Genomic DNA, 142267 nt, shown 5'->3' on the forward strand with positions numbered 1-142267 from the left:
TTTGAGAGGCTACGGAGGCTGCTGGACAGGAGGCGTGGACCGGGAGATGGCAGTGGGATATGAGGGGCCTTTAGGACTTAACCACCGAGACACTCTCACGTACTAATGAAACACTCGTGCACATCTCACTGGTGTTCGTGAGTGAAATCTCAGTTACACCGGAAGGCGGAAGCAAAGAGGGCGGGTTTTGAACAGCGAACAGCGCCAATCTAACGTCCTTCCATAATATGCTTTTAAGTCTGGACTCGCCGTCTTTATGTAGGTCCAAGGTTATAAATACTACCATATTTAAGTGATGGAATGTATTTTTAGGACTTTTTCAGACTGGAAGTTAGTTGTTTGAGCAACATTTCTGCGGTCGGTTTATCAACATTCAGCCTTTGTTATTGCATGTGACAGTTTCTCAGCACTCACACGGGATAGGATCTGGTAGATCAGCTATCAGGGCCGATATCATGAATGAAATATTCCTCATAATGTACAGGATGGAAATGAGAGACGTAGTTACACAATTAATCTGGGTTCCAGCTCATGTTGGTGTGGAGGGGAATGAACAGGTAGGTATTCTGGCCAAACAAACACCTAGAATTAAGAATATATGTTTACAAGTTCCATTTAGTAAAACTGAGGCTAAGCAATTTATCAGAACGTATGCACATACAGTATGGCAGGATAATCGGGAAACTGGAAGGCATCTGTACACGATACACAAACATGGAGAAAGGTTGTATGGAAGAGAACGGAAGGGAACGTCATCACTCGACTGAGTATTGGACATACAGGTCTTGCCCCTACATTACATAGAATATGCTAACACCCAACTGGAAAATGCTCATATTGCCATCAACCAGAAACTGTTGAACATATAGTTACAATGCAGAATTTCGTTGTCCAGAGGAATCATCTTTTTCAGTCACTAAGGCAAAACATCAGGGTTGATCATTGTCAGGTCTATTGTGGAATCGAGCAGATAAAATATATTGTTAAATTATTCAGATTTTGAGAGAAACGGATCTAGTTAAACAAATCTAGAACTTTCCCTATTATTCGTTTATTTTAATTTTATTTACCTATTTTGGTTCTGCATGAAGCCCAAAGACATGCACTGGGGATTAGGTTAATTGGGGAATCCAAATTTCCCGTAGGTGTGTGAATGGTTGTGTGTCTCTGTGTTAGCCCTGCGAGAGGCTGGCGACCATTCTAGGGACGATGGATAAACTCCCGCGTAACACTCCAGTCCAGATGGTGGCGGTAATGCACCTCGAAGATGGTTTTGCCGACCGGGCCAATTGTGGCCCTCGGGATGATATTTTGTGCCCCCCCCCTTAATATGAAAGTTTAATGTTAGTGCGGCCCACGAGTTTTATATTATAGCAACCCCGCTGTTAGCTGCTGTGTGGGGCAATGTTATGATGTCCTAGTTTACTACTGTGTGCCTGTACAGTGAATGCGGCATGCGTGTGAGTGACATGGTGGGCGGGGTCGTGTGGGCGTGTGTTTGCGTGGTGTGTTTGTGTGCGTGCGAGAGTGGGTGGCTTTGGATGCGCGGACACCAGGAGGGTGAAAGTCATAGTTCCCCGCCCTCTTTGGCGCAGGTCCTGATGTATCCAGTGATTCACCTGTAAATCACAAGGTGACACGTGACGTGCGCAGGTACGACGAGCACAGGTCGCGGAACGCACATAAAACGACGCTTAAAACAGCACACGCATACTTACAGTGCAGTGGGACCTATTTAGGCTCAACTGCAGTGACGGTACCAGTCTTTGTGTCAGTGATTAATAAAGTGGCAACTTGAGCAAAGGCGACTTCTGTGTCCAGCGGAGAACACGAACGCAACACGCACACAATTTGTTCAAATTGAAGGCAGCACCCCCCCCGTCGACCGTAATGGTCTGGCCCGCGTTGGGCTGCATCTGGCCCGCCCGTCCTCAATAACCTGGTGTTTCCATAAATATAAAACACTTATCAGCCGTTGAATGAAAGGAAAGAGGGTTTAGCAAGTGTGCAGAAATGATACCAAACCTTTAAGTCTTTTTATTTAACTTGGTGTAGATATACTCTCTGATGACCTGTTGTTCCCTGACTGGGTTCCATCTGTTTTCCACTAAGTGAAGGAGAGAAAGAAATGTTTCACCCTTTTTGGATATTTTATAGACTTAAACATTTAATTCCGACAATATTCATTAGTTAAATCCCTTTTGTCCTCACATTTTAAATAAAACAAACATTTTAGTCAGAAACTCTTAATTGTAATTTTCATAGGGTTGTCGGTTAGTTTGATTCAGTCAGTGTAATGTGAAATTATCCAATGTTCCTCTACAGTCTTTTATTGATTGATTTAGATTATTTCTCTCTGTGAATTAATTACAATGACGATGTAATCTTTCACAGAATTTGCTTGTAAAACACACGATTTGACCTGGTGATTATTTCCCATAACGTTGTAGCAACTGTTTTATTTTTATAGTAAAGAAAGGTTGCAAAAATAAGAGTAACAATTCCCCCTCACTCCTTGTGGAAAGCTGTAGCAAAATCACCACAACCATTGAGATTTGATAATTAAAGGATATGGCTGAAAAAATCGCTCTTTTTTAAAGTTTCTTGAGCTGCCATGTTTCTTCAGAGACGTTCAGCGATCCCGTAAATTGTTATAAATTATGATCCGACACAAGTCCGATAAAACCTACACACCTTAAGAACAAATATAGTGTTTAGTTTGAATATTTACAGAGGCTTTAAGAACGAAAGTAAAGTCATACCGATACCAAAATGTACAATAGTTTGCTCCTTTATGACTGTACATGAGATTGTACAGTTGTCAAGATAACAGGATGATAACAAGCAGAGCTTTAACTGTCAAAAGTCAAACAGAGAAAAACACAGAGGGCACCGAAGTCTTGTTCCAGTTAATGAGGGAGGGACTGCAGAGTATAAAGTATAATCTTCTGCTGATCTTTCATACAAAGAGCAGCATTTATTACCATCAATGATTAACCAATGAAGGAGGTTGGTGAACTTGAAGTCAGATTCTGTCATTGTTGAAAGGAGACACGACGACGTTACACCTTGGAATAATGTTCCACCTGGACTGAGAAAAGACTGGAAATTAATGCAAATGTTATTTGGTGAGTTTTTTTTTTTTTTTTTAACTATTTGAAAAAGTCAGAAAATGGCTGAGAAGATTTTAGTTTTGGAAAGTTTCCCGCGCTGCCATGTTTGTTCAGAGACGTTCAGAGATCCCGTGTCTCTGAGCTGCAACCACAGCTTCTGTTCAAGATGCCTGCAGCGATTTTGGAAAAAAGCTGGAAACAAGAACTGTCCCATCTGTAAAACTAAGTCCTCTAAAGATAATATTTGGGTGAATTTTCCACTGAAGGGACTGGCTGACTCGTTTGCTGGGAGACAGAAAACTGGATCAACTGGGAGAAAAAAAAGAGGAGAAAAGAAGGTGGAGGTGGTGTGTGAAGAACATCCAGAAGTCCCTCATTGGTTCTGTGAGGACGACCAGAAAGCTGTGTGTCCTGTCTGTGAGATCTCTCTCCACCAGCGTCACAAGGTGGTTCCTCTAGAACAAGCAGTCAGGAACCTGAAGGACCAGCTGAGATCTGACTTGAAGTCTCTGCAGGACAAGAAGGACAAACACCAACAAGTGGAGAAAACATACAATGAAGTGATCCAACTCTCCAAGGAGCAGCTGGTGTCCACAGAGAGGAAGATCAGAGCAGAGTTCAACAAGCTCCACCAGTTCCTGAGAGAGGAAGAGGAGTCCAGACTGGCAGCTCTGAGGGAGGAAGAGGAGCAGAAGGGGAAGACCATCAGCAGAGAGATGAAGATGATTGAGGAGCAGATCTCCTCTCTGTCAGAAAGCATCTCTGCTGTTGAAGAAGACCTGCAGAAAGACAACGTGTCGTTCCTCAGCAGTTATAAAGCCACTCAGACCAGAGCCAGAGTCCAGAGCTCACTGACAGATCCACAGCTGGTCTCAGGAGCGCTGATAGATGTGGTCAAACACCTGGGAAACCTGTCCTTCAGAGTCTGGGAGAAGATGAAGGACCTGGTCCACTTCAGTCCTGTCATTCTGGACCCAAACACTGCAAACTACTTTCTCTCTCTGTCTGATGATCTGACCAGTGTGAGATGTGGAGACACAAACCAGCAGCTTCCTGATAATCCAGAGAGATTCACTACGTATGCAGATGTTCTGGGCTCTGAGGGCTTCAGCTCAGGGAAACACAGCTGGGAGGTGGAGGTGGGAGACCATCCTTACTGGCTTGTAGGTTTGGTTAAAGAGTCAGTTGACAGGAAGGGAGAGATGGGTGCTTTACCAGACAATGGAATCTGGTGTTTATTCTATCGCAGTGGAACATACACTAATGGAATCTGTCAGACTGTCAGAGTGAAGAAGAGACTCCAGAGGATCAGAGTCCAGCTGGACTACGACAGGGGGGACGTGTCCTTCTACAACCCTGAAGACACGACTCTCATCTACACTCACAGAGACACTTTCACTGAGAAACTCTTCCCATATTTTTATATTGGAAGGTCTGGTGCCAAAACTGCTGATATCAAAATCTGTCAAACTGATGTTTCTCTGTCATGTTCAGTGAAGGTGGTGAAGTCAAAGTGATTCATCAGCATGTTTATTATAGTTTGTTGTTGTGTTCTGAAAATATTTTTAAATTAAAGAATGAAAAATTAAAGTATAAATAAGCAGAACTATGTGTGTGAGGGATACTGTTTAAATAGTGTTTTTGGTGTAAATATTCAGACAAGTACATACAAGTAGATTTACTGTGATCATTTTGTTTTTAAATTTATAAATACTTTTTTCTAAAGAACAACAACGTTAAGTTTGCAAAGGTGGATATTTGGTAGTCATGTTTCTACCTTTAAACATAAGGTAACATCAAATATTGTCTTTTGAAAACAGGAAGGAGATGAAGGGGGAGCAGATGTTTGACCGTTCTATTGTTAACCAGGTGTGCATGTGTGCACAGGGAAATTAAACAAATTTCTGTGCCTGAACAACTGAAAGAAAATTGAACTTTTATTCACTAAATGTGACTGTTGACATTTTCTTCAGTTTTATCTGTATGAGCCCATGTGAAAAGCATAACACTCTGATAAAAAGTGACATTGACTTTAACTTTGTGTCTTTTAGTGCTGAACCTTGAAGTGGATTCTATTGTGCAATAATCGGTTGAGGATTGCGCCGTCTGTGTGTGTCTGTGCCTCACGTTGTGTGACTGCGCCCCCTGCTGGAGCTCCTTCTCTCTCTGCTGCCTCTCAGTGAAGCTCCACTCAGTCCTGGTGCTCCTCGTGTTCTCTGAGCTACGCGAGGGCCACGTTCTGCAGCGACAACACGGGGCCCCAGAGGAGAGCATCTTCATCACCGTCATCATCACTGTCAACATCCTCCCATAGTGCCACATCATCAACATCATCATCTCCAAAACAGGTTTAGCTGTGTGTGTTGTATCATCTAGAGATAAAAGTCTTCATACGCTGAGAGAATAGACAGAGTTTAACAGCATTCAGGAGAAAATGAGGAACCAAGTTAAAATAAAAACACTAATAAACAGTGTCCAGGTGACTGTCATGCAAAGTAAATGCAGCCAGTTAGCTGCAGGTGTGTGATACTGTGTCCTCCCTCATTTAAACATCCATCCATCCATTGTCAAACCGCTTATCCTGCACACAGGGTCGCTGGAGTCCATCCCAGCCAACTTTGGGCAATAGACAGGGTACATCCTGGATTGGTCGCCAGCCAATCGCAGGGCTACACAGAGACACACAACCATTCACACATCTACGGGCAATTTAAAGTCCCCAATTAACCTGATCCCCAGAGCATGTCTTTGGACTGTGGGAGGAAGCCGGAGAACCCGGAGAGAACCCACGCAGACACGGGGAGAACATGCAGACTCCACACAGAAAGGCCACTGGGCGGAATCGAACCCAGGACCTTCTTGCTGTGAGGCAACAGTGCTAACCAGCACGCCACCGTGCCGCCCTCATTTCAAACATGTGGATCTTATTTAATTTTAATACTTTCAAGGATTGAAACACACAAGAAGAACAACACCTTTGGACAGTACAACACCTTCAGGTAGCTTTTGACCTTTTACTGTCAACTGGGCATCAACACTGTTGCTGGATGAGACACGTGATGGCGAATTTTCAGTGTGTTACTCATTTTACAATATGACTCGTCTTCCTGTTTGTGATGTCAGACTTCTCTGTGTTTAGACCCTTTCAACTCACCTGAAATAAGACTAAAGTTTTAGGACAACACGTTTCAAACAAGATTAAATGTCAGACGTGGGGGTCTCTCAAGTTCATTAGCACATCTGTGTTGATTAAATTGTTTCTTCTTTGACAACAGGAAGGAGATGAATGGGAGAGCAGATGTTTGACAGTTCTATTGTTAACCAGGTGTTTTGGTGCCGCCGCGTGTAATCCTGTCCTTTGTGGGCAATGCAGATCCTGCAGTCTCGGCTCGTCCTCCTGCAGACTGCAGTCTTCTGACCTAAGACAAAAAGTGCAAATGTAAATGAGCAGATTTTCCTAAATGGTAATGCACAGTCAGTCAGTATAATTTAAGTCATCAATTGTTAGAGTATAATTCAAATTTTATTGAACAAACCCAAATCCCAATGTATATTTTTTTCAATAAAAAAAAACTCAAAATGCAGTGTTCCAAATTATTTCACAGTTAAGATTTTATAGGTTGTAAAGAACTAAAAATGGTCATTTGTTGAATTTGCAGCAGTAGGTCATATTTACTGAAATCATAAAAAGTTTTAATCAAAAACATCTTAACAGGTCTTCTTTGATGTCAACTTAAAAAATTATTGCATCCATTGAACTTGTGAGTTCATTGATAGTTTCTACTTTAATGTCTTTGATGCCATAATAGCCTCCTAGAGCACCTGCTTGGCGGCCCGAACACACCAAGACAGTGGTACAATTATGATACATAAGGTTCATACGCATTCTGAACAATGGATATTCATGACTTTTCAATGACTTAACACACTTTCCATCACACCACAACTGGCTTTTAAACCTGCTGGTTTCCCTATGTGTGCATGTTTTGTGTTTACTCCACAGCAGCAGCTGTGCGCCTCTAGGGTAAGGATGTGGTTACAGGGGGGTGAAGGAGGAAAGTGAGGGCGATAGGGGTGAAGTTGGTGGGACACGAGTAGAGGTGGGTTTGAGAAAGAGGAGCGTATGCCAGCAATTGTTTTGGTAAAGTAGCTGACAAAGTCACCCGGAAGAAGGGTGGAGGAGCACTAGGGGGTTCGAGGAGGTTGGAGAAGATTTTTGGGGTTAGGGAATGAAGATTCAATTCTGGATTGGTAGAAAGAGATTTTGGCCGCAGAGATAGAAGCAGAAAAAGAGGAGAGAAGAGATTGAAATTCGAGCAGGTCATCAGGTCTTTTATATTTACGCCATCTCCTTTCCGATGCACTGACGACTTAGGAGACAAAAGGTCGATTGCCCTCAGCAGAAACTCCTCAAAATGCAAAACAACAATCGCCTGACACCCTAACCAGTGAACAATCACCATGTGGCGTTTTGACAAACTGAGTGTTTAAGGATTCAAGTGTTTTCTGCTTCAGAAGAAAAGGCAAAACAGACTGAGATCGGATCAAACCTAGCAAAGTTAGGAGGGCACACTAGCAGTTAACTTAATAGTAGAGTCTATACCACCAACTGGGACTAAAAACGGAACGAGATTCAGCAAACTAGCAATCAAGTTAACTGCAAACAGAGAGAACTGGCAGTAAAAACGGCACGAGCTAAAACAAATCAGCAATCAAATTGACTTAAAACACTAGAATCAACAACAAATTTAGCAGACTGGTTTAAAGAAAAGATACTTAGTCCGATTTCAGGTGGCCTGGATGTCTGATGAGCGTAAGTTTCATTCAGTCAGTGTGTAATGTTAAATAACCCAATGTTCCTCTACAGTCTTTTATTGATTGACATTATTAATTTATATTATTTTTCACTGTCATTTGATTACAATGAGGATGTAATCTTTCAAACACTGCTTGTAACACACACAATTTGACCTGGTGATTATTTCCCATAACGTTTAAACTACTTTGTAAAACATTGTCTTTTAAAGTGTTTTTATAGTATAGTTGCAAATTCAATTAATTTCAATGTGTTTATTTAAAAGTAAAAATTCTCCCTCACTCCTTGTGGAAAGCTGGAGTAAAATCTGAGTACATATCAAACATCACCACCTGTTGGTAACTAAAGGAAATGTCAGCTTCTTACACAATGTGACCGGGGCAGCGATGAGACAACCCAGAGAATACCACATATGAATATAGGATCTTATTTTTAACAAAGGGAGCAGAGAGGTTAATTTCTAGTTTCAAACAGTGTCCAGTTTTATTTATAGGTAAGCTTCATGTTGGTTAAATAACACAGTCTCAGTTTAAAAATAAGGCTTTTATTACAAAATGTCTTCTCTATGCTAAAAATGTCGCTACACTGAGGTGTTTTACCAGCACAAGGTGACTGTATAAGGGAGGCCTAAAGGAGTGGGGGAGTGGAGGGAAAAGGGGCCACCACCAGGTACCAAAAAGGAAAAGTCAAACACAGCAAAGCAAAAGACACAAATTAGAACACAACAAATATAAAACATGCCAAATAAACTAAGAATGAGGAAGCCCTCCACCTAGTGAGCCACCACCCATAAACCTATGACCAGCCCACCTGTTCTGGCATTGAGAGGACCCCAGAGTAGGACTCACTCCAGTTGGTTTGCAAAGGAAAAGAAAACAGACTAAACAATGGGGAGAAAACAAACAATTCATAATCAAAATAATAAATAAAACAAGGTGACCATAAATACAAAATATATTTGCAAAGGGGCAAAAACAGCAGTGGCTAGAGCTCAGCTACAGCACCAGAAGCAAACATCAATTCCCCCGTTCCTGGGAATTGCACATTATACAGCCACACATGGTGAGTGCTGCACGGATGGGGTGGGAGCTCTGTAACTCCCCTTTGGCGCTCAGTCCTGGACATTGACTAGATGTAGTCGTTCCTGAGACCAATGTGGAGCTGGGAGAACCTGGGGCATAACCTACATTTAAGGGGAACCAGGAAGTGATCTGGCCTCACCTATTGGGAATTACTAAGTAGGGTGGTGTGGCCAAACAGGTAGAGGGAGTTTTACCCATCACAACAATAAAAGACGAGAAAGTGAAACTTAAAGCTGATTTGCTTCGACGTTGCTGAACGGAGCCCAGAGACGCATCACAGGGTGAGAAATCTCTACTAAACAAGATCAGAACCATCGAGATCTGTAATTCAGAGTCAGATTTGATCATTCAGAGCAAATGGCTGAAAAAATCGCTGTTGTTCAAAGTTTCCTGAGCTGCCATGTTTGTTCAGAGACGTTCAGAGATCCCGTGTCTCTGAGCTGCAACCACAGCTTCTGTTCAAGCTGCCTGCAGCGATTCTGGGAACAAGCTGGAAACAAGAACTGTCCCATCTGTAAAAGAAAATCCTCTAAAGATAATCCTTTGGTGAATTTTTCACTGAAGGAACTGGCCGACTCGTTTGCTGGGAGAAAGAAAACTGGATCAACTGAAATAGAAAAAGGAGAGACGAAGGTGGAGGTGGTGTGTTGTGAACATGGAGAAGCGATTAAGCTGTTCTGTGAGGACGAGCAGAAAGCTGTGTGTCCTGTCTGTGAGTTCTCACTCCACCAGAGTCACAAGGTGGTTCCTCTAGAACAAGCAGTCAGGAACCTGAAGGACCAGCTGAGATCTGACTTGGAGTCTCTGCAGGACAAGAGGGACAAACACCAACAAGTGGAGAAAACATACAATGAAGTGATTGAACTCTCCAAGGAGCAGCTGGTGTCCACAGAGAGGAAGATCAGAGCAGAGTTCAACAAGCTCCACCAGTTCCTGAGAGAGGAAGAGGAGTCCAGACTGGCAGCTCTGAGGAAGGAAGAGGAGCAGAAGGGGAAGACCATCAGCAGAGAGATGAAGATGATTGAGGAGCAGATCTCCTCTCTGTCAGACAGCATCTCTGCTGTTGAAGAAGACCTGCAGAAAGACAAGGTGTCGTTCCTCAGCAGTTATAAAGCCACTCAGACCAGAGCCAGAGTCCAGAGCTCACTGACAGATCCACAGCTGGTCTCAGGAGCGCTGATAGATGTGGCCAAACACCTGGGAAACCTGTCCTTCAGAGTCTGGGAGAAGATGAAGGACCAGGTCCAATTCAGTCCTGTCATTTTGGACCCAAACACTGCAGCCAATGATCTCTATCTGTCTGATGATCTGACCAGTGTGAGACATGGAGACACAGACCAGCAGCTTCCTGATAATCCAGAGAGATTCACTAAGTATCCAGAGGTTCTGGGCTCTGAGGGCTTCAGCTCAGGAAAACACAGCTGGGAGGTGGAGGTGGGAGACCATCCTCACTGGCTTGTAGGTTTGGTTAAAGAGTCAGTTGACAGGAAGGGAAAGAGATATGGTTCACCAAAACATGGAGTCTGGTGTTTAGTTCTTTACAGTGGAAAATACACTAATGGAGCTGGTCAGACTGTCAGAGTGAAGAAGAGTCTCCAGAGGATCAGAGTCCAGCTGGACTATGACAGGGGGGACGTGTCCTTCTACAACCCTGAAGACACGACTCACATCTGTACTCTCAGAGACACTTTCACTGAGAAACTCTTCCCATGGTTTAGTATTGGAGACTCTGGTGATGCTAAAACTGCTGATATCAAAATCTGTCAAACTGATGTTTCTCTGTCATGTTCAGTGAAGGTGGTGAAGTCAAAGTGATTCATCAGCATGTTTATTATAGTTATTTGGTTCTTGTTGTAAATATTTTCAAATTTTAGAATGAGAAACTAAAGTATAAATAAGCAGAACAATGTCTGTGCCAGACCTTATTTATATTTAACATTAAACAAGTTATTCATTGTGTTTCATAGGGTAATGTTCAGTTTCATGAATAAATGGTTCGGTTCCTTCAGGTGTTTTATTTGCAGATGATGATGCAGAATAATGTATTTATATCTTTCTGAACAAGAGAGTGTAGAAAACCTAAACGGAAAGCAAGAAAAGTGGGAGCCAAAACAAAGAGCCCCCACAAGACCTGATGCTCGGCAACATGCCTGAACAAATACTTGAATGTATATTGCAATGCAGATAAATACACAAGCTAATCATTGTTAGGTATTCGTTATCACAACATTATGATTTACAATATTTGACATATAAAATGAAGAGATAATATACATCTATATTGGACGTTAATACTGTTGACATTGTCTACAGGCGGACAGTCAGGCAGCTTGTTCGTCGGGGGTCCTTCAGTTTGTAGGCGCCGTTCCAAGCAAGCTGCAAAACACAAATCGATTGTTAAATTTGTGTTTGTTTACATTTTTCCAGGCGATTAAATGGCTTCGACTTTGCTGTCGCCTATGGTGGATTATTACAACGACGAGGAAGAACTTGACAGCGTGGATGACGACGATGACCGAAGTTTCAGGGGAAGAGACTCGGAGGAAGGTAACGTTAGAATAATTGACCCAAAGCTCCCTGACAAGTAGGGCTCTGTCTGCTCGTGGAAAAGAAACGGAAGCGCGCGGTTACTTACGCTAATCTGCTAGATTTTTAATTTCGCGTTTTGAAGAATTCTACAGTCTTCAAACGATTTAAAACGGTTTGAATTTGCATTTCTAACCTTAAATTCGGTCCGCCTGCACCCTAAACGAGACGGCTAGCCGTAGTCACACGCAGTTAGCTTGCATGCTACATAACAAGTTAGCTTACATGCTACATAACAAGTTAGCTAACGTTACCCCACCACCGACGATCAGGTCCCTGCCCCTTCGATGAACATGCCAGGAGCGGGTGGTGCAAACTAACGTCAACTAACGCTGCTTAAACCGGTTCAGCGTCACCGGTGCTCATTAGAAAAATTGTGCCAACGGCTACCGACAATAATGAGAACAAACTTAAATCGGTTTAAAAGCTAAAGTAAAGTTAGCCAGCGTTTATACTGGCGTTACTTTAGAGTATTAAACCCTGCTTTAACGGCGTAATTTCGCCTTACAGTATTGCACATTAAATCCGTGCCGTTAGCTTCGGCTATGCCGCAGCTCACCTGGGCGAAAGCGGTTGTGCTCAAACGTCTTCCAAACGGGTTACACGGCGTCACATTAGCCGAGTAGCTACGCAACGTTAGCATCGAGCATTGACAGGTCGGCGAGGCAGGCGAACCCCTGCGCGCCGTGACCGCCGCACTGCCCCCTTCACACCATTCAATGAGACGGGACGGATAGCGGCGAGAGGAAAGACGAGAGGCGATGACAGCACTACCAGGTTAGCTAGTTCGCTGACATTTACTTCCGAGCGACCAGCTGGACTTATTTTATTTTTTTTACCTCCTCCGGGAATGTCGACGGTGCCGCTGTGGCCGGCTGCGCGAGAACCGCGTTACTGTTTAACAGCGAGCCCGAGCTAACCCGAGCTAGCACGTTCATGCTAACCGAAAAAGAAAGCTGCCGTGTCAGCTTAACGCGACCGGGCCCTGCCCTTCTCGTTTTTTTTTAATTTTTTTAGAAGGTGACACTGTCTGACCCGGGTTAACCGGCGCGTATTAACTCGGCCCTCTCGGGTTTGCCACATCACATTAGCATAAGCGTGCTAGCTTCGCACCGGGGAGAGCCGCCGCCGCGTCGGACGGACGGTACGAAGTTAGCCGGGCACCGTTTTCGGACTAATCTCCACCATGCGGCAAATGCGAGAGACTCCAACGAGCAGCTAATGAAGCCTCTCATCGAGGATTCGCCTTGTCAAGCTAAACTCCATCCTGCTGTCGACCCGAGAATAAATAATGCACGATCATCCCGGACAAGCTCGTCTCTCTTTCCCCCCCCCGGTGTCCTATCCCAACCAACCGGGGGTGTTCACCATTACCTCACCGGTGCCACGCACGTCCCTCGACTGACGTTTAAGACAGAAGCCGCATAACGACGTGGTGGTCGAGCACGCGGAAAGGAGCACGTGTGTCAGCTTCTTGAGTAAACAGAACTTCGGCTTTTAGATGTTTAGGCGAGAAGGACTTTTGCTTTTTGGATGTAAATTGTTCTCCTGTCACCACCTTGTTCCAGACACGGAAGATGCCAGTGAGACGGACCTCGCCAAGCACGACGAGGACGACTATGTTGAAATCAAAGAGCAGTGAGTGTTTGTCGATTGTGGATCAGCTGTTTTAACTTTAATGAAAAGGTGTTGAGAGTTTTTAAAGTTTTGTGGTTTCAGCTCTGCGTTTTTATATTGTTGCAGAATGTACCAAGACAAGCTGGCATCTCTGAAAAGACAGTTGCTGCAACTACAAGAAGGTAATCCACTTTTTGTGTGTCAGGAATCGACTGCTTCTCTTCACCTCGCCGGATGGGATCTTAGTGATCATTGATTGGTGTTTATTTTCATTAGAGATTCTTTAGTCGTATTATGACAATACCATGAAAATTCTAAAGCAAAAGTAATGATTCTCTGCATCTTTATTTGGGGTGTTTTACACTCGCTCTTTGCAGGGACGCTGCAGGAGTATCAGAAGAGGATGAAGAAGCTCGACCAGCAGTACAAAGAGAGGCTACGAAATGCCGGCAAGTATTGAGAGACGAACCACACTGTGCTTCGCTTCCGCTGCATTCAGAAGATTTCTACGATCTGGGAGAACTTTAACTTCTTTCCTCGTTGCCAGTAGAGAACAATGCTAATCCTTTATGCTGCAAATAAACCGCTGGCAGATGGGAAATAGGAGCGGAAAAAAAGAAAAACGTCCCGAATCCAAGAGCTTATGGATTTACAAATATTAGTGTTGGTACTAATGCATTAATGCTATTTTTTATCAGTCATTTGGTGCAACGTCGACAGGTGGGTTGAGATTGACAGTGTGACTAAAGAAGCATTCAAGGCGAACAAAACAAATGACGAGAGGATTAATGAAGTAAACCCAGACCTCATCATTTAGTAAACGTGAAGATCAACTTTTTGTCTAAAAGCACTCTCATCTTTTTCTTTGTGCCAGAATTTAAAGCACCAAGTCCATATTATCTGTTCGTAAAATATCTTAATTTTGTTCCCTTTACAGATCTGTTTCTCCAACTTGAGGTGAGCACAACTAATAATAATTCTTCCTTCCTCACCGATGTAGTTTCTATACAGTCAAGTTGTTCTGATCTTGCGATTAAACCTCTCTTCCGTTTCTCGTCCTCGTGCAGACGGAGCAGGTGGAGAGGAATTACATCAAGGAGAAGAAGGCAGCGGTCAAAGAGTTTGACGATAAAAAGGTTGAGCTGAAGGAAAACTTAATTGCAGAGTTGGAAGAGAAGAAGAAGATGATCGAGAACGAAAAATTAACAATGGAGCTGACAGGCGGTAAGAGATCATTAATCGGGGAATCGCTCTGCAGAAGCGGTGATTGGGAGTGAGAACTATTCTCAACACATTTGAATGTTTAATTGTCCGATTTAAAGCCGCTGAGATCATTTCAGATGCTGATGTCGGCTCTTTTGGACTTTTATTGTGCTGTGTTTGTTTTTCATGAACCACAAAGGTTGTGCTTTCCTAGGTTCGTGTGTTATTGTTGGATCTCAGTTTGCTGTTTTTTGCCCGCACATAGATTCGATGGAGGTGAAACCCATCATGACCCGGAAGCTGAGGAGACGGCCCAACGATCCCGTCCCAATACCCGACAAACGGAGAAAACCTGCACCAGATATCCTTCACGTAGACCTTGAGTCTCTCTTTAAATTGTAAAAGTACAGTATTACTTGTACGTGTAACACTTTCATTATCTGAAGATACGTTTTGAATATGAAGGGATATGTTTTGTCAGCTACACAGTGTTGAAAAATGCCATCCTTAACTCTTCAAACCTCAGCTAAATTATTTGTTAACAGATGATCAGATTATGGAAGATTTAAGAACACTTAATAAGGTAAGTGTTGCTCGATACTGTGCATGATTAGTATTTTCCTCCAATTATGTCTTGTAACGTTTTTGCACCTTCTTTTACAGCTTAAATCACCAAAACGACCAGGTACGTCGATGCTCGTCTTCAGCAGTTAAAGCACAATGCATTCAGTACTTAAAGGGGCATAAATTGTCGTTGAGTTGCCCGATGCTCCCATGTCTATCTAATCTGATGACAGATAAATTGACTAATAGGGGGGACACCCCACCTGGTCCATTCTTTATAAATTCTTTTTAAACACAGTCAGATAAGTCAGTCAGTCAAACTTAAACACGTTCACAATAACTCAACATTATTCAAATGTTAATGAGCGTATTCACAAAAACTCAATTGTTCAGTTATAACACGTAAAATACAACACAATACACTCACCTTTCCAGTTTATTCCTCGTCCACAAATCCTTCAAATTCTTCACCTTCAGTGTCCCGAGTTTAACAGTTGTGCAATTACGGCATTCAACATGCCCGAATCCCTCTCGTCGTTATCCGAGTCAGTGTCGCTGCTGTTAGCCGGCAGTTCAGTGACGACTCCGGTCTTCGTGAAAGCTCGGACCACATTTGAGACCGATATCTTAGCCCAGGCATCCCCGACCCTGGCTACGGTCGCCGTAATGCGGCAAGCGGCGCGGCTTTGTAGTTTAACAAAGCCGTACTAAAACATTTTGACTTGGCGCCTTCTACCACACAAAATTGCTTAGAGGTCAGTAAGCAAAACCAGAATTAATGCAAATATAAGGCGCTGCAGATTATAAGGCGCACTGTCGTTTTTTGAGAAAGTTGAAGGCTTTTAAGTGCGGCCTATAGTGCTTGTTTTTCTTCTCCCTCTCAGTGTCTCCCTCGTCCCCGGAGCACGTCCCCTCCGCCCCCATGGAGAGCCCCTCCCAGCGCTACGAGGCCCGCATCGAGGAGGGGAAGCTCTACTACGACAAACGATGGTGAGTTCCTGCCGCCTTTCACTCTGAAGTGACGTCTCAATCCCACTCCACCCCCCCACCCTCACCACTAGAGGGACACGTTGCCACGCGTTGGACGTCTCTGGCGGTTCTCTCCGGTCCTTCAAAGGGACGATCCTTTTTTTCTTTCTTCTTTTGATTGCGACCTTTCTTTCTGTTCCACGCTACAGAAAGAGGCATTTGTTCAGCGCCGGTGCTTGAAGCCACAATAAAAACATAAATGCATATTCCGAGACGGTGGCTGCATTAGAATCAGAGCGATGCAGAGATAAAGAGAATGGGAATCCTTGACCACACGCGGCTCTCATGACCTTTTTGTTTGAGAGCAGAGCTCTGCGTCAGACGTGTGTCAGAACATAAGGTCGTGTGAAGAAGGGTACCAGTAATGGCACTCGGTCCTATTAGCTGCTGATGCACACAGAGAGTTGAGAGCTGCTGTGAAGTCTTGTTTTTTCTTATCTTATTTTTCTTGTTATGCTTCTTAGACCGGTAAAGCCTTTGGTGGGTCCTTAATGATCAGAAGCGTCGGTCTTCAGTCTCCTCCCGCGGATCGGTCCCACTGTGTGGCGCCAATTAGATAAAATAAAGAACATTTCCTGTCCACTTATCTGTTTGGTGCCATCTCAAGAGAAATGCTGTCTACTCCCCTTGAGGAACCTGTCCTGCCTCACGCCCAGCTCTCATTTCTCACCCGCAGTGGTTTGTTTGTGGTGTTTTCCTGCCGACAGGTACCACAAGAGCCAGGCCATCTACCTGGAGTCAAAGGACAACACAAAGATCAGCTGTGTCATCAGCTCAGTGGGGACCAATGAGGTGAGTGCTGTGTGGTGAGAAGGGAACGTTGTTTTGGGGTTGAACACGAAGGTGGCACGTTTCTAAATGTCTGCTCTCTGCCCTCCAGATTTGGGTGAGGAAGACGAGCGACAGTACGAAGATGAGGATCTACCTGGGACAGCTGCAGAGGGGAGCGTTTGTCATCCGTCGGCGGTCGGCTGCATGAAATACCCCCCCCCCCCCCTCCCCCATCTGTCCATCCATCCATCCGTTGTCTCCATATTCTCCCGTTTGGCCTGTTATTCTGTTCACTACCCTCCATTACACACAAACACAGTATTTTGTGGCCAAGTACGTCCCTCCAGATTGTATCTGTATTCCCACATAAACCAAATCGTAACTCAAGAGGTAACTGACTGCTTCCCAGCATTATTCGTCACTGTGTGGCTCGCCTGAGGCAGCGGTCAGTGCCCCCCGCCCCCCCAATTCTGTCCTCTTCGCATTTATCATTAAGTTATTTTTCTGCGACAGTGTCACTTTGACCCACAGGAACGGTCTTCAAGCTTTTTAAAGTATCTCGCCGGCGACGTGTGACAAAGTAACCCGGGGAAAGAGAAGAGCTTTGGGTGATCACCATGACGACCATGAACGCTTTGACCGAAGGAGTCACACTTTCCGTGAACCAGAAGTCCGAGGTCATTTATTTTTAAACAAAGCCTTTTTTTTTTGTCGTTGAGAAATAGCCGATGATTGTTTTTCTTGAAAGCCCTCTGTATAAAACCCTAGTTTCCTTTTTTGTTTAAAAAAAAAAAAAGAGTGTTTCTTTTCATCCCCTCTGAACAAGTTTGACTGTATTTGCGTTCGGAGGAATAAATTGATTTGTACCGTCACATTTTATTAAAATGTTTTCTGAATTTAATATTTCTGTAATAGTTCCCTTGCACTATATTTGTCGTACTGTTCTGATTTCTAGAGCTTTCTCGCTGAAAGCAGATGACCGTAAATCTGTCAAAACAGCAAAGCTGTGGCCCAAGAAAACCATAAAGTTATTACAAGAGACGCCTTTCACACAAGCTCTTTATGCGTTGACAGAAATATTGATCATAGCGGCTGTAAAACATGAGTATACAAATATATTTATTTACAGTAAAACATTGACATCCAAATGTAAAACTGTTTTCGAATACTGTTCAACAATATCCACAGAACGTTCTCATGGTAAAAAAAGCTAATATAATTGTTATTAATTATTATTAGTCAGGAGAAAATCATTTTGAATTGCTGTGTATTTTTCAGACTCGACTCATATCCTTCGGGGGTTAATTAAAAAAAAAAAAAAAGTCCTCACACTTTCCCCTTAATATTACCTTTAAACAGATGGCACCCTGGCGTGTGTTTAAGCGAGCGGCTTCCCGCGCGCACGCCTCCGCGGCCACGCCCTCCTCGTGCTCGCGCTCCCTCGGTAGTTTCCCCTCGTGCGCCGCACTCACCGCGAGCGCGTGAAACACCTGCTGGCAGCTCCCCGCGTGAAGCTGTCCGGCCTTCCGGGACCACGTGGTCATTACCGCGCCGCGGCTCCGAGCGTCTTTGTGTCTCACTGGAGCTGTTATACGTGCGCGTGCGCGTGCATACACATTCACCCAGGGCATCAATAATAAAACATGAAATATATAAGTAGATACATAAGTGTGGTTTATCACTGCAGCAGCACTTCACCGGAATTCCCTCCACAACACGAGCCCCTCGTTGGACTCTTTTAAAACATGCATGTCGTTGAGCGGCTATTAATAAAACCAGGTCACGGTTTGAGTTATTTATACGCTCCTCACTGTTCGCTTTCGCGCCTCTTTTGATGTTTGGCAGTAAAAAAAAAAAAAAACGGCGTGACGTGAAGCCGAAGAGAGTTCAATAAATAATCCGTCTCGGAGGCCAGTGTGCAGCTTCTGATGTGCGTTTGCTGTATTTCAAATGAAAACTTTGTTTGATGAAACACTTTCCATTGGTGCCAGAAAAGCAGCTGTGCTTCCACAGGTCCCATCGAGATGACTCCCAAAATAAAACCAGAGCAAACTATTTAACAGCCTAACAGCTGCAATTGCCTCTGTATCCAAGTAGAGCCCATTTGTTCCTGTGGTTTGAAGCGTGAAACTGGTCCATGAATCCCTCAATAAAACTACTGTTTGGGAGTAATGTGTTTGCCCCCATTAGAGCCCGGAAAAAAAACACCGTATCCAAATTAAACCTGTGTGTGTGTGTTTGCTTTCTCTCTCTGAGCACCGCTGCTAATTCAAAGAGAATTACCTAATGATGGTCTCCTTTAAACAATGTCTATGTTTAGCGCTGTGAGCACCTGTCTTCCCCCACATCGTCAAACAAAACACAACATTGCGAGAGCGGAAAGAGTCGACAGTTTAGTAAATCTAAACACGCAATCAGTCCCCGTTCGCCGGTATGCTTCCACCTTCCCAGATTGAGATTTAACCGTAAAACGTCTGATCGATGCACCAAGATGATTTACTCTTGTACATTGACAACGGATCCAGGTTGCCTCGCTGAGGGGGGGCCCGAGGGGGAAAAACGCGCCACCTGTTCATCCCCCCTTCCTCTCCTCCTTGTGCAACATGTGCAGTATTCCTGGTTTCGCCCCGAGGTTTGTTGTGCGGAGCTTTGATGAAAAACTAATTAGCGGCTGAGCGCAAAGTAATCTCAAGGAACGATGAAGGTCGGGTTTGTGTATCAGACGGCACAATCGGGACCCGTGTGAAAGCCCTTGTCCTGGCAGTCATTTATACTCCCAAATTCCTAAAAGAAACCTTTACAGTAAAATGAAAAATACCAGGAGCCAATCAGCACACGGTGACCTCGGGGCTTTTGGGGCAAAATTACCGATCCAGTCCTCCTCTAAAGTTTGCTAATCTCTATAGAAAACCCAGAAACAATGTTAAAAACATGATTATGTTGCTGCTAGGGGCAATTCTGCCTAATTAGCCCTTTAATAAGAAATTACGTTTTGCTGATATTACAATTTTACTTTAACTTTACTGCAATTTTGAACTAACTTGTAATTAAGTACATTTTTATTGAGGTATTTCTGCGTTTGCTCCCAGGATCTGACTTCCAAACGGCTTCAACTTTCAATTGACTCCGATGGAAAACCCGTCGCCAAAACTGAGCGATCGCGCTCCAACGATCCCTCAGAGCCCAGCGATCGCTCTGCCGTTCCACTGTCTCCCTCATTATGGATCTCACATGCATAGTCACCCAGCCTGGGACGAAGACGCCGTGCACGAGTCGGCCAGGGTCAGCGCGACTACGCCTCGACTCACGGAACAGACGATCTGAAAGAGAGATGTAAAAGTAATGGCGGGTAATTTCGAGGGAAAAGTCGCCCCAGAGGGAGCCTTTCCCCGTCATTACTGGCACTGCCAGACAAGTCCTGCATGGGCCATAACCACTTTGAAAGACACTCTCTCGGGCATAACAATCTTGTGCACTTTGGGGGAATAACTCGCAACATGAAGGCTGAGAGAGCGAGAGAGATTGGAAAAGAAAAGTAAAAGCAGCTCGCTGGAAAGGACTCAAAATTCGGCTCGGCGTGTCCGGGTTTCGGAGGAGGAGAGAGTAAGTGACGCCGCGGCGTCATCTTCGCGTGAATTATTCAGCAGGGCGACAACAGCTTCAGGTGTGCGAACGTGATTTTTTTTGGGCCTCTTTGTCAAAGAGCGGCATCCTCTGAGCTCTGAGCCGCGACCTTCAGGCCGACTTTGGCGTCCGGCTGGAGAGGCGAGATCACTCATCGGCTGATAAGATCCGATAAGAGAGAGATATCTAGTGAGCCATCTCCTCTCCGCCACACAAGGTCCCCAGAGGAACGCAAGCTCCGCTTCCTCTGAAGCCTCTCGAGAGGAACTTTTCTGCATATTTTATTCAGAGACATTCAGAGATAATAAGCAAAAAAAAAAAAAACCTGCGGGTAAGATTGGAGAGGCCTTTGATAGATTGAAAGATGGTCCGCGCAGTCATCTGAAAATAGCTCTTCAGAATAGGTGCGTGATGCAGTTCCTGCATTGGTGGAGCTCCCCCAGGCGCTCCATCGCCACGGGAGAGAAGACCTTCCCTGAGAAGACAGATTTGCCCCTCGGGAGGCCGGCTGGCAGACGGAGGATGCTGCCGTCGCACAAACGATCTCTCCTTTAAACGCTGCTGTGTTTTTGTAGCCAACTCAAAGAGACTCAAAAGATCTCAGTAGGTCCCAAAATGAACACAGTTCACCCTCTCAGCACCTCAGCAAGTTCACACACCGAGGTGCCCACACGCTGCGTCCTGCATGTGATACAGGGACAGCAAACTCTGCAGCTTTGGGTTTTTTAAAACCCTTTTAGGTTAACGTGTGCGTTTAATGGACGTCGCATTTTCAGCAAATCACATTTGAAAGAGCAAGTTAATTTTTTGTATGTATGACGCCCCACAAAAGCTCTCCTTTTTGGGGGGGAAATAGGCCTTCGCTTTGGGTCTCCTCACGCCGATGTGTGATAGGAAATGCAATGAGACGTGTTCTGTGATCTTAGCTTTCCTTTCATTCGGGTTGAATGAATGCGAACGTTGCTCCTCGTCTGCTGGATGCACGTTGGCGATTATTAGCACTTAGCACACGTCTGGTTCATGGGGCTTTTTACGCACGATCATGTTTGCGGCCCAAACCGTCTCACAGACCCTTTCCTAATGGCAACGCGGTGTAAAATTATAAAGCGTGATGAACTCACGACCCTTACGTCTGTCCCCATTTGAACATCTCGCTCCCTTTCGATGTTATTAGAGGCAATTGAGCTTGAGACATTTGCTCCTCTTCATTGAGGGAAAATGGACGTGATTAAAGCCCATTGATTGCGAGGCGTCTTCGTGTCTTTGCCTCGTGAGGAGGGGAGGAGATAATGGGGTTCCATCTTCCCCGCGGCCCGTGGCGGAGTCGGTGTGTCACCAGTTTTCCGACGGTCGTGACTTCTCCATTCTGACCTCCGCTGCCTTTCCCGCTCCTGACAGCAGAGGCATTGAAGAGGCAACAGAAGACGCGCCCGGCTTCCGCAGATTCAAGCTAATCAAAAGAGAAAGGTGCCAGCCTGCGATACCATACCTCTGCTTCCATTAGCTTCATCAGAGCTGAGTGCAAAATTACTTCCAATTAGAGCTTCCCAGACAACCCACTGGCCGTGCATGATAATATTCTTTGTCTCTCAACCCCCCTCATTTGCACACACTGTCTTTTGCACTTGTCAGGAAATTGTTTTGCCTCTCCCATGGCCTTTCGGAAGGTAATTCTGTTGTGCAGCAACGTTGCGGCTATTGAGAAAGGCAATTTGTTTCTCGCTTTCTGTGTTCGTGCACGTGCGGAGCAGAAAAACAGAGGAGCCGACATGAAGGCCGCCCGCTTGATTTGCTTGTGTTTAGATGCGATTGTTTCTCGCGGCTCCTTTCTTGTTTTTGCACTTTTGCCTCACTTAATGAGCACGGGTATTATTTATTTACCAACACTGTTTCCCCAAAAAAGCTCATTGGCGACATCCGATTACAGCAACGTAATACACACGGGCCGAGTTCACGCCGCCGACGCATGCTGATGACTTCAAATCTGCCACGATTTGAGTAATGGCGAAAGAAAATGTCCAAATCGTTGGAGAGGGAAATGCAATCACGTAAGGGAGCGCAGTGGAAGCACATCGGCCTGAGGTTTCTCTCAGGATTGTAACACGACTTGTGCTCTCTAGTAGTTTACAGTCATGAAGAGAGGAATATACGACACACACACACACACACACACACACACACACACACACACACACACACACACACACACACACTGTGTGTCTTTAGCAGCTATTTATTTATTTCACACGCTTACAGGCAACCAGATCTGTCTTGAAAAGAACACTGGCAGATTTCATTAATTAATCCGGGCGACGGCCGTGGACTCACAGCGTAGCAACCGTAACTAGGCGCGGCAGGACTCATGCGGGGTTCAGCGAGACGCTTAAACGTTCTGCCTGCGGCGCAGACTTGTGGCTGGTCGACGACTCGCCCACCTGCGTTTGATCCCCCGTCTTCTTTCCCGCCTTCTTTTCTTTTTCAGCGCACTTAGCGTTCAAGTGATTGATCAGGAGATTTACGACTTTACAAGTCTTAGTTTTGGTCGGCGCACCGAACTTCTTGAGCGTTGCTGTTACTTCCTCTACTCTGCAGCGTCGTAACAAAGCCTGACGTGTGGATCATCATCATCATCATCCTCCGGCGAAGGACTTTTAACACTTTAAACACGCAGCTCTAGATTGGACTGGAAGTTCGTCTACCTCCATCCGACAAGTACGATCCATCCGTGAGACACTCTTGAGGGGTCGGTGCAACAGCAAGCGAGTAAGGCGGCCAGGGCTTTGCTAATGGGCAATAGGTTTTGAAAAGGTGTACAAATGTCATTCACCGTATGATGAAGCAGAACTAGAACCTCAGAACGTCGTGATGCCGGACCATGCAAACATCGTCCGGTGGTCGGTTTATTGTCCATAAACCCACATTCACGGCCCGGGACGCCCGATGAGGCAATGTTTAATGACGCTGGTGTGCAACGGTGGTTGGCGTGAAATGATGCTATTTATATGCAGCAGAAGCACTTACCTTGTGTTTGTGACATGGGATGCTCCCCCCCCCTCGACATTTCGTCCAGAAGGACGTAACCGGGGTGAATCTGTGGCGAGCGTTTCAAAAGAGGCAGAATCTCACCTTAAAGGACGTCGGTGCGATTCAAACTTAATTACAACAAGAGAAAAGGTCGTTTTTAACAAATTGAGGGCTCTCTGGTTCCTACCGACGGATGTGGTTCAATTAAGCGACAGCTGAACGCGGCCTTTTCAGACGTAACGTGTCACACAGTCGGTACGACTTCTGGTTGGCTTCATTTAAAGAGAGCACCAAGTCATTTTCCCACGGCTGGAGAATTAAAACATTGCATTGGAATTGGCCTAATTAAGTGTGGGGGTGGATTCATTCCAATATAAATGAAATTGTAAAGACATTGAGGCAGCTGGTGCTCATACCTGAACGTTTCCTGAACCGAACTGATAGCAGATGTCCATAAGCACGGTGACGGAGTGTGAAATAGTGGATTTAATCAACGCAACCATGGCAGTAGTTAATTATACACTAGAGATAATAGATTTAGAAACGCATATCATAGCAGAGCCCACTGCGCTAATACGTTTTTTTTTTTAATACAAATCTAGGCGTATTCATGTGGAGGGATATTTGGCACGTGCAACTTGTCACTCCATGCAAATGATGCGGCGGAGGGAACCGCTTCAGGTACGCTACACCTCGCTGCCTTTCCTCAACATTGGGGATGCTGTTGATGCTGGAGATCCTCTTTGGCGTGTTGTTATCAACGCGGGACGACCAGCGCGGGTCCGTCCGTTGGTGTGGTTTGCATTGATGAAAGGGGTCGAGGTGGATGCCGTTCGGTCCGTGCATTCGTCTTCCCCTCGGAATGAACAGAAATAAAACTTCTTTTGTTGTGTTCTCGCCCCTGAACAACAAACACTGTTCATTGGACTAATGAACCGATTTCCTGAAGTGAAGGGCAGAATGAGCCACCACCATCACAGGCAGAGAAATTCTGCCTGGTAATTAGGTTCATAGATTAGAATATAAACTCATCAGAGCTCAGACACATTAAAACGATGCAGCAGTAAACACGCCATCCGCCTGCGATTGATTCAAGCAGTTGTTCAGGCCGGTTAACAGCATGAATCATCTCTCCAATTGACCCGTCGCCCCTCCCTCTCCTCCCTCCCCGCCTGGTTACTGTTGCTAGGTCGGCGAGCACGTTTAAAAGGAAATAACGGTAGAATTGTGCAATGGTCGTTCTGAAATATCACGAAAATTGAATTGCATTTTAGAGGAAATAAATGTAGAAAGAAAATGATTTATATCTGCAGAAAATACGACACTATCCTGCAAAAGCTTGATGGATGTCTATTGTCAAACCTTCAGGTTCCCTACGTCGCTGATATGTATTTGTTACTTTTTTCCTTTCAAAATCAAACAACTATGAAAAACACAATCACAAACCCGAGAAGGACTCTATTTATTTATGGGTTAGTTTTCATATGTCAGGGTGTTATTGGACGGGAAATAGGCTTACAAAAAGCACACACACTCATTCACACTTCAATGGACGCATGCAGATGACCCCCCCTCCCCCCCCCCCCACCAATAAAAGCTAAAAGCATTCGTTATTTGTCCCGTGTGAGTACGGTATCGGATCTTTGTCTCGGCTTTAGCAGGACTGATGGCATCGCACAGACTCTACAAAAGGTGTCGCTAATCACTGCTGCTGCATTATTGGAGCGTTGCTCTCCTCCTCCTCCTCCTTCTCTCCTTCCCTCCTTCCCTCCTTCCCTTTGTCAGCACAACAACACTTTCACGTTCCTTTGTCCCAGCATTATAGATTAAAAATGCCTCTAAGACAGCAGATCATTTTCATTAATTCTCTTCAAAAAGGACTATTGTCATGTTTGTTTGGGAAGAAAAAGCATTGACTTTCATTCACAACAGCAGGAAGATCTCAGCCACATGTGACGTTCTCCTCCTGCTTTTTTGAACCTTTTTGGTGCAATTAGCTGTGCATATAAACTGTAAAAGCTCCATTGATTGATTTGGGCTGTTAGCTGTATCTTAAAGTCTCTCCGTATTTTCTTTCATAGACCTTTTAACTCCACCAGTCTTTTGTCTGACTTGTTCCTCCCTCGTCTCCGGCTCTCGGGGAACAAATGGTAGAATGTAACAGGACGCTATTTTGAAACATCAGAAAAAAAGCGTCTCTTCGACTCATACGTTTATGCACCTTGGAAAGGAAACGGTATTTAACGGATACGCAGACGAATCTACAAGCCGATCTGGACATTTCTTTTCTATATGGTAATTCTGGTGAAATGATGCTATTGTGCGTCACATTATTGGTGTTTGATAAGTACAATAAGCTCCCTGGAGACCACCTGCTCTCCCCATTATGTGCTAAATCAGATTACTCCTCTCTTATCTGCCACTGTGCATTATGTGCAAAAAATAGACCCCAACATTTCCCGTCTTTCCTGCATATTGCTTCAGGATCTGCTCAGGTTCAAGAAAGAAAGTGCATTCTGATGCATTTCTCATTGTTACTCTCTGTGTCGCGCTACTTTAGTCGTGACTCACTAGAACACGACGCTGGGTCAGGACGCACTCGGGTCACGTGTCGGCCGTGTGAGTCACAAGGACACGATGTGCACAGTTTGACTCTGTAGTGCGTCACTATTACAGCTACTTTGGAATAAAATTGAAGCAAAACGAGAGACGGAGATGAGCGTTGAACAGCTGCTGTTACCAAATAAATGCAAACTACATCATAAGAGGAAGAGTTAGTGGGAACATCTGGGACGTCAGGAGCTTCACTTAAAACAATTAAAGGATTTAATTCAACACAGGACTTGAGCTTGAAAGTGTTAAAGCAAAAGTCCACACGTTGACTATTTTCTCTCATGTGCGTCACGTGCACTTTTGTATGGTTCTCATTTTGGTAACAACTGTACTTATTCAACCCCCAACAGGATGTTTTCGTAACTTGGCCAAGCAGCTTTGTTGTCTGAATGTAGCCACATTCACATACCTACATTCAGTAGGTTTTAACGTTGTTTCTTGACCACGTGTTTAAAACTGCCACTATTCCACAATGTGCATTTACCACATCCAGAGCGTTATCGTTTTATCAACAACTCAATGGGGTTAGAACATCGGAAATGGTCAAAACGCGTGAAAACCCTTCTTTTAGAATCTTATTTTAACATATTAAATCAGACGAATCCTCATTTGGGTGCGTGACCTCGGCTCACTGAGTAGAATGTCAGGTAGCAGAAGTTACCAGCGGGTGCCGGTGGGGCGTCCCGGGCGCGCTGCCCCGGCCAGAGGACGAGCCGTTCTCAGCCCGCCTCACGCTGCGGCTCTCAGAGTAATCGCAGCACCTTGGGCGGGGAACAAGGGCTCACGCTCGCCCGACTCCTCTGTGGCGTGTGCGTTTATCACCCTGCTCTCTCGCAAGTGGCGCTTCCATCCCTCCGGCTCCTCCGCAGGATCGACTTCACAGCGACAGACGTTGTGCCGAGGCCTTGAGACACGTTTGAGGTTCTTTTAAAGAATCTCTGTGAACAAAAGTGAAACCTGCTTGTCTCTCTTGTTTCTCTCCGACTATTTTCGTCGTAAATGACACACTCAGCGTAATGATTCAGAGGTCAAGGCTCCTTTTCGTCTCGTATTAACGGAGTTGGCTCTCATGCATAAATGCAGCAGCTGGCTTATTAACGATCCCACGATGACAATGACTCATCCGCCCCGTCTTCCACACAAGCAGGTCGCACACGTTTGAACCTACTTGTAATACAAATATGTTCAACATATTGCAGTAATGATGATGCGGTGCACTGCAGTGATAATTCCAGCCTCATTCCTCCGCCGTTATCGCCGTTACTCTGAGGTTTTCCGTCAGAGGCTTCGTGTTCTCAGTGAGGTCGCGGGGGAATGAACACACGCGGTTGTTGCTGCGTGGTAGAATTCATCCGTTAGACGAGTCTCGTGGTCAGATTCAGATTTGGAATAAAAGCAGTCGTGCTTTTTGAGATTCCTGTGATGTTTAGAAAAGGAAGGTCAGCGTTGGATTACGGCGACATTTTATTCATTCAGCTGCCACTCTGAAGCCTCGTGGTGCTGTTTATCACCCAGCAATGAACTTTGTGACAGCGGATGATTGCGACACTGATCATTGTTTGCTGAGGTTGGGTCTCTGTCTGTATTTACTCAAAGGGCCCTCACTCTCTTTTTACTCACTTGCATTGATTCGTTGTTGTCTGTTAATCTTTGCCCTCGTCGAACAGGCTCAAATGATTCAATGTCGGAGGTGACGGCTTTTTAATGGGCCTGAAAAATCCATTTCTCATTGAGATCCTGCAGTATGAAATAATATGCAGAACAATCTAAAGCGTATCTAATTCTATTCTGGTTGTTCATTCCTGTTGATTTTTGGGGAAAATAAAATTGTTTTTAAAAAAAATGTCCAAACATGCATGTGGAAAACTGTCATGGGAACAAAGTAGAAAAATATTAGGTTAGAAAAAAAATGTGGTATCTTTGGTTGAAATTATATTTGAAAAGAAAAATATTAGGTCAAAAATGTATTTAATTAAAAAATCAAAATATTTTAGGAAAAAAAATATTCGGGTTGATTTTCGGCTTAAAAGCCAATGCCAGTGGCACCTTTCGCTGCCGCCACTTGCGCCCCAGCTGGGTTTACAGAGGGCTCTTTTTTTTCCTCTTAAAGTGTGTCACTCGGGCAGGATTTAGACAGCGAAGTCTCCACCTGAAGCTTCGTTGCTCGGGTCTGAAAGGATCATTGATTTACGGATGCAGCAGGCTGACACCGGCCTGAAGCCTCTGATCACTGACGAGGGATCAGCGGGGCTCATCGTTAATCCTGCAAACACGCTGCTGGACGCCTCACTTCTGTCCGTCTCCATCTGCTGAACACAACCAGGCCGAGAAGGACGGGGTCCTGCACAGATGATGCACACACAACCTTCTTTTGTAAGCATTCACATCTCGGCAACTGAAGAAGCGTTTCGTCCCAGACGCCGAGAAAAGGGATCAAACTTTAAATATTTAATTAAAATCAAAATGTCGGGGTCGTTGGCGTATTTGGCGTTTCTCGTAGTAACCTGCGTTCATCGGTTGGCGTGAATGTCTTTGTCACGGTTACTTTCTGCACACGACCACAGATGGACAGATCGTCACAGTGACTCGACTTCTGCGTGTAACCTGACACCGACTTCATGCATGTTCCTCTTGACTCTCTATGGTGCTCAAGTGCTCAAAAAATAGTCCCAACAAATATTTGTCTCTGAAAAGTGTTCCGCAACCATTGCGCCATAAAGCATACTTGCTTTATAGACTGAGGTTTTCTAAATGAACCACATGCTGTATTGAAGAAGCAATGACAGCAAAGATTGAGACCATACGCTCATGTTTACTGAAGTAATAAGTTCATATAGAGATAACGTCATTTTCTCTTGTATAATGTAACACAGCAGAGGCGTCGGCCCTTATGAAAGATTTACATCAGCGAATGTTTGTCGGGCTGTGAGAAGAGCAGGTATGGAAGGAAAGTCCCAAGAGCATCATTTGTTTCAGTTCTTTCAAGGTAATGTATGCAATAAGAACAATATATAAACATATATCTTGTGTTTTGGCCTGCAGCGGCTAAAACAGCATTATTATAACTGTTTCGTTTCCCCTTTTTTACGCTGATATTTTGTGTGAAGAGAAAAATACACGTTTTAAAACTGAAATGTGAACAATCCGAAGGGCAGAACTCTTAGATGAAACCTCTGTGGGACGTGCAGGGCTCAGACCTCTGAGAGAAGCTTTCACCTGGCAGAGACCTGAAAGTGGTCTCTGATGAAGTCTGAGGTCTGGACGTTTGTATCCTGCTGCTGCCTGATGTGGTTTTGATTGAAGTGCTGAAAAAGGAGGAGATCCAGACTGCGTGAAGCTCGGTTTTCTTTTTCTTCCCTGAATCGTGCACGGACACGATGCTTCCTCGTGCACGGGCACGATGCTTCCTCGTGCACGGGCACGATGCTTCCTCGTGCACGGACACGATGCTTCCTCGCGCACGGACACGATGCTTCCTCGCGCACGGACCCGTTTGGCCTTCGAGGGGAAAACACGTCCAACGCGTCCATCTCAAGAACGCCATTTCCCCCTTTTTGAAGTTCTCCCCAGAACTTTATCAGCAGGCGGCGGTGTGTTGCTTGCCAACGCAGATTGTGATCTGTGTGATGTGTGTTTCTTCTTCAACATGTGAAGGAAGCTTTATTGCTTTTTCCTTGCTGCTGTTTGGCTTTTAATATCACCGCCTCAAATGCAGTCAGAAAGGCCTCAAGAACAATTAATATCCAGTCTGCCTTCTTCTATGTTAATTTTTGAAACTCTATTTTTTAATGTCACATTTCTTTTTTATATTTAGTATTTATGTTTAACTGTGCCAACATGAATTGTAATTGAATAAAGGTTGTGTATCTCATGCTTAGTGGATCATTCAAACATGTCCAAATATTTACAAGAGAATTGATTTTATTGATATCTCTCAATCAGCCCTAATGTGCACGGACACTTTCCCTCAGTCAGTTGGCAAATCCTCATTCCTGTTTCCTGTTTTACAAATAACAGACAGAAAATTAGAAAATGAGCAAAGCAGGAAAATTCTCCAGAATTTGGTCCCAAGTGGCCCAAAATGTTCCTGCTTTAATATACTTTTCCTTTTAAATAATAATGCTTTTCAAACGCCTCACAGCCTGTAGGACAGTGACTATTCATAACCTTTCGTTCCCTCCATTTAGCACATGGTTAAACCTGACTGGGATTTAGCGTGTGCACGTGCCGCTTGCAAAGGACACGAAGCCGCTGAATGGGAGCAAACGATGGAGGTTTTCCACAAATCTTTATTTTTCCTAAACACATCAGGGAATATCTAACGCTGTACATGTGTGCAGGGACATTGTCTCTGCTGCAGCCATTGAGATGGATGCATTTTCCCTTGTAGTCAGCGCGTGGTAATAAAACAAAGTGTCCCGGATCTCCACCCCCCTCTGCATTTAGTGCAGGCACCAGTATGTAAACGGGTGAGTACAATATCACAAAAAATGTCCCACATACTTTATCCCCCGTGGTCTCCAGCGGCTCCGTCGTGTCGCCGCGGCTCCGGCGGCTGGAAGCAGGTGAGAAGCTGCGGCTGTAAATGGAGCTCTAATGTGTCGAGTGAGTTACTGAGTCGGGCCCGAACAGACCACTTAGTTTGTGTGAAAATCCATCGAGAGTGACGGTGAGTAACAGGAGACGCTTCCGCGCCGTTTATTCATGTTGCCTCTTCAGCATGCAGCTGGTGGACCATTTGAGGAAATATTGTAAATATCCTACACCATCTGTCCGTGTGCAGCCTTGTGAATTAGTATTTTTTTTTATTGTCTGCTGAATCATTGTGGGCTGTTTTGCATCATTCCTGAAAATCTGAATTAAATAGACCGGAAAGAGCCACAGGAGATTTTCTGGTATAAGAAGGGAAAGCTGGTGAATTAGTGTCAAGATGCTAAGCTAACGGCTAAAATGGTACATGCTATTTACTCAAATCATGCCTAGACGTATGTTATCGATAATAAGAAAGAGATAAAAGTGTCGCTTCGACTCTCGTTCTATCAAACCTGGATCAGATATTCCGCTCACATCCTGAAACACCCCGGAGCCGTTCAATAAAATGTGTCGCCAGCTCGGATGATCGCTCGGCCCTCGGTCCTCCGTGCTGTTTGTCATTAAAGACGGCAGCTTGATATTCAATCAAAGCGCAGAAATGTCAGCTTCACCTCAAAATTAAACTGTCAAATGTTGTTTGTTGATACAAAATGATAAAGCTGCCAGAGGAAAAACGTCTAACAACTCTCTCTCTCTCTCTCTCTCATTTCCTAACTTGACTTGGTCATTCAGGAGCGGTTTGAACCCCCTCAGTGAGTTACTCCAAAGAAATAAAGGAAACAAATCAGCCTTAGATTCGCCTTTTTAATCGTGACCTTCCCTTTTTGTGTTTTGGTCTCCTTTGAGAACGCCGTCCCCCTGAGATGTTTCCTCCTCCTAAAAGCAGCCCCCTTTGTCTCCTTTCAGTCTAATCCTCAAAGTGAGTTCTTATGAAAGCCAAAGCAATCATTCTCTCTCTTTCTCTGTACTATTAATACATATCTCAAGGACCGAATCATTAAACGCCGCGAGGCTGCGCAGTTTAAATACCCCCCCCGCACCCCCCTCCCCCGGTAGCTCTGCGTGGGCGCCGTTGATTGAGCGCCTTTGAGCCGCTACACCGGAAGTTCAGCCCCCCCCCCCGAAGAAACAGAAGAAAAAGCAACGTTCTGCTCGCTACGCAAACTCCGCCCGGCCTCGTTCGCACACTACGAATGCGCTTATTTCCCTCAGACGAAAAGCGCGTCACCACGAGGCCTCTTTACAAACTCCACCGGGCGGATTGACTTGAGCTGAAGGACACGTCCCCCCGGCCCGTCGGACAGACTTTGCCATCTCGCATCAAGTCAACGAAATCCGGTTTGTTGGAGGCAGTAAAATAATTATTACTCATTACTTTCCACGTCTGAGGCGCAGCGGAAAACGCGTCTGCACAGGTTGAGTTACAACCAGAACCGGCGGGCGGCGGAGTGCAGCAGGTTCTGTAGGAAGATAAGACAATATCAGCAGACGAAACAACACACACACACACACACACACAGCATGAAATTCTAATGAAAGGGAAGAGGACGGTTTCAGATGTGTGTCGAATACAATAAGGTCACATTATGCTCGTAGCTGCTTGAGTCATCGTGCAGGAATAGGTGCATCAAGCCAATCCAATCAGCGGCAACAAGAAAATGACACGGCGCAGCGAAGCGTGAGGAAGAATTCCATCTGTGGTTTTGCGTGGAATGGAGTACAGACGCGGTTTAACGGACGTTTGTGTGGCGAAAGACTAAAGAAAGAGAAGAAGGCGTTTGTCGGTTTTGACGGCGAATGCACAAATGCTGCTCGTTTGGCCTGAGGGACACTTGTTTGTTTAGCAGGTGCCTTCAGGTGATTTCACAGCGATCGGGAAGAAGAAGCCTGCAGGAGGACGCCGCTCCTGTGAAGACATCTCCACTGTCTTTTTTTCGGTCGTGGAAGGAGCTCTGCTCCCCCCCCCCCCGGAGCGTCTACTTGTGAATGCTCTGCACGCAGACCTCTTGGCCTGATTACGCGTCAGAAAAGTTCCACAGTTTAAAGTTTCCAGAGTCGACCGCAGACGTTCTTTCATCTTCTGAAAACACACCTCGGTCACACTCGGAGTCTCGGAGGCAGAGCCGAGGTTTGAAAGTGGAGCGCGAAAAGGATTCCCCGAAACATCCTTTGATAACCCCCCCCTGCCCCCCCCCCCCCCCTCACCTGAGCCCGACCCCGGCTGTGAACCTGCGCTCGGCTTAGCTTAGCCGATAGCTCGCTTCAGGTCAAACTGTGTGAGACGGGGAGAGAAAAAGAAAACAAGGCCGGCCCGAAGCGACACAGAGATACTTTCTGGGTGAAGAGGAGGACGAGAGCGACTTGTTGCTCGGGGTCGTGACCTCTGAACTGTGCTCTGCTGCTGCTCCAGTAAAAGAGTCTCCTCAAAATCCTGCTTCTCGCCCTCCGTTTCAACGAGGAGATTCAAAGTGCTTCACGTGATACCGCGGAGAGCATCCAAACAGACGGCAGAGGAAAAAGAAAAAAGTTCTTGAAATAAACAGTTTTCTCACTTGAATAAAAGAAGCGCTTCTTCTCTCTGAACCCCGATTTGATGATGCAGAGAAACAAAAACTGCTAAATGATTGTTAGGTTTGAATGTAGGATGTATGTAGAAAAATATTGGCTGAAAAGCATGAAACTGTGTACAAAAAGGAAAAGAAGAAAAGAATGATTAAAACAACATGCCTGTACATACATACAAGAGCGTCATGTTTAACTGCACGTCTGCAGCCGCTCTGGTTACGTGGAGTTTGTGTGGATTTCTCACATTAAACTGTAAATTAAACATTCAGCTTTTTATTATGTTTACGCCCCACAAACCTTTAATGACGCAGAGGGAAATAAGACACAATAAACCCCTCCTGACACGCACGTTAGACCGACTCAACCGTCATCCGGAGGTCAAGCACCAGTACGGTGAGAGTAAGCAAACAAAGACGGGATCGTGTGATGTCGCATTTCTGACGTCTCACGAGGTGAAAACGCGCAGAGACGCCTGTTCGGCACCAGAGGGACGACGTCTCTCCTTGGACGTCGTGCAGTGAAGAATGTCGCCCTCTTATCAGCTCCGGTCTGGTTCTCCGTACCGGCGGGACTCGTGGACCTGAAGAGGCTTCCTTCTCGCTCCTCTGATGTCACCACCACGACCTCCTATCGCCCCCGTGCGTCTTCTGCCAAACAGCCTCCCCCCCCTGGCCATTATCTCCTCCCGGCTGCTGCTGATAACCCAATCGCCGCGGCAACCGTGCTGCTGGGACGAGGCGGGGCCCCTCCTCAACTGGGACAACCGGCACATCTTTCAAACGCGAATGGAGGCGGCGGGAGGCCCCCCGGCGCGTTAGACTGCGTTTCACTCGTCGTCCCCGTGTGGAATTTTCCTTCAGCCGGATGAATAAACATTACAAATGTGACAGACAGTCGGGAGATCGTCCCGCCCCCCGGCGTCGTCCCTGTCACGTCTTTCTGGGCTTCCAGAAAGTGCAGGTTCTGAAAAAGTTGATAATGGCGGTTTGAAAGGATGTCAAACCGCGAAAGGGGGCAGTGAGGCGCGTGCAGCCTTGATGGGCTAAATGCCCCCCCGTTCAGTGGTTTCATGACTGATGGCGCCGCGCGCGGGCTTTTAACGCTCCGCTCAGACGGCCATTTGTCAAAGAAAATTCACACAAACCAAACGCAACACGCGTGTTCGGTGTGGACTCGGACGTGCCCTGAAATTCAACGGCGATTATTAAAATGTGTATTTTACTTTACTTGCTGACACGCAAATGTGAATGCGGAGCAAACATGACATATTGGTGAAATAAACAAACTGTTTACTGGAAAGTGCAAACACAGCGAAGACGTGTGTCTGACACAAAAACGTATTAAGAACCGGTGCTGCAGTGATTAATTGTTAATTGTGTGCCAGTCGTTTCCTTTGTAGGTAATCGGGTGAGAGAAAAAAAGAATCTAAAATGTATTCTTTTTGTTTAAATACAATTAAAGGGACTTGGTTCCAGACGCGATCTCCATGGCTTCAGCGAACTAAAGACAGTAGAAACTTTTATTGTCTTTTATCACAACCAATGTTGTAATAAAAGACTTCAGAGGAAGAAGCTGCCTGTTTGTTGCTTATGTGAATCTCCAGCGTCGTCCCGTTGAATCATCTTTCAGATCCGCTCCCACATTAGCGGGTCGAGTCGCGCCTGGAATGGACTCCACGGTTCTGATGTCCGGTAGGATCAAGCTGGAGGTCCGCAGGCCGGAGACCCGGGGACCAAAGAGGTCCTTCACGGCCTCATGACTCGTTTGTTAAACTCATTCCTCATCCATGCTCTCCTTCAGTCGACACTTTGGTCTTTGGTCTTCTGCTTTTTTTGTAGAAGAAGAGCTAAGGGATCCATTTGATCCTCTGAGCTTCTCTACGGTTTCACTCCTGGTGAGCCATTTCAGATCCAGTGTTTCGCCCAGTTTCTCTGCCCTCGTTTAATCTGAGATAATCCCGTCCCTCCATCAAAAGCACCAAACGCTTCAAGCCAACGCAACAGGGAGGTTCTCCGCTGCCAAACGCTCGACTTCCACCTCGGCGGCGAGCTCGACGCCTTCCTGGCGACGTGCAAGGAGCTTAAGGCCGAGGACACGCGGTAACCCAATGCAGCGTAAACGCGGCGAGGCACATTTCCCTCTCGGAGACGACGCCAACACCCCCGAGAGGCTCCTGGGCCAGCGTGCAGCGGGGGGATAAATCCCGCCTCTGTGCTCGCGGTCGCTGGAATTTTTTTTTTTTTTCTTTATTTTTTTTGGCCACGGAGGAGTTGTGGGGGTGCCACTGAGTCACGGGCACATGGGGGGGGGGGGGGGGGGGGGGGGGGCGTGATGCCCGGGGAGACGCGTGGGGGCCTGATCGAGTGTGGCACTTCTCAAAGCACCGAGCGGAACCAGGGGCTCATCTTCTCATCGTGACGCATTAGTGCCCATGACCCGGATCAGCGCCCCCCCCCCCCCCCCCCCCCCCCCCCCCTGGGTTCTCTGCTTCTTCTTCTCTCTCTTTTTTCTGTTTAATTTGGACTGCGAGTTGTGAGTTTAACGTTTTCTTTTTCATTTATAAATAAACCGCTGCGATACCTTGAAGCTTCACCTTGTGGTTTGACCTTCTGACTTCACCTTGTGGTTTGACCTTCTGACTTCACCTTGTGGTTTGACCTTCTGACTTCACCTTCTGACTTCACCTTGTGGTTTGCCCTTTTGACTTCACCTTCTGGTTTGACCTTCTGGCTTCACCTTCTGGGTTCACCTTCTGGCTTCACCTTGTGGTTTGACCTTCTGGCTTCACCTTGTGGTTTGACCTTCTGGCTTCACCTTGTGGTTTGACCTTCTGACTTCACCTTCTGGCTTCACCTTCTGGCTTCACCTTCTGACTTCACCTTCTGGCTTCACCTTCTGGCTTCACCTTCTGGCTTCACCTTCCGGCCCGCTGAGTGCGGACAGGCCGCCTCGTCCACTCACACGCCGACACGTCGCCGATTCACCAACAGCCGCAGCGCTTCTCGTCTTCTCGTCTTCAGCTTCGCATGCTTGACACGCCGAAGAGGAGCGGCGAGGACTTCTTAACATTTCGCGACGAGGAGTGGAAGAAAGGCGAGACACAGGGAGTCTTTTATCTCGCCGCTGGTCGGGGGCCTTTTTCTTATTTCCCCGGTGACCAAACCAAAGACCGAGATTCTCTTTTATCTCTTTCTACCCCGTTCATTCCAGGAAAATATATTTCTGACAGTGAGGAAGAGCAGACTGGGTGAATCTGAGGTTATTGAGGCTCTTAAAGTCCAATGGATACATCTTAAATACGCCGGCTGTAAACCAGGAACAGCTGCTTACTTCTGTACGAATGAATCATAACCGTCTTTTCTTCCTCATTGATTGTTGTGTTCACGTGTGTCTGCTGTCCCGTGTCATTCGCATGTCCTGGTGTTTAATAATAAGAAACCGCCAACATCTCTTTCCTTTTTGACACACAACTCCAGGGACCTTTTCGTCAGCTTGAACTGGAAACCATCGCAATGGATAAAAGCTTTTGGGGTCTCCTCTCCGTCGTGTTGGTCGGAGCCGACCATCAAAGTGAAATTTAATTTTTCTCTTTCGAGTGTGGATGTCCTCAAACGCCTTCAGCTCCTGTTAAGTGCCAATTTGCAGTGGAAATTAAGTGGTGCTGCAGGTCCCCTCACTGCATGAGCGGTGGGTCGTCCTCATCAGGTTGTTTCAGTATTAATTAAATCCTCCCTTGATTCAAAAGATGACTCGTCAGCACGCTTCTGTGCTGTCAATCACCCAAACGGTTTGCCTCCGGGGATTTGAGGTTTAATGGGACGGATTTAAGAGAGTAAACGTGTATGAAGGTTCCAATGAAAAACCAGCTTCTCTGGATACATTATGGAAAGCTAATACTTTGTGCAACGTGAGCAGGATACCTGATAAATACAACAAAACGTTTAGGTTCCCACAACAAAATTATTTTGAAAGTAAAGCCGTTATTTGAAATGCTGTTCAGGAACTTTCCATAATGTGAACAATAACTAAATGTAGCCAATTTTAAATGTTGCCACAAATGAACAAAAATGAGGTCAGTTAGAAACAAACATCCCCAAAGCATCAAAGCCGGAGAGAAATGTTTGAGTGGCTCAAACTCTTATTTGCACACATTATCGAGCCCCTCCCAGACAAACCGACCCCGACCAGTCGGACTAATGTGTGAGCAACACGCCATCTCACAACACGCCATCACAACACGCCATCTCACTACGTCATTCTGGCAGCTGTGATACGTTTGGTCGGACATCAATCTTTCTCTTTTTTTTTGCGGAAAAAAACAAAGAAGGTCGCGGCTTATGGCGCCATACGCGGCCCGTCTGCACCTCCAAGACGGAAACCCAGCCGCGATTTCAAGGTAGAGCGCCCGGCTAAATTTAGGCAGCGTAATTCATTCATCACCCAGTTAGTCAATGCACCAGAGACGCCCGTTCTTCTTCCTCGGTGTTAAACGTGTCCTTCAGGGCTCCTGCCCCGTGACTTTGAAACATATCCGAGAAAACAAGCAGAGGAAGGGACGCTGGTAATTTTCTCTTTGTTAATTGGTATTAAAGAGGTTTTCATCTTTTCTAAATGGTGTCATTTTTCTGAAGAGGCTCAACTTTAACGCAGAAAGGGAGGAGTGATCGAGGTATGTAACCTGCAAGCACAACGCTAGATGTTGCCTGCGCGCTCTCCACATTATGATGAATGAAGCAAGACTAAAATTAAGAAATAATCAGTTTTCAGGGTGAACCGAGCATTAAGTTTTACTTTACTTAAGTAACAGTACGAATGGATTGGCAAGGTACAAAAAGTAAAAGAAATGTAAACAAATAATGCAGAATTTGTCCAATAACAACGTGTCAATCACTTTAAAGCTCATTAAAGTCGTACAAGCTGTGAAGACACATTATGCATTTGATCTTTTTCCATCAATTAGAAATAGTTCATGTCTTCTATAATTAGTAAATGTGCAACTAGTATCAATGTAAACACTAAAGGTCCATAAGTTTAGAAAATAATTGATCAAAATCTGTCGTGGAAGAGCCGATGTTTCAATGCTCGTCCATCCTCCAGCGCTTTAAAAATAAAACAGGGTGAAAATAATGTATTTGTGAATCCTGCTTAATGATCAAAATGCATTTCCTTGATTCAGTCACATTTGCCTCGTACTTCATAATAAAAGACTTCCCTTTGCTGTCAAGTGAGTCCCGTCGCTCTGCATTTACCAACAAGCAGGAGAGCGTCGTGTAAATACATTCAAGAGCACAGCTTTGGTTTATAAATGCAAGGATTCCTGATTGAGATTCCTGATGAGATCGGCGAGCCCTTAATTACTCTGAAAATGAAAGCAATATGGTTGGTTGTGTTCGTGTAGCTGCTATCAATTATCGGGTTCTCCCTGAATGGCAATAATTGATGTTGAAATTAGCATCCACGCCTTCAGCTCTGAGCCCATTATCCGCCGATTACGTTGGGAAAATAAAAAAAAATGAGAGTCAATTCATTCGGGCGATTTCACACTCCAAAAAGCACGCGCACATTTCTGAGGGAGAGAAATGATGAAGCGCGAGGCTCGGTGATGACAAACTTCTCGAGTAGCCTGTTAATTAGGATGGTTCGAGTTAGTCAGCGGGAGAAAAGCCCGCGAGAAGACTCCGAGTGAAGATTTGAGGAGCGTCTCCCCCTTCAGATCAACTAGAGTCCAATAAAAAAACATACAAAGCCAGACAAACGTTTTGGGATCGTTTCCTGGAGCCCAAAAAGAAACCAACCAACGAAGCTTTGCTCCTCCAACCGCCTCCTGGCAAGGACACCGCCTCAGCTCCGTCCACTGGGCGGGGTCGGGCTTACTAGAGGGTCAGTGGCAGTGATGGAGGAGACGGGCAGCTCGGGGGCGCCCCCCCGGGAGGGAGGGGGGGGGCGCATGACTCTGCGCTTCAATCCTCGGCGTGACAGTTATCTGCGGTGGCAGGAACTAGAGGGAGGCCGTTAGGGCCTATTTGCAGCTCAGTCAAAAGCGCACACGCTCAAATTAATGATCTACTGCACAGGCTGAAGGAGATGGTGGAGGAGGAGGAGGAGGAGAAGGGCAGATCATAACCACCGGCTCGTCCTTGACGGGGACCACGGCAGCACGGAGTCATTTGACTTCATTTAAATCACAAGACAAGACGGATGGGTCTGACCTTCAGCTCCGAGGAGAGCGTTTCCCACTTTGCTCTTCAGCATTTGACTCACTTCACGTCGATAATGTAGATGTTCGTGTGACAACCACCGTCAAGAACAATGTTCCACTGAGTGTCTCTTAATCGAATAAACTGCTTTACTAGTTTGCAGAATTAAAATCAAGATGATTGAGCCACTGCTGCTCTCAGGAGCTCATTCAGGTCTAAACCGCTTAAAGACTAATGTCATCAGTATGAAACCATAATCTACCAATAGAAAGGTAAAGTGTATCAGTATGAAACCATAATCTACCAATAGAAAGGTAAAGTGTATCAGTATGAAACCATAATCTACCAATAGAAAGGTAACATTTATCAGTATGAAACCATAATCTACCAATAGAAAGGTAAAGTTTATCAGTATGAAACCATAATCTACCAATAGAAAGGTAAAGTTTATCAGTATGAAACCATAATCTACCAATAGAAAGGTAAAGTTTATCAGTATGAAACCATAATCTACCAATAGAAAGGTAAAGTGTATCAGTATAAAACCATAATCTACCAATAGAAAGGTAACATTTATCAGTATGAAACCATAATCTACCAATAGAAAGGTGAAGTTTATCAGTATGAAACCATAATCTACCAATAGAAAGGTAAAGTGTATCAGTATGAAACCATAATCTACCAATAGAAAGGTAAAGTTTATCAGTATGAAACCATAATCTACCAATAGAAAGGTAAAGTTTATCAGTATGAAACCATAATCTACCAATAGAAAGGTAAAATTTATCAGTATGAAACCATAATCTACCAATAGAAAGGTAACATTTATCAGTATGAAACCATAATCTACCAATAGAAAGGTAAAATTTATCAGTATGAAACCATAATCTACCAATAGAAAGGTAACATTTATCAGTATGAAACCATAATCTACCAATAGAAAGGTAAAGTTTGTCAGTATGAAACCATAATCTACCAATAGAAAGGTAAAGTTTATCAGTATGAAACCATAATCTACCAATAGAAAGGTAAAGTGTATCAGTATGAAACCATTATCTACCAATGTGAAGCTGAAGGTGTCCACTTTAAATCGCCTCCTTGTTCTTTACTCCAACAGAGTCCTCCTCATCCTCATGCAATGTGCTACAGGTCGTCACGGCCACCAGGCTGCTCGGCAAAGCTACAGGGGAACTTTGCAGGACGGGACTTTCACTCACACAGTTGCCTTTGCCGTGATGAGACATCTGATTGTTTTTTACCCTAAAAAGCATCTCAGCATCCGTCACTGGCGTCTCTTTATTCCGTTGCAGACCCACATTCACTGAGGGAGCCTAAAGGCTGGTTGTGTTTAGCCGACTGCAGCGTTAGAGCGAGGTGAAGGATGGGTCGAGGTAAAGGTCAACCTAAAAAGTCATTGAAGGTCTGTGAACACACATCCGTCCACCTCTACGTTGTGCTCCGCTGCACACTCTGCAGGACACACGATCTCCTGAATCGGCAATAAACGTCGGCGTCAAACATAAATCGGCGTGTCGACGTGATTCAACATCTGGGCAAAGGATGCTGCAACCAAAGAAACAACAAGGACATACAATACGTGGCCAAACGCTATTGATAATATATTGTCTATGATATGAATTAATGCTATAAACCATTTAAATGAAAAATGAAGTTGTCACGTGTCCGATTACTGATGGTTCACCACTTAAAACAACGGCCTCAGTTCCTCTTCTGTTCCCCAATCAACACCCGCCTTCTATTTACTTGGGTATATTTCAAATACATATTAAAATAAACTAAAGCCAAAACACTGAAGAGATAGTGAAGCCAAATACAAAAATCCGACCTATCAACACATTGTAAGCGAGAGATAACTCTCTCGTCCATCGTTCTCCAGTGCAAACACTTTTCTGCATTTCAAAAAGATAATTCTAACATTTCATCCACTATCCCGACTTTGGGAAACGTCGACTGAGGTGCAGGAAACGGTCCGGATGCCGCACATCAAAATGCACGTCGAGCGGCGGCATTGTGCCTCAGCCCGACTGAAACTCTGTCAGGCGTAATTGGTTTCCTAGCAGATAACAAACATTCAAACTGCAGGGCGGACGCTGTTCCCCGGCTCCCCGCCGCCTCGGCTCTGGGATTTGACACCGCAGAAAGATTTAATGAATTATTAGGTCATTAAATTCAAATCTGTCGCTTTATTTACTTTTTTTAAAACGGAGCGATATCCTGCGGCACTCAGACCAGGTGACGTTTTGAAGGTGAGGTGGAGATTGGTGGATATTACCACGAGGCTCTCACACACCCTGAGATAAAATAAATATGTCCAGATATACGTCTTCTAACAGTTTTATGTTTTATGCTCTGTTGGGTAATGGTGGGTATTCTAAAAACATTTGTCAATTAAATAGCTTTTTCCTCTGGGACCAGCAAATGTTCGGCAGTTACTTTATTCGTAGAATTGTTGTCGATGGATTTTCTGTCTGAAAGGGGGGCGACTGGGAAGTTTCTTCGATGGAAGTGTACATGAATCTCTGGTAAAATGATCCCACTAGATTGATCACCTCGTACGATTGTCTCAGTTTTCGGTCTTGAAATCGAAAAAAACGCACACTCACGTAATCTCCGTCCTCTCTCCGTGATCCTTCAGCCTGAAGGAACACTTCTGTTCTTTCACAGAACATCAAGAAGAAGACTTGGTTAACGTTCCAATGTCACCTCCAACCACGTTCACAGTTGCATTTTGACTCCAGTCTCCTGGACGGCTCCCCGGGAACGCCTCTTCGTGTGATTTATGCTCTGGGATTTGTTCTCCCGGCGGAACGTGAAGCTTCACTAAGTGTGACAATAAACGCCCAAATGCTTTGCTTAAGTGTGTGTGACTGAAGATGAATTATAAACAGCAACACCCGGAGTCTCGGGGAGGTTTGTCTCACAGCTGCTCACAGAGTCTCGTTTTCCCGGCGCTCTTCTCCTTCATCCCTCAATTGCAGACGGCCGAATCCCAAACGGTGACAACAGCTTCACCGAGCCGTCCATCAGTAGCAGGACGTGTTCTCCTCTTGTCACGGCGAGAAACGACGTCCCGCCTGAGGCCTCTGGCTTTGTGTCCGGGCGGATGGCCCGGGCAGTGGAGCGATGGAGGAGGCGAAGAGGAAAAGGCCCAAAGGGCCTCATGGTGGCTCCGTTTTGTGCTTCTTCTGCGGGTTCGGCTTGTGGTGACGGGATGCTGGAACCGCGCAGGAGCAGATGCCTCTGATTAGCTGCTATGACTCCCCCCGAGAGAGAGCGATAAACACCGAGATTAAAGACAAAATTGGAGATTGTGGATTCGTGACGGAGGGGAGGAGGAGAGAAAGAAGGCCGTCGAGAGGAAAGCTCTCACACTTCCTCTCAGGTGAGAAGATCCAGAAGATCAGAGCAAATTGAGAGACGCTGGATTGTTGACTCTTCCTTTGAGGAGACACTTATCTCACCACCAATAGGAGAACCAAAGACGAGCAAGACACCAACTCCTGAACCTCCACTAAAGGTGCAGGAACTTTTCATGAGGAGGCCACTCAAAATGATTTACGTGAAAATGCACAACAACAGCAGTGAAACACAAGTGTCTCATTCAGTCTGAGGATTTTATTCACTTTTAATGAAAGCTTCTTTCCTTTTGTGGTAGCCGAGGGCTTCTTTGTTTGATACGCTTGTCCGCGCGGCGCCATTTGCTCAACACGAACGCGAGGTCACGATGCATTTACCACGTGTGGTCACCGCGGCGCGCTTTTGTTCACTGCGTCATAATGAGCTTCGAGAGATGAATCCCGCTCCTGGAAGCGCCTGATGAGTTGGCGCGCCGTCCCCGCAGCACTGCGTGAGTCATCGCTCAAGTCGTCGGCACGAGACACGTGGATGGATGAGGCCTTTGAGGGGGAAATCACACCGAAATGTGTCGCCGATTTAGTTCCACATTGGTGACAGAACGCGCACTTTTCCTGGTAAGATCACGAAAGAGAAAGGGAGACGTTGTGCGTTTCTGTTCGTTTTCCGGTCGCAGTTTCCCGCTGCTGCCCGAATGAATCACCGCCTCTTCGCTGGGCCCGGTGGTTTATTTGTGTTCTCCGTCACCTCACTGTTGATGATCTTTAGGTGGCGTTCAGGCCTGAGAAAATTTAAGGCCGTCAACGCGTGCGTCACGCGCACGGGCTGATTGCAGGGGTTCCTCACATCGGGGAGCAGAGTCCATTATCATTAGTTATCCACAGATATGCGCGGCTGAGAGTGGAGGACGATGGAGCGAGGAGGAAGGAGAGGCGAGGACACGCGACACTGAGAAAAGAGCGCCGTGGTGAAAGCACACGGGGGGGTGAAGGTGGGGGGGGAAGGGGGGCGTACGAGAGCGAGGGGCAGCTATCGATTGAAGCCTCTGTGCTGCAAGAAAAGGTGCCAGCTAAAAAAAAAAATAAAAAAAAAAGAGGAAAAAATCAAATGTCATCATTGGGGACGAGAGCGGCGGGTTCCCTGAGTCATCTCGGCGCCGGGGCCACTCCGGGGCCACTCCGTCAGCCGCCATCACCTCCACCATTCATCAGGACTCACCCCCCTCACCCCTCCCGCCCAAAGTGAGATTCATCTCTAGCGGGCGCATGCAAAAGAAATGCTAGTCGAGGGGAATGTGAGCGCATCAATCAGTCGGGAACGGAGGAGGAGACGCCGCTGCAGAGAGTGGTGCAAAGTGCATTTATGCCGCATTTCCTGCACTCGGCTTGTCTCGTTGTCCGATGTCTTATTTACTTATTGTCCAGAGTTTGGCAGTAAATGTTCCTGATTTCTGATAAGAGAGGTTTTCTTCTCAGTCATAAGGGAGCTTTTAGTTCCTTTGGCCTGGTTGTATCTTCAGCTGAGAAAGCAAAGCGTGAGAACTTAAAGTTCTTCAAAGGAGGTTTTCCTGCAAAAGTCCATCACCATCGACGTCGAGAGGAAACAAATACCTTTTAGATCACATTCCCCGTCGTATCTCACAAAGAAAAAAAACAAAATCCAAACATCTTTTGGGGGGAACTGATCCATTTTCAATTTCAACTGAAGCACCATTTCCTGAAAAAAATATGTCCAGTAGAGACAAACAAGTGAACGATGCTCACGATGTCAACCATCCGTCCCGAGGCCTCGCACGCCACCACGCGGGGAAAGAAGAAAGTGTCTCTTCCGTCCCGACACAAGTTTTTTGTTTCCACCCACGCTGACTTTCCTCTGAAAAAACGGAAAAGGGACAAATTAAAGGTTTTGAACGACTAAAAAGCCTGCAGTCGGAGTCGAGATGTCGTTCTGAGTGACCCGTTGACTTCTCTTTAGTTCCGAGAGTTAAAAAGGTTCTTTTAGAAAATAAAATTTCTCCCAAAGGGACCACCTAATCACAGTTGCTGTAATTAAGAAGAAAAAAGCCCCTTTGCGCATTGCGAGCTTTCGCTCCGAGGCCACGTTAACACCTCGCAGCTCGCAGTGACCTCTCAGTGACCTCTCAGTGACCCCTCAGTGACCCCTCAGTGACCCCTGTTTCCTGCCGGGGCGTCACATGAAGGTCCTTTCGTGCAGCCAGAGTTCAAGCTGTGCTGTCATGTATCGCGCGGCGGCGGCACAGACTGCAGGCGTTTGCCGCGCTGTTCCTGCATTTGTTAATATGTGTTTTAGCTTTTTTAGATCGCAGCCTCCAGGGCTGCATGTTGTTTTCCTCTTTTCCTCACATATCTTATCAGGATCCAAAGAGACGTTTTTAAACCAACAGGCTCTCAAAGGACAAGATCAATGTTCCTCGTTGGTGCAACTGGGACATCTGATGTCCAATCAAAGAGTGAAAATAAAACTCATTTGTACTCACATGTATTTATAATGGAGATGAAAGAAGCTCTCAAACTCAATCAGCCAGTCTGAGGATTTCAACGCATTCAAAGCTGCTGTAATATTTATTGGATTTTAAGTCCGCGTTCCTTGATTTAGATTAACTTCCTGTACAATGTAGAGGGGGAATTAATGCAATAAACCCTTAACGGAAACAGTGATTGTTTCACTGTTGTTGGTGGGATTGTTGTTTTAACACTGGACAGATGCAGACGCCTTCACCGCGTCTACCTTCAAAGCGTAATCGTGTTTGTGAAATTAGGGTCTGAACACCACTTTCCATTTGCAAACACCAACAAAGTTATTCAAATCAGAGGATACAATATGCTAATATATCACATTACGATAATATAAAGAAAAATGTGATATACTCTCACTGGAAATTATTCATACTGTAAACTTCACTAATCATAGTCCATTTTCTAGCGTTGTTTAAACTCATATAATATTCTTGTACTTTATATTGACATTTGTTTTTGTGTTGCTATTATCTTGTAAGGCGTCAGCTATTTACATTCTAGATTGAGAGCATAAAGAAAGCGTAAAGTAACTCATTTATAAAGTTTTTCATTGATACTTTGCCCTCACAGTCTCAGGATCTCAACCAGAAATGCGAATGCGGCACATTTGCTTTCTGCCAGAGGCCCTTCTGGATAAAATGTGGCGCAAACTGTCCTGAAAACGAGGCTCGAGCAGTTCGGTTATAGAGTGATCACCACGGTACCAGCTAGTTCCCTGCAGGCGCGTTGTGCACGTGGAGCAGCTACACACTGAGAGGGCTGCGCACCACAACGGCACATTAATGAACGTTTACACGCTGCAGCTCGGGGGGCAGCGTTTGCTTCTGTAATAAATCAGGTGGATGTGTCCATGATGTTCAAAGTTCACGTCCGGGGTCAGAAGTAGTCCTGTTTGTCTCTGGTTGCGTCAGTTGTGGTGCCGTTATCAGGCCAAACTCCAGCAACCAAGGACACATTCGTTAAGTGATTGATACGCGAATGACGGGTGAGTTGTGGCCCTCAAGTCTTCTGCACGACTTGCATCCCACTAGGTTGTGTTCATAGTTGTGCGAAAAAGGCGTTGTCGTTCTCGTTGCAGCCACGGTACGTTTAATCTCTCGGCTGCAGTTCCGTCGCCGCGGGCGATGAGTGTTGTTTCTCTCTGCGACTCGGCCGACGATGAAAAAAGGGTCACGGCGCAAGACGGGTCGGATCCTCCGGAACGCCACAGCTCCTCGCCACCTTATTTCAACCCCTCGGCGTCTCATACGCACAAACGCCGTGCAAGCTGAGTGAGTGAGTGTGTGTGAGTGTGTCTCTCGTTGTGCGCGTGCAGTCATCCGGCGCGCTGGCTCCCGGGGGCCGTGAATGGTCGCTGGGTTGGGGGCCTCTGGACAGCGGTTGATAAGGATGCCCGGTGACGAGAACCGCATGCAACTTGTAGATAAAATAAAGGGACAAAGAAAAGGGCAGAAAAAAAGCAGACTTTGTAACCAGGGCAACTCTCTCTCTCGCAGCAAAATCAAGGTCACGGCGCTCATGAGAGCAGAAACACTGCAGACGCTGTAACGTGATTAGTTTCACTATGCGCAATGACGGGCAGCTCGCTTCCCCTCGTGAAAAAGACTTAATTCGCTCATTTAAAGGCAGATTAGAACGTCGTGGGAATCGATCCTAGAAACACCTGGAAGGAGACGAGACACATCAGCGGCATTTAGGCCATTTTGACTTGTTGAGAAGATCCTCAGTTCTTCATTCTTATTCACAGCCGTGTCATTTTCAAGAAAAGCTTGTGTTTTCTCTTTGAAATCATCATTTACATATTTACATACACGGAAGAGTGACCCGCCCCCTTTAAGATTCACTCCAGCTGTTTTATACCCACAAAACAGCTGCAGCACAGTTTCCTGCATCTGTGGCGTCTTTGAGGCGCGTTTCAGCTCGTTTAGAAGAAGCGGATCAACCGGGCCGGGGGTTGATTTTCCTTCCCTCCCCAGGAGGTGTTTCCCAGTACGGGGACTGATTGACCTTTGACCTTTGAGGGGGGGGGTCCTGTCGGAGGCTCGGGGGGCCTCGTGTCCTCCCGAGGAACTTGCAGAGGCCGCTCACGCACGAGGGGGCCGAGGCACGTTGAGAGTAATCTTCGGCTTTTTTCGCTCCTGGGGGGATTTTTACTATTTGAAAAGAAAGAAAATATAAAATAAAAGTCAGTGCCATTGTAAAGCAAATCCTTCTTTTCTCCCTCGCTGTTTGCGATATCTTCTTAAGCCGGCCGACCCAGCGAAGCCCCGTGGAGCATCACCGAGACGCCGATCGGCCTCCAAGGGCAGGAAATGGAATCAAGTGTTGGGAAGCGGTTTGTGAACGGACCCCAACGCGTTATTTCATGAAGTCTTCGTGACTGATATGCTTTTAATGAGCATGAATTTTGAAACCGACTGTGAGATGTGGGGACGTGTGCAGATTAAATTCATCAGACGAGGCGCTTCTGCTCCACCAAACAGGAGATCGCTTAACAGTCTCATAGTCTCATAACCAGTTAAAAGTTCCTCTTTGGTCAACTTTAGGCCAAAAAACTACTCAGTTGAGGGAAAGTTGAGACAAAATAATGACTTAATGTTTTGGGACAAAGTCCCCATTTGACACTGCAGGTAAATCCTGTGAAATATACTACAAGAAATAAGTGTTCACACTCTTATCTGTTGCACATTGTAATGGCCACTATTTAATTTCTTCCCATCTTGCTAATCTCAACTCTGCTGTGGGTGAGAAATGAACACGTGGACACAAAACAGTCAATTCTTATCGGAGACGGAGACGGATTAAAACACGGCTGTCCCGGTTTCAGTGTTTATGTTTCTTACAAAGACAGAGAGAAGGCCACAGATCTCACCGGTGGCAGGCGATCCATACTCCTGTATGAGTTACTGGGACTCCGGGGGGGGGGGGGGGGGGGGGATCAATCAGTTTCTGCCTCGGGATCGATTATAACCCCCCACCACCCCCCACACACTTATCAACTGTGCCCTTCAACGAAGAGAGAGAGGCAGCAAGCTACTCGTCACAATCTCAACGCCTCATTTTGTGTCTGAAACGTCATTTCAAAAATCCGGTTGGACTCTTAAACAAACAAAACATTCAATATTTATACATAATCTACTGAAGCAGCTTTGTGTTAAATAAATCCGGGTCTGCATTTGACACTCTATCATTTGTTTTTTTCGTAACACTGATTCCCGATGGACGCTGGACGGGGGAGAAGCACTCAGACGGGGGAAGGACGAGCTCGCTTTCACATCTGAAAGCACAAGATGAACGTTGGCTTGGACACATTCTGTTTAATGCGTCTCATTTGTTTTATGTTCCGCACAAACTAAATCTGAGGTGAGCTTGAAGGATATTTTTCATCATAAGCAGCAGATCCGGCCTTTTTATTATATGTTTCCAGTCTCTAACAGCTCTGTGAGATGTAATAATCCACTTGTTAGACCTCCATTACTTTAATGGTTGAGCTTATTTACGGGGGTTGAATATTGCTCAAGCCTTTGGACTTCACCATCCGGCCATTTTAATTAGCAGCAAAGGCTCAATGAAGACGATGAGCACATGTGTGTGTTTGTGTGATGATGTAAGAAAATAGACTTCTCATCCCTTCAACTCCCTTATTTCTACTTTCCCCTCCAACCTGGAACCAGCATCTAATAATCTGCATCTGTGCACCAGAATAATTCAGTTTTGATGATCCACACACGTGTATCAGGAGCAATGTCTTTGAAATGTGTTGAATATGGAAAAATCAAGTGAAATGATTATGATGATGTCATCATATCTTTTTTTAATAAGGAAGACTGAACAGCGATGTTATTTCTGCCGCTGTTACACCTTGATTTACAGATCAATCAATTGTTTTAATGCAGATTTAATACATTCAGCAGGTGCTTCACTAGCGAGGAGGTCGCGGTGTTTTATTAAGTGATTCCACTACAGACAACAAAACCCTTTATCTGGAGGTGTTTGGCTAATTATTCTGCTAATTTGAAAGCCAGACAGGAACTATATTGTGTTTACTAGATAATTAACGCGTTATCGTGAGAAAGTGATTGTGTTGCTACGATAAGATTATTATCTCTGCGAGGTGCCGAGCTGGAAGGCATCGAGGACTCACGGAGGGATTTTCAAAAAGAGGATTTCATAATTCACCCTAAAATCAAGCAAACAATTACGGAACAAAGTCACAGAAATAAGAGAAATAATAATTTCCTCTTCAGTGACCAACATGAAAAATAAAATGAATGAATCATCCAGCACAGATTGTCACAGGCAGTAAATACACGCTGTTATTTATATACAGTGTACGCGTGTGTATATGAATATATACTGTATGCTCCTCATATCAGGCTTCCCATTCTGCAGAAATACTCCTCGACAGCCAGGAAATAACAAGGCTGGCCCCCGAGTTAATTGCCTTTTCAGATTTAGAATTATACAGCAGGTGGAGTCTGAATAAAGTTATTTCCAAGCAGCTACTGATCGGACGCCGGCTGAATATTAAAAGGTGGGTTTATAAGAATAATGCGAGTGTGATGCATCCCCACCGCCCAAGTGTGCCGGCGAGTCATTGGCTTAAAAACTTATTCTGCCTTCTGTTCAAAAACGTGATCCTCTCCAAATAAAAGTACATGTATTCTGTATTAGAAAGTATATATATATATATATATACATATATATATTTATATATATTTCTGCATGTGTGATTCAGCGACTTTTGTCAATACTGTCTATCACTGTTTAAGTTGACTTATCGTGTATTTCTAGGATTGATAAAACTTCTCCCACAAGAGGAAAATGTATCCGTCAACAATTTCTAACATTATCTTTTTAATAGTTAATTAAGTTGGAAGTTTTATTTTGAAAAATTAAAATAAAGCTACAGTTTGTTGTAATTCTTTTCATCTGTAAATCACCTCATCAGCTGTTAAAGCTGGTTTAATGAATAATTACCTCGATACTCTGACTATAAAACTAAGTCTTACTTTGAAAGGACCGGCCAATAACCGATATATAGGAATAATTTCAAATCCTTTCCCTCCATTAAGGTTCATTGAACAGTTATTTGCTCAAAGGTCACATGTGGTATCCGTCAAATATCGTCTATACGTGTCAGAAACTAAAGGGACGGAGACATCGTGTCTCTCTGTGTGTGGACGGGGAATTCAGGACATTAAGGCTGTGAAAAGAAGACAGCAGGTGCCTTTCAAGCCTCACAAGCGTCTGCTGTTCTCCTCCGTGTGAATCCAGTAGCAATTACTGGAGACACTTGAAAGACGTTTTCGGGGGCCGCGGTCGGGGGGCCGCGGTCGGGGGGGGGGGGGGCGGGCCCTGCGGGGAGCCGCTACGAACCTCCACCTGTTCTACGCGAAACACAGACACCATTAGGTTTTCCAATGAAGAAGCTTTCACATCGTTCGTTCAGGTCTGGGACCAAATGGAGGGGGGAGAACTACACCCCCCCAACCCCCTTCCCCCCCCCCCCCCCCAGAAACCAGCACATCAGCAGCCAGCTGCTCGCGCGCTGAACGTCTCTGCTTTGTTCAGAGGGCCTGTTCGTCCCTCATGCCAACAGGAAGTGGCCGCATGTTTGTTAGAAACTGTCACTGGCGACTCCCCGACTCCCCCCGTCGGCCCCCGCGTCCTCTTCACAGAGTCCCCGTCTATTGCATCATTCGCGTCTCTACAGGAGCCCAGAAGGGACAAAGCGGAGGTTCGCTCTTGTGTCACCTGGAGGCCGAGGTTGACGTACTGCCAGACAGCGACGATCGATCGATCAGGGCGACATTTGACTTTCAGAGCTCGACTCAAACAGCAGAACAACAGTCGGGATTTGTTGTCCGTCTCTTGATCGAAGATTCTAATAGTGGATCACCAGTTCTCCTCTGAGGGAACGGAGAAGGATCGTTTTGTATGATTAAGAAATGAATGGAAGTGAAAATAAGCCATTCCCATTTGTGTGAGATCAGGATTAAATGTGCATCACAGGAAAACAAGATAAATACGGACTAAATACTGTCTGAAAGGCCGTCGGCTCAGAATTGAAAAGAGGATATTTTGATGATCTCTCTTTGTGAAACCGAGGAACACAGAAGATACAGACCTTGCACTATTGTTGTAGTTCCTCGCATCCACAGACTGACAGCAAAGGAGTTACAAATCACTCAACGCCACGTTTATTCCACAAATTGAATTTCACAACAGGTTTTTCCCTCTTTGCTTCTGCAGAGGCAACGATTTACAACAACAACAACCGGCCTGCGCGTGTCGCCGAGTAGCGTGTGCTAAGCGTCTCAACGCTTCCATGCACTTTGTTATTATCCCCGAGGAGAAAAAGGCCCCCCGCTGCCCCGCTTCTTTGCATCTGTACTTAGACGTCAAGTCGGGCAATTATCCACGTAGATGGAAATGAGCCGAGCAGGCGGGAGATCTGTGTTTTTTTTTTTTCTTCTTTTTTTCTAAAGCTTCTAAGGCACCGTGGGAGGTGGAAATTAAATCTGCACATTGGAATTATTTGAGATGTTTTTTTGCGGCGGCCAATCAGTGTCAGCGGGCTCGTTTTCATTTGACGTGACCTGCGGGATCCGTGGATGAAAAACAATATAACTGTGTGCTCTCGGGCCGGCTGGTCTGAACGAGCGCTGTTGATGATGAAGTGCATTTCTTTTGCTTAACCAGAGTTTAAACGACACCCTGTGGTTCACATTCAGAGACAACTGTTACACGGCCTCAGGCGATGATGACGCAGGTGAATAAAGGTGAGACGGCATCACGCAGCCGCTCAATGGACCCCCGCTGACGGCTCTTTAGCTGCACGCCGGGGTCGAGCGCAGACGCCCGTTAGCTGAATAATTATTGGCGGATGTTTGCTGATTCGTCGACCAGATGAAGCATCGATCCGGAGTTCGAACCGACCATTGGAAACCATTGCGTTTCTCCCCAACTGTAAGACTCCTTAAATGAATAAAATACTTCTCTGGGCGTCGGAGAGAACCGGGGTCCTCGTGAGTAACAATTGAACCGCTGTGACAGTTAAACACACATCATTCCTCAATCGGTGGCTTTTCTCCAGCAGAAAATCCAAACCGATTGTGCAGAATGTTTTAGCCGAAGAGGAAAAACATGCAAAGTAGATGCTTTATTTCATTCCGTCCCACGACGTGAAGACACGATCATGCTTCTTCTTAGAATCCAACATAAAACCCCATGACAGCTGTGTGTGTGACTGGCCCCGGATAACGAGTGCGAGGGTGGTGCAATGAGAAGAATATCTCATGGAAATGCGCTCTGACAAGCAATAGCCATCCCTGCACGCTGTACATCCTTGACTGTGATGTGTTTCTACAGCGGTGCAGCCTCAGCGGCTCCCACAGCCTCGCCGCGCTTATTAATGACTTGTCTTATTGCTTCGCCTTTAAAGGAAAACCGGCTCCCCGAGTTGCAGCCGACGCACAATTGGGACGGTAAATCTGGTTATTATGTGCTATGCTGCAACAGCTCGGTTTACATTACGCCGGTGCGGTTTCTTTGACTCGTCGCCTCGCCAAAAGCACTTAGCGGCGAAGCGTTCCATCAGCGAGGAGGACGTCTCCAAAGCAGCTGCAAAAAAAAAAAGACGCGTGGCCTCAGAGGAAAGGGAGGCAATCTAGAGCTCATCATAATGAACAGCGTGCAACGCCGCCGCTGTTTCTCTTTCTTCTCTCTTGCTCCTTACAGAATATCATTAATCCCACGAAGCACAGCTGAAGCTTCTCGCTTTTCATCCCATTCGGTACAACAGTGCCTTTGTAAAAAAGCCTCAAACTAAAGGCCTTGTGAGTCTTTAACAGGTAATCTGACACACGCCTTTCACAGGAGTCACAGATCCAATGTACTCCGTGGGAGCAGTAATCATTCATTTGATGGCCTCTCTCCTTCTGTTAACCTAATCTTCCCACTGTTTATTTAACTCGAACCCGCCCCTTCACACGCGCCATAACTCTGATCGCCCGCCGTCATTCAAAAGCGTGAGCGAAGCGGTTTCTCCCAGATTTGACCGATTCCCATTTCAATGATCTGAATCCCGTCTTCATAAAATAAAAGAGCAGTGTTGGGACAGAAGGCCGAGGCTCCTCACTCCTGCGTCTTCATATTGCTTTCATTCATCACCGCGGCGAAGGAGCAGCACGGGATGCGCAGGAACTGTTGCGGTGCATAAACGCTGCGCTGCACAGGAGCAGCCTCCGCCCCCCCCCGCCTCCCGCTTCGCCCCTCCATCACTTTGTATTCCCTCCCAGAACCTCTCATCGCTCCCATGGAGCTGGAGGCCCGTGTTTGTTTGTCTCCCCCGGCTGGCAGGAGGGTGTGAGGCTGAGGACGAGGCCTATTAGCATCACTGCGGGGGCTCCAGTTTGTGCTGGTGTTGTGATAAATTGTATTAGAGTGATGTTTTTTCAACTTTAAAAACCTCACCAGTGAAAATGGAATGATTGTAAATGAGTAACAGAAGGGAGTCTGAGCTTCTCCTGGTTTCGTATTGACTCCTTGGCGGCGATAGCGACCTAAAAATGAAGCGACGCGAGAAGATGACACGCGTGAGAATGTGGGCGGCTGTTAGCATAAAGCGTTGGCGCCGATACAAGAACATCTAGTTTGTTTGCGAAGTGGCACGCGAGGTGCACGTGTGCGGAGATAATGACTTATCGCCACCCTGGGTTTCACGTGGGAAGTTATGGAGAAGTATGAGCCCTTTCAAATGAGCATGGATCGCTGCTCCTGGAATTAAAAGAAAAGAAAACAGTGACATTTTGTCATTTTTAACTTAGAAAATACAGAAGGGAATTGTTTACATAACCACAACATGTCAGAAAATACAACATGCGGAAGATACCACAGATGTTTCAACAGCATCTGTAATAGTACACTGGAACGTGTTGTCGTTTGCATATTTGTCACGCCTGGCCGCAGTATTCATGTATTCCGTCATGTATCTATTCAGAAGACCGTGTGCATCCGAGGAAGGATTATTACTACTCACACAACACCAACGCTTAGTTTTACAATCTGCCACATTTTCACGTCAATACGTTGCACCTGAAATACGTTGAACCTGAAATTGCCAAAGTCGCTCAGTGTCGCCGGTTGCGAAACGCCTGGAAGACGGCAAACAACTCGTCTGATAGATTTGTGGATACTTGATGTGCAACACGCTCCTTCGCGTCATAGAAGACGGGACGGACAATCGCACGCCACCGAACAACGAAACCGCCGACGTCCTGCAACGGAGAAACGGCACAAATGCCTGAATGTTCGTTATCAGAACATAATATAATATCCAGCAAACAAAAGCAGTTTTACATTTTCAACACCGGTGTTAATACTGAGTGTGTCAGTAAATCAGATTCTATCAGTTCTTCACTGACACTTAACTGTTTACTTGCATCTGGTCCAGTTTGAAGATTTGTTCCCTCAGAGGCCGAGCTGATGAGAGAACGATAGTCTTCATGCGCTCGTCCCTCTGTGGTGCTCGAAGCCGGATAAAACCCATCCTCCATCGCCATAGTATTTAGACGTTTGCCTGTCAAGCAGTGCAGCAATTAGCAATGTCTGGTGTGGTTAAGGCCATTTCAAGGGGGGGTAAAAACACCTTGGCCACGCCTTCCAACGAGGAACCACAAACAAAAGAGGTCTTCTGCCGCGCGGCCCGTTTTCTGCCAGTGTGCTGCTTCAGCATAAGAGCTCCACTACAGTGATTTACCCACACGCGTGTGCACGTACGCACGCACAAACCCGTGCTCCAGTCCAAGGGACCCATCCATTAGAGTCAAGTCACTCCGGTGCACAGAAGTGGCACAATATGGACTCTCGGCTCCTGTAAGCCCTTTAAATCCGGAGCAGTCGATTTTACAGGCAGCGGAAAAATAAAAAAATCCCAGATGTCCGTCGGGGTGTTGGGAGCTGGGATCTGGTTTTACGCCGGGAGGGGAGGTGGGGAGGTAAGGGGGGGGGTGTGAAAGTCCGAGGCGCGTCGTGGGGAGCAGAGATTGGCAGAATGGAGCCGAGGCCATCGGGTTGTGTTGGCGTGCCGCTCCGTGTTTTGCTTTGTGCCTCCGCCGCTCGCTGCCCTCTAGACGAAGGCTGTCGTGCTCGTCACCGAGCTTCATTTACCTTCCGCTGTCAGGTGTCATCTCAGGGAGGTGTTGGCCACAACACACACACATGCACACGCACACCAGCTCATGTTCCACTGTGATGTGCATTATAATTATGCAGTTTGCATGTTTCAGATTATGCAGCTATTGTGTATTTGAGTAACCTGTTTGTAAGCGGGTGTGCGGGAAGGACTCCTCCGGCCCGAACAGCGGCCATATTGACTGTGCTGAGACTGTGAGTGAGGGGGGGGCGGCTGTGAAACGGGTGCGTTTGTTTGTTTGTTGTGGGGGAAATTCTCCGGCGTGCTGCTATGGATTTCCCCGACAAGTTGATAAGTGGTGCAATTAAATGGACTGCAGAGTGGGGATTATTTATTCACGGCTAATGCTCATTGCATTTGCCTTATAAAACTGAGCCTTTTTAATGGAATCTGTGTTTCGAGTCTTTCAGGCTGTAAAGCGCTGATATGGCTCCTTGTCGGACTGTTTGACTTGGATTTGTTTGTAACAACGCAGTTCACAAATTATCACTTGAATCCGCAGCTCACGCCTCGTTTTTTTTCGTTTTCAGTAGTTCCTCTTTGAGGAACGGCCTGTCGAACGCTCCCCTTTACAAACAATCCTTAATCACGTTGTCATATTGCTTTTTCCTAACGCAATTCAAACTGGATTTGGCGCGGCGATGCCCTCGGCACAGGTTGCTGATGCAGGTTGATCTTTTATTTGCCGAAACGCGTCACAATGACAGATGCCGCTTCGGCTGCTTTGCGTAACATCTGACACCGGCAGAGACCAGAAGACCAAAAACTAAGGGAATATTCAACTTGGATGCCAGAAACATCTCTCCAACTGGATAATAAGGTTGCTCTGAAACTGCTAGATGCTTAAAAAAGTTTCTATTTTCTTTATCAAGGACGTGATTGTAATGAAAAGTGGCCCTAATTTTGTATTTTACGTTCCAAAAGTCCACAATTCAACAATTTCTGCTTCAGGCCAAATGTGTTTCCGTTTATTCTTTCTAAAGCCGGACTCTCACGCTGGTACCAGCGGGGTCTTTGTGTATTTTATGGGTTGTCTAGCAGCTATCTGAGAGCACCATAAATTACATTCAACCACAACAACACAAAATCACATTTACCCCTTTTTTTTAGGGTAAATACAAGAAGGTTAACCCGTAATAGAGAATGTCACATCCCAGTCAGCACAAGCCTGTGCGGGAGTAGCATTAGCTGCTAATGCTAGCGCCTAGCTCCTCCATGTGGCTCTGCTGTGCAGCGCTCGTCATATCCGTTGTTCCACCATTGGGGCAGCTGTCGGTGGGAGGGGGCGGGCACTTAACACAGGAAGGTGATTTGTTGAACCCGAAAGCGGGCGGAGATTGACGGAGTCTTGGTCAGCGTCATCGTTGGTCCTCTCGGGGCAGCAGAGACTCAACGTTTCTCATGGGGGCAATTTTTCAAAGCACTTTGTGCTGAAAACCAATACAAGCCCATAAAAGAGCAAACTTCAAAAATATCTTTGACCACAAAGAGACACGTAATCGTCTCGATCGGACCCCGATTGGAGTCGCGTTGATTTAAATTGCCGAGATGGGGGTGTCCTCCCGCCCTTGCCCTCTGCTGATGCGTCCCTCCTTCACACGGCCCCCACCCACCATCACCTGCCCGGCCTTCCTACACTGTGCTGAGTCAACGGACCGAACCTCGCCGAGGAGGAGAGGTGGAGGAAAAGCTTACTGACTGACGCCTTTTCGCTTCAACGCTGTCAAAATGTTTGTACCCCAATAATGGTATCAAACTCTCTCCCCTCTCTCCCTCCCACACTGCACATCTGTATCCCGGGTCCTATTTTGAATGATCCTTGAACAAAAGGGATATTCTTCATCTCTAGCGCTCAAAAATGCTTCAATAAAATGAAAGTTGGTTTAGATGCATGCTTGTTCAGGACAAAAGCGCGTCTTAAAGGAGCCTCGCCATGTGAAGGTCATTACTTGCGCCTGCTGCAATTGGCCGTGAGGAAAATAACGGTTGTGCAATTTTAATGACTGCAGCGAGTCTTTCACTTTGTTTACCTGGACAGCAATCTCTGCCTGTCAGGGAAATGAGACGTATTGATTACTGGTGTGCAAATGGCAGAGACGGGACTCGCGGGTGCAGGACACTGATAATGCAAAAGGCAGTTTCCCCCGAGGTCACTTTGTATGAACATGTTGGGAATTGTGTCATTTCATCATTGTGTTCCATCTGTGCTCTTATCCAGTACATGGTGCCTTTTCCTTCCAAGCTCTGATTATTTAGCAGTAAGCCATCACAAACAAACTGCACCTTTTTAACTTTCCTCTCTGTCATTTGCTCATTGGTTTAATTTCCTTAACCATAAATCGTATTAAGCTCTATTAAGTTTCTGTGGTGACAACCAGCACTGCGACGTGAAGTCAGGTTGGGTGTGAGGGATTAACTTTATTTTATCTCTTCATGCACCTAGAGGGAGGAAGAACAGCTCTGAGCTACTGCATGATGGGTAATTACACTGCCAGATTGACTGCTTTGCTGGTTTTATCCAATGTCTCTAAAGCCGAGACACTTGGCGCTCGGTCTGAGACGGCGCCGATGGCGAGATAAAAGCGTGATGAGAAACCATTCATATTCAGGCTGAAGTTCTAATAGAAAGATTCAGTAAGAAGAGCAACATTTCTGTTTTACTGTGAGGCCAAAGTCATGTGATCGCAGTGCTGTTGTTTGGATGCTGCAGGGAAATGTTCAATTTAACACCCCCCCACACACACACACACACACACACACACACACCGCTGCAGCCTTCAATGTGTCGGAAGCAGCAGGTTTCTCCTCTTCTTTGTTATTCCACTTTTATCGGACGTCCTCCTCGCACCTCGGCCATTTCCGACTTTTCCAAAATTGCGGTGGCCTGAAAATGAAAAGTCTTATCGGCATCGAGCAGGCTGAGCCGAGGCACCTTGAATTTGGGCTTGAAATGTTGATGAAGGGACTCCGAGCAAACATTCAAACCAGACGAAGAGCCTGCGTCTTGGTTGTGTATAAAACAGCAGCAGTGCATGCTGGGATTCTTCGTTAATGCCTTTGTCGTGCCAACAGGAGCCTCAAAGTTGAACTGAAATGTCCTTTCAAACGTTTCTGCCAGTGTCACCGGAGGGCGATGGACCACTTTTACGAACGTCTGCGTTAATTAGCTGAGTGCATAGTTACGATATCGGGGATCAAACGCGGTTGCTATGGGACGAATCAGCACCAGACATTCACACCTAAAGGCAACATTTTCATCCCCAGATAACCAGTAATAGTTTAATGCAGTGGTGGAATGTAATTACGTTACATTACATAATTACATTTACTCAAGTCCTTTACTCAAGTATAATTGTGAGGAATAGTTTCTATTTACGTCTACATAATCCAGGGATTATTATTAACACTTCACTAATATTTGGTAACTTTGAGTTTATCGTGATGCCAGTACTTCAATTTCTTTATCCATTCATTTGACTTTACACTATATTTTTTATTGTTTTACACAGTAAAGGATCTGCGAAATCCTTCCAACACTGAGCAAGTTCTCTTATTATAACAGGCATAAATATTTATATTGCAATGCTGTTTGGTGCTTGGACGCCCTTCCTGCCGTAGGGCGCCGAACCGAGATGAGGCATATTCCCCCCTTTGGGAGTCCAGAGACTGGTGGTGGAGGTAGAGAATAAGTTGCTCCCCTGATGTGCCAGGTTCTGCTGTAGATTGGAGGTGTCGGGTCCACTTTGACAACTGGCAGCAAAAGAGTTTTTAACGTTTGCCTGCACCGATGCAGTTGGTTTACGGTAACGGCCGCCACGTCTGGTTGGCTGGTGCTACCTGACCCCGCCCCTAATCAGCTGGCCGTGCGGCCACGGGGCGAGAGGAGGCCACCAGGGAACGGCACCGCCTGTTCAGTCTTCCTGACTGAACTTTCGCCTAAGCTTCATATAATATTAAGCCGTCTCTTTGACATCTACGGCTTGTTGCGTCATGGAGTGATGTGACAAAAATACAAAAAAGCACATCTTAAGGAGAGACGTGTCGGTTTTGAGGCAGCTCCCCGAATTGAAAAGACGTTCAGCTGCTTCAATTAAACGAGTGGAGATAAAAAGGAACAGAATATAAATCATCCGGACAACAAACCAGAAACCAGAAATGGTCACAACTGACTTCACATTTCTCTGGGTTTCATATTTCTTTTGGATTTCAAGCCTCATTAGCTGGACTACAACGGCTTCATTCTAAACTAAACAATACAGTGACATCAAAGAAAAGAGTTCAGCCAAGAAACGTTATTACTGTCACATCTCTTCCAACCCTTTGGAAAAACTAAGCCGGCTATCCTAAATTCTGCGGTGACAGCTGATCCTCAGATAAAAACCAGCGCTGATTTCTCTTGAAGTTATGTGTGGGTGTGCATGCAGAGTGAGAAATAAAAAATGAATGCTGTGAAAAGAAAGAGATATTCAGGGGTTTGAAGGAAAGGTGAGGCTTTGCTGTACTGATCTCCGTTGGACGAGTTTCTCAATAACAAAAATAATATTTCCAATAATGCATTGGTGGGAGAAGCTGCACAACAAAACCTCATAGACCGGAACTCTGTTTGATGAAGAGAAATGTTTCATTTCGTCCCTAACGATCAACAACGTAAAGGAAAATCCACCTAGATGAATCCATCTGTGCTCACGACTGCAAACACCGCCGCGATGACATCTGGCAGTGCAAAGCCATTGAGCCCGGCCAATAACATCTCATAAGTTCCCTCTGTTCCTTTAAAATAATCATTAGAAAAAGGGCTTTGCTTTGAATAGTAATGTGAAAACATTACTGACTCGGTGGGACAAGAGATAATGGTTGATCATGCTGGTTTGTGGCGATTTTAAACCTGGAAGCACTAAATTAAAATATCTGGTTGTGCTTCAACTGCTGTCCAAGGTGAACGTTACTTAGCAACCGTGACCAGCCGGCTCAACTGTCAGTATGGGAGAAATAGGGCGTTGACCTCCCATGGCGACGCTTGGGCCCGGACATGAAACGGTTGAGGTTACTTGTTGGACTGGAATGGAAACGGTTTGGAATCGACCACGAAGGTCGAGGTCACGGCACGGGACCGGCCATCGGGCCCTTAAACTCACAGAGGCGCCGCTCTTCAAAAACATGTCACTGTCCTCAGGTGCCGCTCTCTCTGCAGAAACACCAAGGCTGAAGCACAAAGCCAGTCTTCCCTCCGCTACAACACCACTTTCTCCACAAACAGCTCCGTGTCCTTCAGCTCAACTTTCCATGCAAAAAAAAAAAAAACCTCCGCTGGCCAAAGCACTTCATGAAAGCACTCAGCGGGAGGAGGGAGAGACCACCCGGCTGCCCTCGGCCCCCGGGCCCCTCCAGCATGACCCGGACTTCATCTCACGGCAGAAGCGGCTGTTTAATATTCACCACCATAAAGGAAACGGTACTCCTGGGTTGTGCAGGAGCTGCTGGTTTGATTCGAGGGGCTCCGTCTTTATGCAAAGCGCCCTGATGAGGCAGCCACTTATCACCGCGTGGCTGCCGTTGTCATACATCAAGGTTTCATGTTATCTGCCAACACATGCATTATTAATCCAGGCGGGTTACGGCGCCGTGTCCTCGTGCGTGCCTATTAGCGGGGAGAGGGATTAATTCCTGCTCACGCCTACAACTCCTCATCGGGGGGAGGAACAAGTTGACGTGATGATGTTGTCGGCGCCTTGTTCACACGCGGCCGGGGGACACTGTGGTCCTCTGGTCATCTGGGGCAGATGCGTTCTGGGGCAGATGCGTTTACCATCAGCATCCAGTGAGGAAGAACGTGCGTCATTCCATCATTAACAAATACTGTGGTTTAGGGCTCCACATTAGCGCTTGTGTGTTGCGTAGAAGCAGCCTGGAGAGGAGAGGAAGGGGAGGAGGTATCTGACAGCAGGGAAAAGCTCAACCCCCCCACCAGGGGGAGGGTTGTGTCGGCCGCATGCTCTGGCTGGTCCTCACTGAGCCCGGCCTTTTGTTATGCTGATTCACTCGGCCTTTTGTCCAAGACACTTCGGGAGTGTGTGTGTGTGTGTGTGTGTGTGTGTGTGTGTACAACATCTTGAAGTGTAGAGCAGACATATCAATAATCACTGACTCGGGAAAGCTTATAATACCAAACCATCCATTAAGGAAAATGTTCACATGTTGATGTGGGATCTGACTTTTATGAACTCAGGCCCATCAAGTTATCATTCAATATTGAGTATTTTGTAGCTGCAGGTGAAGAGACATTGTCATCACCTATAGATGCAGATGGTCTCAATAAGGTTTAGTTCATTCAGCTGCGATATGTATTGTAGGAGGCGCAATGGACATAAACAAGGCGGCACAATGAACAGGCAAAGCAGCTTCTCCTTGAAGATTATTATTCAACGAGTGAAAGAATTAGTGACTAATCGGTCGCTCCTGAAAGAAACATGAGAGGAAAATTTGTGGTACAAAGACAAAGAAATAAAGCACAGAAGGACGGATGCTGGGAGTCTTCAGGATGAGAAGCGAGAGAGAGAGAGAGAGAGAGAGAGAGAGAGAGAGAGGCGTCCAGCCCCCAACGTTGACGTCACAAGCCGAGAGACACAAAACAAGCCGCTCTCAGCTGAGCTGCTCACTCAGTTTCCACTCCCTCCTCACACACGCGCGCACGCACGCGCGCACGCGCACTCTCTGGTTCCACACCTGCCCTCCGGCACGCCGCGACACCTGCTCGCAGCTCACCGGGCTCACTCACCAGAAAGGCAAAAACACTTTGTCTCCTGCAATGACGCCGCGAACATCTGCGTGAGCCTGAGGACCGGGGAGCGAGAAAAAGGGACGGAGGCGACCCCCCCCCCCCCGGACCCCCGTCGCCCCCACCCCCGCCCCCCCTCCAAAAAAGAAGCAGCAGATGTGACTGAAGAGGAGAGGCGGAGAGAAAGAAACTCAATCTGCCCCCCCCTCCACTCATCCTCCCCCCTCCCCTCGATCGGGGGAGAACAATACGGAGCCTCCAGCCGGAGCGGGTCAGCCTTTGTCCCTCTCCCCGGCGGACCGACGCGCTGACACACGCTGACCCGCCGCTGTGAGCGCGGAGGGCGGCGCGCGGCACCTGGACGCGCCGTTTTCCCTTTGCTTCAGTACCTGGACAGCTCCCGAGAGCGACGTGCTTGCGCGCTTGAGTGTTTCTTTTGGAGGGGTTTGTGTGGGTGAAGGGGGGAGGGGGGGTGGTAGGGGAGGTGTGTTTGGAGACGACCACCACAGATGCAGTCCCAGTGCTCTCTCCCGCCGGGCCCCTGCGGGCCCCCGCCGACCCCCGGCTCGCAGAGCAGCTTCTATCAGCTGGAGGAGAAGCAGCTCTTTGAGAAGTTTTGGAGAGGGACTTTCAAGGCCGTGGCCACCCCGAGGCCGGAGAGCGTCATCGTGGCCAGCATCACCGCCCGCCGGAGGCTGACCAGGTGAGTTCTCCTCTCCGATCGCAGGCAAAAGGACCAACCGGCATGTTGGGGTTCTCTCCTCGTCCCCATATTTGAAATGTGGTTGCCTTCCATCTGTTTCAAAGATTGTTTTGACTCTGCATTGCAACACATCTGTAGGTGTCATCGGCAAATGTTAAGAAGGACACCCGGGGATTGGACTGAGGTCAGAAAGCCTTGACTCAAAGTCAGTCCCGCCCTGAAGTCCCTGCTTTTGGACATTTAAAAGTGACTGTGGCATAAAGGCATCGCGTTGACCGCATTTCTGTGACCACATTTAAACACATTAGCTTCCACATTGTCATATTCTAACCTGTACGCCTGTGCTATTCGACTGCAAATCTGACTCAAAATATCTCTCCGGTGTTGATTAATCGCCAAAGAACGTCCCTTCGTCTTTCGTAATGCAGAGGGACACGTTTGAAACATGCTGCCAAACACAGCTGGCATTAAGAGTGCGACACTTTCCCCCGTAGAGGTCACATGGCGGCATCTCCCCGCCGCTAATGTCAAACTTGTCACTTGGAGGGGGGAAGGATGAATATCTGGATCTCTTCTCTCCTCCTCGTCCCGTTGCTTTTGCCTCTGACAACTTCATCCTGTGAGGGCTCCGCTCTGCCTGTTTGTCAAACGCTGCACAATCACACGGCTCTTTGCCCGCGAGGAGACCAACAGTAAACACCACGGACGTTCAAACAGGTCGACCACACACACGCACACACACACACTCTTGCATATCATCCGAGCCGGCTCTGCTCGGGTGACCTTTGAATGGTTTTGACACCCACTATCAGCTTCCTCTTATGTGAAATTAGCTATGTTGATGAGAATTAGAACGGTCCATTTCATCCTACATCGGCGAAGGCAGCGCGACACACTGAACCAGATAATGTGTCTCTAATGGGCTCCGATGCGGCGGCAGCGGCGCGCCGCACGCCGCCTGGTTACAAGAGATGTGATATAGCCGGTGGGATACGATTACGCGGTTAAGAATATCACCAAATGTGCCTCTTTTCGTTCAGGAATCCAACCAACGCGGCCCTTGTTTTTGTCTTTGTGCTTTCAAATCTATTTGGAGGTACGGGCAAAACAAAAAGGGCAAATTAAACAAAAAGGAAAACCAACGTGGCTCGCTGCCATGAGCCGAGCAGCCTTTTTTCTCTCAATAGCCGGAGTCTGTGGCGTGGGGCCCGGCTGTCTCTTCGGCTTTAGCGTATGTAGTAGGGAAGGTTTCCTCAAGTGCCCCCCCCTCCCACCCGCCATGACGATGGGGTCAACGGCGGTGGCGTCTCGGCCCCCTCTCAGGCCCCCGCCTCCATGCGTCTACATCCGTGGACGAACAAAACACAACAAACAAACAAACACAACACAAGGAGAATGGCAAACGCAGGAGGCAGCTCCCCTACCCCCCCTCCCCCCGCCCACCCCCCGTAGCGCTGTTGATTTTGCATGAGCGGAGAGTAACTGGGGAGTGCTTAGGCCATCAGAAAGCATGGCCTCGGGCTCGCTCCTCTGCCTCCTTCCCTCCAAGAGGAGACATCGTTATTCATCCCGGCCAACTGAGGAGGGGAGGGGGGGGGGTGAACAATTGCAGTGGAAGTGAGGGGGCATCATGTTGAGCGGGCAGGGGGGGAGCGGGGGGATGAGGAGACAGGGGGAGAGATTTCGTGTTCCATCGACACAGGTCTCTTTTGGGGTTGGCGCCGCCCCCCGTCCCCCCCCTCTTCGTTTCTGCACCCCTCCTTCCCTCTTTCTCTCTTGACTGAAACAAAACATACACAAAATGCTGCGAGAGCCCGTTAGCCACAGAGGAGTAATTAGAGTTTGTTGTTGTTCTCCTCCTCAGTCCCCCCCCCACCCCCTCACCCCCTCCCCTCTTCCCTCCCGGCCTCCCCCTCTTCGGGCCAGCCGCACGGCAGAGGGGAGGGGTTCACTCTCTCCATGCGGCGCGATGGGGCTGTGCTCCAAACCATCATGACCCTGCAAGCTGTTTTGTTCATGGGGGGGCTCCTCATTAAATATGCAGCCTGGCCAACTTTGGGTTGTGTGTGTGTGTGTGTGTGTGTGTGTTGCTTTGTGTGCGTTCATGTGCATCTGTGCTGGAGATGTGCTTCAGCAATAGCCAGGGTTTGAGATAATGTTCTAAGCTTGTGCGCGTGTGTGAGTGTGTGCGCGCGTGTGTGTTGGTGTGTGTGTGTGTGTGTGTGTGTGTGTGTGTGTGTGTGGCTACTGTGTTAGTGGGGTCTTGTCCAACTGTGGCAGATGGCAAGCTTGAGAGAATGCAATGTAAGGGAGGTGGGGATAGTGTGTATGTGTGTGTGTGTGTGTGTGCGTGTGTGTGTGTGTGTGTGTGTGTGTGTGTGTGTGTGTGTGGTCGGGGGTTTCAGGCCTCTTACCTCAGCAGATGCTGGTTTAACGAGAAGGAGCGGGAAGGGGCTTGGGGGGGCTTGTTCACTGACAGCCACGCTGGGAATATACTGCAGGGCTGGACAAAATAACAGGAACACACTACAGCAAGAAAGCCGTGAAATTCAACTACAGCCTGGAAACGTCAAATCAACACTTCTTTGAAATGATCACATTCAAAATGAATCATTATTAAAGTACATACTGTTCAACCGAATTAATGATGATTGCTAATGATGATAATTATAATAATGTGTGCGGTCTTCACAGATATAAAGCAGTTTAATAGTAAAAAAAAAACAGAAGATATTTATAAAACAGTAAAAAGGCTGAATGAATTAGACTACAAGAAGACTGTCATAGTTTAGACACAATGGAGTGCAAAGAAAAACATAATTGGTCACACACAGTTACATAAAAAGGGACGTGGTGTCAAAGTGGAGACAGGTTCAGGCAGTCTGAAGTACGGAGCTAGGGAGGTGCAAAGCTGAGGGTCGCGGACTGAAAGGGGGCCGGTCACCCCCGGTCGTGGAGCTAGTGGGTGGAACAAATAGGAGACTCTGGCCCGAGGATCTCTGTGGCTCATACGGGATTTACATATCAACAATAACCGGGGGCCTGAACGTGCCTTGGAAAGTCAAGTCTTAGACCCACGGGGAGCCAATGTTAACGTGCGGGAATGGGAGTGATGTGATATGATTTCCTAGAGTTTTTAAAAAAATCCATTTTTGGATGAGCTGGAGGCGAGAAAATGGCCTGCTTATAAATATAAGGCACGCATAACTCTGTCTAAATCCTCAGCAGTTCGAAATTATGACAACTAGTGCGTGCTTCGAATGAGATGAAAACGGTCTCGTGGAAATGATACTGGTAAATAATGTAAAGAAATAATCGGTTCAATTGTGTGGAAAACATCCAAAAAAGATGATCTGGAGAGAGGGACAAGGGTTTTTTCCAGGGTCGACCGATGTAGATTTGTAAGGGGGGGGGGCGCTGCTCACATTTAGCTGTCACTAGTTGAGGGGCGATGTGTGGAAGGAGCTAATGGTCTGAAATACAAGCCCGGCTTGATCGTGGTTTTCAACTGGAAATCAGATGTGAATAATAACAAGCCCATGTTTGAGATTATCACTAAACTGAGTGTACAGAAAGCCTCATTAGGCTTTTTGTTTTTACGGTTTTCGGTGGGATGTTGTCTCTTTAAAAAGTGCAATTTGATCTATAATACTTCGGCTATCATATCAGATAACATCCAAGGATGATGGGCGAGATATTTGAAATACAGCCAAGTCCAACGGACAAGATGGGAACATCAGAAACGTTGAAAACACCAGATGATGTGAGCCGCTTCATTAAGTGTACCTGAAATGACAGTGTCATAGATTAGGAAGAGCTATTTTTGGCACCCCTGGTTTTGCAAGTAAAAGTTAATGTTCTGTGACTTACAGCTGCGATTTGCTCGAGGTGATTCTGATTGAAAAGACAAGACCAAAAGAGGAGAAATGAACAACGATTTTCCCAAGGTGCTTTTCTTTAACACACATGCACATTGAACCTAGAGACTAAACCCAAGATGAGAAAATGAATCCACCTTCTAATGATGGGAATAATTGGAAAGAGAACTCAAAAAGAGCTGGAGGAGCAGCTTGGCGACGAGTTTGCACATCCCCCCCCGACTCACATCAGTATCTCCGGGTATCTCCGGGTATCTCGGCTGCTGAGGGAGACTAGGAGATGATGCCGCCCCCCCGGCACCCGAGCCCCCAACGGGCGGCATTCCGACTTATTACCCCAGTGGATTCCCATTGGATATTGATTCCTGAGCAGCAAAATTTACTGCAATCAAACCAGAGTCGGGGGGCTCGGCGCTCGGCCCGTTTTCCGGTGGGATGCGCTTTGTGTGCCGCGGGAATATACATCACAAGATGTCAAAAAACAGCTGACATACGCTCCTCTTTCTCAAACCCATCTCCATTACTTACGTCCCACCTCTATCGCCCTCACTTCCCTCTTTCACCCACCTGTCTCTTACCTTAGTAACCTCTGCCGGTCCGACCACCTGCCCTCTTGACCCCATTCCATCCCATATTCTACAATCTATCGCTCCTGACCTTCCTCCTTTCCTCACTTGTCTCATTACCACTTCTTTGTTATCTGATTGTTTTCCCAAATCGCTGAAGGAGACAAGAGTTAACCCTCTCCTGAAGAATCCCATCTGAAGAACACAACTACAGACCGGTCTCTCTTCTTCCCTTTTTGACCCCCACCAGTCAGGCTTCGAGGCAGACCATTCCACAGAGACTGCTCTCCTTGCTGTCTCAGAGCAACTCCACACTGCTAGCGCCGCCTCTGTCTCCTCTGTCCTCATCCTTCTGGACCTTTATTCTGCATTTGACACAGTAAACCATCAGACCCTTATTTCCTCCCTTCATGAACTTGGTGTCTCAGGCTCTGCTTTCTCCCTTCTCTCGTCCTACCTTGACGGGTCCCACTTACCGGGTAACCTGGAGAGGATCTGAGTCGGAAACTTGTCCTCTCACTAGTTCCTCAGGGTTCCGTCCTGGGTCCCCTCCTCTTCTCGCGCTACACCAACTCTCTCGGCGCTGTGATTCGCTCGCATGGCTTCTCCTACCACATCTATGCCGATGACACCCAACTAATTCTCTCCTTCCCTCACTTGGACACCCAGGTGGCGCCACGGATCTCTCCCTGTCTGACTGACATTTCTCAATGGATGTCCGCTCATCATCTGAAAGTCAACCCCGACAAGACTGAACGACTTATCTTTCGGGTAAAAGATTCTCCTACACAGGACCTGATTGTTAACCTTGGCAACTCCAGCTTGACCGCTAGGAACCTCGGCGTCACACTTGAGAGCCAACTCTCCCTGACTCCCAACGTCACTGCGCCAACACAATCCTGTAGATACACTCTCTACAACATCAGGAGAATACGTCCTCTTCTCACTCAGAAGGCAGCCCAGGTGCTGATTCAGGCTCTTGTCATCTCCCGCCTGGACTACTGCAACTCCCTCCTGGCTGGTCTCCCTGCCACCGCCATTCGACCTCTGCAGCTCATCCAGAATGCAGCAGCTCGACTGGTCTTTAACCTCCCGAAATTCTCCCACACTACTCCACTCCTCCGCTCTCTTCACTGGCTACCGGTGGCCGCCCGCATCCACTTCAAAACATTGGTGCTCACGTACCGGGCTGTGAATGGATCGGGTCCAGCTTACATCCAGGACATGGTCGCTTTCTTGTTTCTTGTTCTTCTGAGTTTGCATCCTTATGGTTGAAATGCACTTATTGTAAGTCGCTTTGGATAAAAGCGTCAGCTAACTGACATTTAAAGCAAAAGATGCTAATCGGCGGAGTTGATCTATATTTAGTGCTGATTGCACAGCTAATCCATTCAAATGGGATCATCATCATCATCGTGATAAGCACCTGGTGCAGAGGCACACGCCGCCCCCCCCCCCCCCCCCCCTCAGCCCTTTCAGCACCTTGTAGTTGTTCACATTTTGCCACCATGGTCGCCATGCTGAGAATTGTACCAACTCGAGATCACACGCTCGATGCAAAGCAGGATGGGAGCGAAAAAAAAGCCGGTCTCTGTGAGATCAACAGAGTCTTTGATATTTTAATCCAGCCAATCTCTTTTTTAAGTCTCGTACACACTTTGTGAAAAGGTGTAAAATTGTGTGCTTGCTCGGGTTTTGCATCAAAGAATAGAGCAGCTCTGACTCTGCAGACACACACGTAAATACATACGTTATTATTACTGCATCTCGTGCTTGAACGCATCACGGCCCCTAAAGGCATTAACATGCTCACAATAGAGAGGAACTCAATAGAACAAAAAAATGAGCTCAGTCTGTGTTTCGGCGAATGTGAGGTTACGTAGTATAAAGATGACTTTGTCATGCCTAAAACTAAAAGTGTTGATTGTGTGATTGTCGCCTTGTTATGTGAGGATGCGTGTCAGGAAGTCCAATTTTCGTCTAATTATTCTTTGTGTGTGTGTGTGTGTTCTGTTTTTCTCCTTGTGTTTCTCCTTTACACACACCTGGCATTTGGATAAAGATAAAAAGAGGAAAATCTCTGACTTTAGAAGCAGTAATTCGTCATAAAGACATCTGACCTTTAATTTGTTTTTAGTTTGAAACAAAAGCGAGGGACTAAAAGGGTAAATACAGACACTTTGTCACACGACGGAACACCTGATATTGATTGATTCTGCAAAGCTCGCCGCCTTTACCGCGATGATTCCTCCGGAGCCGAGCCGAGCAGCAGCAGCAGCAGCGTCTTCGGAGATGAAAGCGGGTTAGAGTCAACGCTTCCTCTGAAACATCAGCTCAAAGCTGCCATGAAATTCCCCCTCAGGCATCAAAGCTCTCGGCGCGCGTCCACCTCAGGACAATTCCTCACGCTGCCTTTGTCCCACGGCCGATTTCACGTGTATCATTGTCTAGTCTGGGGGGGGGGGGGGGGTTGTGACCTGTTTGTAGCCAGATAATGATGTTTCATTTGATTCAACTTCTGCTCTCACCCTGTTCTTTGCGTGTGGTTCATGTCCAGAATACAACGCTCACATGGAACCAAAGCAGACCAGTCTTATTACCCGGATATTCGTAGGTGACTCTTTTAAAGTAATCTTGCTTATCTTCTCTTAGTTTTAAATGTGACGCAGTGCAATCTGTTTCCAACACAGAAATAATCTATGGAAGCTGTGTCTATATTATACATGTTATATATACATATGTGTGAAATGAAGTTATCGGCAGACATCTAGCTCAGATATTCCAGGTTAAAACATTAGCAGGAGGTGTTCAAATGTCTGTCTGTCAACAACATTTTACTATGCATGAGACTTTAAGAGCTCATCATGCGGTTTGTCTATAACACACCGAAGTTTAAACGTTGAATAATTCACTGAGCAACACACACAGCAAAAGGTCAACGGACTCAGGTTGTGCAAAATGAGTGAGGTCCACTTAATGTTCACTCCGCATCAGTGAAAAGGAGGCAAAGAGCTGTCGAGCTCTAAAGAGACATTTTCTGCTCCGACGGCAGAACGTTTGAGCTTGTATTTTTACGCCTGAATCACTTTAATTCCGCAATCACAACGAGGAGCAACATTTCAGTGTGATTGAAATTGTTCGTGTGCAAATGTAGAATAAGCTGCAGGATCATGGATGTGTTTCTGCACCTGGATGCCCTTACATTAAGACCGAGTGCACTGACATTCAAAACGACTCGTGACATTTAAGTCCATTAACATGGTGCATTGATTATGCTTGTGTTACAGGTGTGTGTGCGTGTGTGTGTGTGTCTTCTCATTGTGTCTGTTTGCCAAGTGCAGACTCTGCCAGATTAAATGTAAGACATGTCGACACAAAGGTGTGGGATGGTTATTGATGTGATGAACATCTCTGAGACGTAAAAACAGGGACGAAAAAGGGTGAAGGAGGGAAAGGGAAAGAAAAATATTCATCTTCTGCAATGAAGAGGTCGGCGGGAAATCAATATACTGCAAAGCCGGGCTGCAAAAAGTCGTCCATTTCAGGACACTGTCTTTATTACAAGGTCATTACATTTGACTCAATATCATATTCCAGTCCATGATCCTGTCTTGGTCAAAGTGAATGGAATTATGTGCAGGCACATGTCCTTGAATAGGCTGATAATAGACGACCAGACAGACGGTGATACGTCCCTTTGTCCTCTTCACTCGTACGGACAGCCAGATGTGAGCAGATGTGACCTCGCTTTGAGCCGTTCAGTACCAGCGAGTGGTGCTCTTCTATCCATCTGATCTATTAGATCCCTAACAAGTGAAAACATGTGACCCGACCTTCACCTTTCAGAGGCCCCACACGCCGAAGGATGCCGGCCACATTTATACGAAGTCTATCCACATACATTGCTAAAGAGAATTGAAATAATCAGCACGTTTTCCATAGTTGAACTTGATCCAACACATACGAATTTAAATTGAACAGCAGAAGTCCTTCTTTTTCTGGAGCGCCCTGACGAACATTCTTGTATTTATTTTGTGCTGTAAATGCTAATCTATTCAAACCACAGCGTCCAGTAAACCCGCGCTGCTGCGTGAGGAACTCCCGAGTGTGTTGAGCCGAAGCATAAATGACGCGACAGGTGTTGAATATACAGAGGCAGAAAAAGTCATAATGGTAATAAGATCAGCAGTCCTTTGAGGGGGGGGGGACTGCCACGAGGAAGCGCCATCGCTCACCATGACAGCAGGCCGGCGCCCCTCCCGGACCGAAAGCCGCCCCGCGCCGACGGCCTCATTAAATATGCATGCAGCCCGCAGTCGGCATGTTGGGGAAAAACACGAAAAATCCTTTAAAATGAGGCTGAAGCTCAACGCACACAAACGCACACACACACACACACACACACACACACACACACACAGAGGACATTCAGACAATGAGTCTCGTTGGTTTCAATTTTCTTCTTCTTTGGAAGCGGAGCCCTGAAGCGGTCTCAGTATTCATTATTAAAATGCAAACCTATCAAAGTGAACTCCTCATCGCTTAAATTAAATCATTTCAAGGCCGACTGGCTCTCACGTCTGGGCCTCTCCTTCCTCTCCTTCCTCTCCTTCCTCTTCCTCCTCGGCCTCCTCCACTTTTTGCCTTTTCGCTCCTCGCCCCTTCCGCATCTCAGGAAGACGTCCCGCCGCTCGCGTAGAATCGCCCGCCATCGCCGCCCCCTGATGGGGCGAGGCCGCGCTGACGTCTGCGGATGCAATCGGAGGATGTAATTGGCCGCACGGCGTCACTCCCTCGTTGAGGATCGGCTCTTTTCAACCAATGAAAGGTTACAGGTTTATCACTAGTCCTAACACTCTATGTTATGTTGTTATTCCTGCTTTCAAATATAATCCATTTGGCCTTGTACTCAATAGTTGTTCTTTGAGCATAGAAATGTAATGATTCATGCTTTTAAGTGATAATATAACTTTTACTGCCTTTTAGCTGTAAAACAACTATAACGCATCCGAGGGGGGGGGGTTGTTGATCAATACCAGTGTGAGGCGGCTAATAACAGCGGGTCATGACTGCAGCCTCAGCCGCTTTAGGGAGGGATTGAATTCTGCGCTGGGGGAAGATGTGCGAATCATCCCGGCTCAGTCCGATTAGTTATTGGCTTTTTTTTTTTGTTCTTTTAACAAAGCTGAGCTTGATTAGTTCTACAAAGCCGAGGCCTTGAGGTTGGAAATGAAGAGCTGAGAAGGAATGAATCACCACCTAAAAAGATGGAAGGGTCATTTCGTGTGAGAAGGAATAAATAAATGAGCTGAAATGGAAATTAGTTATTTATTTTGACCTTGGAAGGTGGAGACAGTCAGTAATACTCCAGAGCTGACGTAAGGAGAATAACAACAGAAAACTATTGTGTGGTTTTAAGTGTACTTTCATTTAACCCAAAGAGGAAATACAACCCGTCTCCAAAACCACATCCGATTGGACGCACATCAGAAATCCCCGAGTTGGACTCTGATCAGCGAAGGTCAGCGGCTGACGGCCCAGCGGGTCGAGGGCCTGCCGTCCTCCCAGCGCGCCTGAGCGTTATTCCCAGTGACACGCCAGTGGCCGGCGCGTCCCAGTGAGGGCCGATCGGCGCAAACGGAGCTTGCGCCGAAAACGGAACGTGGATCGCCTCTTTTCAACTGTTTGCTGCTTTTTTTTCCACAATTTCACATTAAAAAAAATAACAGAATTTTTTTATGCCATCGCTGGACGCCGGGACGCCGCGCTATCATGGATGATTGGATGATTTGTCAAATTATACGGACCTCAGCAGAGGAAACGTCTACCGTGTCATCTCACATTCGCAGGCAACAGAAAACCATCACACCAAGTTTCCCATCAGCACTCTCTCTCTGCCTGTTGTCTGGAAATGGCTCATTTCTTTCCTTAATCACGTAAAGCAACGGCCTCGGGAAACGCTCAGTCATCATATTAACATCCCCCCCCGCCGAAGACACTGCTCAGAGAAAACGCAAACTGTGGTCACGCTCATAGATACCCGTGGTCCCTGCTTTCTTATATTTATTAGTGCAAACAGTTTGAAGCTTTGTTCATGACGTTGACGTTTCAATTGTTATTATCAGCTAAATTGCCTCGACCGGCTTCCACCTTCCCGGCCCACTTTTTTCTCAAAATGTATTGGATACAAGAAAAGATTCAGTCCAAAGTTCTACGTTTACTTAATAAAAGATGGAATCATTCCCAAAATTCTCTTTTAATGAAATGTTCTACTAAAAAATACAGCGAATAGCGGAATAAATGACTTATATGTGCACATAAGGATGCCATGTACGATCATTACAAATGGTCATTCAACGTTTTGAGACCATATGGGGGGAAAAAGTACCTGATTCCATCTGGTATGTAAATTCATGAATAATCATAAATTCCATTCTGTGGCATCATCGTGATGCAAGATGAATTAACTTCTCAGCCTCAGTCCTCCCTATTCATCCTCATGGATCTGTTTTCTATATGAAATCCTTCCATTGCTGCGTGCTTTGATCCGGCTGAAATCCCTCAGTTTGAAAAAATAATGGCAGAATAATTTGTCATTACAGATTAAATAGATTAAATCTACTTTACAACAAAGCTTCAGCGCGTTGCCCGCCGCGGTGCAACTTTCTCTTTAAAAAACGGAAACGTCTACCGGCCTCAGAAGGACGTTTCATAGAGATACGCACCCTGCACGTGCCGTCTAATTTGTTAATTAAATGTATCTCGGACGGATCGGGATATCCTACTCGATTATAAGAAACGTAATTAATGTCTCTGGCATGTGAGCTCATTTCAGTGGCTTCCTATCACTTTTTAGAAAAGCGCGGAAGGCTCGATTTCTTCTCTCCCGCGCCTTGATTCGTTTGGAAAACATGAACGCCTCTCCGGTGGCCACATAATTAAACGGAGAAGCAGGAGCAGCAGATTCTCTCTAACTGTCTTTTTGACTGAAGACAGTTCAGCTTCAGTCGATTCTGAAACACCAGATCGGACGCTGCAGAGCCGTCAGTCCTCCTCTGAAGGAGTTTCCCGTCGAAAGTGTTGCATCTCTCGCTTGTTGAATTCAAACAAGTTCAAAATCATCCAGACGCGTCGAGATGCGTCGTGGACAGAAGTTGCAGAACGTCTGGCTAATTCAATCAACCTCCACGTGAAGCTACGTTGGCCATATTTCACTTGGGAAGGAGATCACTGGGCGGACATCGGGCTGCCGGCTACGGGACGCCCTCGCCTGCCTTGATGTATTCAGCGGAGGAGCGTCGGGCCCTTCGAGTGAAGATCTGCGTAAAGAAATAGGTCCTGACTGGTGGCTTAATCCCGCTCATGATGGCCGATAGGCAAACTTAATGCCCTGAGATATCAACCTCAAAGCCAAAGAGCAGAATGCTCCATTTGAGATATTCTGCACATTTTACTCGCGATTCAAACGCGGATGAAAAATGCTTTTGAAACGCAGCTCTTTTTTTTTTTAACTGCAGGTTTTGCACATGAAAGAAAAACACAGTTTGTGTGTTGATAAGGAAACAAATATTCTCCACGCATTCTGCGTTACAAGTAGCCGGCAGCAGACGTGTCTCCAGGTGTATTCTACAGCGCGGCATTGCCTCTCAGAGGAAGAGTCTCTATCCTCCTCCTCCTCCTCCTCATCTCAGGAAAACCTCTCAGCGCCTCGAGTGACTGACACATTCACTCCCAAAGTCCTCCCCCGTTCCTCCGCCGCCCTTATCGACACCTCGGATTAGCAGCCAATGTGGTATTGGAGAGCAGGAATAATTCCCCAGACGCCGTATCTTCCCTTACGAGGGGAGGAGTCCGGCTGACGGACCCCTGCAGTCGTTGACTGGCGGCTCCCAAGGTCACCGCCCCGTCAGACTGGGGGACTCGAGTTTAAAAAGCCAGTTGGCAGCAGCGCCTCACCCCCTCTCGGTCTGACCGCCGGGGCTATCGGCTCTAATCCGTCTAATCTGGGACCCCCCCCCCCCCCCCCCCCCACACCCACACACACTCCCCGCCTCACAGGACCGGCGCGGCTCCGGACACGTGAGATGGTTTTGAAATAATTCCGGTTTTTTTCTGTAAATCTGTTCCTCTCCTGAATCATTCAAATTCGTTCTCCTTCGCGCTGCCGTTCCGCCGCCATCACGCGGGGAGCGGAGGAGGAATTAAACAACTGATAACACAACCAATAACGCCAGAGGTCGTCGACGCCCCGGCCCTTTAATAACTTGCCGGGTTCCCGTAGCAGACCCACCGAAGCTGAGCCGACGATCCTCTTGATTAAACGTTTGACTTCTGTTGACATTTAACTGAAACCACAATCTTTCCCAGCGCTGTTGTTGCCTTAAACTAACCAGCGTTGTGCCGATCAAGAACCTTCCTTCTACTCCTGCAGAACAGAACATTTACTAAAGGTCACCGCGCAGCATAATCCCGGATTCACTCAAAAAACGTGCACGGACGAGTTCATCGGCGGAGAAACATCATCAACTACGCCCTGAAACCGCCCGTGGGACCCCCCCCCCACCCCCCCTCCTCGACGTTATTTGCTCTCTGAAAATGTAAGTGACAAAAGCAGGAGATTGGAGTTTGCACGTGTCGTGTCCGATGCCAGCGAAGTGACAGAAAGAAGCCGGCTTGAAGGCGTTCCAAGTGGCTGACAGGCCGCGCGCCAGATGCCACAGACGCGCCTGGAGGGGGTTCTTCCTCGGCGTGTCTTATTTCCCAACATATCCTGCATGGCGGAAAAAGGATGTGAAATATGCAATCTCACGACATTATGCCTGTTTACCTTCGTGCGATGAAGCGGTGGAGCTCTGGAAATAGATTCAGCCGGCTCACTGATCCGGCGCCTTGCCTTGAAGTATTAGAAACAGAAAAATATTCTACTTGTGATTCTTACACATCAGAACCACGATTATGACCTGTTAGCAGTGTAGAGGGAAGCTACGTCTCCCAGAAGGACCTTCAGCAGCTTAAAGAGAAGGTAGCGCCAAACACCAACGGGGTTTAATCGTTTTCACCCAACCGGCTATAAGCTAAGCTAACCAGGCGCGGCTCCAGGGTTCATGGAGAGGATTCAATCTTCTATTCCCACCGTCGACACCGTGAGGAGAGGATTCCCAAAAACGTCAAACTATTCCTCTCACACTGCCTTTATTTGATCTCGCGTAGGACTTTTCAATTGGCCAAATGTATAAAATTTGCAGTCTCCCTCATTGTATTAAAGGGGGAAGAGCAGAAGCAACATTTCACGCTTCATGCAAATGCCACATATTGAATTAATGTTCAGGCCAAAGTCTACGAATATGTAGCGAAATTGTAATTATTATTATAGTGAAAGATAAATGTATTCCAAAAGACACATTAGCCTGCGTGAAACCTCCCCAGTGGGTAATGTTTGTCCCATCACCATCAGTTGTAATGGACAGACAGCCGTGGAACCCGAAAAACAACATTAATTTAGCTCCTATACAAACTACAGGCGCCATTACGAGCCCATGTGCATGTCACTGTACAGTTAATACCCGTCGTTATATCTGCATTAATACAGCCGCACGGCGAATCCTTTCACTTCGAGGGGGATCATCCTTTAATAGGGTTTAAGCTAAGTATAAAAAGACTCGTTTTGAGCCATGTGATGCTGTGATGCTTTCCAATGAGATGCCATTAAAGTTTGATGTTTGTCACGTCGGAGTGAGGAGAGAATAAAGACAGCTGACAAAAATAACAGACAATGTAATCAGACATCTATCGGTTTTATTTACAACAAACAAGCAGAAGGGAAGGAAATCTTAGGTATGAAGTAAGTTAATTAGGTTGAGCATCATGCCAGTAAATTATGAAATGCATTCTTAAAATCAATTTTAATCGTTGAATAGTCACGAGGCCTTTGACTCTATTTGCTGGTATTGTTTCCTCTGGAGGAGCAGAGGTGACATCGCTAAATAAATCCCCTCAGGACCTCCACGCCGTTTGTCTTCCTGCACATCAAAGCTAATGGAATAATTCACTTGCCCTTGAGCCCATCGGCGCGCATCCACACAGAACTTCTTATAGGATCGCCAGCAAATTGAATGAACCTCCTTTCCATAAAAAGGTAATGGACTCCCTCCTTCAGCCCGCCAGATAACACGCACGACAGAGGGAGGCGAGATGAACCAATTTATTACCCGACTTTGAGGAAGGTGCTGGCGAAGGGGAAGGTCGCCCTCACATTGATCACCGATTCCCCCGTTAGGGAAATGATAATAATGTGTACCAACGTGCACCGTGGTCACCTGGACTCCATCGCCAGGCGTAGAAACACTGCGGAGGGGGGGGGGGGGGGCAGCAGGTTATCTGACAGCGTGGACAAAATGAGGGAAAAAAATTATCTGGAATTTAATTGGTTTAAAAAAAGACATTCGTTCTTTACAAAAAAAAATGGAAATATACCACATTTAAAATTGTCATCTGTTTCACGTTGTGCGAGAAAGGAAAATATTTCAAATGTACAATATATATCTGCAACATGCTTATAATGCAAACCCCGTCTCCCCAAGCTGAATCAATCAATCAATCAATCATTTAACGTAGAGGTCGGATCAGTAGTAAACATTTCCATCTGGCATCTACCTGCAAAGAAGTCACCTAAATTAAAATTGCAGGATACTATTAATCAATTGGCCCATCAAATTGTCTGAAAGTGTCCATCAAATTCTCCTTAATTGATCTCAGCTGATAATGACAGTATAATACAATCGCTTTACAGTCACGTGGGATGAAGACAAACAGCTTCACACATGAGAAAAGCTGCAAACATGCAAAAAACGTTTCTTGAGCAATCAATAGATGATTAGAATAATCGCAGATTAATTGTTTTTCCCAATTAATAAAGGGACTAATCCCATTTAAAGACAAACAAACATTTACTCTTTGATTATTTCATATGAAGTCCAGGTCAAGTCTATCATCGCTCATGGTCTTTAATGCCGCTGTTTAAATGATTAAATACAAAACGAAACCTTCGTTTTGCAGATTTGGGGTCTTAACTGCAGATTTTCATGCACATGGTGCGTGTGGCTTAAAAAAGGGCCTCCATGCCGCCTCTGATTACTGGATAATGTGGAGGCTGCTGCTCTCAGTGTTTCGGCCTCACAATCACATCCAGTCCTGCGGGCAGCCGCCAGCGCCCACGCTGATTGGCTCGCAGGGGAGAGGCGGGTGGGGGAGGAGGGTGGAGGACGGGGGAAGTCGGCGGGTGTCTTGATTGCTCTCGGTAGTCGTCACCCGCGTTCTGCGCGATGATTGTTTTAAGATGCCGGGTTGCATCGGGAAATCGCGAACCGACGGCTGCGCGCCACCGCCATGCCGAGTGGCCGCTACGGCGATGCTTGTCCTGTAAGGGCCTGTCAGCGACCCCCCCTTCTGCTCCCTCACCGCTCTCCTGTGGTGGAGACATCATTCACGTCGCAACATTTCTTTCTTTCAGCGAAAGCGTGACCTTCAGGGGGAGGAGGTCGGTCGGTTGGCGGGAGATTGCTCGCGGCGCCCTCCGCTTATTAGACACATTTATAGCATCGTAACTGGGGGCGCGGGTCTGCTGGGATCGGTCGCACGGGGATGTTTTACCTTCTGCCGTCTCGACGCCCCAAAGCCGCGTACGTCTGACGCTGTGCGGCTTAATCTCATGCTTTGGGGTTTTTCTGCTTTGGTTTTCTGTTGCGCCGAGTTCCACTTATCTCGCTCAGGCAAGGAGCTCAATTTTTAGGTGCAATTTAGAATTAATCAAATTCCATGAATCCAATCATCAAACTCACCGAGGGCCGTTTTCTGTCTGAGGCTTGATTCATCGCGCGGGACGAGTGTGGACGCGAAGGAGCGGTGTGGAAACGCATTGTTATCAGGGAGTCCAGATGTTCCCTGTGACATCATCTCAAGCCTCACGCCCTCCCTGACTGATCGCCACTGTGGGGGCTCATTAATCAGCAGGAAAAAGGGGTGGAGGGGATTTATCATCTTTATTCTGGTCCACTTTTCTTAGGCCGACAATGATTATCTAATGAGGGAACAGGTACTGCGGAGGTTCTCGGAAGCGGGCCTTCTTGAATAATTGACGTCTGCTTTTGCGTCGGAGACGAGGTCGGAGAAGAAAGGGATGGGAAGTGGCGAGTAGATCTTGGTCCTTTCAGGACGTCCCTTAGTCCCCCTGCGGGGGGCCGAGGTGTCGACGGCGCCCGTTCGGATTCGCTCCGTCTGTCTCGGGGCCCGGCTGCAAACCTGATATGTTTACCGACTCAGATCAGTGCGGGACACCGGCAGCTCGTTAAGGCAGCGGGGAGAGATGGAAATACCAAAGCGTACAGTTGGGTCCCAATCTGTTTTCCCCCTTCGCCGTGTGTACTTCCAGGCAGGTGTGTTTGGAGAAACCGTTGATTTAATGCCGCGAATTATTCCCATGGAGCAGCGACGGGGGAAACATGACGGTGGATAATTGGAGGCAGAAACGGGGAAAAGGCGTCTCAGAAGGTCTCCTCGCGTCCAAAGCAACGGCTGACGGTCCGTCAAAGGCGGTTCTTAATTATCTCCACGTGTCATGGAAACAGTTACTCACGCTGCAGTAAATATTACTTAATTAAGTTTCAGCCGCGTGACAGTTATGTTTTTGTTTCCGTCCTCCCAATTAACTAAACAAGATGTGCAACTCTTTCTTCACTCAGACCTAAAAATATGCACATGAAAGGTCCGGTCCTGAACCCATCGGCCATCTGCTGTTTCTGACCTCATCGGGAATAAACTGGAAACTCGCGTTGGTGCGTAGACTCGCATAGACTTTTCTTCTTCTTTGGTCAAACTCTGCAGAACCTCCCTCTGCAAACCATCCTTCCAGCGCGCCGGCTTTCTCCCGGTTCGTTGTTCGTCTCTGCTGCCGCGATCGGGCTAATTATCGCGATCATTGCCCGCTGCACTCCTCGCACATTAGCCACGTTAGCCATCTGCAGAAGGCTCCTCAGTAATCTCCTCCGCACAGGAAGAGGTGCAGCGAGGAAGTGTGCCCTCACAAGCTGCTAATTAAACCCCACTATGCCCGCTTCCCTCCCTCCGCCTCCTCACACAGAACCCTCTAATCACTTCTCCAACTCGATGTGGAGGCAAGTAATTTATGCCAACGTGAGGTTTGCGATGCGGGAAGAAGGAGGATCACCTCCAGTGTAGATCAATCTGGGCTGAGAGAACCAGGTGACGAGTTATTCTTCCCGATGGGCGACGGGAAACGACAGCGACGGCGAGGGCGGCAGCGTGTTCTCCTCGGCCTCCCCCTCCCGTGGGCCTCCGGCGGCTCCTGTGATGAACGGCGGCTCTCGTAAACGCCAGCGCCGGCGGCGTGATTGGATTCGATTTGAACTCTTCAGAGGGAAAGCGAATAGAAAGGAGCTGCTGACGGGATGCAGCCGGGTTCACACGAGGCAAATGAAAAGCTTCAGGCTCTGATTCAGGCGCCGAATCGAAGTAATTCGTTTTCCATGAGGGTTCATCCTCCAGTCGATGTTACAGTTTTTCATTTCCATAAACCTAGAGAGGAACATGCATCTTCTCTTCTTGGTATTTTTAATGTCGGACTCAGGGACAACGTTGGGGATAAAGTCGTAACTGATGCGGTTTTATTTATGTGACATTTCCTTTGTAGCGAATATGTAGTCGTCAAAAAGCGTGAATTTGTGTTTACTTGTATGTTCTTTTTTAAGTTAAGGCCTCATTTTTTGCACTAAATTGTAGGGAAGGATTGTAGGAAAGAAAAATCCAGGCTGTCTTTTTAAATTAAAAAAGGAATGTTTGACGCCAAAGTCGGCGTTGAGTCATTTTCAAGAAGCGGTTGTTGGTCGCCAAAACTTCCCTCTTCATTGTAAAGCTCTCACATGTGTCACATCTGACAACAGGTTTAATTGTGAATCGTCAAGTGACCTCAGATCTTTAAACCTGCTCTCTTACATGTGGAAAAAGTCCCATTTTTAATTGTGTTTATCTGTAATTATTTTCATTGCAAATGTTTTATTTCCTGATACAACGTTGCTCCATGACGTCTGTAAAATAATCAAGCAGCAGTTTCTGATAAGCCACTTAATTATGCTTCAGCACAGTTTCTTCTAAAAGTGACCGGCGGCCATGTTGGACCTGAGCGGTGAGGTCATAGGTCACAGCTTTTGACCAAATGATTGTTATATCTTCGAGGCAATTAGCAATCGTGACTGCGCCCCTGTGCGGTAAGCAAACCCTCCATGTGTTCGGACCGTGCTTTGCCCCCCCTCCCTCCGACCGCCGTTTTCCCGCTCGTGTTACCGTGGTTACCGTCCGGCCTGCCCAAGCACACATGAATTATTTCTACCGCGCTCAGCGCCCCCCCCCCCCCCTTGACCTCTCGCCTGGTGTTTTTGAGCTCTCGGGTAAACACTTCTCGGGGGGGGGGGGGGCGGAGGCGGCGTCCCCTGGGCCCATCGGCTCGTTTGCGCTGCGTGGAAGTGATTGCTGCCGAGCTGAGGCCGCCGTTAATTTGATTGATGCGCGGTTTGCGGTGGGTTTGGTTGTAATTACTCTTTGTGCTCACCGTGATAAGGAAATTAATCAAGCCATTATGTTGCTTCCATTTAATCATCGGGACACAATAATTGAATAAACCAACCTCACTTGTCGTAAAAGTCACTCGCGGCGTTCTCACCCGCTGGAAGGGTAAAGGCCTCGCTGCCGCTGATTGGCTGGCGGCGAGGCGAGGACGTTGAGTTCATTTAATATTCATAATACTATGTAGTTATTCTGATTGAAATAATCAAGGCCAGTTGTTCTCCGCGTGTAATCAAAAAGCCACATTATCATCAATGCACAGGATGCACAATCAAGTAATCCACGTTTTCAACAAATGACATTTAGTTCATCGACGGAGGTGTAAGAAGTATTCACATCAAATAAGAACCACAGAGGGAAAATAGAATATTATGGGCAAAATCCTGGCGTTTTTAAATCCTGCCTCATTTCAATCTTAGCAGCTTTCTGAGACGAAGGTCGTTTTGACTTGAAAAATAACGGGTCGAGTTGCTCCTTATTCATTTTTACCTTTTACCTTGAATTAAAGATACGCTTTAATTTCACTATTATTATCAATATAAATGATGCCCACAAAGCATTTAGACAAAACCTTCTACAGTTGAGTGTTATATACATTGTTTGATTTATAGATGCTTCCGCCTTCATCTGAACATTTGATTCTTCTGGAAATGTTTGCCCAGTAAAATCAAATTATTCACAAAAGACAAACTCTTTTCATTTTAACTAAAGGGACGTGAAGTTGAATAAACTGCAGCACCCTCGTATGAACTACACCACACACGTTCAAAGTGGATTCATGGAACTTTTCTCACATATTTGTGAAACATTGCATCATTTCACATCCTCTGGTCTTGAACCTCTCACTGGTGGTGAGACTGTTAATAACTTATAGACCACAGAAATTTGAAAAACGTGCTCTTTGTAAAATATATTACATAATAATGCAAAGTAAAAGCATGAAATAGAAATGAAGTAGCGGCATTTTAAAAATTGCTCTTTGGAGCGATGTGTGGAGCTCTTCAACACAGATTGTTGTAGAGTTTGATTTATTCTGAATTCTTTTATAGATACATGCTCCAAATTAAAATAGAGAACTCAAACCCCGTTCCAGACGTTACATCATCACAGCCTCCAAGCTTAATACTGAAGCTGATTGTTACATTTGGAACAAACTGGCGAGGAGAGAAAATTGCCTGCAGCCACCGATACCTCCTAACGGGGGCTGAACCGCCATTAAATCTCTGATGTTCACTTTTATCGTCCCGCCTTCCCATCATGCATTGTACGGAAGACGAGGCGGCCAATTTTGGGGCCAGTCTCAGCCGCCCGAAAACGATTTACATGCGTCCTGGCAATTTATCCCAGCAGGAGAAATGACGCTCACAAAAGAAAGAAACCCAGTTACATGAACAGACCTGTTCCCCTGAACGCAAACGGGATTCATTTCCACGGCAACATCGGTGCTCGTTACTCACATATCTCGGATTAAACTCACGCAGCAGCACGTTTACATTTAGGACGGTTTGGACGGCAGCTTGGGTCATAAAGTGGTCGCAGGTTCTGCTCACTCGCCTAATTGATCGGCGGCGCTTGATTGCGTGGTCGTGTGTGTGTCTTCAACCAGGGCTGTAGTGGAGGGTAAACGCACGTAAACGCCGTTTACGCACCTCTGGAATTTTGGAAATAGCGTTTACGCACCTCTAAGTGGCGTTTACGCACCTCAAAGTTCCCTGCGCCTTGTATTCTTCCGTTGGAATAATCCGAAATAAATTTGGTGTAATTTTAAAACAGCTTAGACTACGTTTCCTATTGTTGAACATATAAACGCCGTAGTCTGAATCATTTTCATCTGCGCTGTATTACGGTCTGTGAGCATCTAATCAGGGCCTTGCGGCTGCAGCAGCGACACCAATCAGGATCCAGGAGGTGTGTAAACACACGTTGTGGATCAGCCCAGTGGTCCCCAACCTTTTTTACCTCACGGACCGGTTTCAGCTCAGACAATATTTTGCGGACCGGTCGAGAAGGTGTTGTCATTGTAATTGACAGGCTGCTTAACTGGTTAACTCTTAAATTAAACATATTTTTTCAGGCAGTGAGAGGACAGGCAATGATGCAGAGAGCACATGGAGAGGAGAAACACCAGGTCCAATAGAGAGAGGAGAAGCACAGAGGAGCCATGAACCCCATAACGCGTGTTCTGGGGTTCATGGCTCCTCTGTGCAAGGAGGACCTGACGTGGAGGACAAGGAGGCCCTCTGGGCACTACTGTAAAAAGGAGACTCCGTATGTAGATAGTTCTTAATCTGCAATTGTGTTGTTGTGTTGTGTTGACACACTTTTCTTCACAGTTTTCATAGATTTAATGAACGACAAACTACTAACACATTTATTCATTGTCATTGATTGTGTATGACTTTTACTGATAACATAATGCAATATAGCCAGGACAGCCTTACAGAGTCGCGACGCTTTGTGTTGTGTTGCTTCGCATCGCGTCGAGGTCTGTGTGATCACAAAATTCAGCGTTTACCCACCTCTAATTTTACCACTACAGCACTGTCTGAAGCGTTTGATCGATGGCGCGTCCCTCAAAGGCACCTGCCGCACGTTGAAAGGTTTGAACAGATTTCGAGTGGCCCCAAGAGGCGGCTTCCAAGTGTGTCGCCCACTTTAAATTTAGATTTAAATTGCTCGCTTGCTTCCTTTTGGTGATGATGAAGTTATTTTTGAACTTGGACACTTGGTTTTAAATCAAAGAAAAGTGCCTTGGGACCGCCCTGTTTGGGTTTTAATTGTGGCGTTAGATCATCTCTCTCCCTTTTAATTATCTCCACTATCATCACTCGTATAACAACGATAATCGATTGTTCCTGGTGGCTCTGGCGGGGATAATGAAAAGTTTATTAGCCTCCTTGGACCTCGGGTGAAGCGGTGGAACTCTTAAATCATCCGTGGGAATGGTGAGTAGAAAAACAGGTTAAAGAAGCCCAGCTGTGCAGACTCCACGCTCACCGAGACAAACGTCTCCTGAGAGGATGAAGGTCGTGCGAAAGTCCTTCTTCGACCTCCGTCATCCGAGCTCCTTCAATGCTAATTTGCGCAATTTGGCAATTCTTCACTTTGAATAAAGAGGATGTTTGGCTTGTTAGACTGAGGGCCACTCCACCGCCAAGAGACATCGCACGCAAAGTGTCTTTCTAAGGGTCGTGCCGTTAACGTACAAAACTTGATTTAAATTTTCAAGACATCAGATTTCCTTCGGCTCCTCCCCCCCTCTTCTTCTTCTTCTTCTTCTTAAAGTGACGCATTGTCCATCGATTGCCTCATGTGGTTTTCCTGTTGTTGCTTTTTGGGGTTAGCTGCATTGATCCTTCCACCTATGAACCCTAACTTGTTTTCCACGGTTTGTTATTCACTTGCTCGGTTAGGCGCAAGTCTTCTCAGCAGGCATGTGGTGATGCCATGGCAACTCAAACAACACAAGGCCCACCATCCTTCTTTCAACCCTTAAACCCTCCGAAGGAGACATCGAATCTTTGGTTGAACCAGACGTTTCTTGGCACGGCACAGAGAGTCAGTCAGACGTAAACAGGTCGGCCCCTTGCTTGAGTCACGTTTTGAGGTTCTGTCATTCAGTAGCTTGATGTTTGTTTAGGGCTATTTTTACCTGTGCATCTGGGAACCTGGACAATACTTATTTGGGTCGGGGTCAATGTGTGTTGCAAGCGCCGCTGTAGTCAACAAAGGAGCTTTATGGCAAAATACGCACCTCTGAATCCGCCGACGTGCATGTGTCTGGCGAATTAGCAGCATACAAACACATTTTGTAGGAAGGTTTTTACAAAGCTAAAAGCCCCCCCCCCTCGCCGCCCTTTTGAACACGCGGCGTGTTTCTGTGCACCATCTGTCCGTGCTTGTCACCCCTCCGCGTGACAGCCGTGTGTGACGGTGCTGAAGGAGCGAGACTCTCCTTCTGCCAAACAACAGCGCGCTCTCTCCTCCGGCGACAGAAGCTCTCCATTCAAATCCATTCAGCCGCCGCGAGAGTCGGGCCGACGCGCCAACGAGGATCGCCCATGCTTGCGTGCGTGTGTGTCTGTCTGTGTGTGTGTGTGTGCATGCGTGTGTTTGTCGTTCGACAGATGAATCCAGGTGCTCGCAGCTTGGAAAAGTTTTTTCGGCAATAAGTCGCGTAGCCGGATGAAGCGGACGCGCATCCGCGATGGCAAATTCAATTTCATCAAGAACTCGTCGACCTCGGCTCAGAGCGACAGCCGGTTACAGTTAAAAGGAGAACTTAGAGCGCTCTCGTCTCCGCGGGGAGTGTTACGCATCAGGCCTCTAAATGCAAATACAAAGAGGTGGAGGAAGGCGGGATGCTTATTGTTGCTCTGCAGATGGGAGGTGTGACTACATTGCAGCGTGCGATCCGGGTACCAACCAGGCTAAAGCGGTACAGAGCTTTCTGGGCCTAACTCACATTTTTCTTGATGATGCATTGATGAAAAGCAGCAACACAAAGTCGAGATGTTTGATCATCGTTCCAGACTTCATCTCAGACGATCAAACCGGATCAATCCCAGTCCCCCCCCCCCCCTTTAAGACAATACGGGGTGGGTTAATGGGAGGTTAGTCTCCCTTTATCGCAACTAATCATCCTCCCGCCGGCTGTCTTCATCTCGCCGATCACCTTCCAGACCCTCGGCCGCGTCGGAACGCCGGTCTGCCGTTTTGCATTATTAGTTTCCTTCCAGGCGAAGTGCACGGAGGTGAAGGTGAGCCAGATAGAAAGCGACGGCTGCTGGCTGCTCGCCGCTGAAGGGGGCAAAGGGAGGGGGGGGAGGGGGGGGTTGTCGGCGGCCTAATCTCCGGGCTCCGATTATCTCCTCATTACAATCAGACTGGAGCCACTCGAAGAAGAGGAGAGTTCGTGATTACGCTCGAGTCTCCCACCACTAAAACGGAGGATGGCGAGCGCGGCTGTTTGCTCGTTTCTAATCATCCCGGTTATTCAGTCGTTTGTTGGGCGGCCAGATTTGAAGTTTTTGGGAGGTTACTGGTGTATCGGTGAACACCCGACTCATGGCAGCTTCACACCGGCGTCGGAGGCCAAAGATGATTTGGTGTGTCTGTTTATTTCTGCCCAATAAATAAAAAAACGCAATGAAATAATCAATGGTGAATACTGTATAACTTTTTGTCATCGCCATAGATCAAAATAACAGATTAAATGTACTCAGTTCAGATTCAAGGAGAACTTCCACTTTTCTTATGACCCCCCCTCCTCCCGTCTGCTCAGCACAAGATAGAAAACACTATTTGCCCAAATGTCAGCGCAACTGAAGCATGTAAATAACTACATTTCCATTGACACCTCGATTTGAATGGTAAATGGCTGACCTCCAATTCTCCCGGAGAAAAGGCTGATAAATGGAGGGGAATGAAACCGTTATCCAGCAGACCAGAGGCAGCGGGGGCAAACCGAGCACGCTAAATCCCCCTCGCTGTTGGGTAATGGAGGCGTCGACTAGAAAAATGTCTCACCGGAAAAAGGCACGAGAGCTGAACTTCTCTTTTCACTCCAACGCTTCCCTCACAGCTTAGAGACGACAACAACCTGCCAGCCGCTCAAGGCCCACGAGGGGAAAGCCGGGGGCGGCGTCCTGCACGCCGGCGGAGACGCGGGGGACCGGGACGGCTGCGTCAGAGGAAAAGGACGCAAGCGTGGCCACGGTCGCCGGCGGGCGCGCAGGTGAGTCCGTCCCCTTTCCGGCCGGCTCGTCGTTGTGTTGCCACGCGGCCCGAGGGTTGTTTGCGTTGGCGTGTGACGCTTTTTGTAGATCTCCGATGAGAAAGCGTTTCACCAAACGCTCCTTCAGGGCTCGAGTCCTTGTGGAGAAACCAGAGCTTATCTCCACATTTTGGTGAGGGGGGGGGGGGGCGGGGTAGGAGGGGGGGGGGGGGGTAAACAGTCTTATCGGGTTCGGCCCGGCGGGGGAAATGCAAACGCGTTGTGGGGAATTCCACACGGTGTCTTTCTCATTTCACCGGCACTTTAAATCAAAAGTCTCCTTCACCCACAGAGAATAGTGGCGTTTTTTTGGATTTTGAGGAGGGAGAAATCGATGGAGGCGGATTTTTGTGTCGTAAAATGAATCGTAAAACCTTCCAAAGGGGTTCGTTTGCAGTCAAACGCGACTGAGTGAGTTCACAAACTCTTCCAGAGAGAATCACTTCTCTGTGGAGGAACTTCTTCTCTTCGTTCTCTCGTGATTTAATGCACTTATTGTAAGTCGCTTTGGATAAAAGCGTCAGCTAATCTAACAACTTTTCATTGAAGGGAAATTGCTGAAGAGAAATGTTTTGGCATTAAATAAAGATTGTGCCAGTTATTGGCACACATGTATAAACCTCACCATAAACATCTAACTGAAGTCATTTTGTCATGTTAAGATGACATTTTAGGGATTATAAATATGAGGTGGGAGAAAGAACACAGTGACGATGTGCAGCAAAACGTTGTCGAGCTGCACAAGTCAGGAAATGGTGATGATGGTGAAAATACCTATTTCCACCATCAGGACAATAATTAAGACGTATATAATAATTAAGCGGCGGGAGTTGTTCTCTCGGAAAGTCTCCAAAACACGTTATCTGGGAGGATTCCCAGGAAAAGGCCTCCGCTGTCAACCAACAAGAAACCGAAGCGCCTTCGGTTTGCTGGACGCTGTTGAGACTTCCAATGGGGCCGTGTGGTGAGAAAAGACGAAAACAGAGCTTTTTTGGGAACAAACATCAAAGGTGGGTTTGGTGCAGAATGACAGACTGTTTTTGGGGTCTTTTTTTTACATGATGGTACCATGGACTCCATCAAGTAGCAGCAGGTATTAAATGAAACCCTACCGGCCTCTGCAGGGAGCGTTAAACGAAGGAGAGATTCTGCCTGGGGGAAAGGCATCAGATCCGGCGCCATGTGTTCGCCAACCTCCTCGCGCATCATAAGAGAAGACCGAGCTTTTATCTGCAGACGTTTCTTTGCATCTCGTCCTGCTCGTTCTCACCAAAGGGTGCGGATACGTCTGGAGGGCCCTGCAGGCCACATCTCTGTCTGTTTTACTGATGAAAGGGGCGGAGAAGCAAGAGCCTGTTTATAAAATATTCAACAACCACTTATTCACGATCAAATAGTGAGAAATGGCAGTAAAAATGTGTATTTTCATAGACAAACTTGCTCTTATCATGACTTATAGATCAGCCGATTTTCATTTCATCCTGAAGAATATTCCTTTCTTCTGAATTCCAGCAAAAGAATGCTCTATAATGTCGTAGCGTTAGAATCTGCCGCATAAGGTAGGAATTTATATATATTTCTACCTTTTATGTTGGTAAAATGTATATTTACAGAAACATTTAGTGTGTTTAAACAGTCCAATGCCACGCAGCACTTTCATTACACAAAGAATATTGTGCTTGTGTTAATTAATCTCCACTTGGTGGAAAGGTGTCTAATGAGGTGGAGTCCTTTTTAAAATGTCTTCTCCTCCGTTGAGGAGGACTTTTGTTCTTTGGGTCGTTATCTCGCTAATTGGTCGACGGCGGCCCAGTTTTCCCAGAGAAACCCGCGTTAATTATAAGACGACACCAGAAGCCACCGACAGCGGCTACTTTCTACACTTGGATTCAGAAAGCTGACGTTTCCTCTGAGAAAAAGAAGGGCCACTAGAAAAGAAACAGTCAAACATACCAGAACGTTGAATCTCATTAGGAGGCGTTTCTCCCGACTCAGCAGCCGCATAACGACACACATGAAGCAAAGTTGAATATAATTCGCGATTTGGTTCCTGATTGGTTTTGATTAATTCGAATAGATTTCGCTCCTCTTCTCTCATATGATAGAAAAGTAAAGTACATTCTCATCTCTTCCCATCACACTGCACCGTGCATGTGTTCCTTGTAAAGCGACGCTGATTGCTGCTGGAGGGGGAAAAAAGAGGCTGCACAGAGAACATCCCCACCCTCTGACTGCCGCTCTCTCGTCCTCCCCTTTGTCTCCGCCTCATCAAAAGAAACCCGTTTCTGCTGGCGAGAAATAGAAAAATGCAAAAGCTGTCCTGGCGCTCTCTGTCTGCAACGCCGGAATGGTGGAGGCGTTAATGAGCAACAAAGCGCTCTCATTACCAGGAGAGGGTGCTTGGCCTAATCAGCCTTAATGCGTTTCGGTCCCTGATGCTCCCAAAACTTCCCACCGCACCCGGCAGGGACATTCATCACAGCGGGGGAAGTGTTTGCATGAGTCAGCTTCGATTGTTAACTCGTGAAAGAAGGTCAAGGTGCATGCATACGTTCCCTCGTCAGTTCAGTGAAGCAAACACTGCATCAGTTCTCATTCAGCCCACAGCAGACAGCCTTCACAGAGCGAGGCTGATGTTTGACCTCATTATCAAAGGGAAGGAGGAGTCGCAGGCAGCGGCCTCTCGTGCTCTCTGCATCCCTCAACACGCTCGCTCGCTCCCACCTGTCTTTTTTTTTCCCCCTCTTAAGAAGTTCCGCTCGGCCCGCACTCCAAGGGCTCATTTAAACGAGGCCGCGGTGCTTCAGAGGCCCTCGTCTGCTTCCCCGCACGTCAGTCGTTATCGGAGAGAAGATGAAGTGGAGCCCCGGACGGCAATCTGGCGGCTCGGCGGATGGAGTGGGAGAAGTTTCTTCTCTTTTCTCACTGTGAATTTCCCACTTCAAGTGAAGGGAGAAGTATCTCAGGCTCTGCGGCTCGGCACCTTCTGCTTAGCAGTCAAACTAGCGGGAATTTCTTCTTCTTCTGCATCTGTCACGTGATGAAAAAGAGTTTTGGAAATAGGTATACAGCCGATGTGGGTCCTCAAAGTGGCACAAGTGGGTGAATCCACTTGGACCTGGACTGTTTTTGAGCATTTCCATTAAAAAAACGGCTTAAAAAAAAAATGATGCGTCTCGAACACTTAACTTACCTTGTTAGTGTAACTCGATTCACAAGAAGGCTCCAGTATGGCGAAATATTTTAAAAAGTTCTATTCTGTTCTGCTACGCAATCATGAAGGGAACTAACCGGCATTTCTAAGGTTCTTTGAGTAAAGGGAAAGCTCTCAGTGAGGACGCGGTACCGTGCAGGGAACAGAAAGGAACAAAAGAGCAGCGACGCCACGCTGCGCCTCGGGGTCAGCAGCCAATAGGAACGCAGATGGGAGAACCAAAGAGAAACCACACAGCGCTGCAGGGACGACCTATTTGACCCGTTACTTTAAAGGCCTCGATGACGGGATCGTCTCCTACGGGTCGTTTTGCTTGCGCTCGTTGGCAGAAGAAATCCGGATGCATGCTTACATGTCCAAAAAGCTAAAGATATTGGTATTCACAAGCAGTAACCCTTGTGTCCCCTCTGCTCCGTCTCCGCCCACAGCCCCTCCTTTGATGAGGAACTCTCCCCCCGGCCCAAAGGGAAGAAGAAGAAGAAGAAGAGGAAGTCTGAGCGGAAGAGGAAAAGGAAAAGGTCAGTAGCCTGAAAGCCAGATGAATCTTTGTCCTGCTTCCTGGGATGAACTCGCCCAGAGACAGAGCTCATGTTCATTTGTCCCCCCCCCCCCGGCTCCAGGTCTCCTTCCTACAGCTTGTCGCCACTGCGGAAGAAGAAGAAGAAGAAGAAGAGCTCCAAGAAAAGCAAGCGGCACAGGTAAAGCTCCCGGTTGCCACGGCGACGTGGGCGCAATGGCGCGAAGGTTCGCCCGCGAGGGGATTAAACCGCGTTCTCCGTTTCTGTTCCAGGTATACCTCCAAGAAGACCACGCACAGGTACGCGTGCGGCGCGGCGGCGCCCTTCAACAACGCCACGTGTCCCGGCGTGTGACATTTGTGAAGGTTAAAATATTAAAATGAAAAGAGCTCATCGTTCCTTTCTTTCATCCCAGCAGCTCTTCGAGTTTCAAACGCAAGAGGAAGGATGAGCGCAAGCACAAAAAAAGGTCAGTGGAATTAATGTACCGCCCAAATCCTACACGAGTTTTTGTTTGTTTTTTTGTCTTCCTCCACGCTGTAAGCCCGCCCACCCGTCCACAGAGGAGGCAAGAGGGGGGGGGGGGACAAAGGAACATGAAGGCTTTTATCGTTCTGGGCAAAAAAGAGAGGGGAGGAATGAAACAGAGGGTGAGGGAGGGGTGAGAGAAGCCAATTTCACGCTGCGAGCTGCCAACATTTTGTAATTGGACTTTGGACGAGCGGCCCGTTGTTTGTGAGCTCGGAGACACTTTCCAGCTCACCGTCCCCTCTCACGCCCGTCGGTTCCTCGGTTCCTTCATCCTTTCGCCTTCCCGTCACGTTCTCAAACAATATTCATATCAGAAGAAAATGAGGATCGAACATTTGGCCAAAACAACAAATTTACAAGGCCGCAGCTAAAGATCATGAACGTATTCTGCTGAATTTATCCACATGAGCAGTAACGATGACGATAGATGACGTGGTTGAAAGGAGCATTCTACTTTGTGACGTCTTGTAAGCATCTTCTTGTGTAATTGCTGAGAGATGTCAGAGAGACAACTGCTGCTCCCTGTCAATGGATCGACCGTAGTGCCCTCGGCCCCTTAACCACTCGTGTCCTCTCCCCTCGTCTCCTCCTCCAGTTCTCGGACTCACTCCCGGCGGAAGCGGCGCTATCGGAGGTCAGAGTCGGACGGTTCATCTTACCGATCTCCCTCAGAGGACAGGTAGGACCCCCCGCCCCCTCCCTCACGCCCCCCCCCCCCCCCCCCCCATCTGCCCTCATTTCACCCCCTGGGTTTATCTAATCAGCTGGAGGCTGCTGGTCACACCGCGGCGATGGGCGATAAGGCAGAGGTGACTTCCCCGTCTCACGCCCTTATCACGGCTTCACAGGAAGCGGCCCCGTGTTCGCTCCACGGATCGATGCGCTCCGTTAGAACGACGCTCTGCAGGAGGAGGGACGGGGGTTTTTTTTGTTATGGATTATACTGGGGACGGGGAGGACAGATTTAACTGGTCATAATTCATCCCCAGATGATCATCGACGTTGCATTTGGAGTGAGAATTGCATCATTAACAGCTCAATTAGTGAACTTTGAGCTACTTTTTGAGCTACTTTTTGCCTCAACTTGCTGCAGCTGAGAAAAAAAAAGCCTTTCCGTGTCACGAAACACTGAATCCACCATTTTTCCAACAGAAAGCATCTGCGCGGATCTGCAGTGCTCGACCACACGGACATGAAGCGGGGACCTGAAACCAAATCAGTGTGTAAAACGGCGCCAAAGTATCGCTCCATCCTCTCGACCGCCAGCGTAAGTACACTTTGGGACTCTTAGCGTTGTCGCGTGTTTTAAGCGGCTGTTCGACAGGTTGATGGCCGCTGGGTCGGGAACCTTTTTGGTTTGATATTTAGTGAAAGTTCAATTCCAAATCCTGTTTTTTTTCATTCAAAATACATTTTTTTAATTAAACTTTAAAACCCAATTAGCTGTCCCCTAAATATTTACAAAATCTGAAGACTATTCATGGTCTCTCTGCTCATTTTATGTCCTCTTTTATTTTGCACTAATTTTGTTGGTTCTTTTCCTTCCTCATTGCAATGAAGAGACAGGAAAAATACATTTTTCCTCTTAAAATGAAACAATGAATATTTTATTTTCATGCCATTTCTCTTTCTATTCTGTGCCAATATATTTTGTATAAATTTTTTTAACAAACTGGGGTCAAGATAAGGAAAACTAAACGCTTTGCAACAGTTGATTAAATGCAGATTTGCAGTTTACTGTAGTTTACATAATGTGTCCACACATGAGAGACTTAAATTTGACCGGATTGATCAGATAGTGAAAAATGTCAGTGGAAAAACAAATTTTAATTACGATAACTGCCCGGCTCCTGCTGTGTGAGTAGACTGGTTTAATTGAGGAATAACAGCAATCAAGGCTTCACTAATCGCTAATCCTAAAACTGGATTTTAAATAAGCTCTTCAAAACAAAACTCCTCAGTCACTTTGATATTTTAAAGCTTTTATTTTGAAGCAGCAAAATCAATTTTCATCTGCACGGTCATCGGACGTGTGACACGTTAGAACAGAGAGCCGCAGCTGAAATGAAACCAGCAGAAAAAGAACACCCGTAAACTGTAATTTGACGGCTCGTGGCTGTTTATTGTCGGTTGATTCTCCTTTTCTTTGTTTTTGGAAGTGACGTCCTCCCAAAGAGCCTCGTAAAAACAGCCACGTCCTTAAAGTCATTGTCTCGTGCTTATTGGAGCGTGCAATATATTTAATTTCTCTCCAGCAATCAATAAATTATGCTAATAGCACAGTTCTTAATCACACGCCACAGGTTTTTCATTTAAATTCAATGAGTTAATTCACACGTCGACTCCTGTCTGGCTTTCGATAACCCAAAGTGTTTCAGGAGGACCTTACAGTTACAACTACTCAGTGGTGTTTGCATTCATTTATTGGTTTTGCTTTGGTGATGCAGAATGATCTGTGCTTGATATTCCCCCCCCTCAAAAAAAAGCAATCCATAAAGGGAAAGGTAGGTATGACCGTAGAGAACAGAAACCTTCAAAAATATGAATAATTACCATGAATGTGGTTGAAGTTGTGTTTATTCGAGCGAGGAATCGCTGCATTTATTTTGTGTTGGAAGCAACGTGGCAACAACAGAGGAGCAAACCTGAAGGGAACCATTGTGAACGTTTACCTGAAGGCCTCGTCACAACACCGCTGACGGTGACAACTGAAGAATGTCCCTGATTTAAATAGTTTTCTCAGTCAGTGGAACCTTTTACTTCGGGGGTTCGACGCGAGTGGTAGTAGAAGGGGAATCGAAGAGAGCGCGTTTCCCCTCAGGGTCGGTCTTCAGACTAGACGAAGTGAAACCTTCAGACGGGATGAACCTCAAAATGAAGAGAGCTCATAATGTCACGAGATCAGTCGACCGTCGGGTTGAGTCGGTGTCTTTCTCCCGTCTGCAGCAGAAGCCATTCCAGCACACTTTTGACGTATTCTGGTACTTTTTTGCCCGTGAAAAGCTCAAACAATGCACCATTGAGGAAAGAAAAAGGAACATGCCGATATAAATCGAACTGGCTCTGGGTTTGAGGAGAGGGTTATTGTCTTTTTCTTGCAATTTACGACTCTAATGATGCACTTATGTTGCCCGCTCTTCCCTTTTTCTTACACCTTACCTACTTAAGGAGGAAATCTTGATTGGTAAGTCGATGCTATCCGCAGATTTAGGGCTTATGCTTGTAGGTCGGTGCAGGCGAATGATTTACTTCTTACAGGAGAAAGAGCACAATCATCTGTCCCATTCTGAGGGCTTTCTTAGCTAGACTGATGGGATCTCTCTTTGTCTGCAATCCTTTTCATTTCTACATAATACCCATTTTGTGATGTTTGTTCGATGTTCTTTAAACCAGGCTGTTCAACGGGGCTATTGTTTACTCTTCTTCTCTTCACACGAGTTAGAGCCGGTAGATCTCTCCACGCATAGTTTTTCTTTCTTCTCTGCTCTTTTGTTCTTCCTTTCATATAATTGTTTTAGTTTAGACTGACTCTATCTCAATTCGTCCCTTCTTGCTTTCTTTTGGCTTAAGTTGAGTTTAGAAGTTCTTTTTGGGGGTTTAAATCGCATGCTTTTCAAATTTGCATGATGTCTTTATCTTTCAAAGTTTTCGATCCTGAGAAGAAAAAAAACTAAAGCAAAACTAAATAAATACTTCTCTGTGTTTTCAAGGGGATGTGTGCGTATTGTCCTAGAGAATGCACAGTGCATCGAGGCAGATAGCAGGGTTCCCCTTTCAACACACGTTTGGTTTTAAGCTGCAGCCCATTTGTCTGTTTGCAGATCCCGTCGTCGGGACCCGGAGGAGAGATTTCACGCGGGAAAGCGTCCCAGCACTCGTCCGGCCACGCCGAAGTGCCGCACGATTACGACTCGGGCAACGACACGTCCTCGCCGCCGTCCAGCAAGACTGGCGTTTGTCAGTCGGCTGTCGGTGACAACAAGAGGAACCGCTGTAGGCGCCCGTCCGCGTACGGAGACAATGCCTCTGATTCAGGGAACTCTGTGACCAGCTACGCCTCCCTGTGCAAACCGTACGCGGAGGACGGCGTGTCTGCGGCCATTTTCAGTGGGGACGGCAAGAGGTAAAGTTGTGTTCGTGAGAAATGATCCATCTGTGTCTTGGACCTTCAGTGGACCTTCAGGATGCCGCCCGCAGGCTCTATCGCTCAAAGCAGTAAAACGTGGTTTCCTTGCAGAGGGCAGATAACCTTGGGGTGTCGGGTGGAGGTCGTGAGATCCCCGAAGACATCCAGGTGTTCCCAGAGGAGGAGAAAGGCGTCCGGAAGGCGGACGAAAAGGCGTCCGTCCAGCAGCAGGAGCAGGAGCAGATCCTCAGGGAGCTCCAGATACTGCGGCCGCTATTCTCGAAGCGCGTCGCTGTCCTCCTGCAGGTGGGTCGACCCCTGGCCATGTTTATATCGCTAAAGTCCAATAAGTTACGCTGAGAACTTTGGGATTTGGAATGTGGGTGACATCACGGTGGTCCGGTCTGTATTTATTTATTTATTTATTGATCGTCTTACACGTACAGCTACCTGCCCAGGTACAGCCACTGAACGCATATCCATTTCCAGTCGAGATCAAAGACAAATTCCTCCCTCAGCAGAAACACAAATGCGATCATGACATACTTGCAAAAGGAAGTTGGTGGAAATCGAAATTGTATCTGCTGCTGGTCTGCTCGATTACGAGGGACAATTACCTTCTTTTTTTCCTTTTTCTGGCTGCCAGCTCGTACTCGCGCTCAGCGAGTCATTCAGCTGATCCGAGGCGACGGGGCAGCGTGGCCAGCTCGAGCTCCGGGGGAAGCTTCTCCAGGCGCAGCGCTGACAGGTGAACCTGACGGAAAGGTTCCCGGGGAACGAATCCACACGTTTACGTGGGTTTTAACGTCTGCGTTTGTTTGGTCCGCTTCCCCAGACTACGAGACGGAAAGAGAACGCGCAGCTCCAGGGCGACAGATGTGAAGCGCGCACATAAGGTCAGTGGGAAGAGACAAAGACGGAAATCCTACTCGCCGATGAAGAAGCGGAGGAGGGACTCGCCGAGCCACCTGGAAGCCCGGCGGATCACGAGGTGCGGCTCTTTCCCGGCTGGGTTGCTTATTGCTAGAATGTATGGCAAACATGTACCGCTGGTCCCACCCTCAGGCCCCCTCTGTCGGACGAGTTCCCAACTCGAAAGCCCCTCCGATGGTACCTGTGCACCATGAAACGGCATTGACCCAGACGATGAGATAAAATGTGAAGCAGCCTCGGGTGCTGCAGGAACAGATGGTGCAACACAGGCGATCTGAGATGTATTTTTTAAAAAAGAACAAGCGCAGTGTGATAATCAGATCTCGCATCCGCACGGCCAGGTTTCCCTCGCTAGCGTTTCCAACTGCCGTTTGCGCGAAGGAACCCCGCACCGAGAGAGTCATCGCTCCGATGATCTACGTTGTTTCAAGGCTCCACTGATCGACGTTTGATTGACGTCCCCTTGTTGCTCTCCACAGTGCCAGGAAGCGACCCGTCCCCTACTTCCGACCGAGCCCTTCCTCCAGCAGCCGGTCCACCAGCGTGTCGTCCTGGAGCAGCCTCTTCACCCGCAGCCGCAGCCGCAGCCGCAGCCGGACCCCCAGTTACTCCTCCTACCGGAGCTACAGCCGCAGCTCGTCCTGGAACTCCATCTTTGGGACCCGCAGTCGCAGCCGGAGTCGCGGCCCGTTGCCCAAACGCCACAAAAGAAGGCGTTAGGGTCGTCAAGGGGTCGGAGGCTCGCGGCCCCTTTTTTTTTCTCCAGCGATGGATGTTGGACTCTGGGCCGTCTCCGTGCGCTGCATGGATGGGAATTGTCCCCGCAGGGGTCCGACCACGTTTATCGTTGTGGCCGCCCACAGAGACCACAGGAGACTGAATGTCTCGCTGCTTCTTTGTGTTGTTCCTGTACTGCATCGTCTTGCATCAGCACTAATGGCCTGAGACTGTTCATCTTTTAGATACGTAAACATCGCTGCTGCTTACTATGACCATTCACTTACCATAATTATTCTCTTAAATTCGTACTGTATTTATTTATTTTAATATGGAAAGTTCTTTGACATAGTGAATCATAAGGTACAAAGGAGAGCTGAAATGACGGAGTGTGTACATACGGATGCACCAGCTTCACAAGGCATGTCAGGTAGTGTGTGTTGGATTTTGTTTCCGACTAATGGAGGAAACGTTTAAGCCGCTTGAGCGTTCACAAATGGCTCGGGAGCGACGTCAGGAATGAAGAAAAGGTACTTTGCTCCGATCTCTGCGCGTCGGCTGTCAGCTCAAATGTCAAGTTAATTTATCCTCAAGTGAAAAACAATTGAAATGTCAATCGGATGTGATGCAGCGGCGAGCGATCGAGACGTTCGGGGTGTCAGAGGAGGTTCTTCGCTCGGCAACTCATGGCGAGTGAAACATCTGTTTTGAGAAACAAAAAGGTTACTTTAAAGGTGCCGCGCCGTCCATGTGTATGTGTATTTAATATTTATTGATCTGTCGTCCCTCTCAGTGGTGGTCAATCTTTCTATGCAACACTGTTGATGTATCATTACCACGACTGTAATTTATGCTTGGTTTGTTCATCTTGGGTTTTTCCGCCCGGGCGTAAACCTCAAAGTGCTGGCAGGCGTTCAAAAGCAAAAAGATCTGACCTTTTGATTCTTGGTGCCTTGCCAAGCGAGTTAGATGGCCCGATTGATTCTGCTCTCATACATGTCAGTTAAATAGGAAGCTACATACAGCAGCTAAGTGACCTTAGCATAAAGACTGCAAGTTAAAAGGTTGATCTGCCAGAACCTCCAAAGCTGACTAATTAGAAAATGTGTTTGATCCGTAAAACATTTAAGGAACTTGATAACTGGTTATGAAATTGTCCCAATTTAATACTGATGCTTCTACGTGACCTTTTTTAGTTAAATAATGTATTTGTCTACTTCGCTATAATTATTCGTGATGCTTCTCTAGCGAGGTCAGTCAAATGAGAGGTTTTCTAAAGGGAGTCTGGTGTTTGGGAAACACACAATAAGACACACAAAAGGGAAGTTGATTTAAAAATGACAAGTTTATTTCTCTTTTTTCTACGCAGTGAACTATTGCAGTGAGTTGAAGATGGATGCTAAACTAAGCTAATCACAAACCGCAAACACGCGCGGGCGTCATCAATCTCCTCTCGGCGCATTTTGCTCGAAATGTCAACGTGAATCTTAAAAAAGTTAATTCCAAGGCGGCTTTGCGTCCACATTTTAGTTTGAAACCGCCACATGCTGAATAATTACCAGTTATATTCCTCGATCACGTCGAATCCATCTTCTGCGTAACCGCTCCGGGCCCCGACAGGCCTCGCTTCTCTCAGCTTATTGCCCCGAATGTCGACCAAATCAGACGAATGGGCCGAAGAGGAAACGTGATTCTGCACAGAAACCCTCCAAAAACTCCCATAAAGTGACGAGATGCCGGCGGGATGGTTTTGTGCAGTCGGGTCGAGGAACTTTTTCTAGATGTGCTCCCGGGTCCACCCCGGTGTCCCCCCCCCTCCCCTCTCCTCACAATGTAAAGTTCTTGTGTAAAAGTCCTTTTGGACGTGTAATTACTGTGGTGTAAATATGCCTCTGCGTTGTAGAGATTGTACACAAAGGTTGTGACTTTGGGCCTCGTCGGGTGTTAGAAACGTCCCCCAGTGGACTCTATATGTCTCTGTGCTGAAGCTCCCTCCTACCGTGTCTTATGTTATCATACAGAATAAGAAAGCCGCGTAGTGGCCCAGTGTTTCCCTGTTAAATCACGCTGTGAAGGACTCTATCGTTTGTCATGCTGTCACTTTTTTTTAATCTTGTGCCACTGTAGAATGTGTAGGATAAGCTCTATGAAACCATGTCCTGAATTAAAACCGAGTCTCGTTTTACGTTCTGCAGACGCACTTCTTGAAGCATGACCCCCCCCCCCCCGTGTTTTATCCGTACTGTGACATCAGCGCGTTCGACCCCAAGATCTGCGTTGCTCTGCTAATAAAAAGCCAGTGACTCACCGATGGGCGGGACTTCCAGCTCAGTGTGAGTGACATGTGGACGCTAACGTCATTTGGGGGTGGGGGGGGGTCTCTGGTCAGCTGTTGAGCCTGCGCTGCAAAAAATATCCACACCAACAAGTCACTTTTTCCTCAATCTAACCGTGAAGCGGCTTCCTTTCTGCTAATAAACCGCGGACCCGGATTGTCAGAAGTGGGGCGAAGGTCGGCCGGTTCCGGTTCTCCGCGTTCTAAGGGTTTTAAAGACGGTTTCACTTCTTGAAACGGATACTTTTTGCAGCGCGCGCGCGTTCTCTCCAGATCCTCCCAGCACGTTCCGGACGTCTTGTGAAATCCTCCCCAGTATAAAAGCCGCAGCCCGGAGGCGGTTCCGTCCATCGGGACGAGCGGTGCGCGCTTCTGCCCGTGTGCGTGTGCGTGTGCGCGGACAACCCGGAGGCCGCGTTGTTATGCGCAACATCCAAGACGGATAAAGTTTGACCGCACATCCGCTCTTTTTGTCGGTGTAAAGAAAAGTTGTGGTCGGGAGCGGGAGAGAGGGGGGGTCAGGAGGGGCAGGAGGGGGGTCGATCGGTTCCGAACAGCACAACTCGAACTGGTCCCGCGCTCCCTCTGCACATGGCCGAGGGAGACTTCTTCCCGGGGAACCGCCAGAGGTTTCCCCGGGATCCGTTCGGAGAATCGCCGTTCAGGGACCAGCTGGGGTCTCGCTTCATGGAGGACGACTTCGGGATGCCGCCTTTCCCCGACGAGCTGGCAATGGACTGGCCGGGCTGGGCTCGGCCCGGCCGGCTCGGCACGCGTCTCGGCACGTCGCCGTTCGGCGGCGGTTTACGCGCGGGTTTCCCGGCCTCGCGGCAGTCCGCGGGGGGCCCCGCGGTGTACACCAGCCGGTACGGCGAGCCCTCCTCCCGGGGCTCGCCGACCGGCACCGTCAGCGCCACCGCCACCGGGGGGGAGCCCTGGAAGGTGTGCGTGAACGTCCACAGCTTCAAGCCGGAGGAGTTGACCATCAGGACGAGGGACGGATTTGTAGATGTGTCAGGTGAGAGAACTTTTATTAAAGCTCCCTGAGGATGAGGGGCCTACTTTTGCTATCAAAGACTGTCGGAGTGAATCTGGTGGTTTCCCACTGTGACGTTCATAGGCTCAGTTTTATTTATAGGCACATTTAAAAACAACAAACGTCTTTCAAATGGGGAATTAATCAGCAAAAACACCATCACAGTGGAAATAATCAAAGCTTATTGCACATAAAAGCCATTAAATAGGATATAAACTTAACAAATTGGGCGAATAGTGTAATCTGTGCTTTAACTTTCGTTTAACACATTGAGGTCATACCCTCAGTGTTGCAATTGGAAAATATTAGGTAATATTTTCTTAAAGGTATACTATGCAATTTCCTAAGATTTAGTATCCATACATACTTCTGTTTGTCTGGAGATTTTTTTTTATTGATACTTCTTTCTTATCACTGGCTTGACTCCTCGAAATACCCGAAACAACCACCTTGCGAGGCACAAAACCTGCGCACAACTTCATGTGCACAGGTCGAATAAAAAGGAAACTCGGCCTCGCCATCGAACGGCTCTCGGTATGGAGGGAACAGATTTTGAGGGCCCGGGACTTTCATGATGGCGGGCGGGTCCTCGAGCCGGGACACCTGTTTCAGATTCCTGGAGAATCACTCCCTCGGTCACCCGTGGGGGCCCCATTTAGATTCAAGGCAAGGCCCGTGACAACAGAGGCTGTTTATAACGAGACGCGGCGCCGACCATTTTTTTTTTTCCTTTCCCAGCAGCCTTTCTGTTCCCAACTGGCCTCCGGTTTGTGCTCAGTCACTGGTTATGGGAGTAAGTTACAGAAATGACTTCCTCATGTCAGAGCCTCAGAGAGACGGATGGATTCCAGGGATAGCCGGGGGGGCCGAGGAGGACGCAAGGGACAGCAGCCCCCCCCCCGCCGGCTCTGAGTTTTTAATAAACACATTGTTGGTATGCCAGTTGGGTCATTCAATCAGCGCCATGTTGGGCCTGTTAGTGACTTGACCCCCCCCCCGATCTAAAAGTGTGACAGTCAGAGCAGGTAATTCGAGCACGCTGGAGGTGCCTGTCAGAAGGAACAAATGTTTAACGCCGGTTTCTCCGGATGTACTGGATGACGCGGCGAGGTCACTGATTCAAATGTTAGTGGATCTTACGCAATCCGTTTTTTCTTCTCTTTATTGTGATTTAAATCTCACAATAAAGAATTACAAAATAATCCTCATAAGGATCTAAGATACAGGCTTAAACCCCACCCCCAAAAAACACATCAGCTAGCATCACAAATAGCCTTTCAATTGATCATTTAGAAATAATTATAATTTAAGAAGCTGTTTATTTGTGAAATTGGGCTCAACAATTCACAGGGATGGAAAAAAAATGTAGTTAACACACAACCATATTTCAATGGTCAGTTATGTTTTAATGTGACATCATCGGGGGGAGCTAGCCGCCAGCTAGCCGACAGCTAGCCGACAGCGACACAGAATCGCTGTGCGGTTTGCTTTGTAATACGTCTACAAACATTATGCCAGACTGTCAATGGTTCATAATTAGTTGTTAATAATATGTAGTCTGGCACATCTGTAATTGTTATAGAAGATTTACAAAGAAAGCCTTACCAAGTATTTAATACAGTACTATGTTATAATATCTGCTAATAAACGGCGTAACTAATGTAATGAGATTGTAATAGTGTCCAGAAACAAATGCTTAATTCCTTTATAATAAATAGACAAATATTAGCTAAATGTATGTTTAGTAAACAGGAATGAAATGCTCATTTGTTAATGAAGGTTGTCACAAAGTGGGACGGCCCCGTCCTCCGTCTCTCCCCCCAGAACCTCGGGTATCACGACCCTTACGGAGAGCATCTGGAATGTGGCGTCTCTGTCGTAAGACGCTGAAAAGTAAGCGGAGGCGGGCGCCCGTCCAAACCTCCATCCATCACGGACTGGGACCAGTTTCCAGTCTCAGTGCGGTTCAAATAATAATGTCATGACTCCACCAGCATTCTTGCCCCCCCACCCCCTCACACCTCCGGGGGCGGAGTCCAGCACTGTGGGCGGGCCGAGTCGTCGCTGCGGGGGTATAAGGCGGCGAGCAGGGGAGTGCACAGCGGGCCTAGCCCCCCGAATCCCCCTCCCCCACCCCGACTCCCCCGAAACCCCCTCCCCCACCCCGAGCAGCTGCTACAGCCTCGTACCCGGCCAGCAGGAGGTGTTCCATCATTTCATTCCATCCCGCCAGCGGCCCCGGAGCACAAAAACAACAGAACTGGCTGAGCAATGTGCCGAATGCGATGTGCTTTCATCCCCAGATGTTTTCAGTGGCATCCATTATGAACCTCATTGATAGATATATATAGATCTATATATATATATATATATATATATATAAATATATATATATATATATATATATATATATATATATATATATTTATTTGCGTCTGTTTGACTGTATTTTTTAACAGGGAAACACGAAGAGAAGCAGGAAGAAGGAGGAATAGTCACAAAGAATTTCACAAAGAAGATCCAGTGAGTATGACGCCAGTGATGAATGATGCAAACCTTCTTTTGGTTGAACATATTTGTGACCAGTTATGTAAGAGGTGATATTGTGTTCAACTCAGTGCAGTGATACATGTACCCTGTAATACGTTTTCATTTGGTTTCTCACAAAGCTCATAGCGGCAGTGTTATGGAAAATAAGTTAATAAATCATCAGAGCAATAATGTCGGAAGCAAAATTTAAATATAAAAAGACCGGGCATGATTTTTTTAGTTCTTGTTTTTAAATATTCATTTTGGTCGCGGTTGTTGTGAGACGTCTGAGCTCGTTTGCTGGATATTAACATGTACAGACAGAAAAAGAGAAACGCTAGTTAATCAGAAGCTAACCTGAACTCTAACAAACCAAAATGACCTTTTGTGTATCATTTACTCACTTGTGTTTCCTTGACTTATCTCGCGTATCTCCACCGAGACGAGATTACCTGAACTCTAACCAACTAAATGACCCTTTGTGTATCATTTATTATTTTTTAAATCTATAAATAACTCACCTCGATACCCAAATCCTCAGAGAGGTCACAGTTTTAGTTTGTATGACTGGGGATTTACTGTTATTACTTTCTTTTCCCCTCATGCTTACTGTGCACATATCCAATGTTGACGCAAAGGGGACGGCGCAGATTGAAGGGAAATTAGTTCCTACAAAGTAAAGAAGCAGCAGTTGATCAAATATAACATTACGGACCAAATAAGTAAAACCTCCGTCGTAACGAACGGGATGCTTTAAACGTTGCCTGCTGTACAAAACCAGTATGTGAGATGAATGTGATCTGATCTGATATATAATATAATATATATACCAGTAATACCGTTACATGACTGTATATGAGATCTGTGTGAACTCTGAGCCCTTCTTCCTTGGTAAAGGTTTGCGGAACTACTTCCTGCAACTTTTATATATATATTTTTTCAGATGCAATTGAATTGCTGTTTTTCAAGAGGTCATGTTTTCGCTCCTGATCCGTTTACTTGTTTGTCGGGTTTATCTTTCACTTCTGTGCACGCTGCCGGATACTCTGAGGCATTCGGTCTTGGCAGACGTCGGTTGAGGCTCCATCTAAATTGGATGTGCCGTAATCTGACTCCCAAGTCTCTGTGTTTCTACCAAAAACTATTTCCCGTTATCACCCTTTTCCCCTCCTCTTGTGCCGCGGGGCTGTTTCAGGAGATGTTGCCCCTCTATTAGATTGTTCTTCTTCTGCTGGATGTCGTTGTTCGAGCTGAATGTGATATTTGTCCCCTGAAAGACAACCTGACTCGAGGAAGCTTCGGCCCCTTCCGACTTATTTCTCAGCGGAGTGGCAAAGCCCTTGGAGGGTCCTCTCTAATTAAAACGGAGTGTGACGCCGGAGTCTCTGTCTAGCGCGTCTGAACAGGGCGGTCTGATGTTTATCTGAGCTCCCGGAGACGCCTCGGCTGCTCGCAGTGCCCGTATTTGGCCACGCTGTCTGGACGGAGAGCCGAGCCGCCCGGGGATTCAGTGCGCTCGTCTCTTTCAGTCCTAAGTGAGGTGCTTTATTCGGTAAATCGACTCGATAAGTTGGAACCAGTATCACAAGCCAACAATCCCGCCGCTCCGTGGCAAATGTCAAAAAAATATTACGCAAAAAATTGGTGAGCAAAAAAAAAGCTGTTGCCTCGATGGCAGATGAGAGCAGCGCGTTAACTGCGCACCGATGGTAATTTAAAGGTGTTGAACCTCTGCAGACAGATGCTCTGGTTAATTGGCCTCAGGTTGATTTTGTGCTTCACACCTGGAGGCAGTTTGTGTTTCTCTCCTGCAGAGCCGCAGGATTCCTAATTAAAACTCGCAGGTGTGAGATTCTCACGAGCGCAAAAGGACTAGTTGAATTTTTTTTAAATAACAGTCAGAATCTCTTAAACATGCATCACCTGACTGCAGGCAGTTTACTGGTATTGTGTCAATGAAAAAAATCGCCGCTTTGAACAATTAACAGACAACAAAATGTTCAAATTATGCAAGACGCGCAGTTTCTCCTCAATCTGGATGTTTAACCCGACGCACGGCGGCGTGCAGATTGTACTTCTGCTGCTCTTAACGTGGGAACTTCTCGCCTTGCATCAAAAGATGATTCCTAATGGTCCGTCTCGCTCACTCGCCAGGATCCCGATTGACGTGGACCCCGTGACCGTCTTCGCCTCCTTGTCCCCCGAGGGCGTCCTCATCATCGAAGCCCGGCAGACGCCTCCGTACTACCTCTTCAGCAACGAGGACTCCCCGCAGGGGGGAGACGCACAGGAGGTGGAGGCCCTCAAGACCCAAGAGGCCCCCGCCGTCTAAATCCCAACTAGCACAAGGAATCATCCTGCACTATTGAGTTCATGTTTGATGGGAAATGTTAACGTGCAGAATGTAATGTCATGCTTGAGGTCTTTATTGAAGCTGCACAGGGAAAGGATTGAAGCAGACCAGCAGATAAGTCAACAGCTTTCTCCCCAGCAGGACAGAGATGCCGCCGGTCGCCCAAATTAAATTCAGGTGTCACTTCTCTTTCACGTCCGATGAAAACCCATAAATGTCCAGAAGGAGCTGAAACTTGAGGGTGTTTTTTTTGGTTTGTATTTCTTTTATTACAGATTGATTAGAGACCAGCTTTTAGAATAAACACAAACTCATATTTTATCATAGTTCTATTGGATTTTTTAAAAGTATGCATATGTTAATTTCTCTTTGTGCAGCTTTATATTCTACATACAGTAACCGGTAAAAAGTTTGGAGACGCCTTCTCATTCAATTCAATGAGACTGGTTCAGATGTTGGGCCGCTGATGCATATTAAGTTGTAGCATTATCGCTAACCATTAAATACTGTATGTGAATCATATTTGTATTCATGTCAACATGCAATCAAGCAGAGTGTTTTTTGCATCTTTGGTTTAAAAATATCAATACAAATGTGCCTTTATTTACTTGAGTGCCTCGACTCCCTGCAGCTCTCCCGTTGTTTGGGTTGATGAGCGTCACTCAACCTGACGCGAAGGAGAAGCTTCATTGTGGAGTGAATCTAGTTCTGAGTGTATTGTAAATATACTTTCATTACGTGCCGATTCATTCAAAAATATTCATCTGAAGTGTTCCACGTTTTGCAACATAATTTGCGTTTTTATTCTTCTTTTGTATTTGAGCATTCGGGATGAAGGCTGCATGGTTGCTGGAACTGACGTTTGTCTCCTACATCCTTTTTTGTTTTTCTTCTTGTTGACGTCTTTGTGTTGGCTGATGCAATAAAAAAAAAAAAAATCTCCCATTGTGTCTTAACATCTGTGTGTTTTTACGGAGGGCCGTGGCACTCTGTGGCCCGGTAACCGAGGATCCAGGGGGCCTGTGTTGTGTTGTGTTGTTGTTGTTGGATAACAGAAGGAATTGGGGAGCAGATTAGCGGAGGGCTTTGGTGCCGGCTGAGATTGGCACCGGCGTGCGCGCGGGCTGCGGAATGGGCCGAGTGCAGCGCGGCACCGCTGCCAGGGCTTTTGTATGTGCACAAAAGAGCACGAAAAAAAATGAGCCGTTTCAGGCAGTTTCCGTTGCATGTTGCGTGATGCAAAATAATGCAACAATGCAGCGCTGGATGCAAGAGGGGTAATCAGCCGGAAAAAGTGGAGTCGACAAAAGGGCCTCTGCGGCGTTGGCCTCGCTTCGCGCGGCGTGCCACCTCGCAGAAAACGGCTGTATTTACTGCTATCGCGTGACGATAGCGGCGCTGCCATGGCAACGTCATCATTTGGAAAGCTATCCGTGGAAGTGACTAATGCACAGCTGTGAGTCTCAAAACTCTCAAACGCGGTGATAATTAATCACCTGTTTGTTTATTTATCCCGGTTGCCCCCCAGCTATGAATGTGATGAACGTGACGTGTGATCACTTATCCAGGAGACGGTTGCAAATTGACACATTCATTTAAAGAGGATGTGAAAAGATGTAGAAATGATGAGACACCAAACACTTTATTGAACATTTCCACATGCTGTTGCTTTATTGGAGCTGCAAACATTACTAGCTGTGTGTGTCTACGCACTAAAACGCATCTGGTGACACTTCGTGCCTCTACCCGGTGTGTTCTTGTTTTACGTCGGCGGCCTCCAGCTCCCGGCCCGGGTCCTCGCTCGGGGGGGTCTGGCCCGGCTCCGGCCCGTCGGGGCGGGCGATCTCCTCCGCAGCCTCCCCCGAGCCGGCCGCTACCTGGATCTCTCCATCCACGGCTGGTTCTCCGTGTCCCGGCTGTTCGGACTCATCCGCGCGGGTTTGCGGATCTACGCGGGGCTCCGGGGATTCTCGAGGGCTCGCGGGCCGGTCGCCATCGACGGCCGCTGGAGGTCGGGACTCTGCGGCTGTCTCTTCGCGAGTCTCCTCCTCCTCCTCCTTGTGCTGCTGAGGCCCAACTGTGGCGCTGCCAGGGTCGGCCCGCTGGCCGCGATCCTCTTGTTGGGACTCTTTCCCGTCCTCCTCTGCGGACGGTAAACTTTGGGCCTCGGGGGTTCTGCAGCTTTCCAGTTCTGCGTCAGGGGCTTCATATTTCTCCAGCCTTTCTCCAGTCACCTCGAGCTCTACCTGTGTTTTAATAAACATGAGAGAAATGTCAGTGAAATGAAACGCTTGCAGGACGGATAGCCCGGTACCTTAATAGTATCGAGGTGGGGCACGAGGTCATTGAACAGGATGCAATCTGCGCCTGTTGTTCAGAACGTGTCTTTAAACTGTCCAGTTTAAAGGGATGGTTTGACATTTTGGTAAATGTGCCTGACTTCCGACTGTGTTCACCTTTATGGGAATGATGGTGGGAGAAGGAACGGACGTTTTGGGGACTGGAGCCTCCACAGTCAGGACGCCGTCGACAGAAAGCACGGAGGCGATTTTGGTCACATCGATCTCAGCCGGCAGCCTGAAAACGACAAGAACCCGTTTCCAACGTATCGGGGCGTACAACGTGCAGGCGGTAACTACCGGTGACCTCCCCTCATACCTGTATTTCCTGGTAAAACACCTGGCGATGAATCCGTGCTCGTCCGGCCTCTCCTCGTGTTTCCCTGCGGAGGGGAAGAATGAGAGAGAAGTCTATTTAGAGAACGCTGTCAGGGATAAAAGCGCTTGACGGACGACATTATCAACACTTGGGCAGAAACTTTCCCGTGTATAGAAGTAATTAGCGACGCTGGAGTGAACCTTTAACGCTGTTTAATCAAACACAACTGCCCGCCAAGGCTCCGTACCTCCGACCTCCAGGAATCCGTCTCTGACGCTGAGAGAAATCTCCGAGGGGAGGAAGTGGGCCACTTCCAGGCTCACCCTCCACTTGTACGGCTCTCTGCTACTCTGCTGGCCGGGACGATGCACCGGCCCACAGATGTAGGGCACGAACAGCGGAGCGGGTGTGAAGCCCGGCCAGGGGCAGCCGGCCAGGCCCCTCTGGAGCCGCTCCACGTCCGTCCACCGAGGGTCCGCCGGCTCCAGGAAAGGCGGCGTGCCCACGTCCTGGTTGAAAAGGCTGCTGGACTGCCGCCACTTACTCGGGGGCCGCGGGGGGCCCCCTCCGCCGAGCGCCCCGCGCGACGACTCGGCTTCGTCGTGTTCGCCCATTGGTTTTCCGAGAGCAGGAAGGAAGACCTTTAGTGCCGGACCCCCCCCTATTCGAGGATTAAGTGAAATCAGAGGGAATGAAGAGAGGGAGCCGGAGGCGGTGGGACGGGGGGGAATCTCCGCGGGGCTTTATATACGGCTCCCGTCTGTCTCAGCACTTATTAAGCACTCATGCCGATCCCATGAGAGATGTGTGCGGGCATGCATGAGGTGATGGGTGTGGAGGCGAGGGGGGGGGGGGGGGGGTCGGGGGGACACTACCTCTTGCTGGCCTGAAGAAGACAGCAGGCTAATTAGTTGTATTTTTAGCTTTTGAGGGCGCGATGGCAAATAGCGAGCGTTTGGCTGAAGGCCGGTTTGTGTTTGAACTGTTGCATCTGTTGGCCTGAAGACCTCGTCCCTGTCGCACCCCGGTGAACTGCCTCCCGTACCGGGTGACCTCCTCGCTGCCGCCACGAGCCCCCCACCCCCCCACCCTCCCTCCCTCAAGAGGACACACAGTGGCAGCGGTTTGTCTGGAGCATAACATACCTCCACGGGAGGACACAAAAGGATCTGTTTTGTGTTATCTGAAACGTTTCAGTGGCGTGTGTGTGTGCGTGTGTGTGTGTGTGTGTGTGTGTGTGTGTGTGTGTGTGTGTGTGTGCAGTGAGTGTTAACGGCTCCTTTCCACTTCCATTTTTCTTTGGCTCTGCGGTCTCAACAGGGTTATTATTGTTCTCTCTTTTATCAAGTGTGACAGACTTGTCGGTGTTTCTCTTTTAGAGCCGCGTGCCCTGACATCCTGGCATTCTGTCCAATGGAGCACAAAACAGATTGAACAGATGTTTGGTGACACTTTGTGTGATGCCTCACCAACAGAATCTGTCAGTAGGATACGCCGCGAGAGTCAAATTGAGTTTTAGCTGATGCTGCCGCCGGAGTCGCCTGAAAGGATTCGCTCCCCTGTTGAAAGCGTCAATAGAGGATTCCATCCTGCTCACAGAAAACGCACACACGGTGCACGCAGGTGTTCGTACGCTTTAAAGGTTTGGAAGGCAAAGGTGGAAAAAATAAAATAAAACTACCACATTGTATTTTTAAATCTGATAATGACCCATAACATGCTTTTGTATTCCTTGTCTTTGTGCTTAGCGAGGTTATTTCACTCTGGAGAAATGTATGTGTGATATAAAAACAGCCAACATGCAGGTTCCCATCCAGAGGACGGCAGCTGATTTACCTGATTAGCTCATCGTCTCTGCTTGGTCGAGTCGATCTAGCTCGACATCATCCAACACATCCAACACTTCTTCTCCAGCTCTCGGTAGTAAAATGCACGATTGGCCACGAGGTGATCACAGTGTAATCTTTTAAACATTTGAAATTTCCAGGACGATCCCCAGAGCTGCATGGACTGAAATGCCAGTGAAGAGATGGAGCATGAAAGGATAGACTGATGGACATTATCTTGATTTACTCATTTGAATTGATTGCATGCAGTTTTTTATTAAACCAAATAAACATGTAATAAAGAAGCACCTCACCGTAGCCAATGTCAATAATGTCAGCGCGATTGATGGTTTAAAGTTTAGAATCTCTCTGGTAAGTGATACAAAGCTGGAAGGAGAAAACAAGTTAATGTAACTAAGCAGCAGAATTCTGCCTTAATGTCACCCATTAATCAAGTATTTGTGCAGGTTGTAAGATTGTTATGAGAATGAGACAATGGTAATTATTACGAGTAATGTAAAATAAATATAAATAGATATTTTATGTGAGTGTGACAGATGTCAACTAGCTTCATGTATAGTTTATGTCTGGGTATGTAAGGCAGTGCCATTGGGAAAAAACGACGAATCCCATCGGGCGCCGCGCATGCGCAGTCGACCACCGGAGCTAACGGAAAACTTGCCAGTGCTAATTAGCATCCTCGCTTACTAACATTTAACGTTAATTTCATTCAAAAGCAACCCTACCGGACTCCAACCAGCGCAAGTCATCCGGAGTAAGGTAATGACCGAGAATGTACGCAGTGGTTGTGACGGTTCCCTCGCTTCTGACAGCTGACGTTGTTGTTGTTTTTTTCTATCGACTCGTTTTTGCGCCCACGGTAAGTAACGTCAGTTAACGTTCCGTTTGGTTGTCTCTACTACCCGTTCGCCCGACCACTAACCCACCCTCGTTCTTTCTCTTGTGGCTGGTGTCCATTTCAGTTAACCAACATCTAAGTTAGCTGCACACAAACTCAGTTATTTTATACATTATAACTTACCTGTGACAACACAGAACGAAAGGTGTTAGCATAGCGAGCTAACGTTAGCTAACATGCTCTCCAGCTAAAGGTGGCTAGCTTAGCTGTGGTCTCTAAAGTGGTCAGTTTAATGTCGTCCTGTGGGATCAAAGTGATTTGGGGATTTCGCAGTATATAATTATCATACTGTAGAGCTTCAATTGAATGAATAGAAACGTTTTTTTACGAGGCATCGTGAATGAATCTCCTAAAATAAAACATCCTTGACGTAACGTTGGTTTGATGTATGAATAGTCGCTACTAGTCACGATGCTACTGTATCACGCTCACTAGCCAGACTTTCATCCACCTGTTAGAATCCTTCACTGTAACGTGATTTAAATCACAATCAGCTGTCAAGTCACAACCCCCACCTTACTTTCATATGTTGTATTATATTTAACACGTGTAAACAGCGGCATGGGGATGCGATATCTGTATGGGTTTTTGTTTTATTTACTTACTTTTGTCAGTCAGTCATCTTCTAAACCGCATTAGAGCCATTACAGTAAAAGCGTGTAGTGACTGATTTCAAAATAAGAGGCTATTTCCAATTAACCTGTCATGTCACATCCTTAATTATCCTGATTAATTTAGTCAATAAGAATGTATATCAAAGATAAAGCTCTGACAGGAGAAAAGTGATATCAAAATGATTTAATCTATGATTTACAGACTTTTAGACTGACCTATTAATCCTATGTGGCATGTCTTCACGTTCACTGGAACGGCTCTTATTTGGAAGTCAGATCCGACACGCTGTTACCGTAATGCCTCATGCATACGCGCACTGCTTTTATTAAAATACATGATTGCACTCAGTTTCAATAAAGTTTTTTTGCTTTCCTTTGTGTAGCTAAGAAGCGCTTGAAACTTTATAACATTGTCTCTCAGATGCCTTTCCACATCCCAATTAAACACCCAATCACCAAATCGTTTTGATGCCTGAATTAGGATTAACTTCAAAGACTTCATCCCACTCGAAATTAGAAATGGCTAATTTGATAGAATCCAAACTCTCCCTCACTTTTGAAAGAGTTCTGAATTATCCCATCTGCTAGTGCTGCTAAAGATCAGAAAGTCTACATGGTCCCATTACACAGTGTTCTTCCTCCCTTGAACTGCTAATGCTCATAAATGTATGTGTATATGTGAGTAATCGATTCGCCTGCATTCCCTGGCAGGGGTCTATCTGTCATTCCTCACATCTTTCCCTCCCCTTCTCTTCTCCGGTCTTCACAGAGCATCCCCATCCTACACCAGTCGCTTTTTTAATGGACACTTACTGCCCTCAAGCACATCAAAAATGTTCCAGCCCAGATGAAATCACATTTCGGACTCGCAGTCCGAGGATGGAAAAACGCACACCCGTGACCCAGTTTACTTTGAACCGCCCTCAGTGCGATTTGGGTTGTAGAGAGTCCCCGAGTTGGTTTTGAAGGCCCCGTCGGCCTCTGCAGAGTCAAGTCTGATAATCAGCAACACGGCCGAGGCTTCAAACAGCCCGCCACGGATCTTTGGGATATCAGCAGATAATGCATTAGAGAGAGAGGGGGGAGAGGGGGGGGTGTCAATTGGCTGGTTTGTTCCTATGGACACTGCATTCATCATAGTTATTGTGCGGCCGGCTCAGTCGCTGAGGCTTGCCGGCAAATACGGAGGGTCCATATCAAAACTGACACATCACGGTGCGGCGGCATTTGGGTGGAAATGTATTTTAGGAGCGACGCTTTGCAAGTTATTGTGGTCGGAAATAATGCGGAGTGACGCTTCAGCCTCGATCTAACACAAAACAAGGCTGCTGGGAGGCGCTGAATTGGCCGATCCATTGTCTCTACGGCTACAGCGAACTAGAACGGGGCCCCGCGTACACTGTAAATGACAACGGAGGGAGAACAAGGCAATCTCATCTTCTGCCGATTCCTGCAATGTTATTGCATTTGCAACGCTTCTGATTCCGCTCTCTGCGGGGCTTTTAATACAAACGGCAGAAGCGTTACTCTGTTTATTACTGCATGCATGCTGTAGTCATACAGACAATGAGATAGAGATATGCATGCATGCGTGTATTGGAACATGTGTTTTTCTGAGCGGGCGCACACAGCATTCACGTGTCCACCTGAATAGCAGAGTGGCAACAACGGCGTCCCAGTTCGAGAGCTGCAGCAAACAAGCTCATCCATCAGCAGTGGCGCGCCGGGGAAAAGGGGGTTGATGATGATTATGATAGTGATGATGATGGTGATGTGAGGAGGAAGATGAAGAGAGACAGCGTTGCGGAGAAACGGGGGGCGTGAGATGAGGCAGGAGCTCTCGTATAGAAGCCTGGCGGTGAAATATGACCACGGTGGCATTTCCGTGCTCTCCGCCACCTTTCCTTTGTCCTTTTGGGTGCCGCAGCTCGCGGACCGGAGCCCAGCTTGGTTCTTGTCCAGTTCATCTCAAGCTAAATATGAAAAGTCATGACATTTAGCGGAGTGGCATTTTTAACCACCAAAGATTCAGCCTTTACATTCTGGAACCCTGATTTTGTTATGTATATTATGTTATATTATACTTCATATAATTATATGATATAAATGTATTATACCAGATTGTGTGTTATTTACTTACTGGAATAAATGATTAATATAATAATAATAATATAACTGCATAGTAGTGTTGCTGTGTTTTGGGTTGCTTAATTGCCACATAGAACATTTTCCACCAGCCGCCACAGGAAACGAGCGTCCTCCGTTATCACCTGATGGATTCAATAGATTTTGTAGCACATGAAAGACCAAGCAGAAAGAAACTCTCCATGAATCTCCCGTCCAAGCTAATGCCCCTTTTCCTCACCCGATGGCTCCTAGGCCACTGCAGACGTCCCAGCAAAGGCCGTGCACCGATCCGTCAACAGCAGCGCTCCACATTCCACATCAGGCAGCAAGGTGTGACGGTTGGTCATCTACACTCCTCTCACACCAGCAGAAAGCCTCCGTCTAGCTCGCTGAGGGGAGTTTTTTTTCCGTTCTTTTTTGAATGCTCAGCTTTCGGTGCTTCAGTGTCCTGCAGCTAGTGGAGTTCTGGCACTGGAAAAGGTGTGTGTGTGTGTGTCAGTGTCAGAGAGTGTGAGAGAGAGAGAGACCCCCCACCACAGGGTGCGGAGTGAACATCCTCCGGGGGCAGCCAAGGGTACTTCCAATCGGCTGACATTTCTGACAGCTCTGATAGAGCCCAGAGTGTTGAATTATTCATTCAGGTGTTACAGGGAAAGGTTGCCATTTTCACAGAGGATGCAACCCCCACCCGGATGAAATGTGTCTGTTTATCCCTGCAAGCGAATACTGTCGTAATGGTTTAGGGCTGTTGTGCCTTCCGGGCTGAATGGCTGTTCGTCCTCTCGACAACTTGTTGAGAGTCAGTACGGCGTCTTTAGTCCAGGGTAAGAAAAAGTTAATCGGCCTGTTTTTGTTTCGCAGTTCGGAGGAAAGCTCAGAGGAAGCTCTTCTTCTTTAAATATTAAAATCATCAAAGGTGGTTCTGGTATCAGTATTGTTTCACAATATATTTTGCTGTATGTTTAAATTACATAACAGGATCATCAAGGTAAAGACAACTGAGAAAATCATTTTAAATACTTGCACAACTCTGATGTTGAACTGACTTCCCTTTTCTCTGGTTTCTGAGAATTTTGAGACATCCTGACATATGAAATAATGCATCTTCATAGCGGGGAAAAGGAGCTTCACTCAGATCTCCATTAAGAGGAGTATGAAAGACTATTTTGGGGAGAACAAATCATTGGAGCTTTTTGATTAAGGTCAAAATTCAGAAAAAAAAGCTCACGATTCTAAGATGAAAGCACAGAAATATCAGAAAAACGGGGGGATAATATTACATAATGTACTTCAAATGGCCCTAATCCTCCACTGGAGGATGGGGATTTATCGCTTCATTTCTGTAATCCCCAAAACAAAGACACAGCTGTAATGATTGTCTCCATTTAAAGACGAGGCAGAAATTAGGACGCGCGTAAGACATTTTCTTCAATTCGATGTTTTTGACGTCCTGTCGTCCGCTTTGGAATTTGTGACGAGATCCAGAATGAAGCTGCAACATCTCGCCGTCTTATCACTGTAAAGATGCCTCACCCACCTAAAAAAACCCAGAGCTCTTTTGTTGCCTGGCAACCAGCTGCCGCTCAAAGGGCTCCGGAGATCTGTCCCCCCATATGTCCCAAAGCTCACATGCCTACACTTCTTACATTGCGATCAACTGCCAGCCAGCAGACGAAGCATTGTCGTCTCTAATGAGCTTTTCGAGGCGGGCTCATAATTCAGCCGCACGAGGAAGAACGACTTGTTGTTGACTGACGGCGCGGACGAGAAAGGGGAGATAATGAGGTTTCACTTCAGAGCGTCCATCAAACGCAAACCTCTTCCCCGTGTGTTTGTGCAGTAACGACGGTTCGTCTTTTATCTTCCCGCCGCGGGCGCCATCGACTCGTCATCTCTATCCACCGTCTGCCTCTCCCTCCTCTTCCTCTGCGGCGCGGCGCCTTTGCAAACGTTTGTGCGTGTGGGGCATCGACCGGGAGCACGAAGGCCCCCAGGAACCCCTTTAGAAACCGAACCAAAGCCGGAGCAGACATTTCAGAGCGGGGCCACCAAGGCGGGGTCACCGAGACGGGGCCACTGGCGGGGGGGGGGCACCGAGCGGCCTCCCATGCTGCTTTGCAACAATTGTTTTCCTCGCTTGTGCTCAGCTCTACTTGCTCTACTCGCCAGATAATAACTAAGAGCTGGAGCTGCAGGAGGGGTCAGGTGACTTGGGCCCCTTTGCTCTCCTAAAAAGACCGATGGAGGTCACAAGAACAGTTTCATTCTATAGGTCAATAGGTCACTGCGGCTCTGAGCCTCACTCGCCTGTTTGCATTTATGATCCGGTTCTTTCCTGTGACGGTTGCTCAGTAGGACATGATGATCTATTATTCAAATCAGTCATATTAGTAGATTGAAATCATTCATTTGGAATGCAGAATATTGTAAAAGGTAACACTGAAATTATATAAACAAATATATGGAATTATTACCAGTCGTCTCAGTCATATATTTACCGCTGCGCTGCCTCCGAACAACTGGACTACAGGCTAAAGTTAGTCAGTAATAAACTCCGTCAATTCCAACTACGTATGGATCACACGCCAACCTGACCTCTCCATTCCAGCGCGCCACAAACAGCGTTGTAGCAGCGCGCCCTTTGACCTGCTCCTTGTCCCCCCCCCAAAGGAAAAAAACACACCGAGAAGACTAATAAACGACGTAGCGCGTCAGCTCGCTCTGTCGGCAAAGACACCTCACTTCTACCACCGCTGCATTAATGCAAACCCTAATTACAGAGCAGCGTGAGAAAGAGCAGCAAGCGTGTTTGAGGAAAGGTTACGGTCAGAAGCTGCACCGATGTGATGAAGTCATTAATCTGGCCAGACGTAACGCCGTTCTCCCATCATGCCCCAGTTAGGTGTCACGTGCGCTTGCTGTTTCAGTGAGCTCTGATTTGGAGTGCGTGTGTGTGCGCGTGTGTGCGTGTGTGTGTGTGTGTGACAGACATAAACACCTTTATATAAAGTGTTGCTCCTTGTGACGAACACACAAGGATCAGGGCGTTTTGAGACTGTTGGTTTTATTTCTGTGATTCACAGTTTGCTTTGAGTGGAAATTCATTTTTAAAATGTTTTCGTTTTGTTTAATTTCATGTAATCCACTTTATGATCACTTGGAATAATGTGAAATCACCTTAAAGGGCATAAAAACTGATTACAATGCATATAAATGAAGTACGGTACTTATAATACAACATTAGCTGAAAAAGGTTAGCGAGTGACCAGGAATCGAAAGCTAATGATATTTGACCTCATAAGTAATTATTAACAACAACTGTTGTTGTGAAGCGTAATGGATATTAGAGTGATTACATTGTGTTATAACCATATAAAAGGTCTTCCTCTCTCTTATTTCAACAATCAAGTGTATTTAAGATCAGATATTCCTTTATTAGTCCAGCAAAGATACCTGGTAAAAAACAACAAAACTAGAGCAGCAGTAATAAGTAAGTAAATATATTATAATGATAGACAAAATAAAAAAAGGTAAGAGTCTAAAAAAACAAACCACAGTAACTAAATATACTAGTAACTAAATACATATTTGTATAGGTTTTTATATATAATGTTTTAGTTTTCTTTGGTGATGTTTTCAGTATTTAGCTGCGCATAATGAGTTGTTACTAGGAGGGAATATGTTCTGATGTATTTTCTACTTCCTGTATGACACAATAAACCAAAAAAAGAATTAGATTGTGAGGAATCGCTGCACGTTTTCCTCCCTGTGTTTATCGGCTCCAGTCGTGTCAAACAGATGTGTTACTACACCTCAGCAGACATCAAACGGAGAGGAACAAACGTATTTAAGGCAGAACATGTGACTCTGACAGACATTCATTTTCTCTCTCTAGACTCCCTTTGATGCCCTGTGAACCGCAGACAACCTCCCCGCAAACACGCGTTTCCTCCTTTTCTTCCTCGTGAACCGTCTGACAATAATGACGCACAGAACTCTGGTTCACAAGAGCAACGTTTAGCGCTTTGATCTCGTCGAGAGGATTTGACGCCAAAGCGTAAATACACACAGTTCCCTCTGGTCCACATCTCATTTTGTTGCTATCCGTTGATTCGTGGGATTCACCGACATCGTACGTTGCTACAAGCTGACAACCAGATATTTGTTTGCGTTTCATGCAGAAGTATTACGCTGACTGGAATTTAACTTCTTTTATATTCCACCTCCAATCAGTTCCGTTCATATCAAATCCGTACAATCAATAACTGTATTGATTGGCTCCGTTGACAAAGATGTCATGAAGAATACGTTATTTCTGACGGTGATCTTGTGGACTTAAAATTCGATGAATTCTGTGAAAGGGTTTACGAGCATCGGCGTGTGTGTGGCGTGTGTCATGCGTGTGTCATGTGTGCCTCTGAAGGAATGATCCCGTGTTCAGGATAATGGTGCGTTCACTGTGAGCAACGAGGCACAGAAGCACACCGAGCGTCACACGTGAATAATGCAATCAATTTAGAAGTGACCCCCCCCTCCTCCTCCACACGAGTACGTTTTTAACTAATGTTTCTTTAAAGCGAGCCACCAGGAGAGAGAGTGCGCTCGGGGGGGCCCTGGTGGAGGGGGGGGGCACGCTGACAGTGCTGCGTGATATACAGTATAAAAGTGTCAAACTCGGGAGGGGGGTCGGGGCTCAGCAGGGAGATTGCAATTCCTCACAGGAAGCTCCTTTCAAGGTCTCTCTTTTATTTCCTTTTCTCCCCTTGATAGCGATTCGTGACCTCTGCTCTCCCTCAGGAGGCGACTGTACTCGTGCCACTAATCTCCCCATGTAGAGTTTAGTGCAGGCGTGTTGGCGTACCCCCCCCCCCGCCCCCTCCTGTAAAAATACAGAGGAAAGAAGGATGAAAAAAAGAGTCGCCTTCCAGCCTCCGGGGCCTTCGCTCAGCTTCAAATCCAATTTCCCAGAAAGTCTTAAGCTTTACGGACCAAATGATCCAGCTGAGGTATTACTGTACAGGAAGACCAGGAGAGGATGAAACATCCTCACAAGGTCACGACCCCGCTGGCTTCCCGCCGGGCGGGCAGCCCTGATGCTCGCCATCAATTGCGCCCAGATCGCTTTTTTAAGAATGAGATGAATTGTGGTTTTGATAATGGCGCCGGAGCGTTTTGGACTCGTGTCCCGGAGCCTCGGCCGTTTGGACTCGTGTCCCGGAGCCTCGGCCGCTTGGACTCGTGTCCCGGAGCCTCGGCCGCTTGGACCTGTGTCCCGGAGCCTCGGCCGCTTGGACTCGTGTCCCGGAGCCTCGGCCGCTTGGACTCGTGTCCCAGAGCCTCGGCCGTTTGGACTCGTGTCCCAGAGCCTCGGCCGTTTGGACTCGTGTCCCGGAGCCTCGGCCGTTTGGACTCGTGTCCCGGAGCCTCGTCGTTTGGACTCGTGTCCCGGAGCCTCGGCCGTTTGGACTCGTGTCCCGGAGCCTCGTCGTTTGGACTCGTGTCCCGGAGCCTCGGCCGTTTGGACTCGTGTCCCGGAGCCTCGGCCGTTTGGACTCGTGTCCCGGAGCCTCGTCGTTTGGACTCGTGTCCCGGAGCCTCGGCCTTTTGCAACCGTCGCTGAAGTCGCCGCCAATTGTTTTTCAAAGAGACCCCGCCACTGAGAACCAATGGGAGACATTTGAGACGTTGCATTTTATTAAATAAATAATTATTATTTAGGGTTCTTTCTTTGTACCTTTTTACTGCGTACTCGTCCTGTGCTCCAGTTAAAGGATGAGAGATTTCTTATATTCTTTACTGTCAATGAATCCCATAAAAAAGATCAAAACTAACAAACTTCCACTAAAAACTGTTGCCTGTTCAGCTGAAGTATTTTATATTTATCTTCGCACTAGTAATAATACGTTGCGTCCTTATTTGTTCCTGTACTTCCCTTTACTACGCCTCTGATTGGCTCGTACTCATCATCAGTACTCTCATAATAATCGTTTGTTACGCTTATTGGGGCTGAACAACATTTGGAGGTTTTGTAAGATGACGATTTGCACTCCGACGAGGGACAACGTCTTAAGCAAGAAGATGTTTCATTTCTGTGGACGTCGTCCTGGTGGGAAAGACGGGGCTACAAGAACGTGTTTTTTTTTAAACGGCCCTTCGCATTGTGCAGCTTGTCCCAAAGAAGTGCGAGCGACTTCTTTTGTGGCTGTGAAGAGCACTAATTTGATCCGTCTGTCCCTCCAGCAGGAGAGCTCGTCTTTCAAAGTCCTCTACCTGTCCCGCTGTGCAAAAAGAGAGAGACCCCGGACCGTCTCACACACACTCACAGCCCCCCGAGGGGGCGGCGGTGTGTGGCAGCAGAGGACGTTTGGAGAGCTGCTGGCGATGTGTCGGGCTTCCTTCCACCCTGATAATTAGGCTGACGGCTGCGTCACACACTCACACTTGAGGCCTTCTGTGACAGACGGGGGGGGGGTGGGGGGGGGCTTCTTTCTGTGGCTCACATGTCGTCCTCTGTTGGCAGGTGGATATACCCGTGTGTGTGTGGGGGTCTTACTTTGCTGGTGTCCGTTTGGACGTTTTCTCATAACTAAGTGTTCAGGCGCAGATGGCCGGACGTCCCACTGAGAGGCCGGATGCCAAAATAAAAACCCAGCGTTCAAAGATTCAAACCATCGGCAGTGCGCGTCAGGTAACTGGTACCAAGACCCCCGTTCCAACATAATGTGGTAAACTGCTAAAATGACATCGCCTTGTACATGAGAGGTGACTGTCATAGTGATGAAGGGATTTTTTTTTTTACCCAAAGCAAAAAGCTTGTGTGTGTTTCAGAAGAGCGCCAGACAAATATAAAGTAATTTAAATTACAACCAGGACCCAGTTTAATGATTGAAATGTTTGGGTCAGGAGCCTCTCTGCTGTAATCTGATCTGTTACACTGACCTGAGGGTTGAAAGTCCATCCTCCTTAGATAAGATACTAACTCTCTGGTCTCAAAGGGGGGACCGCCCGCCCTCCTGAGGGTGAGTTAGTGGTCCGAATCAGAGGTTTCAGCCATGTCGACCGTTGACTGACACACGCGACACGAACACACCACCAGCTGCTCATCAGGACTCAGCGACCCACCTCCCAAGAGAAAAGTCTAACCCGGACCTGAGAGCAGCCCGATCCTCATTCCCATCCTCGCTCTTATTTTAGAGGTCCATTTAAACTGGGTGGAGTTATTGTTTCTCTGATTTACTTTTAATCAAGCGGCAAACTACAGTTGTGAAAATTTAAGCCAATTCAAGGCTCTTAAACTTGCATTCTGTCTGCTGACCATCAGGGGGCGACTCCTCCAGCTGTAAACAACCTCTGACCCGATTTATTACCTCAGTAATCTCAATAGCTTTAATGTTCTGTAAACTCCACGTTCTAAGAACGAGTAACCTTTTCATTTTCACAACGCAAAACCCCGTCCAGGGTTACTCCCTGAACGAGACCTTGAAGAACAAGTCTTCCTTCTCAAAAACACCCTCGCCGCAAGGAGACGACAACTTTAGAATCTTTTCACACATTCACAGAAAAGAAGGGTCGTCATGGAAACGGCAGCTCGACACAAACTAATGATCACAAACCTTAAAATGTCACTTTATTCCTGCAAAACGAAAAAGAAGAAAACATGCTGGCTTCTGAATTCCCTGTCCAGTCTCCCGAACACACACACACACACACACACACACACACACACACACACACACACACACTCTCACCCTCACTCACCCTCACTCACCCACCACCTGCTGAGTCTGAAATGGAAACCAAGATACGAGCCGGGTCTGTTCTGCACACTGCTCAGCTGTGTGATCAGAGGCTCCTTGAAGGCGCTCACTCCCAGAGTGCACTGCTTCGAGGGTTCAGACCAGAGCTATTAATTAGTCGTCTCACCCCCTGCCCCCCCCCCCCCCCCCCCCTCTAGATTACAGGTTTCATATCATTACCTCCAGATGAAAGACTGCTCGGCCAGGCTGTTGTTTCTTCTATTTTGTCTCCTTTTCTCTCTTTCTAACATATTTACTCCGCTCCTCCCTTCTTCCCTTCCTCTCGTCCTCCCTCCTGCGCCCTAATCATAAAAGGAGTCCAAAAATCAAAGGATTAATTCAGAGCCGTGGGTTTAAAGCAATTAACTGCTGTTCAGGCTAATCCCCCTGAGGTATGTCTCAAATCCCGAAATTGGCCACTGGAGACGTGCAGCTCTGCCCACAGTACTTTGTTTTTCCTGGTAAATTAATTTAAAAGAAGAGTTTTATACTTTAGGATAAAAAATAAATCCTTTTTCAAACTCTTTGATGGAAAAAACGGAACCGTCAAACTTTGAATAATTAGGTTTTATTTTGCATTCCAATGCCTCTCCATAGTTTTTAGCTGCACAGATAAATAATCCGCCCGCATTCATTTGGGATAATTATAATAACTCTTTTTTTCCCCATGCAAAGCCAGCTAATTTGCAAAAAGTTATTGGCTATTACAGTTTTGGCTGCAGGTTTTTACAGCTATTCCTTGTGACAAATCATGCTATACATTTTAATAAGCGCCTCGTCGGCCCGATTTGCCACACGGCGATTCATTTTGTCACAGCTCATAGAGAAGTTGAATCATTTAGGCTGCTATTTAACAGTTTAATGAATGCTTTATGCTCTCGGGAAGCCTCATGAAGATTTATTGTGTCATCGCCGTGTGTGACATTTGTGTAGAAACTGCTGATCCTTCAGTGGGATGAATTAGCAACTTGTGTTGATTTCACGGTGTAGTTCCAGTCTGTGAACACCAGGGGGAGCTGTGAGCACAGATATGAAAACACACAGGAGATACTTTGTTTCAACTTGTGGATATACATTCATGAAGGTAATACTTGCAAGAGTTGTGAGTTGTACCCTCATAGATATTCTTTATATTTCACAGGTCGGAAGTGGTGAAGGTATTCAATCATTCCCAAGAAAATCTTTAAAAAATCATTTATTTTTGTGATAAGGTGTCACGGTGTGGTTCACTTCATGTTGTATTTTGTAGTTTTCTGCCACTTGTGTCCCCGGGTAACTTCACTTCCTGCCTTGTCCCGTTGTCCCCTGTGATTGTCTAATAGTTTCCACCTGTGTCCAATCACCTGCACCTCCCTTGTGTATTTAAGCCGTGTGTCTCCTGTGTCACTTGTCGCGTCATTGTCTTTTGCCACGCATGTCCTGTTCTTGTCTTTCGCCGCCGTAGGTTCATGCCTGTGTGTTTTTGCCCCTTGGCCTTTTGGATTTTGGACCTTTTGATTATTAAAGTCTTTTGTTTTGGAAAAGTCTGCGTTTGAGTCCTGCCTTCCACCCCAATCCCTGACATAAGGAAGAAAATGTGTTTTTTTTAATTCTGGAGAATCTTAACCATCCAGGACGAAGCGGCTGAAAGGGTGTGCGTGTGTGTGCGTGTGTGTGATGAATTCACTTTTGGGTACTCGGTGAGCAGAGAGTTTATACACTATCACAAATTCCTCATGTCGTCTCTATTAATCCCTCCTGGTCTCCGGATGCTGTCATGTGACCACCAGAAAGCTCTCAAAGCAGCTGCTAAGTTCATCCTGAAATACCGACATTCTCGAGCGCAATGTCCTCACAAATTTTTATTTGAGCGGCTGGAAAAGACCAATAAATCCTAAAGATTCCTCTGCCTGCTGTCGCTCCTCGGGGGCCCGGCTGGGGCTCCCTGTACCGCAGCTCATGGGCTGAGGCTTTACCCCCCCCCCCCACCCCCCTCCCCCCGCGTTCAAAAGCAGCTGATCCTGGAGAGGACACGGGTCCGAGGCCTCGTGACCAGCACCCGCGACCCCGAGATGTGTGGAGAGAAGCTGCACTCTTCACACTGGCTCGGTGGCGGCTGCTCTTCATCCGTTTCTCCCTCCGGCCTTTTCACCACTTTTAGAAGCAGCCATCTGAAAGGCTATTTCAGGAATGTGCGGTTAAAGCTTCTGTGGAATTGCGTTGTGGGTGAAGGGACCAAAGGGCACGTTGTAAAATGTTATCAAGGACGTTTCGCCGGCGCGCTCTACCTGATATTTACCTCGGCCACACGTGATTACCACCATAACGCGCTCCAGGTGTCCGTTTTCTCAGCGCGCTCCGTCAGTAATCAGCGGTTTGTACCGGCACATTCTGTGCTCTGAATTTAAAACATTATTTACTTCATGCAACCAAATGTGCACAAGCAAACATTAAATAAAACTTAGCAGCACATGCCGCTCATCACTAAGGATCCCTCAGTGCAGATCTCCCATAGGTGTGTCTGTGAGCACTGCTGTAGTCTGGGAACCCGCTATTGGCAAATCCCCCGTCTAGACACCAAAGGCAGGAAGGAGTTTTATTTTTAAAACCAAACTAAAGAAACAAGCTGCAATGTCTTGCCTAACACCGTGTGTGTGTGTGTGTGTGTGTGTGTGTGTGTGTGTGTGTGTGTGTGTGCCCCGTCCAAAACGCCAAAAGTGAGCAAACAACAAAAGGAGATTTGGGAAAGTCTAAGTCACCCCAACCTCTGGAGGACTTTGAGCTTGCAGTGGTACCAAACAAGTTATTGTTATGTGATTAGCGGTGGACGGACAGGGGGGGGGGACACTCACAGTTGGACACTATCCCAAGATGTTAACGTTTTAATCACAAGTACACACGTGAAAGGCCGTCAGTCGATGCGTCCGGCATCGTCCCAACACTGTCCCCAACATCGCCCCAACACCGTCCCTAACACCGTCCCTAACACTGTCCCTAACACCGTCCCTAACACTGTCCCCAACATCGCCCCAACACTGTCCTCAACACTGTCCCAACACTGTCCCAACATCGTCCCAAACACTGTCCCAACATCGGCTTCCTGGGACGGGTCCCGCTTGTTTAACCGCCCTACGTCTCAACCTGACATCCCCCGAGTCCAAAACACGTCCGTCCCTCGGGAGGACGGACAACCGGACCCCTCGACGAGAATACGTGATCAATTACTTCTGCCTAACCGGCCGCTGTCTAAATATTACACCTTTAAATGTCGTTTATATGAATGATTGAATGTTTTGTTGAAAGAGACGCTCACGTCCCCGTCGGTTGAGTCTTGGCGTTTATTATCCTAAATACAAAGCGAACACGGAGCTTCAGGTACTGAACGTACTGTACTGGCCAGGTCAGTCACATGACCTCCTGTTCAAATGAAAACACTGTTAAATATGAAATGTGCCGGCCTGTCAGAGCGTTAAGTGCCCGAATCTGATAATAGCTGTTGGTCTTCCACTTGTAAAAGTTAGTGACTGCAAATCATCACTCACCAAATATTAAATGTTAACATTATTTTGATAGTTCCCATTGAATTTGGTCCTCCAAAATTACGGGACGAAAGGAATTATTTATAATTCATGCAATCAGCATGAAAGCTGTGGGTAGTTCACACTAGTATTATACTAGTTTAAACATTAGCAAAAAGCTGGCACAGAATCATAGTGCAGCTTAATCATGATAATGAAACAACAAACACAACATGACACATTGTTTGTGTTTCAACATGGCCGCCTGTGTGACCCCTCCGCCCCCGAATGAGGCAATTGTTGCATTTCCACGTTGAACAGTAAGAGACTCACTTGTGGAACTTTATTAAACTCCTCTCATCGTCCCTCTTAAAACTTCCGAACCATCAATTATAGACGCGTCCCAAACCCCAAACAGACCCCCCCATCTCCACCCAAAAAACGCCCCTACGCCTCTGAAATGAGGGGCCATGGATCCTTCCCAGACTCCAGAGCAGACACCTGACGGAGTAATGACAGGAAGCCGGCTGATAAAAGACTCCGGAGGGAAGCTCACTGATCTGAGAGCTTCTGCTTCTTGCTCTTCTTCTCTGGCAGAATCGCCGTACGTTGTCCAGAAGGCCGGGAGGAGGAGGAGGAGGAGGAGGAGGAGGAGGAGGAGGAGGAGGAGGAGGAGGAGGAGGAGGAGGAAGGGAGATTGATTCCCGGCCGTGCTCGAGGGTCGCTCCGCCCCCCGGTAAACACCCAGTGAAGCAGACGCCGTTAGACCCGGAGGACAAATAGATAATAAACACTTAAAGAAACCACAACGGAAAGTTGGTTTTTATAATTAAATTAAATTACAAATTAAAAACAAATGGAAACATTCGATTGAAGGTAGAGTCTTAAAAAGTTGTAAATGTAGTTTCAAAAAAATATATTGATACTGAAAATTATAAGTTTTAGGAGGAGAGGCATTAAATGGTTGTGGAAACCTCTTTTTCTTAAATAAACCACTTATTATGTGTCTGTAGAGTCCGCCTGGTAACAGATTTCATTTAATAATTTGGTAATTTTTTCTTTTGGTAGAAAGCGCAATGGGTCAAATGTTATTTTGCACTTAATACATGATTTAGCTTTTCTGTATGTGGCCTCCTCATCGTCTGTTGTGTCACAGCAGCCCTTGCTGCTCATGCCAGCTAACCACTTCTTTTTTTATATGATCTAAAAAAGGAACTGTAAGTGGTACCGAATGTGAAATTCATTAAAAAAAAACAAGAACCTTTTTTTTTCCTGCGAAGGTCTTCTTGTGTTTGCCAAAGGTGGGAAATATCACAAGTACTGCTAAAGTGCAAGTCACAGAGGACACGGGGACAATGGGATTATGGATAAACAATCTATTGCTATTGAACCCAGCTAAATATTTGCTTTGACCTTTAACCTCACCTCCCGAAGGGCTTGTGAATGAAAGAGGCCGGCCTTCGGTTAGATTGGGAACTCGGGCAACGACAAGCTAGCACTCATTTTAGGAATGCCACGAAGTCTGGGAGCTGCGGTCCAACCCGCCCTCACTCGCCCCCGGGGGGGGGGGGGTGGGGTGGTTTGGGGGGGGGGGGGGGGGTGCAGAGGATAACATGAGGGGGAACAAGCATTCCTTTCATTCAAACTCCTCACTCAGGTTTTAGAGCTCACGCCTCCGGGCACAGAGTCTAGACAGAATGAGGTGGAAGATGGTTAATAAAAGTGATGATAATAAATGTAAATGCAATAAACGCATTTTGTGCGTTTTATCACAAACGTCCAGCAACAACAGCAATCAGTGTTATTGTTTTTTAATCCAAAGAAATACTTGGTTTGGTTTAGTAAAAGGTTGCAGTTCAGGATGAAATATCGGCGTTAATTACGTTTTGAGGCTACATGATGGAGAAGGTGACCTCTGGTTTCACTGGAGACGCGATTATCCCGTCATCCACCCGACCTCCGGGTCTGAAGAACCTTAAACAGGCATAATTTCTACCGGCCAGCAGGGGGCGACTCCTATTCGATCAACGAGTCCATTAGAAAAGGCCCATTTGTCACTTGATTTATTGCCTCAGTAAAACACTGTCGACATGAATCCATGCTGTCAATCCTACACCAATCGATCATAACTCAGGGTGTTGTTGTAGGTAACTGGTCGCATTAAAATGCCTCATTATTTGTACTCGGCTCCATCCTCAGTCCACAAACCACGTCAACCACGTCCACTTCTCATAAGCCGGCTATGCTCCGTACGCCAACTGATACAACCAGTTCAAGCTCGACAGACCAGTTTCCTTGATGGAAGAACAATAATAAACTGCTTGAATATCCCTTTGTTTCTTCTTTCGTTGCCATCATATAAATGTGTTGTAAAGCCAAACTGACTGTTTGGAGTCATGAGTGTGGGACAAATGCTTATAGTAGCAGCTGCCGTTGCAGAGCCGGTGTGCATCCACCCCAGATGTACCGAGCTTCTAAACTCTCACACAAGCTTCCCCGAGTGTGATCGCATGTGTGCCAACGCGGTTTCCTAACGCTGCACCTAGATGCAGGATTTAAAGAGCTAGGAATCACGGAGGGTCACAAAAGGAAGGATTTTCTGAAATATTAGACCGTGGCGACTGAGCTCCAGGAGCGATGGCTTCTGGTTGATGTCATTCATTCGCCCCTTTAAGCACTGGCGTTGTCTATGTCCCCCACTTCATGTGTTTAGCTTTGTCCTCTGTGGGACAGGCTTTACTTCACTACACCTCTGCTACTAACTGGGAGGAAGTTACACTGCGAGTCTCTTGTGTCTGGGGTCAGTAACCGATAGCTGACAGAGGAAACAAAAGCGCTTTCCTCTCTCTGTGTTGGTCGGAAAGGGAACGTTGACGCGCTGCCTTCAGGCCGCAACTCGAGCCTTTTCCCTGAGAGATCGTATAGGTCGTATAGGTCATCACTGACAGAACGGCAAAGATAAAAGCACAAGGGGACGAAAGTTCTGTGTGTAAACTTGAATTTAGCGCGAGAAGAGACGAGGGTCCACCATGAAATTAGCGGAATTTAAGAGCATTTGATGTGTCGTTAGTAGGGCTGTTAATCGATTAAAAAACAAACAAATTAATCACACATTTTCATTCATCGCGATTAATCGCGATTATTGAACGTTGTTGTTACAACGTTGTTAATAAATGTTTTAGAAAGTGTGTATTTTAGACACTGTTGTTTAATTGTTAAAGTTATTTTAAAATGTATTAAAATATTATTTAAAACCCCACTACACACATTTGATCATCTTGGCGGCAGAATCCCACCAGGTGGAACATTCATCCTCTACTGCTTTTGGAGACACAGTGGTGATCCTCTGCAGACTGTATGCCGCGCAGGGTAGATAGATGTTGAGATGGAAGTAGCCTAGCAGCTAGCTTAGCATAGCGGTTCGTAAAGTGGTCAGTTTGCCACTCACCCCCCCCTTCTGTTCGACGTGTGCAGTCATTCCGCTGCGCAGTTCTCCGCTGGATGTCTCGCCTCTGTTGGCTTTACTTCCAAAGCAAAAAGCTTCATCTTCAGCTACCATCTCGCTCTCTCCGATCTAACTGACCGCAATTACAACAACAACTTTGTTTAATTCCAGCACAACGGAAGACCGGAAGTAAACAAAGGTGCGTTCAAATATTGTATTGCATTAATCGGCCACATTAATCGCATAGATGAACACATAAGTATGCATAAGAGCAGCTGCTGAGATCCTTTCTGTTCCAATGGACCAAAACGATACCCAATTAACAGAGTCGGAGCGTTTCACCTTCTTAAACCCCGAGTCCTTTCTGCCTCATAGTATGCACAGCACAACGGTCGAGCCGCCCGCAGCAAAGTTCAATATTTACTCTCCAGATAACCAGCAGCGGCCTCCCTGCGCTTGTGTAGTTATGAAAGTGAATTTAAGTGTGTGAAAGTGTGTCGTCTCCGCGGTGAAACGCGGCCTGAATGTTGAGATGAGAGCTCGAGATGGTTCCATAAAAAAAGCGTGTTTGTAGTGAGATGAAAGTGACGTTTTTGCGGTGTTTTTTTGTGGAATTTCCCAACCAAACAACTACACAACCGTTTTGTTCTTTGTGCAGACGGGACTTTCACTCCCGTGTTGTTGTTGCGCTAAGCGACGGCAGGCTTCCTGAAATATGAAGTGTAAAAGCTGCTTTTATCAGCACCTTTTGTTGTGTTCCCTCGGTTGGCCCTTTGTCCTGCTGATAAATCCACCGCAGCTGGCACTTTGCACATGTCGACGCTCTCTTATCGCTGCTCAAACACAGGTCACGAGGGCTCGAAGTCACACGCACACAATCACACACGGTTTTTTTACCGGCGCAGTGCGTTCCGTAGCGCGCTCTCTCTGGGGATTTATTGGCGTTTGATGTCACCGTGACAGATGTCGTAGGTCAGAGTAACCTGTCACAGAAGCCGTGCGCTTCAAGTACACACACGTGACACTTGTGGCTGAGGGAAACCCCTTGTTGTGGTGGCAGCATCGTTGCGACCTCCTTGTGTTGTCGTTTACCGTTTGTTGTTCGCATAAAAATGTAATTAATTCATTTTTACTGTTGCTCGGGGAAAAAACTGAGAACATTCTCGCACCAAATCCAAAAATATAGGATTTTTTACTTTTAGCTACGCTAGCTGCGTGTCATTATTCGCAAGAGTTGCGTCATTTTGTACAGATTCCCAAACAGTAAATACTAGTAAGTATAGTGTTTCTGTTTATTTTCACTCTGTGTAACATCTGGTCAAATGTTCAATACATTCAGTCATTTACAAACAAATATATGGAGAAAAAAAACATCTGCTTGCTAGCATCGTCATGCAGAGCATGTTAGCACGCTAACGTTAGCATTTGGCTGAAAGCACCTCTGTGGCTGTGTTTCTCTGACTCTCCTCAAAAGGCACGCACACACTACACAGTTTTCACCGGGACGCTGTTGACCTCTGACCTCTTTATCTCTGACTCACTGTGGGACTCTTCACTATTGCCACAGACGCGGTGCCGACTACGGGGGACGGGTGTTGTCTCAGATAGCGTAGGTGGTCCTGATGACGACACCGATGAGGAAAATCAGGAATTTGCGGTACGTGGCCCATGGGTGTGTGCGCCCGTGCTTTGTGATCACTTCTAAACTTACTCTGTAATTGCTGGCGCACACACACACACACACACACACACACACACACACACACACTATGTATGAGCCTTTTATCCCCAGGGGCCTCCGTGGTTTGAGCAACAGGCAAAAAGGCCGACTTTCTAAAAGACGCTTGAACAAAATTGCAACTACAAAGCAAAGCTACGAGAAGGCATTTTGGATATTATCAAAATAAACGGGGGGGGGGGGGGGGGTGTTTAAATCCTCTTGATCCGCTCTGAATCTTTGTTACGCCTTTTGAGAGCGCTTCAAAGGCAGATTTTGCCACGCTGTGTAGGAGGAATCCAAGTGATTCATGTCTTTCTTGCAGCCTCTTGCAGACCTGCCACATGTACAGGAAGTGGAAACCATGGCGATGGAGGATTGTGTAATGTGTGACGCAAGTGCCCCCCCCCCCCCCCCCCCAGCCGGCTTTGGCTGGTGCCGATTAAGCCATTTAATGTCTCATTGTGTTGCTGAGACCGTGCCGTTGTTTTGTTTGATGTCTCTGTTTAGGATAAATTATCATTTTTTAAGCTTTCTTCATGTGGTAACTATCATATTTAAATCCGTAGTTACTTGAGGGAGAAATAAATCCTCCGACTCACACTGAGAGCGGACGTCACGGTCACTCAGGAAAACTACTTGCAGATTCATAGGTTTCAATGATTTGGCAGAACTCGTATCTTAGTATCCCATTCTCGGTATTATTGTGTCTCTGGATCCTTTAACACAAATCCACAACTGGTGGAACTGCCTGTTCTCGCCTCTCAGGGACACGTCTTCCCCCCCACAAGTCGCCTCGCTGTTCTTTCCGTGATCTTTGGCTCGGATCAGGCGTGTGCGTGGACACACTCCGCTGACGGTCGCCTTGTTGCCGGGGGGAACAGAGGATTGGAGGAAACCGCAGGAGCTGAAGAGTGTGTGTGTGTGTGTGTGTGTGCGTGTGCGTGTGCGTGTGGAGTCGTGACGTCGGCGTCACAACAGCTCTGACGGGACGACAGCGAGGACAAAAGACGCGTGCGTGAAAGGATCAATCGGAATGTTCCGACAGAAGAAAAAAAAAAACCAACAAGACGTGAACAAAATAATGGGAGCAGGAAACACGCCTTTGGAAGCGGGACGACAGGACGGACGGGTTCGGTCCGGCGTCACGTGATCAGCTGACTGAATGCAGCACATCGGCGGACAGATGCTGTTTGTCGATGGCTCACTTTTTCCCACGACTGAAATATCGATGAAGTGTCCTAAATACCAAATCTGTGCCGGGGAAGGATGGGGGGGGTCAGGTGACTGATGTCCCCCAGCCGGCGTCGCCATCAACATGAGAAAACTGTCACATGGCCGCTCAGTCCTGCTGCTTTGAAACCTGTTTGACCAGCTGACACTTTGTCACAGAGTATCTGCCGTTGGGCCTTCAGCCCCAGTGTTTAGATTCGCCCCGTAATGTTTTATATTCTCAGTCAGCATCAGTTTTAAACTCTCTGAGTTCTATTTAAGCCGAAGAAAACCACAATATCCTCTTCCTCCCGAGGCCGCTCGTTGTCACTGTTAACTTCGACCTCTGTTAGTTGACCTTTGGCGACTTTCTTTAGGCCGAATACGAATATGAGAGTCGACGTGGTGGTTGGAGGCAGCACCTTGAGATGGTTTTCTGTCGATTTGAATATAAGTTTCTGTTTTGAGTTTCTAAACAGCTGGCAGGAAATCGCGCGGAGGCTTTCTCAGGAATTCGTCCTCAGAAGGTTCATGTTTTTGGCAGGAAACATCTCGGATTAGCAGGAATTGCTTTGAGTGGAACTTACCGGAGGAGGAGAAAAGGAGGGTTAAGTAAATAAATGATTTTAATGTGGCTTTTTAACAGGATAAACAAAGAAAAGACATTTCACCCAACCTGTGGGTTCCAATAGGTTTTACTACATCTAGTAGACGAGGGTATGTTTGGTTTCGGCTCCACAGCTGTACGCTCGTGTTTCTCTCTGCTGTGGTTTCTACGTTAGAGGCGATGCGGTGAGGAATTGAACTACTTCCCGTTTCGGTGGAGTGGAGGCGCATCTACGTCAAAGACTCTCGCGGTTTCCTTCGATCCACCACACCAACAAAATGGAGGTCAGACTACAGTGAAGTAGCTGAGTTTAAACCACCCCCCCCCCCCATAGCTTATTCCAGATAATCAGCCGTCATGCGAGAGACGCTGCTGGATGATGTTGTTAACAAAGGGCAGAGCTGAGATCGGTTACATCCGCGTCACATGTGAGGAGATCTAATCTGCTCATTCGACAGGCCCCCCGGGGGGTGAAGGGGGCCGCTGGATGAAAACACCACCGTGATTAGCATTAGCAAAGCATTAAGGGCCCAGAGGGGGAAAAGGTGTGACCCCGACTCTCTTCGCCCTCATGATACTCGCGATGACCCACTTGTGACGGGAAGCAAAGACGAAACCGCTGCCGGGTCGAGAATATTAGGTGAAAGATCACTTCAGATACGTGAAATGATTGAGGTTTTTACAAACTTTCCTATTAAGAGCTGTAGGATATTAGAAACAAATACACGACCCGGTTCATAAAATTAATAAAAATGCATATAGTGTACACCAGAATACAGCCATGATTCTGAAACTGTGTAATCAATAAAGTAATGACAATATTGTAAAAACACTAATTCTGCAACTGTAATAGAACAACACCAATGCAGTTATGATTGTGTTTGATGTAATGTGATCAACTGGAACGCATGCATGTAATACTTGAACAACTGATATTGACTGAGGATCATTCGAAATCCCGAGTTACATTGAACTCACCAGAAGACCACTCCCAGAGGTGTGGACACTGACTTTCACACCTTTAAGCATTGTTATAAATACCTGTAGGAACCATTGTTCTCTGGTTCGCTGGTGGAGGAACAGACGGGCACTAGGGGGGTCAAAGGACTGACCTGGGGCCTGTTGGTCGCTGAGACCAGCGGCTCCTCAGCTGAGATGTTCTTTTTACCACAACACCATCTCTTTTATTATATACATTTGATTTGAACCTTTTGAACACAACAGAGCCCAGTGAAGAGTTTCTATTAAAAATACCACCTCTGGTAGTTGTGATCGACTCGTGACGAAAAGACCAGCTTTTTAAACTAAAATCTCCTCTTTAAATTATGAAAACACGTTTAGTCCAGTCTGGATTTCCCCTTCGAATGAAGCGTCCCCTCATCGCTGGTTCAGTGAGTAACGTTTGACATCAGGAGACCAAGTTAGTAATTTGCACACCTAAAGGTTTATTAAATCACCTAAACTGCCAAGGATTCCCATCATCTACTTATTGCAGCAGTAAAGAGCGGCCCATTACTACACCGCTCAGTTAGTGGTAGAGACTCTTTACTGTGGTTAAACATTACCTGCATGAGCTTTTCTTAGCGATCACGTGTGCATGTTCATAGTAGATCCTCTGACAACCACCACGAGATAAGAATAAACACCTGCAATGACTGAAACGAAGAGACGAGATGCAATGCAAAAAGTTTTTTAATGCAGTAATTAAGACTACGTGGAGAGCGTCGACAAATTAGAAGAAAGCGTCTTTACATGTGGACGTACAATGACTCTGAATCAGAACACACAAATAAATAAAAAGCTTATATTTAAATGGTCGCCCCCCCCCCCCCATCCCCCTATTCATTTACAATACTGGATTCCACCCACGTGTCGTTTTGAACAGTGAGTGAATTTTTTGTCGCCAAAATAAGCCGCCATGAACTCCATCTCCCGCAAGTCAACGCAGCATCGCCAAATGATACAGACCTGCTGTAATAAAAAAAAGGAAATCATGTGCTTAACTTCGGCCCGTACACGAGCCGATTGGGTGGTGTCCTTTTGTTGCCATGAAGCACTGTGTGCTTCTCTGTAGTTACTGAACTACATACATTTATTTTTGACTTATGGGCTGGACGGTTGATTCAGATAAGCTGGGGGAAAAGTTCATTGGCGAACATGTCGTCCCAGGTGCTCTCGGAGCACAGGGGCGAGGACATGTCGCTGAAAGGGGACGCGGATCCTTCGTATCCAGAGTCGCTGTAGGTGTCTGCGAGACACGGCTCCTTATCCAGGCCGCCGAGGGCCGCGGGGGACACGCCGGAGAAAAAGTCATCCAGCGGACTGTGAGCGTCACAGCTGGCGATGACCTCCTCCTCCGGCTCGTCCTTGACACTGACCGTCTCCTCCTCGACCACCACCACCACGCCGCCGCCGCCGTCGTCAGCGTCACCTGTGACGAGGAAGTCTGCCTCAACGCTGCTCTTCTCCTCCTCCTCCTCCTCCGTGTCGCTCTCCGAGCCGTCGCGATGCCCGCCGCCGCCGCCCACCTCCTCCACGGGCTTCGTGTAGATGTGGTCAAAGTGGATCAGTTCATTAAGGGCCTCCAGCTTAACTGATGGGGCCCCCAGAGGCGCAGGTGCGGTGGCAGGTACTGGGTGCCCCCCTCCGACCAGCAGCACCTGCGGTTCTGGGCACTCCTGTTCGCAGGACTTGAGGAACAGCTCTGGGTCAAGGATGTCCAGAATGCCCATGAGCAGATCAGACTAGGGGGGAGAAACGGGGGGAGGGATTAGCCTCGTAACCTATGACCCGACTCAGGTGGTCATCACACAGCTTCGGACACGCAGTTTTAAACCGCTCCGACGCGACTTACCTCATGGTCTGTAGTGTCAGGATCATCTGAATCCATTGAGAAGTCTTCAGATTTGGGGACTGCTGGGCCTGCACCTGCTGCGGAGGCACACGTAGCCTGAGTGCTGCAGACTCAGAAGACCCGATCCCCAAACCTGCGTCGTTCCCCGTGGACAAATAAACCTGAACCTGCCGCGCAAAGGAAGGAGATGGTGGTTTAATTCAGACCGTGCGCCCCCCCCCCCCCCCCACAAAAAGAGCCAATGTTGTCCAGAACACTGGTCCAAACGTACCTTCTCCTTGGAGTCGAGGGTGTCCAACCCAAGTCTCTGTCTCAGTTCCTCGTTTTCTGTCAGCAGGCCACTGGATTTTTCCCGAAGTAGCCTGTTTTCGATGTGAAGTTTTTGGTTCTGCCAAAAAAAATTACAGAATTATTTGTACCTGAAACTTGGAACATATATGGGGAAGTGAAGCATGAAGGAATAAGTGAAACTAGACTACTCAGGAGGGGGTGTTTGAGGTTATTAAAGGAAATGAATGCAGTTATTGTATTGCAATGGCTTAATTAGAAGCAGATTATATACAGTGATCTTTGGACTGGAGATTTTTATCTAGGTTTTATTGATATATTAGATAATTAAAGACTAATAAAAATCACCTCCAGCTCCAACTCCAGGACCTGCTGCTCCAGCTCCCCCATTTTGGCCTTTTTCCGGTCTCTGGCCGTCTGAGCTGCGACTCTGTTCTTCAGTTTCCTTTCAAGGGGAAGAGGGGGAGAAAAAAAACAGGAATTTAGCACACGTATTTTTTCCGTGATGGTGACTGACCCCCCCTCCATCCCCCCCGCCCCCCGAGGTCCACTCGGGCCCCACGGCGCTGCGCAGCCTGCGGCCATGTTGGTGCCACGCAGGCACGGCCGGGATATCGGTCGAACCACTCGAGATAACGCGGAGCGGCCCGACGGGTCAAACGTGCGGCGGTTTGAACCGGTTCACCGGGTGCGTTTACTTCTAATGTCAGGGGGCACCGGCGAGTCGACGCGCTTACGCCGTGTTGCGGCTGCGGCTTTAAAGGGCTAATAAAAGGGGGTCTCGTTGGGCGTGTCCCCGCGGCAGCCCGGTCAGCGATAGTCGGCTAAAGCGAAAATTAATTTAATAATGTCAGACGAGGGTTCTATTCTGGGGGGGGGGGACTGACCTGCGGAGCGCCTTCTCCTCCGGACTCAGGTGGGTGAGCCGCTGCCTCTTCCGGATCGGCGGCCCCGCGGACGAGTTGGACTCTGAATCCGACGACGCCGGGCTGGAGGACGGCAGGACGACGGAGATCGGCCGGTTGAAGCCCGTCTGCGAGCCGGCCGGTTTCCCGGAAATGAGGAGCACTTTGTGGGGCCCCGCGGAGCCTGCTGTTACCACCACCATGGTCGCGGTGTCGTGAAATGTAGAAGTAATCGCGTATCCCTGTTGGATTCGGAGGAAAACCGGAGGGTTTCCCTGGTTGCCCGATCGCCGGCAATTCTCAACTGTTGAACCAGACGCACTGCGCCTGCGATCTTTTTCTACTGTCGTGGTGGCAAATGATTGGCTCCCGGCAGGCGTGACGCAGGTTGTTTACGAGCCGTGATTGGCCGCCGTCTTGATTAAATTTGCATTCTCAAAGTGACCTATAGTACTTGGTAGGTGTAAATTCCCATTATTCGCCATGAAAATGTCTCTTTAAATATGGCCTTTTGGACGTTTAATACCGTTGTATTGGTGTGGGTAAACTGGGATTTCATACTGGTAGTTTCCAGGAGTTGCATCACATCTGGCCCACACTTGCTCACACACTACACAGAGCTGCAGTACTTTCACTGTGTTGGTCATGGAGCCCTGTCATCAGTTCCCTGGAAATACCGTGTTGTTGTTTTTTGATTCTTACCCTGTAATGATAAACGGAGCTATGACTGATTTATTATCACTGTATCAATGTTTTATATGTGATATCAGCTGAAGCACACAAAGGCCACTCCGGCACAATGGGCCACACATTGTTTTTGTTGATCAGTATAGCAGATATTCGTTGCTTCACTTTTACCCTTTATGCTCACTGCCCATTGTCTTGCATTTTGTCACTTCCTCATTCTTTCCTTTGAAGGAGTTCAATCAAACGCACTAAACAAGCTTTACAACTCTTAATAGCTTTCCCGAAAGGCCCATTTCATATTTCCTGCACAGGAATTATGTGTTTGTCAGTTTCTCATCTTTGTCATCTCAACAGTTATTTACAGTTTTAATTCAAAATCATTCTTATGTTATCATCAGCATAATAATTTCCCAGTGGATCATTCGTTTATACGTATATAATGAAAAAGAAAATCGTTTTTTTGATCACCATATGATCAAACTAAATAACAAAATAATTTTGGACAGAACAAATTATAGACATTTCTGTTCCATTCAGTTTAGAATTTCATCATACTGAACATAAATCAGGTCTCAAAGGTGTGCAGTGAAACTGAGGTAGCTTGAGTCAAACACAACACCAAACAAAATAAGTTATTTATCCTACAACACAACTGGTGTATGCAGTGACAAAAACCACAACCACACCGTGCTGCGCAACACACACCGGTTCAACTGGTAGAATGAAGTGTGTGTAGAATGAAATCAAGTGACGCAATCGAGCAGCTCGCAACTCTACTATTACTACTACTACTGCTGCTACTACTACTACTAATAATACTACTGCTGCTATCACTACTATTACTACTACTGCTGCTGCTGCTGCTACTACTACTACTGCTATCACTACTACTACTGCTGTTGCTACTACTACTACTAATAATACTACTGCTATCACTATTATTACTGCTGCTGCTGCTACTACTACTAATAATAATACTCCTATCACTACTGCTACCACTACTACTACTACTAACAATACTACTGCTATCACTACTACCACTACTACTACTACTAATAATAATAATACTACTGCTATCACTACTACTACTGCTGTTGCTACTACTACTACTACTAATAATACTACTGCTATCACTATTATTACTACTACTGCTGCTGCTGCTGCTACTACTAATAATAATACTACTGCTATCACTACTGCTGCTGCTACTACTACTACTAATACTGCTGCTACTACTACTACTAATGATAATAATACTATCATTACTACTACCACTACTATTACTACTACTGATACCACTACTACTAGTAATACTACTACTGCTTCTTTGTACTCAGGAATCCTCACTGTTTACGGCTGTGAGCCCTTTGGCCCCGGACCTCTTCTCCCCCTCTGCAGGAGCACCGACAGGAGCCAGAGCAAACACCGCCTGTTTGCCGAGTTTTACCGTCACCACAGAATCAACATCTGAGCGTTTATGACGGTGTGTGTGTGTGTGTGTGTGTGTGTGTGTGTGTGTGTGCGTGTGTCACAGTGTCCTGGAGCCTCGTAGCAAATAGGTAAAACTCCTGGAGCGACATGAATGAAAGTTTACACTATCTCGTAAAAAGCAAATAGTGACTTAAGTCGTTGCTTTAAACTTCCTTCCTCTTCTATTCAAGTCTCTGTGGTTGGTATTCTTCACTCCCCTTAGTGAAGCACTGAGGAATGACATTACACTCTGAGGGATGAAGAGCATTTGAGATGTTCCGGCCCCATAGTCGCAGGCTCTGCTGCTCACGTGGATCTCGTGCTTTAGTTCTACGTTCTGTACGAAGCCAGTCGGCACCAAGCGGGAGAACAGTTTCCTTCTGTTCGGAAAACGCTGGGCGTTTAAAATGCAAATCGGGCCACATTGTTTCAACATTTTCATAGTAAGATGTAGATCAGTGCAGCGGCTGGAGATTCAAACCATTGACCCGAGCGTTTGAATAGAATAGCATTGAAAGAAGCGAGTAAGGGACAACCAGGATAAAATGTGTTGAGCGACATTCCCCCTCTGCCAATGGACTCTTGGCACTCGCTAAGAAGCACTTAATGAAAATCCTCTTAATACGTTACGTGCTTAAATGGGCGTAACACAACAACGTTAGCGCAAACAATTAGCAGGCGCTGGACGCAGCGTGAGGCGAGCGGATCGACTCGCTCACCTGGAGGCTGCTTGGCCGGGGTTGAAGGAAAGTAGAGGGCCCGTGGAGAACACTCCAGGGCCTCGACCTCCTCGACCCTCGTTCATCAGGAAACCTTTTGTTCATTAAAGACAACCGCAGCAAATGAGTGGAGTGACGGCGTAAACCAAGCCGAATCAACGTATTGTTATATTTCCTTCGTCCCTTAAAGAAGCTGGTAGACTGTTAGCGTAGCTTAGCACAAAGACTGAAAACGGGGGGAAACAGCTGGCCTGGCTCTTTAAAGCAGATGCCATTTCATTGGTTTGTTGGCATGAGATCTTAAATAGAAATGGACAAGTATCTAATATTGAATATTCGTGTGTGTTATAATTTAATTTGTTAGCACGAGCCAAGCGACTGACATTATTTGCAGCATCGGCCTTAAATCATTGGTTACACATCCTGGCTTCAGATAATCGTCCTTGGAGGCTCTCCGAGGGATTGTGTGCACGGCTTAACTGAAGTGACTGACTCTGCACACACACACACACACACACACACACACACACACGCACACACACAAGTATGCAGAGAAGGGGATCCTCCCTTGAGCTCTAAGGAGCCTGTGATTAAAGCGGGTGGATCCTTGAAACCACAAGTCAAAATGGACCAATCCCAAAGGCGCTAAAGGGAAACATCTCAGGGCGTAATTCACCCGTATTCCTTGCAGGCGGGGGTGAGGGAGGGGGGGGGGTAATAGCTGTGGTGTTAGATGCAACCGAGCGTTACAGATTAAAAAACGGCAACATGTGGTTTTCAAACTGGTGTGCCGGCTTTTCTCAGCACGTTGTGTACCGTCGCTGGCTGGTATTCATCAGGTGTGTGAAGGTTATGATACCTAAAAACCAAATGTGCATTCATAGCTTCCCTCTGAATACGTGAATCAGAGAGACACAGATTTTTTGTTTGTTTGTTGTCTATTTGCCGGGCCGGTCTGCTGTAAACGGAGGTGTCTTGGGGGGGAGACAATAAGGGGAGAGAGATCGCACCCTGGGACAAGATCCAGCTGCAGGGGCGGCGGGGGCCTTATTTACATACCCACAATCCACTGGGGTGTTTGCAGGGCCTCGTGCCTCTGGAGAATCTCCAACGCTGTCGCTCTCTCTCGCGTTGTCCTTTTTTTCCACTGCTCGCTTTTTTTTTTTTTGCTGTTTATTTCTCAGCGACACAAATAATCACATTTGCTCAACACAACATCTTCTCCAAAAATAATGTGCTCGGACAACCGGGACAAAAATCATTCCTCCAGCAGCAACACGCCGGGCTGCACGATGATGCAACACCGGTCTGTTGCAACTCTGAGACAATCGGGCCTCGACATGATGAAACCCTCGATCACTTCCTCTTCCTTCGGCGAGTGTAGCATGCAGATAATATGCGGTGGCCACATCCTGCAACGACGGTCTTCTTAATATTTGATATTACAGGTTTGCCTTCTTCCACTCAAGCTTTTAGATGTTTACAGTCTGGCGTGTGCGCCCACGCAGAAATCACGTGCCCAATGCTGCCCCCTGGTGTCTGAAGCGGCAAACGACACACAGAAAAAAAAGCCCCTTTTGAGTTGAGCCGTTTTTGATTAAGTTTAACGTACAGTAAACATTCAAATGTTTCCCATTACAAATGAACAAATCCCTCGTCATTTAATTCAACCTATTTAGTATGAAACACCCATTTTTTCACTCGCCGCTGATGTCACGGATCGTTCACATCTCATTCTTTTGTTTTTGTGAGTGAGGCCGTTGGATTCACTGAAGAACACCGTCTCCCCCTCCGACAAGTTGATGCCAACGTAGAAAATCTTCTCTTGGAAAGAGATCATCATTCATCTTGAGCTCTGACCGAGACTTTCATCTTAATTTGTGCAGCTTCTTTGGTTCCATCGGTCAAGCGTTAGTAGGAAATTGATCTTTCTGTGCCACACAGAGCAATTCTCAATGACACAGTATCATTGCTGTTGACAAAACACTCTCCACCCGAGGAACACGCACCTCCATCTGTCGAAGGTCATGTGATACGATCAAAAGCACCAGGAGAGCCACTGAAGGTGGGGGTCTGTGTTGCTGCAAAAGGACATCCGAATAAAAACGTCTCTTTGTGCGATGAGAATCCGGTGGACTCATTATTTGAATAGAGGGAGGAGCTGGTTCCAAAGATCAAAGATCTGATTCCCAAGGGAAATGGAGTTTGTGTCCACCGGCCAAGTTTGAACTAAAGTCCCGTTGATATCTCGTTCAACTGTCGTGCATGCGTGTGTGTGTGTGTGTGTGTGTGTGTGTGCATGCATGTGTGTGTGTGTGTGCGTGTGCGTGTGTGTCAAGCCATTACCGCAAAAACAGCCGAGAACAAAATAAGTCTGACAGACATCAAAGAAGGAGGGAAGATGATCTGTTTTTTCTGGTGGTGACCCCCCCCCCCGCCGACCACTCGGTGGCACATGTGGCAAAAAGGCCACTGTCAGCGCATCCTCTCACGCAGAGCGCAGATCCGTCCTCTGAGTGATGGAGGAGGGCTTTTCATTTTGGGATTTGATGCTCTGAAGCGTTGTCTTCCTCCTTGGGGGGTGGAGATGTAAAGGGGGGTTGGGGGAGTGGGGGGTCACCACCAGAAAAAAAAGATCATCTTCCCTCCTGCACGTACTTGGGGGGTGAGGAAAGAGGGAGGAAAGGAAACAGAGGAGACAAATGAAGAGGAGAGGCAAAGTGTCAGAAAGAACGAAGGAGAGTCGGGTCACTACATTTTTTGGCAGCGAGGACTAAAACACCTAAAGAGGAACT

General features: G+C 46.9%; 7 protein-coding genes across 11 annotated transcripts; 5 read left to right on the forward strand and 2 right to left on the reverse strand.

The window, feature by feature from the left end:
• Positions 1-3157: 3157 nt before the first annotated feature.
• On the forward strand, positions 3158-5070 carry LOC120814187 (zinc-binding protein A33-like). The gene has a single exon (XM_040169601.2). The coding sequence runs from the start codon at positions 3173-3175 to the stop codon at positions 4628-4630; it is 1458 nt and encodes a 485-aa protein (XP_040025535.2). The 5' UTR covers positions 3158-3172; the 3' UTR covers positions 4631-5070.
• A 4160-nt stretch (positions 5071-9230) lies between these two features.
• On the forward strand, positions 9231-10896 carry LOC120814224 (zinc-binding protein A33-like). The gene has a single exon (XM_040169633.2). The coding sequence runs from the start codon at positions 9369-9371 to the stop codon at positions 10824-10826; it is 1458 nt and encodes a 485-aa protein (XP_040025567.2). The 5' UTR covers positions 9231-9368; the 3' UTR covers positions 10827-10896.
• Positions 10897-11362: 466 nt separating this feature from the next.
• On the forward strand, positions 11363-17682 carry suds3 (SDS3 homolog, SIN3A corepressor complex component). 2 transcript variants are annotated; one of them, XM_040195790.2, is made up of 12 exons: positions 11363-12374; positions 13166-13235; positions 13341-13396; positions 13592-13663; positions 14152-14171; positions 14282-14438; positions 14683-14778; positions 14939-15000; positions 15081-15102; positions 15866-15971; positions 16718-16802; positions 16891-17682. In XM_040195790.2, the coding sequence occupies exons 1-12, from the start codon at positions 12359-12361 to the stop codon at positions 16987-16989; spliced, it is 861 nt and encodes a 286-aa protein (XP_040051724.1). In that variant the 5' UTR covers positions 11363-12358; the 3' UTR covers positions 16990-17682. The 2 variants fall into 2 exon arrangements, with proteins under 2 accessions (XP_040051724.1, XP_040051723.1); XM_040195789.2 differs by having other exon boundaries at positions 11384-11558.
• Positions 17683-62157: 44475 nt separating this feature from the next.
• On the forward strand, positions 62158-100063 carry srrm4 (serine/arginine repetitive matrix 4). 3 transcript variants are annotated; one of them, XM_040195512.2, is made up of 13 exons: positions 62158-62985; positions 87648-87800; positions 91482-91571; positions 91674-91751; positions 91844-91870; positions 91987-92040; positions 92698-92781; positions 93255-93369; positions 95924-96225; positions 96340-96534; positions 96875-96976; positions 97064-97219; positions 97641-100063. In XM_040195512.2, exons 1-13 carry the CDS (start codon positions 62792-62794, stop codon positions 97879-97881), a joined length of 1791 nt encoding a protein of 596 aa, XP_040051446.2. In that variant the 5' UTR covers positions 62158-62791; the 3' UTR covers positions 97882-100063. The 3 variants fall into 3 exon arrangements, with proteins under 3 accessions (XP_040051446.2, XP_040051447.2, XP_077942285.1); XM_040195513.2 differs by having other exon boundaries at positions 91990-92040; XM_078086159.1 differs by lacking the exon at positions 87648-87800 and having other exon boundaries at positions 62166-62985.
• Positions 100064-100234: 171 nt separating this feature from the next.
• hspb8 (heat shock protein b8) lies at positions 100235-107087 on the forward strand. The gene is made up of 3 exons (XM_078086162.1): positions 100235-101231; positions 103709-103772; positions 105933-107087. The coding sequence occupies exons 1-3, from the start codon at positions 100805-100807 to the stop codon at positions 106108-106110; spliced, it is 669 nt and encodes a 222-aa protein (XP_077942288.1). The 5' UTR covers positions 100235-100804; the 3' UTR covers positions 106111-107087.
• A 685-nt stretch (positions 107088-107772) lies between these two features.
• On the reverse strand, positions 107773-111003 carry LOC120830692 (uncharacterized). Of its 2 annotated transcripts, XM_078086160.1 has the most exons (6): positions 110930-111003; positions 110626-110799; positions 109037-109450; positions 108790-108853; positions 108588-108708; positions 107773-108377 (listed from the first exon to the last, which is right to left on the reverse strand). In XM_078086160.1, the coding sequence occupies exons 3-6, from the start codon at positions 109401-109403 to the stop codon at positions 107874-107876; spliced, it is 1056 nt and encodes a 351-aa protein (XP_077942286.1). In that variant the 5' UTR covers positions 109404-109450; positions 110626-110799; positions 110930-111003; the 3' UTR covers positions 107773-107873. The 2 variants fall into 2 exon arrangements, with proteins under 2 accessions (XP_077942286.1, XP_040051448.2); XM_040195514.2 differs by lacking the exons at positions 110626-110799; positions 110930-111003 and having other exon boundaries at positions 109037-110118.
• A 23220-nt stretch (positions 111004-134223) lies between these two features.
• xbp1 (X-box binding protein 1) lies at positions 134224-136931 on the reverse strand. Its single transcript, XM_040196023.2, is given in 6 exon segments — positions 134224-135293; positions 135404-135487; positions 135490-135570; positions 135675-135791; positions 136040-136136; positions 136579-136931. Coding segments are annotated over 6 exon segments (1221 nt in total). The 5' UTR covers positions 136800-136931; the 3' UTR covers positions 134224-134672.
• Between the last annotated feature and the right edge of the window lie 5336 nt (positions 136932-142267).

The sequence above is a fragment of the Gasterosteus aculeatus genome, chromosome 13, assembly GCF_964276395.1.
Source record: "Gasterosteus aculeatus chromosome 13, fGasAcu3.hap1.1, whole genome shotgun sequence".
NCBI lineage: Eukaryota > Metazoa > Chordata > Actinopteri > Perciformes > Gasterosteidae > Gasterosteus > Gasterosteus aculeatus.

Excerpts from the sequence above, each read along its gene's own strand:
- LOC120814187 (XM_040169601.2), top strand. The coding sequence starts at position 3,173 with ATGGCTGAGAAGATTTTAGTTTTGGAAAGTTTCCCGCGCTGCCATGTT.
- LOC120814224 (XM_040169633.2), top strand. The coding sequence starts at position 9,369 with ATGGCTGAAAAAATCGCTGTTGTTCAAAGTTTCCTGAGCTGCCATGTT.
- suds3 (XM_040195789.2), top strand. The coding sequence starts at position 11,447 with ATGGCTTCGACTTTGCTGTCGCCTATGGTGGATTATTACAACGACGAG. Across the intron at positions 13,397-13,591 it reads GTTGCTGCAACTACAAGAAG|GGACGCTGCAGGAGTATCAG; the intron begins GTAATCCACTTT and ends CGCTCTTTGCAG. Across the intron at positions 14,779-14,938 it reads ACGGAGAAAACCTGCACCAG|CTCAGCTAAATTATTTGTTA; the intron begins ATATCCTTCACG and ends AACTCTTCAAAC.
- srrm4 (XM_040195512.2), top strand. The coding sequence starts at position 62,792 with ATGCAGTCCCAGTGCTCTCTCCCGCCGGGCCCCTGCGGGCCCCCGCCG. Across the intron at positions 62,986-87,647 it reads GCCCGCCGGAGGCTGACCAG|CTTAGAGACGACAACAACCT; the intron begins GTGAGTTCTCCT and ends CTTCCCTCACAG. Across the intron at positions 96,535-96,874 it reads GCGTCGCTGTCCTCCTGCAG|CTCGTACTCGCGCTCAGCGA; the intron begins GTGGGTCGACCC and ends TCTGGCTGCCAG.
- hspb8 (XM_078086162.1), top strand. The coding sequence starts at position 100,805 with ATGGCCGAGGGAGACTTCTTCCCGGGGAACCGCCAGAGGTTTCCCCGG. Across the intron at positions 101,232-103,708 it reads CGGATTTGTAGATGTGTCAG|GGAAACACGAAGAGAAGCAG; the intron begins GTGAGAGAACTT and ends ATTTTTTAACAG. Across the intron at positions 103,773-105,932 it reads AATTTCACAAAGAAGATCCA|GATCCCGATTGACGTGGACC; the intron begins GTGAGTATGACG and ends CTCACTCGCCAG.
- LOC120830692 (XM_078086160.1), bottom strand. The coding sequence starts at position 109,403 with ATGGGCGAACACGACGAAGCCGAGTCGTCGCGCGGGGCGCTCGGCGGA. Across the intron at positions 108,709-108,789 it reads TGTTTTACCAGGAAATACAG|GCTGCCGGCTGAGATCGATG; the intron begins GTATGAGGGGAG and ends TGTCGTTTTCAG. Across the intron at positions 108,378-108,587 it reads CCACCATCATTCCCATAAAG|GTAGAGCTCGAGGTGACTGG; the intron begins GTGAACACAGTC and ends ATTAAAACACAG.